General features: G+C 42.5%; 4 protein-coding genes across 8 annotated transcripts in view; 1 reads left to right on the forward strand and 3 right to left on the reverse strand.

Annotated features, from left to right (window-relative positions):
* sapcd2 (suppressor APC domain containing 2) overlaps positions 1–7,284 on the reverse strand; it is a 34,359-nt gene extending 27,075 nt beyond the window's left edge. For both annotated transcript variants that reach the window (XM_084324745.1, XM_084324744.1), the window contains exon 1: positions 6,260–7,284. In XM_084324745.1, coding sequence (XP_084180871.1) covers positions 6,260–7,106 — 847 coding nt within the window. In that variant the 5' untranslated portion in view covers positions 7,107–7,284. The remainder of the gene's footprint in view (positions 1–6,259) is intronic.
* A 14,268-nt stretch (positions 7,285–21,552) lies between these two features.
* On the reverse strand, positions 21,553–24,333 carry tmem141 (transmembrane protein 141). 2 transcript variants are annotated; one of them, XM_084324291.1, is made up of 5 exons: positions 24,177–24,333; positions 23,761–23,827; positions 23,255–23,338; positions 22,834–22,941; positions 21,553–22,273 (listed from the first exon to the last, which is right to left on the reverse strand). In XM_084324291.1, exons 1-5 carry the CDS (start codon positions 24,216–24,218, stop codon positions 22,212–22,214), a joined length of 363 nt encoding a protein of 120 aa, XP_084180417.1. In that variant the 5' UTR covers positions 24,219–24,333; the 3' UTR covers positions 21,553–22,211. The 2 variants fall into 2 exon arrangements, with proteins under 2 accessions (XP_084180417.1, XP_084180418.1); XM_084324292.1 differs by lacking the exon at positions 23,255–23,338.
* A 34,324-nt stretch (positions 24,334–58,657) lies between these two features.
* Positions 58,658–87,446, reverse strand: zmynd19 (zinc finger, MYND-type containing 19). Of its 2 annotated transcripts, none has more exons than XM_084324648.1 (6): positions 86,247–86,335; positions 82,312–82,371; positions 82,079–82,185; positions 76,925–77,065; positions 61,675–61,855; positions 58,658–58,868 (listed from the first exon to the last, which is right to left on the reverse strand). In XM_084324648.1, exons 1-6 carry the CDS (start codon positions 86,280–86,282, stop codon positions 58,725–58,727), a joined length of 669 nt encoding a protein of 222 aa, XP_084180774.1. In that variant the 5' UTR covers positions 86,283–86,335; the 3' UTR covers positions 58,658–58,724. The 2 variants fall into 2 exon arrangements, with proteins under 2 accessions (XP_084180774.1, XP_084180773.1); XM_084324647.1 differs by lacking the exon at positions 86,247–86,335 and adding an exon at positions 87,238–87,446 and having other exon boundaries at positions 58,659–58,868.
* A 6,595-nt stretch (positions 87,447–94,041) lies between these two features.
* On the forward strand, positions 94,042–120,896 carry bspry (B-box and SPRY domain containing). 2 transcript variants are annotated; one of them, XM_084325341.1, is made up of 6 exons: positions 94,042–94,500; positions 97,848–97,946; positions 101,162–101,392; positions 102,337–102,362; positions 112,344–112,471; positions 119,569–120,896. In XM_084325341.1, exons 1-6 carry the CDS (start codon positions 94,105–94,107, stop codon positions 120,102–120,104), a joined length of 1,416 nt encoding a protein of 471 aa, XP_084181467.1. In that variant the 5' UTR covers positions 94,042–94,104; the 3' UTR covers positions 120,105–120,896. The 2 variants fall into 2 exon arrangements, with proteins under 2 accessions (XP_084181467.1, XP_084181468.1); XM_084325342.1 differs by lacking the exon at positions 97,848–97,946.
* The last annotated feature ends 1,564 nt before the right edge of the window (positions 120,897–122,460 follow it).

Below are 122,460 nucleotides of genomic sequence, written 5' to 3' on the forward strand. Positions count from 1 at the left end.
GGAAGATTACTGCATGGACACCGCTTTCCTCTTTCTCTCTATCCATCTATCTATCTATACTGGCGAGCGCCCACTGTGTAATGACTGGGTAATGTAAGTAGTGAAGGCCCTCGGTGCTCTAGAGAGAGAGAGAGAGAGAGAGAGAGAGAGAGAGAGAGAGAGAGAGAGAGAGAGAGAGAGACATAGAGAGAGAGAGACATAGAGAGGAGCGAGAGAGAGAGAGAGACATAGAGAGGAGAGAGAGAGTGGAGAGGGATGTGTCACACTTATAGCTCTAGACAAGCCTGGTTGTATACAGATCAGACAAGCTCTGACAGACTCCAAGAGCTCTGTGTGCACGGGAGAGAGATAGCTAGAGAGAATGAGTGTGAGTGTGTGTGCTGAGTGTGTGTGCGTGAGTGTGTGATGTGTGTCTATGTGTGAGAGAGTGTGTGTGTGCGTGTGAGGGGGGAGAGTGAAAGTGACTGAGTGGGGTGCATTTCCCTGCAGCTCTTTCTTCACCCCCAGTGGACAAGGGGCCGGTCTAACAGGCTCCACTCTCTCCCATTGGACACTCGTGCAACGGTCCATCGCCCCTTGCCCAATCAGAGCGCCTGGGCCCCACGGATCCTCACAAGTTGAACTCTGGCTAAAAGTCTCTCAAGGAATTTCAGGCAAGATCTCTGGCCTGGTCAATGGAACATGAGGGTAATTATTCAATTAGGCACCCTTCACTGGGTCAGAGCCATTAGAGGGCCTTTGACATAATACCAGTTGCTAGTTAACATTGGTGCACCCCCCCCCCCTTCCAAATGACTGTTGTTTGACCTCTGTTAGGGGTCCTGGAGGTCTCCTCTTTAGGTTACCATTTGCGGGTTGTTTAAGGGGTGAAGGATTTACTACTGCTCTTCACCTCTCAAGACGGTAAACACCCACACACTTTTACACAGCCCAGTCGACAAACACTGACACACTGACACACAGCAGACGGTGGTTGTAATTGTGTGTTTATCTGTGGAAAAGGGCCAAACCACACATTGGAGATTTACTGGAGTTTCTTCTGTAGTAGGCAGCCGTGTGGCAGTGCTATTTGTAATTTTGTAAACATTTACATTTCATTTAGCTGCCGTTTTTATCCAAAGCGACTTACAAGTTCTGTATGACTAACATTTAATGATATTTAACATTTTATTCTATTTGTAACATTTAATGAAACCAGACTGAACCTCTGCAATGTTGGAATTTTACCCGTGTACAGTTTAATTGGTGGATTCAAATAAAAGCAGTTAATAGGTGTGTGTGTGTGTGTGTGTGTGTGTGTGTGTGTGTGTGTGTGTGTGTGTGTGTGTGTGTGTGTGTGTGTGTGTGTGTGTGTGTGTCTATATCTTTATCACAAGCAAACACGATCCCAGTTGTGTGTCTGACAAGAGCTGTAATTCAAGAAGCTCCGGTCCTGATTCATGATCTTACACACCGCGCTTGGGAATAATATCGACTCAGAGTTTTCTCTTTTTCTTTCTCCAAATTGGCTCCTGTAATTCCTTAACACTTTCAGCGCCACGCTTAATCCCCATCCCTATCGCTAGAAGGCCAGCTTAAAATAGTAATTTATGCTGTGTTTCACGATGTTTGGAGAGCTGTGTGTGTGTTCTGTATTATAGCTGTGGAGACAATGGTGTGGCTAATTTGACAGACACTACTTGTAGTCCAAAATGTAAAAAAAAAATTGTTTCTACACACTGTAGTTTGTAGTTTATTACACGCGAAACATCGCACATTTCTAAGATAATCCAGTCTTTTTTCATAGATCGCGAGATAAAACGCGTTATGTGCAATAAGCCCGAATCATTCTGGTTGATTCCCTGAACCCCCAAATCAAAGGTATATAACATGTACATATGTACCTTCACAAAATCATCAAGGGGGGGGGGGGGTAGTCTTACCCCGAAAATGCGATCGTTAGAAAAAGCCTTGTTTATGACCGGTAAAGTAAGCCACTGTGATCGTTACATAAACATGTTTCACGTTCGGTAAAATAGACATAGGGGGCCCTTACCTTAGCCATATAAAATCCATTTTATTATTTTCCAAATTCCATTATATTTTTTCCCAAATTCAGTTTTTTCCATTTTAATATTTCAGAATTCTGTATTTTGCCTTTTACGCCCATTTTACCATCAGAAATAGTGTCTAATAAGTGGGAATTAATAAATGTCCACAATTTAATAAGATATAACAGTCCATTTAACGTTTTTAAGTGCTGCAACTCAGAAATACAGTTACATTTTACACAATATGCTTCAAATAATATTGTGACAAAATAAAAATACACATTTCAAGTGTAAACAAGATACAGCTAGCTACTTTTATCACAATGTCAGTAGCCTAGCTATATCTATTCTATTGTGATGGAATATAGTAATGCATAATTTATGCACCTTTAGTTTATTTCATTTATAAAGGACAGTGTGTAGGCCTACTGACAATCATTTGCAAATAGATGGGTGCACCAGATTTAGCAAGAAGCTAATTTCCATAACGTTACATAGCTATTTAAATCACAATAGTGTCAGTGATTAGCCTCGCCCTCTAGCTGTATCTATGTGATCACCAGAGATCATCGTTAGAGAGTTGGTGTGTTTTGGGACGCACGGTCCTTGTTCCTGACATGGCTTTTGAAGTGATCTTCACACGTGTTTTTGCGGGTCTAGTCCCCACGGTATGTTGACAGAATTTGCAAAACACCTTATCGACTGAAGCATAAAAGTCATTAGGATACTGCTCTGCTCTGAATTTAGGGCTTATTGCGGAATTTCTTAGCTTCTTGACGGCGTTAACACCGAAGCAGCGAGACGCTTGGTCACCGCTGTGTTGTGTGTAACACGCAGTGGTCCCCGCCTCACCGGTCATGTTTGCTTTGCAACAAACGTTCCACCCAAAAACAGAATTTCAGTCCAGATTAGGCCAAATCCTGCAATATTCCACGTTTTGCAGTTGATTCCATTTTTATTGGTAAATTCCGTGATTCCGTCCGCGATTCCGTGAACTCGGATTTCATATGGCTCTACCTTAGCCAGAAGGTAATCCAAAAAGAATAATTCCAATGATCCCATCGGCGATCACGATTACTTGTTTATATGTAATTACACGTGTTTACGGGACACTACTGTTTTGAGGCGATCAGATCTGCTAGCGATTGCTTTGGAAGAGCTCCTCCCCCACAGAGCGAGCCTCGATAGTCCGGTGCATTCATTGACTATCCTGTTGCCTTTCTATCCGAGTTCAAAAGGTAGGCAATACTGCTACCTAGTGATATTTGATCGGCATTGCAATTCCAACGTATGTAGCTGTGCAACAGTGATTCAGAGAGCTCCGGCCGAGTGTGTAGAGCGGGGATCAAAGGAAAAATATCAAACGATCTAATAACAAGTATACTCGTTATTGGCACTCAAGCGATGGCGGGCAATAACAAGTATATACGTTATTGGCGGGGAATGAGTTAAGCCTGTTGACAACAACAGGAACGAAATCTGAGCAACAATCAACCAAACACACACACACACGGTTGCTTAGATCAGCTCTGTTCCTGGTCAATGAGGAGGTGAGTGGTTGTACCGCAGCTAGAAGGTAGGTATACTTTGACCCCAGACCGCTCCCATGTAAGTCAACAGTGATTAGGCTATAGATCTGTCCTCAATCATAGAAAATAAGTTGACTAATCGTGATAGGACTTTGTTGTCTAGACTAATTGAATCTCTTTATTGACAGATCTCTGAAATGTCCCACGATAGTCCAAGTGTAGTTACGCATTTAGTACCTCTTGAAATCCAGTGCTTGTGAAAGACTAGGGTTGGAAACAAGTAATGTTTTCCCAGATCGAGTACTTGCATGAATTACTCAAGTAGTGCTCAAGCAATTGTTTAGGGAAATCTATTTTTAGAGCACAGGGCAGCCGCAATAATGAGTCACACACACGCTACCGATCTTATTATGTCTCGCTCCGCGGACATAACAATGCACGGCAATATACCCGATGTTTAATGTGTATTGTCAGTCAAAACAGTCAAACTTAACATTTTCAAATTAGTGCATCTACTGACATGTTAGTCATACAGTCACAAGATTTGCTGTGAATATTCATGACCCCTAGCGGGAGAAACCTGTTGATGTGACCTCTAGAACAACCATATAGATTTATAGTATGGGCCTGTTGAGACTGATAATATTGACAACGCTTGTTTCTGTCATCTCTATACCCAGTAAAATGTTGCATGTGAAAGTAACAGCAAACTGGGGAGAGTTAGGCCTTGGCGGAGGTCTGCACACTACTGAGAGCATTATTCTAGTTGTGAAAGTTATTGTGATGCCAGACATGTGCTTCTAATTTTCCAGGAAATTATTCAATCAGCTATGTGTGTGAGTGTGTGTGGAGGTGGGTGGGATGGGGATGTAAACACAACAAACAACCTAAGACCCCAACAACCCGTTAGTCGACTATAACTGACAAAGAGGGGACAACCCTACTCCATTATGTCTAATAAAAGGAGTAGGATGTACCCTGTATATACTCTCTCGCCATACACAACTGGCTTAAAGGGACAGTTCAGATTTGTTATTTTATTTATGTATTTCCTACTTGTGACAGGGGTTGATCGGTAGTGCTTTCTCAGCACAATCCATGCCGTTCTTCATAACTGGACACCCACAGCTCCTCTTTGTTAGTCACAAACTCATGCAAAATCAATGAGGATATGGTCTGTACAAGCTGACTGAAACAAACTGACTACTCCACAGTGCACACAAAGTAGATTTCACATGTTTCAGTCTGCTTATACACAGACAGGGTCTTGTCCCCACTGACTTTGCATTAGTTTGTGGCTAACAAAGTGGAGCGGCAGGTATCCAGATCAATCAGTATGAAGAACATTCATAGATTGCGCTGAGAAAGGACTCTACTACATCGAGTAGTAAATAGGGTTAGCCGGTTAGGGGTCCAAAATTCTGAACTCTCCCTTTAAGTTGATCAGAACTGATAATGCAGGACCTGGGGTGCTGATGAGATGATGCTGGGTGTTTACGCTGGACGCCTTTTCCTTAATGATAAGCAAGCAGTGCAAGAATGCGGAAGCATTCTACCGTAGTGGCGTGCGGTAATGCGCCTTTCATTTTCCGCCGCCCAGCGCCCGTGCGTGCACCGGCGTGCTCGCGCGAGGTGCCCGCGCATGCGCATGAGATCCCGCCTTGGTTCGACACGAGCGGAGCTCAATATATATAAGTCACCGCCCCTTATTCAGTATCTAGAAATAGCTCAATTGGCAAGACTACATGGCTGTGGATCCTATGGCTCGTTTGCTGGCGAGTTCGAATCCCATCGAATATTTTTTTTTTAACGTGATTTTTTTTTTAACGTGTATTCTTTCACCGGTTAAGGTTAGGCATGGTTAAGGTTAAGGTTAAGGTTAGGCATTGTTTCGGAGTTGGTTAAGGTTAGAACGGTTAAGTTTAGGCGCTGTTAAGGAGCTGGTTAAGGTTAGAGTTTGTCAAAGAGAATGGCAATATAATTTCTATGGTTAAGGTTAGGCATGGTTAAGGTTAAGGTTAAGGTTAGGCATTGTTTCGGAGTTGGTTAAGGTTAGAACGGTTAAGTTTAGGCGCTGTTAAGGAGCTGGTTAAGGTTAGAGTTTGTCAAAGAGAATGGCAATAGACAGCCTATTTCCGCGCGACAGCTCCCAAAGCGGGCCTGAAAAGAAAGGCGCTTTACCGTAGTGGCGTGCGGTGACGAATGCTTCCGCATTTTTGCACTGCTTGCTTATCATTAAGGTAGACGCAACCTGGACTGACAGAGCTGTGTCACATTGCATGCATAACATGCTGCTTTGTTGCAGCTGAGGATGAGGGGCAATCATGACAGTGTGTTGTGATGTGTGTGTGTTTACAGTGGCTGAGGTTAGGGAAGGCAACATTATTGCATCACAGCTGTCTCTGGCTTGTTTGGAAGTTGCTTTTCACTGAGTGAGGACAGGCAGGATGTATTCCTGTATACCCACTGAACTAGTCTACCCAGGCCTCTCTCTCATGCACACACGCACACCAATCAATCTGAAATATATTACTATACTATATAGATTATTTGATATGACAGACCAAAAACATTTACAAATGTCAAACAGCAGTCTTCTCAAATAGGTAAATTAAGAGACTGGTTAAGACACTGGATTACTAATTAATTAATTACTAACTTTGTAATTCTGAATGAATAGACTTTGGTTAGGCTACTTACTTGGGTTTTGGAGCTGTGGCGACTCCAGTGCCAGCGACTCAATGGACCGTACAACACGACTTTGCTGCTGCGGGTGCGTTTGTTTGCCGACCCGGACTGAATCGGTTCGATAACAGCCGCCCCCCGGCTCTGGCATGATGGAGATCCGCTCCAAACTCCTTCCAGTTCTCTCAAACCCCCCGTTGCTGTATCGCGTCGTCGTCGCCGGTCCACCACACGCGACGTACCCGCTCCCGTCCTCGTGTCTGGTCCGACTCTGCAGCGAGGACGCGCGGTGTTGTTGTATGTTCGTCGCGTTGCTCGGCCCCAGAGGCCGGACTTTGTTTTCAACTCGAGTACCGACATTATTGCAGGTAGAAAGCGGGGCAGGTTTAGGCGGTGGTGGCAGATGCTGCTTTGCATGCGGCTGTGCCTGCTGCTGTTGTTGGGGATGAACGGCGACCTGAGCTTTAAAGTGATGGGTGTTCTCTGGGTTGAGCATTGAGTATCTCAGCCCCGCGACGAACCGCTCGAAAGTCAGGCAGCCATGCGGTGGGGCGACCCGCCTCAGACACCCCAGCACCCCGCCGGGCAGATCGTGGGTGTCTGCGCCCTGCCAGCGACTCTCGATCTCCGATATATGCACGTAGCCTCTCTTCCCATCATCTAAAATGTCAAAGAGGGTCCTGAGACTATGCAGAAATGCCTTTGGCAGGCCATCTGTTGAATATTCCGACTCTTTGGCTTGCATTTTGACAGTTTTACAACTGTTTGCCCTGCCTGGAAAGCCGTCTTTTCTTGCGACGATTCGACCATAAATTGGTGGCCCATTCAATTGGCAGCCCTGGTCCGTCGCGATCAAAGCCATTAATCGTTTTTTCACTGAATGACTATTATAAACAAACGAGCCTCGCCAACACTTTATAACCTTGGTATAAAGCGTTTTGCATATTATGTCAAACACGTATTTGCTTTTAGAATGGAAAAGACTTATCCTTGTTCTGAAGAATTCCTCCAAATATTGATTTAATTGTAGGTTTATCCTTTTCGGGTTGCACCTTCGTTCGCCCAAAACGCTGCGGCTCCGTGTCCTGTCTTGTAGCGGCGGCTCTTCAGTCCAATACTTTCTGTTTCTGCAGCGCCGCCTTCAAACCTCTGCGCTGAGGTTCCCAGGGATCCAGCCATTGGTCAGCGGTGAGCGGTGCTGCGCGCCTATTGGTAGGAGCCCGTGGGTGGCAGTAGTTTGAGTTGCTTTTGTTATTTCATAAAGCCGAGACGTTATTCACCTCGGAATTCATATAGGCCACCCCACCCTCCCTCCTCAGGAAAAAAAATATAGGCACATAGGAAGGTGTTGATTCACACACCCCTTAGTTATTTTTGATAAACTGCCGCCTGTTTCTTATTGTTATATAGGTAGGCTATAGTGTAGAATGTTATGGCAGCTTTACAGAGGCTAATCTATAGGTTTATTTTATTGGGTTATCATCCTTATCGTAATAACAACAACTGCATGTGGGTCATTGTGATACATAGAGTATTCAATGCTGTTATTCAAAGTTGCCTAAGAAGTGGTTTGACTTGTATATGTTTTCCTTTGTAGTCTCCTGTCCCTGAACTGGCTCATTTCAGGACACATAAACACACATCAGGTATTTTAATCAAATGTAGTGACTTTAATGGTTTAAGTGGTGTTAAAGATACATTTTCAGATACAGTAGAATCATATGGCAGTGGTGATTTGGCAACAAACAAAATAAGCCTAAGCCTTTTCGTATAAGGTGGAAACGATTCTGAAAGTATGACTTCATTTCTGTATCAAGGCAAGAATGACTTGGACCACCACATGTCAAAAAGGTTGGCATGGTCCATTTGATTAAGCGAACCTAGCCTCAACCAGCGACCAGAAAAGCAGCTTTGTTTTTGTCCCCTATGCCCTATCATAAAAGCCGCCCCCAATCAACTGGTTTGTAGTCTGAAACGTCTCCCAGTCCCAGGAACACACAATTCAAATAGTTCCAGAGGACCAACACATTCAGACATGGAGGCGTGCACTTGAGGCAAAACCAGTCTTCTCTTTTCTTCTCTTCTCGTCTCTTCTCTTCTCTCCTCCACATAACGAGTTGCGTGCAGAGGAATTGTCATTCTTAGGTCCCTAGTTCATCTCAAACGTTCTCTAACGTGTCCAGACTTGAGATCCCATCTACTGAAACCCGACCGTTGATTAATGGTGCAGTAAAGTGTCCCTGTCACAAAGGGGCCTTTCGAATGCATTGCCTGCCTGAGTACAGTCATATACTATCATCTCTCCCGTCAAAGTGTATAGGGTAATAAAAAAAACAAGGCCAACAAAACACAATATAACATAAAAAGAAACCTCTATTTTCAGAATAGTGTTAGTTTATGTTTTCTATTCTGTTCTATTTTATACATGTACATTATAGTCCGTATCTGACTTTCTTTTTCCCCCTCACACGCACGCACGCACGCACACACACACACACACACAGTAATCTGAGCCTGGGTGTTCATCAGATAAACTCAGCATTGATTGATGCTATATATATTATAACAACAAGCTCTGACAGAGACCACACACAACCAATCAATCAGCTCTACAGGAAGCCTTAGGTTCTTCACCCCAACAGCACCCACCTCGCCCCACCCACCCGGTTAAAACAATCAACCCCTGCACCAGTCGTTATTGTTAACACATTTGTGGGACTGGGTTCACAGCACAGTGTTTGCCTGAGGGTATAAAATCCAATGGCTCTGCTGCTGTGAAGGACCCGACAGCACAGTTTCAAAAGTATTGATTTAAGCTTGAGCATTTCGGGGTCACTCCTCGTGAGCTGGTAGAGCTATCTATTTAAACCATGTTTAAAATAAATTAACAAATACAATTGTTGGAAAGAAACAATTTTTTTTTCAATTCAGGAAAATAGATGCAGGTGAGAAATAGTAATAGAACTGAATACACGTGTGCTGAGAGACTGGGTTCACAGCACAGTGTTTGCCTGAGGGTATAAAATCCAATGGCTCTGCTGCTGTGAAGGACCCGACAGCACAGTTTCAAAAGTATTGATTTAAGCTTGAGCATTTCGGGGTCACTCCTCGTGAGCTGGTAGAGCTATCTATTTAAACCATGTTTAAAATAAATTAACAAATACAATTGTTGGAAAGAAACAATTTTTTTTTCAATTCAGGAAAATAGATGCAGGTGAGAAAAAGAGAAAAAAGTGAGAGAGAGAGTGAGAGAGAGAGAGTGAACTGTCCACCCAGAGCTCTGTCTGATCGGCTGGCACTGAGGGTCAGACAATTGAGTGCTCAATCCCCTCCCTCTCTGCCTCTCTCACTGCCATGCACATACACTGCAGTGCAAACACACTCACACAAATGTGGGCACCAGCTCAAGCACACACACTCAACATACACACACACACTCCACCCACCCACATACAGATTGTGAGCAGAGGGCTAAACTACACGTGTGCTGAGAGAATGGTGCTCCCTCACCTCACCCCAGTATTGTTTATGCTGGTTATTAGAACCATACGGAATCTCAGCCCCACTGATCAACCATCCCATTCCCTCAGGCTCAAGACACACACACACACACACACACACACACACACACACACACACACACAGCCTCCGTATCTCTTCCTTCCCCTTCATCTCTCTCGCTTGCTCCTTCTCTGCCTTTAGCAATATCAGTGTATTTGACAGAGGAGTTGAGAGCTGGGTCAGTGCACAAGTCCTTTTTAGAGAGAGAGCGAGAGGGGGGGGGGGGGGGGGGGTGCACTACAAAACCATCAAATCTTGGAGCCGTTTAATCAGAGCAGAGTGACAGTGGGAGGACTGAGAGAAAGGGAGAGCGGGGGTGGCTGGATTCAGGCTACGGAGACGAGAAAACCATTTAATATAGAGCCTCATTCAGAATGAATTCTACTATGAGCATCTCCCTCTGAAACCTTGTTCTACACAGAAGCATTCCACCCATATTTTCTTTCCTTCTTGGCCACAACGTGTCTCCAGCTTCTTGTGTATTAGCGTTCTTTCTTTGGCCGGTTCATGGTTGAGCCTATAAGGCCTGGACTTTGGTCATTTTGTTCACCTCGACGCGCTCACGCCATGCCTGAAAGAGTCGATTGTTTCACTGACTGGCGCTACTAGATCAGATGTTCTGCTATAGAAACACCTCATAGCACAATAGTGAATGAGGAACTAGCACAGCTATGCAGATAGTGGGTCATGATAGGGTTGAGGTAAAAGCACAACCCCATCAGAATCACACTGTTCCCTATTGACAGGCTACACACTGGGGTTCTATCACAAGATAAAGTTGATTCTTTACTCGACATACAAAACATTAGGAGCATCTTCCTGCTATTGAGGAAACTATTGTTGGGTAAACTACTCTAAACTTGTAGTTTACCAAACTACAAGCTACTTCACAATGAAAAGTAGTTCAACTAAGTCCAAACTACTCTCAAATGTGGTTTGCCAAACTAAAACTAAAAAGTACAGTAGTTCAACTACATCCAAACTACATTGTAGAAAATGTTCACAATCTGAGTCTGGAATGTAATATAGTTACACGGAACAACAACTGAACTGACACTGAGAAATGTGTGTTTGATTTAGTGACTAGGGCAGCAAAACCTTACTTAGGCTCATATCCAAGGGTGTATTTTTAGAAGAGGACAGGGAGCAGCTGTTGAGGTGGAATCAGGAAAATGCCAAATTTCTAGGGGGAAATACGCAGTTTGCTACCTAAACTACATGATCCAAAGTAGTTAACCACTGAAAAAGCTACTGAGATTTTTATGTCGTTAAATTACCACCCAACTACTGCCAATCATTTAACTACATGTAGTTAACTACTGTCGGGGCAACAGTGGCTCGAGAGGTAGAGCAGTCATCTAGCAATCAGGAGGTTCCCGGTTCGATTCCCGCTCCTCCTGGGCAGTGTGTCAAAGTGTCCTTGAGCAAGACACTTAAATCCTAATTGCCCAGGACTTCAAGATGGCGGCCGTGCAGTAGGCAACTCGCACCATATGCTCCCGGTGCTAAATTACTAAACTATCTAAAAACACGGCTTAAATCCAAATACCCCCCGAGAAAAGCAAAGGGGAAAACATTTTCAAGACTACTCTATTGAGAAAATGAAATGAAAAACTCTGAGTCCGAAGGAAAAGGCGCTAGAGAGTCGGAGATAAACAGACGCTCCACTCGGCAGAGACAGAGCTATATACCGGAGGCCTTGGGCCTAGGAGCGGATAGCAAGAAGCTAACGGCAGTAACCACCAGGCTACAGATGGCTAGTAGGGCTGAGCTAAGCGCTAGCAAAGAGATACACAAGGAGGAGGAAACAGCGGGTGCAGTGACTAGAGAGGGAGAAGGAGGAACGGCTGTGACAATGGAGAACATGCGCTCACTCTTGGCAGAAGAAACGGAAAAAAGAAACCAACAGATAATGGAAGCCATGCGCTCGCTCTTTGCAGAAGAAACGGAAAAAAGAAACCAACAGACAATGGATGCCATGCGCTCACTCTTGAAAGAAGAAACGGAAAAAAGAAACCAACAGTTAATTGGGGAGTTCGCACGGTTGGAAGAAAAGATGGTGAGACAAACCAAAACTTTATTGGCGAGCTGGGAAAGAAGGATAGGAGAAGTGGTGGATGGAAAGGTGGAGGGATGGGAAGCTACCGTGGCTAACCTAGAAATGAGAATGGAGGAACATGAGAGAAAATACACGGAGAGGCCTCGTTGGATAGCAGAGCTGCGGACCAGGACCATTGGGAGAGGGAGTGCCAGAAGCTCCGAGCTGACAATAAGGAGATGGGAGAGAATATGGAGAATATGATCAACTACGCTAAACAGAAGAATCTGAGAGTAATCGGCATACCAGAAGAACAGGACCCGAAGGGACCAAGAGGGACGTTGACAGAATACTATTCAAAGCTATTCGGGGGGTTAGAGGGAGAAGGAATCTTCACAAAAAATCACAAGCTGGAGGCGGTGTACAGAGGGGCTCCTGCAAGAAAGGGAAAAAAGGCGAAACGGGACCGGATAGAGGCCACTCATAGTGGTATTCTCCAACCAACGGGACAAAGAAACCATACTAGACGTCGCAAAAAAGAAGCGAGTTTTGACCCACGAAGGGGAGGTGAGGATGTACCAAGACCTCGCCCCATCCCTGGTCAAGAAACGGGAGGAATACAGGGAGGTGAGAGACTACTGCTTTCGGGGGAAAGGACAGACAGGCTTTACCAGAGGAGCCATTCTGAAGGTGACGTGGAAAGGAAAGACTACTAATTGATATTGTTACAATATATATATAGGAAGAATTGCTAAGAAAGGTTCAAGGACCCAACTTAAACGTGGGGGGGGGTTTGAGAACTGTTGAAGAAGGTATATTCTTTTTTTGAATGATCTTTCTCCTCTTTTCTTTTTCCGATTTTCTCCCATCCCAATGTTAGTCGTTATGCCAATTCCCAATCCCCTTCCTGGTCGTTGCACACTCTACCCCCTACCGTCGGTCCGGGAGGGCGGAGACTATCACATGCTTCCTCCGACACATGTGTACCCAGCCCACCGCTTCTTTTCACCTGGCAGTGCGGACTCTCACTGGGAGAGTGTAACGTGTGGAAGGTCACACTACCTCTCCTAGATCCTTCCCTTGCTGTGCAGGCGCCCCGACCGAACTGTAGGAGTCGCTGTTTACAACGACCAGGACCCACCCTCGCCGGGTTTCCCAACCGCTAACAAGTGGGTCTCATTCTCCAACGGACTTACGACAAAAAGGGCTTAATCTTAGGGCCATTTGAGACATTTTCAGGCAAGACATGAATATAGACAATATATTATAATATAATATTAATTATATATGTTTTATGGGGACGGTAGGTGAATCCCAAAATCGGCCCGAAAAGGTCTCAAATGGCCCTAAGAGAAAGCCCTTTTTGTCGTAAGTCCTTGGTGAATGAGACGCACTGCTAATTGTGTTAGTATGGGCGGTCGGCCAACCCGGAAGCACCACAGCTGGATTCGATCCCACTGTCTCTGTGGTGGTAGACAGACACTTAGTCCGCTGCGCTACCCGGCCGCCTGGAAAGGTATATGGAAATTGGTAATTTCTACTTTTCAATATGTATGCTGTGTAGTTATATAGGGACATTACGGAGAGGTCAAAGACCCAACATAGACATAAGGAGGAGTGGAGTTAGGAATTGTGGATGAAGGGAAAATACATATTTCATAAAGCTACTGAAATTTTTGGTTTAGCTATGGGGAACTAGTAGAGAGGGGAAAATATGTGATGTATAAAGTCTGGCGATTTCTACCGTTCAGTATATGTGCTGTACACATACAGACGCACTACGGGGAGGTCAAAGACCCAACATAGATATAGGGAGATGGGGACAGTTAAGATCCGTGGAGGAAGGGAAAATATATAATTCATAAAAATGTTGCAATTCTTGATTTAGTTCTTTATAAGACATTCCTAACGTGTAATAGATCTTGCTTCGTTTTATATAAGACATATCCCCCTTCTTAACGGATAAATGGTATTGCTACAATATATAGGTGCTTTATATAGGAAGAATCGCTAAGAAAGGTTCAAGGACCCAACTTAAACGTGGGAAAAGAAGGGGATTTTGGGAACTGTTAAAAAAGGGGAAATGTATATTTTATGGAAATTGGTAATTTCTACTTTTCAATATGTATACTGTGTAGATATATAGGGACACTACAGAGAGGTCAAAGACCTCTGGATAGTTAGGATTTGTGGATGAAGGGAAAATGTATATTTCATAAAGGTACTGCAAGTTCTGGTTTAGCTCTTTATAAGCCTAAGCGTCTGTCTACCACCACAGAGCCAGTGGGATCGAATCCGGCTGTGGTGCCTCCGGCTTGGCCGGCCGTCCACACTAACACAATTGGCAGTCTTAGCGGGTGGGAAGCCGGCGTGGGTGGGTCCTGGTCATTGTAAACAGCGACTCCTACAGTTCGGTCGGGGCTAACTCCGTCACTAGGGGGGGGGCCTCTCCCTAGGAGAGCTGACTCCCCTCCAACCCGCCAACGGGGGCAAAACCTGGGAAGTGGCAATTATATAGCTTATTTTATTTTAATTAAAAAAAGATTTAAGTCATGTTAGAATAGCGGGCCGGTTGCTATAAATGTACATAATGATATCAGTGACATGGGAGGTACAGAAGTGGGCGGGCTTTGTTCAGTGGGGGGGAATGTCGGGGGGAGAGGCCATCGTTCCGGCGGTTCGACCCGGGAGAGGGGGGCCTTGCGTGTTGTGGGGTCGGTGCATGTTGGGTGGGGTTCCTTGGGTTCCTTGGGGCCCTCGGCCGCCGTGGCCTGGGCGGTCTGGTCGCTGGGCCGGGGGGACACCGGGCTTGGGGTCGCGGGGGGTCTGGGGGCCATCGAGGCGTGGTGCTCTGGCCTTCTGCAGGCCTGGGCTTGGGGTTCTCGTGGGCCGGGGCCTGGCGGTCGGGCGGGTGGGGGCTTGGGGTGCTCGGCTCCGCACGCAGTGGACCTGGGATATGGGGGTGTTCTGTTTCTCGGGGAGGATGGCGGGAGGGAGGGGTTTCTCTTATGGGGGTCAGAGCGGCTGAGCTTTGCCCAGTGGGGTCTTGTGTGTTGTGGGGTCAGTGTGGGTGGGGTTCTTTGCGACATGGGAGGTAGCGGGCTTGGCTCGGTGGGGGGGAGTCCCTTCCCTTCTCCTCCTCTGAGACTGGCCCATTTAATTCAGTTCTACTCCAATTCTCCTCTGGCGTGAGAGGGCGGAAACCGTCACCTTAGCTTAGGGGAACCTGGCGCATCACCTGAACTAATAGGTTCCGCTCTTAACTTCCTGTCTAATCAATTCTCCATCTCACAGTCAATGTGCACTTAGTTAATTATATTAGCGTGTAGCTGGTAACATAAAGTTTACCACAATTCTTCTAATCATAATAATTAGATATAAACAATTGCAAAAATTACACAAGATTATGTACATATTCTTGAGAGTACTACATTCTCATGGATGGATGTTAACGGTTACCTTTGCAAGCTGTTTGAGTTATAACGAAATCCAGTGGCTTGGTGTGGACCCAGACGTTTGATTTCAATTTTCTCCTCCAAATTCAGGGTTTCAAACCTGCTTGAGTAAATAATCCACCTTGTTAATTTTCACGTAACGTCACTAGTTACTACTAGTAGCTAGGTAGTTTAGTAGCTGCCGTTAGCAATGAAAGACTTCTTTGCCGACAGTAATCCGACACCAGCCATTCAACTTTGAAATACGCGGGACCCCCCCCCCCCCCCATGATGATTTTGTGAAGAAACATATATATATGTATATACCTTTGATTTGGAAATAATATAGGTTCCAGGCGAGCAACCCGAACAATTTGGGCATATGCATATAACACGTCATATCTTGCGATCTAGAAAAAAATACTGGATTATTTCGAAAAGGGACGATGTTTAGCGTGGAATAGCGCACAAACTAAAGTATGTAGAAATTAACTGGTTTGTCAGCAGGGGCGTAACTATGGGGGGGGACACCGGCATGGTTTCAGAATGCAGTTATTGTCCCCCCCACGTTTTACCGATCAAAGATAATACATGGATAATAAACGGACACGCGACCGCGGTGACCAGCACTAGGACCACACACGGAAAATTGCTGATTGTCTCTGAGCTGAGTCTCTGACTACTACCTGTCCTGAGCTATTATTATGCAAAGATGAGTAGATGGGGGTCGCATTCTTGCCCTGCACGGGCCAAGTATACCCACTCGCTACAGTACTCGTCTTTGCATAATAATAGCTCGGGTCGTCAGCCGAGGTGTGTGTTCAAATACGTCATCACATACACGGTATAAACAGAGATAAGATAAGACAGTATGTGTCCTACCTGCATGCAACAACGCAAGGATGGCACCGTTGCCCAAGAGGAGAAAGCTACTTCTTCAAAGCAAACTAAGTTTTGCTATGCTGTCGCCGGCGCCTCCTAGTTTATTATTATTTGTCACAACAAAATACAGAATACTTTTTGATGAAATGCTTGTTTCTGTATGAGCCCAGTGTGTCGTTTACATGGAGAAATGGCGCAAACCGCCTGGGAAAATGCGGTATTGCACATTATGGTATTATTAAAAAAAATCGAGGTAGGGGGGGCCCCCCTCTGCAACGTCACTGACCACGCCCCCAAATCTGTCCCCCGCACCACTATCAACAGAGTTACGCCACTGTTTGTCAGTGTTGGACTATAAACAATGCCTGTCAAATGAGCCATACTATTGTCTCCATAGCTATAATACAGAACACACGATGGGTCCGCAAACATCGTGGAAATGGTCAATAACGCTGGCGCCATTGAGTAAAGATGGGAAAACAGTGTGGCAGTCAATGAGTTAAAATGGAGACCTTCTGCCTGGTCCTCATATTTGATCTACGATTTAGTCATTTACATTTTTGCCTGTTCTGTTATTTCTCTTCTACCATACTGTGTTTTGTTATACCACATACAAAATACATATAGTTGGAGCTCCACAAATCATGTTAAACCCAGATTCGGCTCAAACAAGGGACTAAACACATTTTGCAATTATGCAACAACAATGTGGAACGCCCCTACCCACAGCTGTAAAGGAATGTGAATCACTACCCACCTTCAAAACCTCTCTAAAAGAGCACCTACGGGAGACTGCAATCCGAAACTGGCCCATGTAAATGTCCAAACTCAACCCCCTCCAATGTACAGTTCCTGCATGGAATTCCTTACCACCATTAACTAGGGTTGAAGAAAAACAGACATTTAAAAAACACCTTAAAAATCATATAAGAAAGAATGGTACTGTCAGTTAAGTAAACATAGTGGGTGATTGAGAAGATGGGTATGTGTGATTGGTGAACTTAGATATTTTATTATAATATTTGTATGTGTTATTGAGGTGTATTGTATTGTTTTATTGTACTGTATTGATTGTATTGTATTGATTTTATTGTATTGATTTTATTGTATTGTATTGATTTGTGTGGACCCCAGTAATAGTAGCCTATGCCTGTGGCAATGGCTAATGGGGATCCGAATAAACTAAACTAAACTGTATTTGTAGATCTGGTATGTCATAAATGTCTGGATGTAGCAGTACTGTCTATCGGTATGTCATATTTTACGATGAATTGAAAATGGGGGACCCTGATGTAAACAAGACGAAAGTCTTTCTCTGGTCTGCATCCCCTTAACAATTGTGTGTATTGAGCTGTACTGTATTGTACCCATTCTGCAATCTGTTAATAAAATTTCAATCAATCAATGGAAAGCTTATTTTCTGGTCAGTTGATGCTACTGCTGTCTGAATTTAAAGTGCGTCTGCTCTCCATGGAACGGTTGGCATAGTTATCCGGGGTCGGTTGGGAGGACAACATTGTGACTATTGAAAACAATTAATTGAAGGCTAATCAAATATTGTTGATGGTTGAAGACTACTCACATGATTTGGATGTGATTATCTGGTAACCAGATCCAGCTAATCTGTGTCACTGAAATTAAGACTAAAAAACAACCAAATTTCATGTCTCAGTCATTTACATAAATATCACATTTAATTATATAATTTTAAATGTGTTTTTATAAAAATAAATAATTTTTTCAAAGGAATAATGTCAATACGTTATATTGTAGATTGAATGTGTTCCAATGTATATTTCAACAGTTGTTTTTCAGCTCAGAACAAGGTGTCCCAATCAACACTAGCCATTGTCCAAACTGCCCGGTGAGGTGGAATTATGGGGAAATTCACTCCTTGTATATTTAACAAAATTGTGTGTTTCACATTTGATTTGGGCTCTAAACAATATAATAAACTGTTAGCACGGATCAAATTATTTTAATTCCTGTTCAAGTATTCCGTGAGTAATGGAAAGTTATTTTGTGTTGATAAAAAGTGTTTTTGTTTATAATTTCCCAAAATGTTGGCGTGTTCCTTTAAGCGTGAAAGTAACAGCAAAGTGGGGAGATTGTTAAACCTTGGCCGCGGTCTGCATTATTTCTCCTGGGACTGTCACCATGGGCTTGACTGACAGAAAGACAGTCAAACCGTTTGTTAAGATCTGAGAGGATTAGCCACACAGGAGGACCCCCCCCCACCCAACCCCCTCTAATGTACAGTTTCTTCCCCTTTGGATAAATATTTTTCTATGATGTTCTCTCTTTCTTACACAGTACCGTATATTTGTATGTCTTGTATGTCATAAATGTATTGATGAATTGAAAATGGAGGACCCTTATGTAAACAAGACAAAAGTATTTTTCTGGTCTTCATCCTCTTAGCAGTTGTTTGTATTGAGCTGTACTGTATTGTACCCATTCTGCAATATGTTAATAAATTTTTCAATCAATCAATCAATCAACATGAAACTAGCAGCAGACACGGTCAGTAGGGGAACCTACCTTCCCAGACAACAGACTGACAGGTAGGACAAACCTTGGTACAGAGTGGTACCTTTGCACTGATATCTCACCTTTACTTGGTATGGAAGAGCTATTGCCCAACACAGCTTACATGACACCATCACCTCCTAATCCTGAGAGCAGCAGACTTAGTCTGCACACAAACCCAAGTGGACAGCGCCCAGTCAGTCCAGAAGAACCTCTGTAAATGTAAATCCAGTAAATCTGTTAAATGTAAATCCAGCATCACACCCCACAGCCCAGACACATTTGATTTATGTGTGGTTTACAAACAAAACCATTTTAGTCCTTTCAGGGCGACAAAGAAAAACACTTCCCACACAAGTGGTCAGAACTGCTGTCTGTCTGATGTTACTGGAAACTGGATTTGAAGTCTATAGCAGGCCACAAACCAGAAACGAAAGGCTGTAGTCCACACTGGAATTAGGAGTCAAATTGTCATAATTTGAATAGTGTGACCTGCATAAAGCTGTCAACACAAACCTCTTGCCCTGTCCACTGACATTTGTTTGACCTCTGAGCCACGGTTGAGGTCAATTCATTATCAATTCAAAATGTACACAGAAAATGCAAGCAATGGATATCTCCAGTTTTTTCAGTACACATACATGAGTTTCTCAGTCATTCTCGGTTAGGTTGAAGAGGTCAACCTTCTCTAATGTTTCCATAATTTAATTTTCCAGAAATTCCACCTCCTTAATTTACTGACCAGGAAGTGAGTGTATGCTAGCTCTGCTGTGAGTATTACACTTCACTTTAGGTCTCCAGAATGTACGGGAGAGGTTGCCTGGGAAGTCGACCCAAAGCTTGAACGGTCACATGTCCGTCAACAATGACCCACAGTGAAACAAATGTCATGTGGCATTTATGATTGTTTAATCAAATTAGTTCTCAGACAATTGGCCGTAGCACAGCACTGCTGCAGAGTTACTCATGTGATCCTTACAAATGTCGTCAGGACAAAGCTAAATGCAAAATAACACCTGGGTGGAGTTGCTTAGGTATTTACTCATCAAAACTCACTTGACAGGTGCATTGTTTAAAAAATAGCAAAGCAGGGAATGCTTTAAAATCACCAATTGGCCCTTTAAAAGCAAATAACCAAGTTGACCATCGTCCCTCCGACATTCACTGCCCTCTCAATTCTCAGCTAATTTCCTCTCATTTCAACCATCACCTCTTCATGAGCGGTTTTACAATAGTCATGTGAATGAATGAATGAATGAATGAATGAATGAATGAATGAATGAATGAATGAATGAAAGAAAACTTTATTTAACAGATTGCAGAATGGGTACAATACAGTACGGCTCAATTGTTAAGGGCATGCAGACCAGAGAAAGACGTTTGTCTTGTTTACATCAGGGTGCCCCATTTTCAATTCATATTGACATTTATGACATACTCAACATACATGACATTTATGGCATAGGGACATACAAGTATTTAGTACTGTTACATTTGTGACATATACGATATTCAAATATACAGTACTGTTACCCATAGATCCTGACAGAGTATATACATATGATGGGGAGGGGACTGTACATTAGGAGGGGGTGGGAGAGAAATAATACATACGGTGGGGAGGAGACAGTACATTTGGAGGGGGTGGGAGAGAAATATACATACGGCGGGGAGAGAATATATACATGCGGTGGGGAGGAAACTGTCTATTAGGAGTGGGTGGGGGGTTTGGACATTTACGGTGGCCAGTTTCGAATTGTCACCTCTCTCCCCCATTCATCAGTTGGTGCATTCTCTTATCAATGCCACACAGTCACACACACTTCTGAAACATCCCCTCATCCATGCCACACACTTCTGAATCATCCTCTCATCCACACCACACACAAAATTAATGCTGGCATTTTAATAATCGTATGGAATTCAACATGTTCTGTAAAGTGCTCTGAGACAGTGAAATAAATCCAGACAGGATTAATGTGGTAATCTTCGAATTATCTAGAGATAATTGTAGCATTACAGCACTGAAGGGGTCATTAACATTTAACATTTGAAGGAGGGTGGGGGTCTAAGAATTATAATTTTATTATGGTAAATAAATACTAATATCATTATGGCACATTCAGCAGAAAAGAAGGCTGATTGACTGCACAGCGACTTGCATGGAGCTAGAGTGGAGGGCATATAATTGAAATAATTCTTCTAAAAGACCAATGCACACAAACTTTTTTTATTTGTATAATGTTGATGGCTGCAAGGGTCCATAGTTTACTCGTCGATAATTAGGTTTTTATTTTCATGAAGGAAAAGTACTGGCTATGAAAACTCTGACCCCTAGTGGCTAACCATGACATGGCACTGACATATGAACTCTTCAGGAGGGCATGCCAACAAACACATGGAGATAATACAGGACCACAGGCATAACATTCAGATCCCTCTAAAAACGGGAACAAATTCCTGACTCGGATTCAGACTTTTTCTCAGCACCGCTATATGAAATGAACAGCTGCACAAGAAGCCACTCTTCCCCCTCCTGTTATCTGGAGTGGTGTACAGTTTGAGATAGAAAAGTAGGTCAGCATGTTCACCAGCATCATTTCAACATCATGTATCAAGTGAGCCAGGGGTCCACCGATGTTTCGGGGCAAATTACTCCATATTGAGATCATAAAACCTCTGTGACTCAACACTTAAAACACATGAAACTTATGTCTTTCATGAAGTACAAGAATCATTTTTCTATCCATAGGGGACACAGCCCTTAACGCCAAAATTATTAGTCTAGCTTAGCACAAATGAATGGAAGTGGATATGGAAGCATATCCGCTTCCATTCATTTGTGCTAAGCTAGGCTAGCTTGCAGTCGGATAGCTTTCTACTGAACGCACAGAGAGGAAATTGGTATCTATCTTCTTGTCCGACTCTGGAGAAGATGATAAACACATAATATTGTGGTGTTGCTTTAAGATGCTCTTGTGAGCTGGTCAATGAAAACATATACAGGCTCCCTGGCTTTCACGGTGGCTTCTATACAGTTTTGACTTAGTATAGACAATGGACTTAGTTTATCTATTTAAACTATATTATTGAGGGTCATTTTAGTTGGTTAGGAATCTTTCTAGGTACCCCTAAAAATATCAACCCCAGGGTTAGGAAAGTTTGAAGTAAGCCTTTATGGAAAGAATCCATTGACCATGAATAATAGCTGAAAGCTAATCTTATCTGAACACTTCACACAATGTGAACATTAAAGGGGCAATTCACCAAAAAACAATGTTGATTTATTTTGGACATAATCTCACACACATCCAAAAACATAATGAGTTTGAACGTGGCCACCAGTGATATGTCCCTGATGAGTTTTTGGATGTGTGTGAAATTATGTGCAAAATAAATCAGCATTGTTTTTTGGTGAAGTGGCCCTTTAATGAAAATACATACGTAGCTTCTCCTAAAACCGCGAAACAGTCAGGTCAAATAAATATATTTATTGGTATTGGTCAGTGTGTGTATCTTCTCATCATTCCATCGTATCTCCGTATACTGTCTTCTTAGGCCCTGTTGGTTCCTCAGGCGTGGGAACTGAAATACAGAGACAAAGACAGACATCAGAGGAGACTAGACTACTAGATGTAATGTATATATTATATATGTACTGTATGTGCATATGTATGTATGTAATTGTGTATATAAAATGGCTAGAGGAACTATACGGGGTAACCTACAGTTTTGTTCATCATAAGTCTGACCATAAAGGGAGCAGGTAGTTCTAAATGAGTAAATTACGATTTGAGTAAAAAGGGGTGGGATTAAATAAGTGTATACTTCTTCCCACTCCTTTTCAAATATGTAATGACAAAATTTAGTTAGACTTTTGTGTTTTTTGTGTGTATACATTTATATATTTGAATGGCCTAAGGCTAGATATGTACTTTGTTGTTGTTGCATATTTGAAATAAACATCAATCAAATCAAATAGTTTTGATGTCTTAACATAAGAAGTATTACCAGAGATTAAAGTAAAAAAGAAAGAAAAAAAATACATTGTTTGAAGGCATTTCTGCTAGCTGGAGATGGTCATACAGTGGAGAGTGAAAGGAAACATGGGGGAGAGAGAGAATGGAGATGGTCATTATACTCACTCTGTGGAGTTAAGCTGACTGGAGTTTTATTTTCTAACAACATCCACAGTTCTGTGCACTTCTGTGTCTCCCAGCGTGTGACCAGGTAGCTCCCTACTGACGACGCCGCTAGGAAGACAGAGAGGAGGAGTGATACCTCTGCACTGTTGATTATTAATGCTTTCTATTACTGCTACTTAGGGCTGGGCGATTAATCGAGTTTCAATTTCAATTACGACATTGGCTTCCCACGACCATGAGAACAAAATAATCGAGTTAAACGATTATTGTATCGCATGCCGCGTTGCTCTCATTTTGTCTTGTGTTATAAATGCAGCACACCCTTCCGCTGTGAAGGCGATTATGATTTTTGCCATAATCGAGCAGACCTACTGCTACTGCACTGTTGTACACCTTTGTAATATTAGCCTACATTTCTCACCTATTGAAATAAGAAGGTTCCACTGAAGAGCATAAGGCAGCCTCTTCTGTATAAGCTTTTGAATGGTAAACAAGCCAGCAGTACCTAGAAACCACACAAGACAGGTCTGGTCCATGATGACGGTAATAATAATTCACAAAGAAGATTGTTAAAAGCACTGCATATATAAACGGCATTATCACTTTGGGAATGACATGCTGTGCAAAAGAAATACAGCATAATCTATACAGAGATGGCTGGATCACATGAGATCAAAGTCTGTCTAAGATGAAATACTGTTATACATTTTATATATAGAAATACAGCATACTCTATAGAGATGGCTGGATAACATGAGATCAAAGTCTGTCTAAGATGAAATGCTGTTATACGTTTTATATAACTTCAAATATAAAATATAACACGTCTTTGATCATCATAAAAGCACTATATAAATTGAATGTATTATTATTATTATTATTATTTAAGTGATCATTGGCAATATGATAGGGGACACTGTCACTTACCAAGCATAAAGCTCCCGGTCCCCATCATAAAGGCTCGAGACTGACAGGCAGCATATCTCTGTAAACCCTGACAAAGAAGCATAACCATGAATATGAAATGAAAATGGGGGACCCTGATGTAAACAAGACAAACGTCTTTCTCTGGTCTGCATGCCCTTAACAATTGTGTGTATTGAGCCGTACTGTCTGTATTGTACCCATTCTGCAATCTGTTAAATAAAGTTTTCATTCATTCATTCATTCATGAGCTCATATATTTTGTTCAGTCTCTTTGTGTGCTAGCAGGCTGTCACAATGGCGTAAAGTGTCAATGTTCGCTGAATCAATTGATTATTATTCATTGCAAGCACTGTTATCAAGCTAAGCAAGTAAAATGCTTCTCAACAGTGCAGGGGAAAACGATGAGACAAACCTACCGGATGTTTTGCTGCAAGTGCATCATCCACTTTCATGACCATGTTGTTAACTTTATTGAGGTTGGTTCCTCTCAGTCTCTGATTTAACCTCTAAACCAAAATATTTACATCATCCAGTCAAAGTGCACATGACATATTGTTATTATCTAACTTTAAACTTCCGTGTTTCACGCTAAGAAATCCATAAAGATAACTTGACGGACAACGAGAAGTAAACTGGCTATATTAGGGCGACGCTTTGTGGAGTGGAGTAGGCATTGCAGCTGCTCAACCTGTCTGTGCCGCAGCCCCATACATAGGAGGGGCCTGTACTGTGCGTTGGGGGCCTGTACTGTGCGTTGGAGGCCTGTACTATGCGGTGCACTACTGCGCATGCGAGAAACAAAGTAAAGTAATTCTAATCTAGTCTAAGGGTTAAATTTAGGCCCTCATCCAGAAGAGGTTAAATTTAGAGTAACAGTCAGGGCTGGTAATCCAATTGATATTCAGTTAAAGATAAAAATTCTAGTCTATAGACAATTGGTTGCATTGAATGCTTTATTTGGTTACTCCTAATCCAATTGATATTCAGTTTAAGGCGAGACACTGCATGTGAATAGTCAAATATACTTTTTTTGTTGATTTTGAGATTTTGTTATATTTTGCTTCCTAAACATGTCTTCTATGAAACTAGTGACAATAAAACGTCAATAACACACATTTAGTTGTTTATTTTACATCATTTTGCCTTATTGCATCCATAAATGTGCACATATTTAATGGGGAAGTGCCTCATTTGCATATATAAACATAAATTTCAGAAAACTTGCAATATATTTTTTCTTAGTTTATATGTACATAACAAATTGGGAAAGTTTCATAGTGATATCTATTCAAATATTTTTTGCCTATTAGGGGGTACTACACTGTACTACACTGTTTGTAGCCTGTGTGTAGTTCTGTTCAGTTCAATAACATCATTATTATTATTATTCAGTTATCAGGCATGTGTTTAGGTTGTCTATTACTAATGGTTTGATTAGGTATTGTGTTTGTAAATATCTGTTTAAAAAAAAAAGTATGGCATTTTACAATACAGAACTTTGAAGGCGTTTTCCCAAAAATGAGTTTTAAGAGTTTTTCCTCATACTCTGAGCCAGAAATCTCCACTTCAGTAGCACACACATACACCAAACATTCCAGTTCTATTGATATCTATGTTCTGAAGGTATTTACAGAAGGGTTTGTTGATATCGCATTCATACCCTGATTTATATCACATTTTATTCCTAAAAACATGGCGAAATATGGAATTTTACCATAAAAATGGACTGAATGGAGTATTTTCTGATTTATGGAGTGATAAAAAGAGATATCCAAAATCCCCTCTGTAATAACCTTTGGCTCTAATATGTCAACAAAATGAAACTATAATTTTGAAAATGGCTTTATCCAATGTTCAGATTTCTGTCCTGGAATTATATGCAAATTAGTGCATATTTAAGTATATCATGCCTCATTTGCATATTTAAACATACAATTTCAGTATTATATAAAAGAAGCAGTGAAGCCAGACCAGCACTCTCAGGTTCAAAATTTAATGGCAGCCTGAAACAAACATGTTTCGGAAATATGTATTCCTTCTTCAGTGTTATAGCTTGCAATGGACTTGCAGTCAAGATAATGGTTATATACACACAGGTGGTTAATGATTTGGCAGGAAATGACATCACAGCGCAGGTGTGCCTGAGTCTATTGGTCCTCAATGACAAAAGAAAAGACCTATCAAAATAGAGTCTGTTAGTAAATACAAATTATACAAATATACCATGTATAAAAGACATATAAAAAGACATAAAAAACACAAAAGCAAAAGCAAAAATTGCATTACATTACCATACCAGAAACTTGCTATGTAACATGCCCGTAGTTTATAGGGCTAATTTAGCCCCTATACTTTTTTCTTTTAAGCATCAAAGGATAAACATACCTCTTGCAGGAAACAACCACTTGGATTAAACCATATAGATAAAAGGTACTTAAAGGAAACAGGTTAAAACGTTCTCTTCATTCATTCCTCTAGGTTCTATGCAATCAAACAGGTGGATATAATAACATTCCCGTTGTAACAGTAACTTATGTCTGTCTCCCCCTCTCGCGGGCCTGTGGACTAGCTCAAGTCCCATGTATCTGAGATCGTTAACGGTATGTTTACACCTGGAAAAGTGTCTAGCTACTGACGACTTTATATCTGAATTTCTCACTGAACACTTATGTTCAGTGAGAATTACGTGTAATTCAGCCAATCTTGTGTATCTACTAAAATGCCCGTGTGATTTTTCTTATGTGGGGAAGACAACCAGAGCCTTTAAAACAAGAATCAGTGAACATAAGTGTTCAGTGAGAAATTCAGATATAAAGTCGTCAGTAGCTAGACACTTTTCCAGGTGTAAACATACCGTTAACGATCTCAGATACATGGGACTTGAGCTAGTCCACAGGCCCGCGAGAGGGGGAGACAGACATAAGTTACTGTTACAACGGGAATGTTATTATATCCACCTGTTTGATTGCATAGAACCTAGAGGAATGAATGAAGAGAACGTTTTAACCTGTTTCCTTTAAGTACCTTTTATCTATATGGTTTAATCCAAGTGGTTGTTTCCTGCAAGAGGTATGTTTATCCTTTGATGCTTAAAAGAAAAAAGAAAAAAGTATAGGGGCTAAATTAGCCCTATAAACTACGGGCATGTTACATAGCAAGTTTCTGGTATGGTAATGTAATGCAATTTTTGCTTTTGCTTTTGTGTTTTTTATGTCTTTTTATATGTCTTTTATACATGGTATATTTGTATAATTTGTATTTACTAACAGACTCTATTTTGATAGGTCTTTTCTTTTGTCATTGAGGACCAATAGACTCAGGCACACCTGCGCTGTGATGTCATTTCCTGCCAAATCATTAACCACCTGTGTGTATATAACCATTATCTTGACTGCAAGTCCATTGCAAGCTATAACACTGAAGAAGGAATACATATTTCCGAAACATGTTTGTTTCAGGCTGCCATTAAATTTTGAACCTGAGAGTGCTGGTCTGGCTTCACTGCTTCTTTTATATAATACTTAATGGGATTTCAGCACCCAGTGTCGTATCTTGAGAGCGCGGTCTAACTTGACATACAATTTCAGAAAACGTGTAATACAAAAAAGTCTTGTCTTAATATAAGTAATCAACTGGGGAAGTTTCATTGTGATATCTATTAGTTAATTTTTTTACCCTATTCACCTGCAGTGTCTCCCCTTAAGACAAAAATATTTTGGATATTAGGTCCTATTTTCCGTATGTTACTTTATGTTTCTAGTGTCCTATATTATATGATACTTTGTTTCTCGCATGCGCAGTAGTGCACCGCACAGTACAGGCCCCCAACGCACAGTACAGGCCCCTCCTACGTAATTTCAGAAGTGCCTGTACTCTGTTTAAATGACGCCACGCGCACTCCCACGTGTGCGTGCGCATGCATGTTCCCTCGCGTGCTCACAGAACAGATGATTATTATGCATAAATAGTAGGAAACATGTTTGTATAGGAAATTACTAGTTTTTGTAAATATTGCCTTGAAATAGAGAAGCTGAAAAAGGTAGCAGGATGTAGCATTCAATATAAAGAAATTATATTGTCAACAGATATGGTTGAAAAACAAACAATGTTTTAAATGTAATTGTAGATACAATATTGTAGTTACAATTTCTTTAATTGAATTAACTTAAACTAGAAAAGTAAATACAAACTAAATTAACAATGTAACTTACAGTTTACAGAAGGACAGTTTCCTTCTGAAGCACAACTTAAGAAATGTCTCATCCTTCCAGTCGGGACCATTTGTCAGTGTCACATAGTGAGACATTCCACAGCTCAAGCAACCCCCCACCAATTGGTACAGGGCTTGTATTTTGGTTTTGCACTTCTCGTTCTTTGTTATGCTATTGCTATGCTATTGTTATGCAAAGAATATAGGTGATAGGTGAGTACCGGTATTTGGCGCACGGCGCGACGAGTCGAGTGAAAGTTGTGAACACATTTTTGTGTGCACGCGCGTGCTGGGGCGGCGTGGTACCGCGTGGCATGACCACTGCACCCCTGCTCACCTGTCTAGCCGAGTAGGATAAATCTGCAGTGCCGCAGTCCGGGGCCTGTACTGTGCGTTGGGGCCTGTACTGTGCGGTGCACTACTGCGCATGCGATGTTGGGCGGGGCTTCATAGTGCGCATGCGTGTGGAGCATATAAGCAAATATGAGTTTCTACTTCTAGCTCTGGTTTAACATTCATTCTTCTTCGTTGAAAAATAAACCAAATATGTCTTTCAGTGAAAATGTAAGTACCTTAGGCCGGGGGCACCTTCGCTATTTTGGACATTAGGGCCTATTTTCTAATTTGCTTTAGTGGTGAGCTAACGTTAGCTAACGCACGCTCCGGGATTGCAGCTGGGGGCTAGTTCTGCACTAACCTAACGTTAGCTAGCTAACGCATGTTAGCTAATATTCCCTGTAAACACCCAACTAACGCTATGTGAATGTGAAGTTGCTATTATTTTGGCCCACGTTTTGACTACTTTATTAATGTTGAACTAATGTTAAAGCTATGTTAAACATGAACCATTCTCACAAGGTGTTCAAATTCACATTATCTGTTATTGTCCACCGCAATACACATCGTCATTGTAAAATGTGTTGCTTATTCAATCAAATCCCGGTTCATAGTGCGCACAACTGCATTTTATAACCTTGAGCAACGTTCCTCTATTTTAGTCCAAAATTATAAACATGACTGACTTGATGCTACTGTATATTTGTATGTCTGTAAATGTCTTGATGAATTAATTTAAGTACCTGTATTATTCAGTACATTAAAATTAAACTTCAACTTGAACCTGTGTGGAATGTGTATCTGGTAATCTGTGTGTGATAGAGGAGATATGGTCAGCTGCCCGACAGAGCCTTTATCCTCTCCTCTGACGGAGGCTGTGTATGTTTGAACTGTAAAACCCCACAGTCAGAGCTACTGTACCAGATCGGTCTGAACTGTAAAACACCACAGTCAGTTGCGTGGAGGAAACTGGAGGAAACCCACAAAGACACAGGGAGAACATGCCAACTCCACACAGAAAGTACCTGGATTTGAATAGAATATTTGCATCTCTGTGGGGTCCTTATCAAACAATCGCTTATTAAACCCAATTGTGTTTACTGATATATACCATATAAACCGAGTGGGTGTCAGACAAGAGGGAAGACTGTCAGGTTTTAAACTGTGGATACTAAACAGAAGGTAAAGATGACTGAACTGTACAGTAACAGTAATCCAGAACTATTTCATTGCACTGTAAATAAACTGATTTTATAGTATGTCACATCAATGTCATTCATGTCTTTCACATTCTACTAAAACTGAATCAAACCATAAACAAGGTGGCCTGTTGGGATGTTAGATCCTAATGTGAAAAACTGATTTTATGTCTGAGGAGAAGACTGGTACATAGTTCATTCGTCTCTCCATCTATGTAACTAACCATATTTGCATATCTTGTATGTCACACATTTAACAGTACAGTATTGAATTGATTGATTGAAAACTTTAATGAACAGATTGCAGAATGGGTACAGTACAGTACAGCTCAATACACACAATTATTGTTATTATTATATATTAATGGGGGGACTCCGATGTATCCTCTTAGCAGTTGTTTTGTATTGAGCCGTACTGTATTGTACCCATTCTGCAATCTGTTAATAAAGTTTTCAATCAATCAATCAATCAATCAATCAATCAATCAATCAATCAATCAATCAATATATGTATCATCTGTCTCTTTTCTATTTTATTTTATAAAATATCCCCTTTATACCCTTTCCCTGTTACCCTTCTAGAGGCCTTTTTGTCCTCTCACCTTGCCGTCATTGTAAATAAAGTATATTAAATACATTTTTTTTTAAACACAACATATTAAAACGTGTAGCTCTTCTTCCTTCATAAATGTCTTCTGCTGATTTCACTTCTGCTGACGTCTTGGTCCTGTTGTCGTCTTACGCCTGACAGAGAAGGGCAGTTGGTCAGTAGACAAATCAAAGGTTTAGTCATAACAGATTTGCAACAAACTGAGAGGCCCATGTGTTAGATATATTAGATATACTAAAAGGGGTACAACACCCAAATCAAGAATTCCAATATGTAATATTTTGGGTGATATAGACAAACTATTACTTTCCTAGTTTTGGCGATATATCACAGTATTTCGTATTTCGTTTTCCAGTACAAATTACAGTGTGATATGACGTCTTTCTTTTTTAAATATCTTTATCTTGGAATATTCATTGTCATGGTGCTATTTCATTTCAAATTATCTATTTTCTTAAACTTTTTTAATACATTTTCTTTTGATAAGAAATATAATCAAACTACTGTATAGTGTATTTATCTTGATACAATATGTATATCATGGACAACTGTATTGTAAAAATCCATACCTTTGCATTGATCCATGACCTTCTTATTCAGTACACTAATATGAATCATTAAATTGTGCATAGTTCCCCTTCCATGATTTTTCTGTACCTTTCCTGTAAATCAAGGCAGGACAGTCGACCTTTATAGTTTCCCATCCAGTTCACTTCTAATGGAAAGACCAACTTGACAGATTTCACGGCAACTGCTGAAGAAGCATCCATGGAAAAGCACAGTTAAAATACAGACAACTAATGATGAACCACTATAGTAAGTAAGTCACACACACACACACACACACACACATACAAATATTTTTCCTTTCATTTATTTTTTTAAATAGGATTACAGAAAATGATCACTAAAGTGCTATCTGTTGCAGCTGCACTGTTTTCCATGAAAATACCATATTTGGATACGTTTGACCATTTCTCAAAAAATTAAAATCATTATTATTCTTTATTTAATAATATGTTTTTGGTAGCTTTTTTATTTGTTTATTGGACAAGTCCGGCAGAGGGGAAGGATGGGAGAGAGATATGGGGGAAGACATTCGGCAAAGGTTATCGAACCCGGGATGGCCATGTTGCACTGCATTGGCGCCCTGAAAATCATTATTTAATAAAACACAGAAAAGGATCACCAAGTTACTCTGGATAAAGAACCCCTTTACAGACAACATTGAGACAAAGCTTCCTGACACATCTCCATCCAAACTCTTGGAAGAACTCATTGAAATCTCATCTAACAAGGCCACTGGCCATGACAACATCCCCTCCAAATTCCTCAGAGACGCAGCAGCCGCCATCACCCCAGTCATCACACACATAATAAACCTCTCTATAAAACAGGGGCACGTCCCCAAGGACTTCAAAATTGCGAGAGTGACCCCTCTGCACAAAAAGGGCAGCAAATTAGACCCAGGCAACTACCGCCCTGTTTCTATTCTTACCTCCATCTCGAAAGTCATGGAGAAAATAGTCTACGAACAGGTCGAAAAGTACCTGGCGGAAAAAAATCTAATCTACGAATTCCAATCTGGCTTCAGAACGTCCCACTCCACTGACACATGCCTCCTCTATTTGAACGACCACATCAAACAAGAGGTGGACGTGGGCAAATACTGCGGCATGGTCATGCTGGACCTACAAAAGGCCTTCGACACTGTCAATCACTCCATTCTAATGGACAAGCTAAAAGCAATTGGTTTTGATAGCTTATCAGGGAGCTGGATGCAATCCTACCTGGAGGGGAGAGAACAGATGGTAGAGGTAAACGGTACTCTATCCCCCCCCCTCACAGTGAGCTGTGGTGTTCCACAAGGAAGCATACTAGGACCGCTACTCTTCCTAATTTATGCAAATGACATGTCGTCAGCCTGTGACTGCAACTTGTTCCTGTTTGCGGACGACTCAGCCCTGCTGGTCTCTGACAAGAACAAATTGCAGGTTGAAAAAACCCTCAGCACGGAACTAGGCAAAATCTGCATATGGCTCGCTGATAACAAACTATCATTACACATGGGCAAAACAGAGTCCATTCTTTTCGGTTCAAATAACAAACTCAGCAAGACCGACGGATTCTCAGTTACAGTGGGTGACAATATTGTCACAAGGAAAGACGAAATTACCTACCTGGGTTCCATCCTAGAGGCAAATCTTTCCTGTGACAAAATGGCATCCAATGTAATAAAAAAAGTCAACCAACGAACTAGATTCTTGTACCGGATCTCCTCTCTGGTAAACAAGAATACCCTGAAGACTCTGGCAGGAGCACTCATTCAAGGGTACTATGACTATGCATGCACCTCATGGTACCAAAACACCTCAAAGGCGCTTAAAACAAAATTACAAACATCACAAAACAAACTGGTCAGACTACTACTTGACCTGAACCCCAGAACCCACCTCACCCCTGCCCACTTTGACAACCTAGAGTAGACGACAGAGTACAGCAACTTGCAATGGGCCTGGTCTACAAGATACACTATACGACCGGGGTGCCCATGTACATGTCAAAATACTTCCCAAAGGTCAGTGAATACCACAACCACTACACAAGAGGAAGCTCAACAAATCATGTTAAACCCAGATTCGGCTCAAACAAGGGACTAAACACGTTTCTCAATTATGCCACAACAATGTGGAACGCCCTACCCAAAGCTGTAAAGGAATGTGAATCCCTGCCCACATTCAAAACCGCTCTTAAAGAGCACCTACGGGAGGCTGCAATTCGAAACTGGCCACCGTAAATGCCCAAAACCCCCACCACCTCCTAATAGACAGCCTCCTCCCCACCGCATGTATATATTCCCTCCCCGCCTTATGTATATTTCCCTCCCACCCACCCACCCCCTCCTAATGTACAGTCCCCTCCACATCATATGTATATACTCTGTCAGGATCTAGGGGTAACAGTACTGTATATTTGAATACCGCTTATTACTAAATACCTATATGTCCCTATGCCATAAATGTCATGTATGTTGTGTATGTCATAAATGTCTATATGAATTGAAAATGGGGGACCCTGATGGAAACAAGACAAATGTCTTTCTCAGGTCTGCATCCCCTTAACAATTGTATGTATTGAGCCGTACTGTATTGTACCCATTCTGCAATCTGTTAAATAAAGTTTTCATTCATTCATTCATTCATCTGCTACCACTTGGAGAGCTCATTTCAGTGAAGTGCCCCTGGAAACATTTTGGTCTGAGTGTGGTGCTGAGTACCAATTATCTCATGATGCAGCAGTTAAGGTGTTGATACCATATCTTTTCTGTATTTAAAAAAAAAAACATGATTTTCTGTTTTTGAGAAATGGTCACACTTATCCAAATATACTATTTTTATGGAAAACAGTGCAGCTGCAACAGATAGCACTTTAGTGATAATTTTCTGTAATTTTATTTAAAAAATATATGCTATTTGATTTACTACTACAAGCAGTGTAATGTCAACAGTACTAAGCCATTTAGACATGAAACGCCTGTTAATAATGCATTATAGCCTGCATATACACACAAATGTGTTTCCCGGTTTCAATGGGTTTCAAACATTATTTTGAAAGGTTGAGAACCCCTGCCCTAGGGGACCATACATCTTGCATACATTATAATAAATGAGTACCTCAAGAAGTTTTACATTGTTATCAAAATTGTATTATCTAAAGATGGTAAGCTAGAGTGTTGTGTCCATTCATAGTTTAAGATATTTTTTATAATGAAACACAAAGGAACATCTAAAATGCCTATAGATAATTATACTATGGAACTACACACTAAGCATGTATTACATGGCCCATAACAACCCCCAAACAACATTTCCAACTTCAACAGACCCGTGTCCCGATGGTAGATACCCGACCACATGGCCCACAATGGCCCCCCAAAAACCAAACATGCAGATAGAGAGGTTGAGTACTTTCTTGTGATACATCACATTCATTCCTTTATTTGGATGGACTGCAAACACATGGACTGTCCAAAAAAAATCTTAAAACTGATTATTCAGTGTGAGCGTTCAAATATTGAGTCAGAACTAACATAACACATATAACAGAGGTAACATACACTACCTGGGCTTACTGTGGCTTGATGCTGGGTTACCGGACAGGGCTGCTGCTTGTCCAGCAGACAGGCTTTGGTTTTGGTCTGGTGATGAAAGTGATAGAATGGAATAACTGCTCTCTCTCATATTCACTGTTTCCTGTCCCCTCACTGCTAGAAATATATATGACACAGTAAAGGCCATGGCTGTTTCTCATCTAGGCGTATTGCTCAGCCAAAACCAGTGAAGGGCAATTACAGTCAAATCACTTTATATACCGGTATCTTCAGTACAGAGGAAAACAATATATAGCAAATATAGCATTCAAGTCACACACTCACACAACTTGTTTACATTACTCAGTATCTTGGTCCAGATTGGATCAGAGAGTTCTGTCACAGATCACTAATGTACCATGTTGTTGCTTCTGTGAGTTGGAGATGGACCCGGTACCAAGAGGTTCCTGCAACAAAACAAATCAGGCCAGTGAAATTCAAAAACAAAAGCAAGACCCAACGAAATAAGAATTCACAACCTGCCTGTGAGATATAAAGTCCTCGCGGTAACTAACCCGCATCTCTCTCTGCCACGTTCCGCCCCTGGGTGTCGTCTGCCGGACATATGGACTGTAGGCATCTGAGGAGAGTGCGCCCCCTTGACCTGCGTAACCTTCCTTTTAACCTCTGACCTCTCTGTGACCTCAGAGGAAGGTGGAGGGGTCTGCTGAGGAGGGCGACGACTTGGGGAATACAGACACCTGATAAGGAGACAGACGGAAAGAATGCAACAACCGTTGACCTACGAGCAACAACAGATGGGGTTGGATTACCATTCTCACACAGTGTGGAAATACAGATGCAAGACGCCCTTAAGCAAGGCAGTGTACCCCCTAGCGGCTTGGGAGGGAAACTGAACTGAGGGTGACCCCCTCTCCGGAAAAATGCATGTGTGTGGAGTATCTTGGAGGGATATACAAAAAGGTAACTTGTAACTGGCAACATGGCAAATTACGTCATTGTAATTTGAATCTCTTAAAGGGGCATTATGCCAATTCTTTACCTGAATCCTATCGTTCTGTTGTGATGAGGACATAAAATGTACCAACTGGTTCTGTGTCTCGAGAGCTCTGCTGTATCAGCCCCCCGTAAACTCTGGATGACGTCACCTGGTGGAGAGCAGACCTCTAGTGAACTGCAGACACTATTTCCTCCATATTTTTTTCTACTTTCCTAGAGTTGGGCCTACTACAGTAAGAATAGAAACAAAATAGAATAGAATAGAGGTCTGCTCTCCTCTGGGTGACGTCAGCTGATGCAGCTGAGCTCTCGAGACACAGAAACGATTATTACACATCCTGCTCACAACAGAACAGATAGGACTCAGGTTAAAATGGCCAAAATGCCCCTTTAATTTATACTGGAAGATATCTGTTGTTTTGTTTTTATTTCAAAGTTTATTTTGCAGGTACTAAGTGCTGTGAAGCAGGTACTCAGTGCTGTGAAGCAGGTACTCAGTACTCAGTGTTGTGAAGCAGGTACTCAGTACTCAGTGCTGTGAAGCAGGTACTCAGTACCCAGTGCTGTGAAGCAGGTACTCAGTACTCAGTGCTATGAAGCAGGTACTCAGTACTCAGTGCTGTGAAGCAGGTACTCAACTGCCAACTGCTGTACAAATGCTGGTGTCATGATATATTCCGGATATTCCTCTGACATCACTCTCCTGCTGCTTTGACTCCCCCTATCTGCTCCTATATGTCTGCCCTCCCCCATGCTTCTCTCTCCCCCTATCTGCTCCTGTATGTCTGCCCTCCCCCATGCTTCTCTCTCCCCCTATCTGCTCCTGTATGTCTGCCCTCCCCCATGCTTCTCTCTCCCCCTATCTGCTCCTGTATGTCTGCCCTCCCCCATGCTTCTCTCTCCCCCTATCTGCTCCTGTATGTCTGCCCTCCCCCATGCTTCTCTCTCCCCCTATATGCTCCTGTATGTCTGCCATCCCCCATGCTTCTCTCTCCCCCTATCTGCTCCTGTATGTCTGCCCTCCCCCATGCTTCGCTCTCCCCCTATCTGCTCCTGTATGTCTGCCCTCCCCCATGCTTCTCTCTCCCCCTAACCTCTGTGTGTGTGGGTACTCATCCCGCGCCGTCCTCTTAGTGACCGGCCGACTCTGACAGCGCCCCCTGGCGGTGATGGCGGTGGCGGTGCACGTGTAGGCCGTGTCGGCAGCCAGGCAGCGGACGGTGTGGATGCGCTCCGTGCCGAGGTATACCACGCGGCCGCTGAGCCTCAGCTCGTAGTTGAACAGGCGCCCCAGGGGAACTAGGGGAGCCCCCCACATGATCTGCAGCTCGTGCCTGCCCCGGACCACCATGGTCAGGCCGCTAGGCGCATGATCCTGGCCCTCCACGGTGTGGACCTCCACATACGCACGGGGACCCACCTCGTCCCCTGGCCCTACAGCACACACTGCCAGCTGGTAGTGGCTCCCTGGGGAGAGACCTCCTACGATGGCCCTTGTAATAGGAGAGCATATTGAGATTTGGTGTCACTGAATGGGTTGACATACCGGTATTTGAACCCTTGCACTGAATAACTACATTAACTACTACTATAACTACATTTAAAAGCACCATAACAAAGCTCAGCATGTCATAAAGTGACAGGAGTGTGAATGTGATACATGCATCACAAGAAAGTACTCAACCTTTAACTATAAATTAACACAACACTCTTAACATCATGAGATAATAAAGTTTGAAAAAAGATTGCTCCTTTGAAAACTTAAAATGGAGTTATACGGTTCTCATGTCTGAGGTACTCATTTGGTATCAGAAACAAACCACAAGGTGAGAGAAAATGTGAAAGTTAATATCGGTGACACAACAGACATGTCTTACCCCAGCTCTGTGGTAGTTCCCAGCAGCCTCCCTGCTCTGTAGAACTGGTAGGCGTTGGGTCTGGCTTCCCCTGGCGGTGCCACCCATCCCAGTCGCACCTGAGTGGCCGTGCATCCAATGACGTGCAGCTCCCGAGGAGGGCCGGGCCTCCCCCCTCCCGCTTCCGATTCCCTGACCAATAGGACGGGCTGGCTGCTGGGGCTGGTGTCCCCGTCGGAGGTGGAATGGACCAATCGGAGTGACAGCTGCTGTCCAGAGCTCAGGACGGAGGACGGAAAGATCACACTGCACTGGGGTCCGTGATAGAGCACTCTGTCGTTGTCCTGGAGACTGAGGACAGAGTAGAGAATCCAGTGAGGCCCTCTGCTATTGTTTCACGTTTCTTTAATAGTTGTCATACAGAAGTACAGAATACTTTTATACAAAATGCTTCTTACTGTTACGCTCCAGAGACTGTGCTAGACAAGATAAGTATGAAATAAAATAAAGTAGCATGTAAAAAGAAGTAAAAATAGAGGTCCCAGTGTTCAGTATAGACATATGTACAATGTTCGATGCATTGCAGACTAGAAGTAACTGAGTTACCATACAATATACTATGCAATATACTAATATACAATACTATATAGTGCAAAGCAGAAATGGGATGAGGTACAATTTAGCCCCCCTCCAATTGTGCGTTCCGCTGAACGTGTCACTCTTTGTAGTCTGCTTCGGTCTTGTGCAGTGCTATTCCCAAACCAGGAGGTGATGTTGCCAGTCAGGATGCTCTCTATTGTACATGAGTAGAAGTTCTTAAGGATCTTCTGACTGACTTGGAACTTCCTTAGGCGCCTGAGGAAGTAGAGGCGTTGTCGTGCCTTCTTCACAACACTGTCAATGTGTGTGGTCCATGTCAAGTCCTCGGATATGTGGGCTCCGAGGTACTTAAAACTGTTCACTCTCTCAACCGGTGCCCCGTCGATGCTGAGGGGGCTAAGATAAGACAAGATCAGATATTCCTTTAGGAATTTCCTTGGGGAAATTCAGGCACCATTGCAGCATGGGGGAGGAGAGGTACAGGTATGGGCAGGGTAATAGTAGAAAGACATAAATTATATGCAATAAAATTCTATCTGAATATAAAGATATGAGGGTCTGTATATAGGGCCTGTATGCCCTATTGGTTATATTATACGTTACAATAAATATAGGCAATAAAGAATTTGAATCTGAATATATACTATGAGTAAAAGTAAACATTATACACAAGGTGCAGTATACACAAGGTACCCTATAACTGGCATGATATGCAGTACGTTATACATTGTAGTCCAAGCAGGTTTTGGCACACTTAGTGGTCAGACATTCCTAATAGTTCTTGAGATAGTGGAGCCTGGTGGCCGATGGCATGAAGGACTTGCTGAGGCAGTTAGTGAAGTGTCAGGGGGGTATAAGTCTGTGGCTGAACATGCTCCTCATCTTGGCTAGCTCCTCATAGAGGGAGTGGGAGGGGTTCTCCAGGATTGCGGCCAGCTTCCTTCTCATCCTCCTCTCTGCCACCATCTCTAGTTTGACCAGCTCAACTCTCATCACATAGCTAGCCTTCCTCACCAGCTTGTTCAGTTTGTTGGTGTCCCTTGAGTTGATACAGCATACAACGGCAAAAAAGAGGACGCTGGCTACTACAGACTGGTAAAACGACTGCAGCAGTCTATGCAGTGGTTCCCAAAGTCGGGGTCGCGACCCAAAGGTGGGCCGCGAGCAGCCACGGGTGGGCCGCGAGATGATTTAAAAAAAAATAATAATAATAAAAGTTTTATTTTTTTTATTTTATTTTTTTTTATTTTTTATTTTTTGTCAGGCCACTGAACTTAGAAGCAGGCCAGGACAGTGTTTCTAGTTGTATTCTAAAATTATATTCTATTGTATTCTAAAATGTGACTATATGGTTTTATATTAACTTAATAAATAAACAAAAACGAAAAATCTACTTATTTCAACGAACATTTCAAACTAAATAACAGATTATGCACATAAAACGCTGAAAACAACCGAAGCAACAATAGTATTTTAATGAGGCTATTATTATTATCATTATTATTTTGCAACAAGTTAGCCCTCTCATAAATAGCACATATAAATGAATAACTAACTTGAACTAACTTAATAGGATTGAAGTGATATTTGGCTTAAAAAATCGGTCGCATGGCAAAAAAAAAAAAAAAAAAAGCCAGACGATGTGCATTGGGCCGCGGCTCTCTGACGCCTTATTTTCTGGGCCCTGGCCTGAAAAGTTTGGGAACCCCTGCTCTATTGCACATTGAAGGACCTGAGTCTCCTCAGGAAGAACAGCCTTCCTGTAGAATGCCTCTGTGTTGTCTGACCAGTCTAGTTTGTTGTTCAAGTGTACTCCAAGGAACCCTTGTCTCAACCATCCCCACCTCATTGTTGGTTGTTACTAGATACAAATGGGGTAATTTCATGTTTCTGTATGGACACAAACTTCATATTTCTTGGATGTCTTTCTAGTTACAAAGTCACTATTACACACTCAAAAACTGCACCACTGTTGACCAGACACAGTGTGGTGGTTAATTCACCTGCACCTCCAGAACCACATGTAGCCCTGCTGACCTGGGATCAAATTATACAAGAACCACCTCTCCTGAGTCTCCCTTACTCCCATACTCCTTATTCTGTCAATGTGAAGGTGAAGTGAACTCTCTCAGTGTTTATGCAGGCATATCTGACCTGTACTGGACCTCCAGCCCACTCTCAGGCATGCACTTCTCCCAAGATACCACGCATGAGCCTGAGGGGAGGAGCCTGGTTGTCGGGGGCGATGGTTCGGCGAGTCGATCCAGCTTCCTGAGGCATGCGCTGACTTCCTTCCTGAGTTCCTGGCCAATGGAGGGAGAGCAGGACAGAGTCTAGAAGAAAAGGGGAAATGCTAAGATACAGCAAAGTTGTATGATAATTGTTCTATTGTCCTTAAAGACCATATACATAATACCAATGTAAACAAAGGAGAAGTTCCACCACCACCACCAACATATTTAAATAGGAATGGAGATGTGTTTTCATTCTTTAGTTTATTAAACTTTTGATACAAGGACTAACACCGGACAAATAATGTGTTTTGAATTGTACCGGTATTTCATGTCTGTAAAAGGATTAAGTTGAAAATGTTTGTAAACACTGTAGTAAAACAGACCTACTGTATACTCTGATTTACAGAATAAATAAATCAAACTCCTCAACAAATATGTAAGTTAATATGCCCTACATGTATATGTAGGCCTAAAAATATATATCACCACCTTGAACTCTGATATGCACCCCCCCTCCTCCCACACTGTGAAATATATAACCATTCAATACAATTTTCTCCCAACTTCAAGTGCAATATTCTACCCTTCAAGTGCAATATTCATAAGTGCAATTATCTACCCACTACTGTCTGACACTGTAATTGTTGTATATTCTGTAAATTGTATAGTATTGTTACATTGTTTCTTTTGTATTACTTGTGTGTATAGTATCATGTTGTATAGTATTGTGATATTATGTTTATTTTTTATTACTTGTGTGTATAGTATCATATTGTATAGTATTGTGATATCATGTTTATTTTTTATTACTTGTGTGTATAGTATCATATTGTATAGTATTGTGATATCATGTTTATTTTTCATTACTTGCTCAAGTTCAAGTTCAAATTCAAGTTCTGTTTTATTTGTCACATATAAAGTACATATTTTTGTAATAAATAGATAAAATATGGTGTAATGTCTAAAGTGAATGTTAAAGGTGAGTGTTTGTTTAAAGTGAGTGTGTGCATGTGGATGTGTGTGCAATGAATGTAGATGGATGGGTGTGATTTTATGCCTTAATATAAGTTTGAGTCCCTAATCTCGTTGTACGCAAGTATAATGACAATAAAGTATATTCTATTTTTCTATTCTATTATATATATAATAATAAAAAAAATAAAAAAAATGGATTGCAGCTAAAAAAAAAATAAAAATAAAAGACGTGTTCCAGCAAATAAAATATAAGAACCTTGAGTTGTGCCTCCAGTAACTTGTGCGCTCTCACTCGTAGCACTCCAGTAGGTCGGGTGAGAAATACCTTCATGGCCCTGTGACAGAGTGCATCATGCATTAACAGTATATAATAAATATGCAATAATAATAGTTATTATCCCCCATATCTGATCAATGACACTATAACTGAACCACATAAGCCTATTTCAAATCTTCTTTTTTTTTTGATCCACTTTTTCTCCTTATTTTCTATTTTTCTCCCATCCCAATTTCCTATTGCCAATTCTCCCCTCCCCTGTCTTGAACGTTGCTAGACTATGCCTCCCACTGGTCAGCTGTAGTGAGGATAGAAGCCTTGCATCACGTGTCCCCTCTGGTACACGAGGAGGCAGCCTGTCGCATCTTTTCACCAGACAGCGCGGACTCTCAGTGGCGAGGAGTAACGCGTGGGAGGCTCACGCTGCCCCCAATACTTCCTGTCTCTGCTGTACAGGCGTCACCCAACCGACCTGTAGGAGTCGCTGTCCACAACGTCCAATCCCCACCCATCGACTTTCCACCCGCTACCTCTGCCAATTGAGATAGTATGACGACTGGCCCAAGCCGCAGGCAATGCTGACTCGGGGAGTCGAGACCGGAGTCTCTTGCATTGGTGACGAGCGCAATCTCCGCTACGCCACCCAGCCGCCCCAATTTCAAATCTTCTTCAGAGAGATATGTTTTCAAAAAAGGAACCTGCCAACATTATGACACTCATGTGTCGGTTCTATGCTAATTTGATCTCACTACCTCCTATGCACTGTAATTTTAAGAGCGCTGCTCTGTTGTAATTCAAAACTGATGCACTGCTCTGTTGTATGTTAGATACCCTGTTGTATGTTAGAACTATTTTATGTCCGTTCTATTTTATAATTTTTAGCCTATTTTTAAACTGAATCAAACCGCACTTTTTTTACTCTGTCTATTCTATTTTTATTATTTGTATTACTTTTTTTTGTATCCACTTTTTCTCCCATTTTCTATTTTTCTCCCATCCCAATTTTGTATCATCCAATTCAACCCTCCCCTGTCTCGAACGCTGTTTCTTGCCTCCCACCAGCCGGCTGCAATGTGGACTAACCTGCTAGCGTTTCCGTCTAAACAGGGCCTCATACATAGCACGAGTCCCCTCCGATACTCGAGATAACAGCAGTCGCATCTTTTCACCTGCGCGGCGCGATCTTTCAGCGTCAGGGGTCTGCGCTTTGGAGGGGCGCCGCCCCCATCGCTTCCTGATTCTACTGTGCAGGCGCACCAACCGACCTGTAGGAGTCGCTGTCCACAACGCCCGATCCCCACCCATCAGTTTCCCACCCCCTAATACTGCCAATGTGTATTAGTACGGACGACCAGCTAAACTGAAAGCAATGTGGAGCGCTGGGCTCGAACAGGCGAACCCAGCGTCTCCAGTATTCGTGGTGAGCGCCTTGCCCACTGCACCCCTATTATTTGTATTACTGAATGAAACTGTAAACAGAGAGGCCTATTGGGATGCTAGATCCTAATGTGAAACACTGTGATTTACCTTACCTTGCTACATCTCTATCTTTTTTATGCTCGCTTATGCCTTTATTTTTTACTGTTGTGAAGCACTTTGAACTGCAACTTCTGTATGAAAAGTGCTATACAAATAAAGTTATTGTTATTATTATTATTATTATTATTATTATTATTATTATTATTATTATTATTATGAGAAATGCACTTACTGTCTTCTCCAGAGTCAGAGGAGAAGATAGATTATAGATACCAATCAGATTGCTCTTTGCGTTGAGTAGAAAGCTTTCCGGCTGCAAGCTAGCCTAGTTTAGCACAAAATGGAAGCAGATACGGACCAGCTAGTCAAGCAGTTGGCCAATAACACCTCTCCCGGAGTTTTAAGCTAGGCTAGTGGTCCGTATCCGCTTCCATTCATTTGTGCATTTCCTCTATGTGAGTTTGGGTCAATTCACTTCAAACTCAAATGGATTCCAAATGTAAAATTGCAGATTATTTGTATAGTGTTAATTCTCAACCCTGTCATTCTCAAGACATCCTTGTCATACCCAGAGGTTTTTCAGTGTTGGACTTTTGAAGAACAAGTCCCTGAATCAATTGAATTGAAAGGGACTTGACCATAACGCATGTGTAGGCTATTCAGGCTATTAACTACAGGGGTGTAAAGTACTTGAGTAATTGTAGTTCGTTACAATACTTAAGTACTGTTTTGGGGGATTTGTACTTTACTCTAGTATTATTAGGTTTGTATACTTGTACTTTTACTCAATTACATTTCAGGGGGGGAAAATGAAGGTTATCCTATAACCCTAGTTATGTGAGTACTGGCAAGCGTCTTGCTCGCCTTCTGGACAGCTCGTTCATACCTAATGTATACATTGAAAGTATTTCTCATGCACCTTACATCTATCCATCCACACCCACTTCCGGCTACGTATATAACCCCGTGGCGTGGCTGTGCTCCCCCTTCCGAGTCTGAGTTTCATTCGAAAGACAGTCAGGGGTCCTCAGGGCGCAAAGCAAGACGCTTGCCAGTACTCACATTATAACTAGGGTTATAGGATAACCTTTGTTATGTGTCGATACTGGCTACGCGGCTTGCTCGCCTTCTGGACAAATGGGCGGAGCAAGGCGCGTAGGCCCGATAACTGTACCCGCTGAGGTCCCCTTTACGACCACCAGAAAAACAGGGAGGGTCCTGGCCCTCACACTCATCGTAACGAGGAGCAGAGGGATAGAACACAGACTATGCGAAAAAAGGGTGCAGGACCCAAAAAACACACAAAGTTAGTACACCGTGTGAAAAAGCCAGCGTCTACCTCACCACGCATCCTGCCCATTACCTAGCGGCGGGATGCAGAGGTGGTTCCAGCCCTATGGACTGCACGAGCAACGGGGCTCTCTGTCAGGTCCATGAGCTAGAACCCGACCAAAGGGACCTGGTGAGGACAACGAGGCTGTGGCATACGTGTCCTCCCCAGGCATTGTTTGCGACACCACCTCCCCTTCGTTAGGACCACAGAGTTCCACGTTCTAACGAATCGTTGACTGGTAGGTGGGGGTTCAGGATGAGTCCTGAGTCTCTGACGCAGCCGCTCCTCTATAACTAGGACGACGACACTGGCCACTGGCATACCAGGGAGACATCCACTCCTTGAAGAGGATTGCTCCTTTAACCCAGGCTGACAGGTTCCTTAGCGAGAGCATGGCTCGACCGTGCCTGGAGGACCATGAACCACACAGGGGGCGCTTAGAGGGGCTGACTGCTTAAAAACAGTACCTCGATGGCCCCCCGTGATGTCAGGTCCGCCCCGTTATTTCCTCCTAGAAATGCACAGGGCCTTCAGGCTGACAGGTTCCTTAGTAAGAGCAGAGCTTGACCTGGCGGACACCGGGCTAGACTGAACCGGTCCGGCGCGACCGGAATGAGTCCTGGGTCCCCAACGCTGCCGCACCGCTTTTAAAACCGGTATTCCAGGCGGGGGTGCATGTTTAACCGTAAACCACAGGGGGGGGGCGCTACCGGGACTGACTGCTCAAAAGCAGCTCCACGGTGGCCCACCCGCCGGGTGGGAAACCCCCTGTGACGTTCGATCTGCCCCGTCATTTTCACACGGAGACTCCTTAGCAAGAGCAGAGCTCGACTGTGACAGACAGTGACAGTCTCAAATGCTGGTGCCACTCTTCAGCCATCTTCCGGAGGAACTCTCGCCGGTCTGAAGAAACTCTGTGACGCGCAGCAAGCACCAATCTCTTCCTTGCTTTCCTTTAGTCCGTCTGGGGAAGAGAGAACAAAGCTTGGACTGCCGTCTCTCTTCCTCCAGTTGCATCTCGCGGCGTCTGGGTTGCTAGGCCCGACACGCCGCGAGGAATCGGATGGTGGCCCCATGAAGACGCAGCCTCCAGGCTGAACTCTGCGGGGACACGAGGGCCGGGGGTCCTCCTCACACGAGAGGGGCCCGCCACGGCCTCCGGCCAGCTCAAACTCCCCACTGCATGCAGCGAGGGCTCACCTGACTGCCATGACAGCCGGTCCAGGGAGCCCCCGCGATGAGCAAAAAGGTTGATGAGAAAAAAAGGTTTTTACTGTTACTTTCTAGTACTTTAAGTACATTTAAAAGTAGTACTTTTAGACTTTTACTCAAGTGTGTTTTTAGCCAGATACTCTGACTTTTACTTGAGTACGATTTTGAGACGGTACACAGTAAATTTCACACAGTAAATTTTACTCAAACTGAGTACATTTGACTCCAACTGAGTAAAATTTTGCTCACTTGGGCTCAAATGGACTCAGTTTGAGTAAAATTTACTCTGCGAAATTTACTGTGTACCCATACTTTCACTTACATATCATTTCTGGGTACTTTTACACCCCTGATTAACTATACAATTACAACTGAGCACCTCGGACGAAGAACCATATAAGTCCATTTTAAGTTTTCAGAGGAACAATGTTTTCAAATGTTATTATCTAAAGATGGTAAGTATTGTGTTCATTCATAATTAAAGACAGTAGAGCGTGAGTACTTTATTATCTAAAGATGGTAAGTTAAGTTATAGTGTTGTGTTCAGTTATAGTAAAAGAGGAGTACTTTCTTGTGATACATCACATTCACACTCCAAGTGATTTAAATTAACTTCACAACTGCAAATACATGGGCTGTCCAGACATTTTCTAAATGGACTTACATGGTTCTTCAGTGCAAGGGTTCAATTATCTTAGTCATGCAAAACATTCCAAAATGGACGTATACAATATAGTTCTTCTAAATACTTGAGTCAAGTGATTGGCTGATTGGCGTACATAGCAGCAAACCAAGCGCTGTCTTGGTCTTCTTCCATTTCTAACAGGTGGAGAAGTCCGTCAAGCAGGCTGGGGAGGGAGGGGCTACCCAGCACCAGAGCATGTCCGTCTTCCTCTGTTACAAAGCAACTCAGTGCAAAACAAGCTGCCTGGCCTGCCTCAGGCCCGGACAACTCACTCAACATGGCCTGAAGACCAAGGACCTGGGAAAGTCAAGGCAGGAACAAGATTCTTGTCAATCGATCAATCAATCAATCAAATATGTCTGTCTGTCTGTCTGTCTGTCTGTCTGTCTGTCTGTCTGTCTGTCTGTCTGTCTGTCTGTCTGTCTGTCTGTCTGTCTGACTGTCTGTCTGTCTGTCTGTCTGTCTGTCTGTCTGTCTGTCTATCTATCTATCTATCTATCTATCTATCAGTCTATCCATTCATTCATCCTTTCATCCATATATTTAAGCAATAACTCACGACAGGCCATGGTGGTTATTACAGTTTTTCTCAATTGCTTTGGTGCATTTCTCTGATCAGAATTAAAGTTCTCATAACTGTTAGTGCATTTCTCAAAACAATTAGTACAAACTGGAAAACCTAGGTGATAACCTGCAGAAGCGTGTCACTTGCTCAAAATGGATAATTCATTCCTCAAAAGCAAGTATTCATGTCAATGAAAGTGTCACTGTCATCAAAATGAAAAGTCCTGACACCATTGTTTATGAACAAGATAGTCAAATGGCTTTGCCATGTTTTCGTTATGACAGTTCACTCTGTAAGTGTTTTCCAATGCAAAAAAAGTCAGATCTTGGTGACACTTTCTGAAAATGCTCAAGACAGCACTATACACTATTTGCACAGCCATTTGAAATCTACAATTACACATTGCTGTATTTAGTGAGGTAAATGAGTACAAGACACGTATGTTTCACATTTTTACTGCATATGCTCTTTGCAATTTTAATTTGTTCACAGCATTGTGCAAAAGAAAAATACAAACAAAATGTACAACAAACATAAGAAACACCCTTTGGCCTTTGGGTAGAGCTGTGCACAACTGTAAACAATATTGCAGTACATATTGGAACTGAATTGGAACATACAACATACACAGTACTGTAAATCATTCATTCACATCCAGACGTTCCTGTCTGTCTGGCTATTGGATTCAGGAATGGGGAGTAGGGAGGGAGATATTCCACCAGCATCCTTTCATGTGCTGCAAACCACTGTGTGACCAGAATTGCGTGGTGAAAACGCACATTATCCCATACAACAATGTACTTGGTCAGATGGTCGCCATTTAGACCCCTCTCATTCTCAGGGATTATGTCCCTGTAAAGTGTCTAAAAAAGTCAGCAGATGTTGTGTGTTGTATGGACCAATGAGGGGCATATGGGTGAGGACGCCGTTTTCTGAGATGGCTGCACACATTGTAATATTCCCTCCTCGTTGGCCTGGGACATCAGTGGTTGCTTTCTGTCCAATGCGATTCCTTCCACGCCTTCTACCTTTTGCCAGATTGAAACCCGCCTCATCAACATATATGAATGTGTGCAGCGATTCCCTGGCATCCAGCTCCATTCAGGGGAAAAAATATAAAGAAATGTATAAAATTAGCTTGAAGGATTTTGACAACTAGTTCAACATATTTGTATGTAATGACTCAAGCAATGAAATGAGGACTATTAGTTTTATAGGGAATGACTATTCAGCAGTCATAAGTATAGTTCATTTTGACTGACATGACCTAAGCAAATGATAATGTTATAAAACAGCAGAGAATTGTATGAAAGCAATTGATGCATGTCCAAAAGCATTTGCAATTTGTTCGGAGGAATGAGAAACTGCTACTATGATGTGCACAAATTACAAAATGTTGTGGAGGTTGAACTAACAGTTATGAGAACTTTAATTCTGATCAGAGAAATGCACCAAAGCAATTGAGAAAAACTGTATATCACAGCTAAGGGGCGTAGTTCGGGGTTGACAGCCCCTTAGCTGTGATATAATAACACACTTCAATTTAAATGTTTATGTTTAGTAGATTTCTATTAGTAAATAATAATGTTCAAAATAAATAGGCCCTCCTGGCTGCCTGCACTTCAAGGTGGTTGCTATGCAACATACATACTAACAACAAGCTGGTATTTAATTTTTCATAGTCGGGCAGATATGCCAACTATTTACCAAGGCCAAACAGTTTTAATGTACGACCTAGGACCATTATTATACAGTTTAAAAATATATTTTCAGGCGAGAATGTACCCATTTAGACAGTTTGTCCAAATAACGGCTGTTTGTAAATTTGCTCCAACGTTGCTCCAACAAGGCTACGTTTTTTTCCCTCTGACGCGGAGTGATACTGACTTGTGAAAAGGAATTAGAATCATAGCTGTGGATTTACGCTCATTATCAATCAATCAATCCGATTTATTTATATAGCACATTTAACATGACACGTGTCAACCAAAGTGCTGTACAGAGGGTAGATACATAGATACATAATGACAACAATCACACTCCGTTTTATGGGAGGGCACACAGGCAGCACACAGGAAAACGGGGCATGAGTCAGTGAACGGGAAAGGCTAGTAGGTAGAAGTGGGTTTTGAGCCTAGATTTGAAGGCATCTATCGAGGGGGCAAACCTAATGGAGGTGGGGATGCTGTTCCACAGTTCAGGGGCTGCGACAGCAAAGGCACGGCCCCCCCTGAGCTTGAGGTTAGACCTCCGGACTGTCGGGAGCCTCTGATCGGCTGACCTGAGGGACCTGGTGTTGGAATAGGGGGATAGGAGGTCTGAGATGTAGGAGGGGGGGGTGACCATTAACTCATTGACTGTCATAAGCTTTCGCCATCTTTACTAAATGGCGCCAGTGTTGACCATTTTTGCGATGTTTGTAGACCCATCGTGTGTTCTGTATTATAGCTATGGAGACAATAGTATGGCTCATTTGACAGGCATTGTTCATAGTCCATTACTGACTAATTAGTTCATTTCTACACACTATAGTTTGTTACACGCTAAACATCGCCCCATTTCCAGAATAATCCAGTATTTTTCCATAGATCGCGAGATATGACACATTATATGCAATAAGCCCAAATCGTTATGGTTGATCGCCTGAAGCTCCAAATCAAAGGTATATACCAGTGGTCACCAACCTTTTTAAGCCCAATATCACTTTTTTTTTTTTTGGTGAAGGCAAGATCTACCTATTGAAGCGTTGAGAGAAAAAGACAGCCAAGATTGTACTTTAAACTAAATGACTTTTATTTGCCTGTATTCTAATTACATGCAATGCTTTGGTCCAACATTAAAACGTCAAAGTAGAACTATTATGTACTTTCTCAGTCAGTGCTAAGTGCAGTCATCTTATGCAGCATCACTTTTCACATCAAAACAAAAGTAGAACTGTAATGTGGACTTTCTCATATTATTAACATTGACAAACATATTTACAATTAGCATTTTATAAAGTAGAACTGTAATGTGTACTTTCTCAGTCAGTGCTAAGTGCAGTCAGTGCTAAGTGCAGCATCAGTTTTCACATCAGAACAAAAGTAGAACTGTAATGTGGACTCTCATATTATTAACATTGACAAACATATTTACAATTAGCATTTTATAAAGTAGAACTGTAATGTGTACTTTCTCAGTCAGTGCTAAGTGCAGCATCACTTTTCACATCAAAACAAAAGTAGAACTGTAATGTTTACTTTCTCAGTCAGTGCTAAGTGCAGTCAGTGCTAAGTGCAGTCAGTGCTAAGTGCAGCATCATTTTCACATCAAAACAAAAGTAGAACTGTATGTGTACTTTCTCAGTCAGTGCTAAGTGCAGCATCACTTTTCACATCAAAACAAAAGTAGAACTGTAATGTGGACTCTCAGTGTAAGATCTAAAAAAAAGAAAAAAAAAAGAAAAAAAACATTTTTTTTTTTTTTAATTTTCATGGAAAGATCTACAGGGACAGTCTCAAAGATCGACCAGTCGATCAAGATCGACGGGTTGGTGACCACTGGTATATACCATGTACATATGTGCATTCACAAAATCATCAAGGGGGGGGGGGGGGGGGGGGGGTAGTTTTAACGCAAAACTGTGATTGCGTTTGTCAAGCATGTTTTACGTCCGGTAAAACACAAAACTCGGGTTTTGCCGTTCAACGCATGGCGAGATGTCGGGTATGGCAGAGAAAGAGTTAAGGGTTTTAAAAACAAATATGAGAACCTTAAAATATATCCTGTAGCGTACTGGAAGCCAATGAAGGAAGGCAAGGACATGGCTATGGCTATGAACCAATCAGATTGCTTGATTTGAGCTACCCGTTTAAAAAAAGCTATATTAGATCAGATTCAAACAAACAGATTTTTTACAACTATGAGTCATGGGAGCAGTTATTTCAAAATCTTCTGTCCATGTCTCACCAGCTGGTACATCTCTGCCACCGCCAGGATGAGGCCCCGGCCCGCCTCACCCCCACATAGACGGCCCACTGCAAACGCTGCCTTCGTTGAGGTGTCTATTCGCCACCAGATGAAAGAGAAAAAACACAGAACAATTGGAGCACATGAGTGTCCTTCCCCAGTGGTCTTTTACAGGACAGTAAGAAAGAACAGCTGTTCCCGAGGATACTGAGGAGACAGGCTACTGTGAGCTAACACCGAGAACACCTTGCACCTCTGTTACTCCTGGCATGAGATGCAGGTGTGTGTGTGTGTGTGTGTGTGTGTGTGTGTGTGTGTGTGTGTGTGTGTGTGTGTGTGTGTGTGTGTGTGTGTGTGTGTGTGTGTGTGTGTGTGTGTGTGTGTAAGTGTGTGTGTGTGTGTGTGTGTGTGTGTGTGTGTGTGTGTGTGTGTGTGTGTGTGTGTGTGTGTGTGTGAGAGAGAGAGTAAAAAGGACAGGAGACTTGGTGGATATAATGGAGTTTTACGTGACCCATATTCTCTCAGTCTAGCTTCATAGTAGCTCTGATGTTTATGTATGTATTTCGTATTTGACTGATGTATTGTGCTTTGTTCACCCAAATAAAAAAGTCCAATAAGTTCAATCAGTAGTGTTGTTCAATCAGTTGTATATTACTATCACACTTTACTGTTACATTTGCACTCTGGTTGGATGCCAAACTTCCTTTCGTTGGACTGTGCTGTATAATGAATGACAGTACGTTTGAATCTAATCGAATCTAGTGGTGAACATGAGCTGCTCTCGCTCTCAAAGCCAGAAACCATAGAAATGACACTTAAACCTGTGATGTCATCAGGTATAAAGTCTACTACTACTACTACTACTACTACTACTACTACTACTACCAACTACTACCACCACTACTACTACTACTACTACTACTACTACTACTACTACTACTACTACTACTACTACTACTACTACTACTACCAACTACTACCACCACTACTACTACTACTAGTTTCAGTTTATTTGTTAGAGAGGAACAACGTACATTAAGGAACATTTTATAAAATAGAATGTAAATGTACCCAATTGTAGCCAAAAGGCTACGGTAGTTTACATTGGCAGTCCCCCTGCCATTACTACTACTACTACTACTACCACCAATTACTACTACTACTACTACTACTACTACTACTACTACTACTACTACTACTACTACTACTACTACTACTACTACTACTACTACTACTACTACCACTACTACTACTACTATTACTACTATTACTACTACTCCTCCTCCTACTACTACTACTACCAACTACTACTACTACTACTACTACTACTACTACTACTACTACTACTACTACTACTACTGGGATTCTCTGGTTTTCCTCGTGGTGGCGGGGGCACCGGGAGATGGCACGGCCCGCAGGGGTGGCCCGTCGCCGTGCATGGCAATGTGAGTGGCGCGCGGGCTGTTTTGTGTTTTTCCTTCGGTCATGGCGTGCTTTATCGGGGCGTGCGTCTTGATTTTATGCCTGTTAATTTTATACTATATAGATAGTTATTTATAAGTTTATAAATAAGTATTTATTGTTATATTGTAGAAATGTGTGCATTTAAATGTCTGTAAAGTCTCTACGACATTGAAAATGAGGGTGACTGTTACGATTCAAGGTAGGAGTTGAGTCCAATAGTAGAAGGAAATAAGGAGACGGAGATGTGGTTGCTCTTCTCAAAAATACGTGTTCTTTTATTATCAGAATCACTAGAGCAAGATACTGTAACGATAACGAATAAGTAGCCAGGCTACAACTGAGGGTATATAAGGGAAAGAGAAACTAAATAATAACAGCAAAGACAAGAGGTCCCATTTCTTGTCCGTGGCCGACTGCTCGCAGTAGTTCTGTTGAAGATCCGACAACAGACAGAGAAACAAGGGATTACTATAAAGGCAAACTCCCAGCAAACCACACGCAGTAATTAGTGACAACAAACCACAGGTGACAGTCAATCAGCGCTAATTACAGAGAACAGGGTGAAGTACTCCAGAATGGCAGTAGGGTTTCCACTCCTGGGAGAGGACAGAAACCCAGAATGTTACAGATGACCTCAATGGACCTATCTCAAACCCTGCCCTCTTTTCTTGATCCTCCAATAACAACTGTCGCTTGCCAAAGTTTGTCCGAGGCAAGCGACAGTTGTGATTGGAGGATCAAGAAAAGAGGGCAGGGTTTGAGATAGAAGGTTGATGATGATGACTACTACTGCTACTACTACAACAGTGCCTTTACTTAAGACCTGTAGGCATTTGCCGTGTGCTCTGACCTGTGTGGCTATGTGCCAGACATTGAACCAGTTTGCCCAGGGTGCTGGAGGCTGAGGGGTGGCTCAGCAGGGCTCGGCAGGCCGCCTCACAGACTGACAGCCGTGCCAGGATGAGGACGGCCAAGTTAACCAGAACTTCTGTCCCTTCCTCCAGCAGAGTCAGTAGGCTGACCACAACCTGTCTGAACACACCCTGGTCCCTGAGGAGCCACCCACGGCCAGCCTGGGTATCTACCTGTGGGGGGGGAGAGAGAGAGAGAGAGAGAGAGAGAGAGAGAGAGAGAGAGAGAGAGAGAGAGAGAGAGAGAGAGAGAGAGAGAGAGAGAGAGAGAGAGAGAGAGAGAAGAGTCAGTGTGCAGTATTAGCTGCACAATATGTTGACTATTGTCAAACACTAAGGGAGACAAGCTCTGAGTAATTACATCTGTAGAAGTATTACCAGCTTCCCGTTCTATTCTACCTACTGGACTCATTCCTTCCATACATTATAGATAACTGCTCTGTTCTGTATAGTTGTGTTATTGTTATTTAATGGCTTTTTATTATATTGTATTTTATATGCTCTTGATCTGTTGATATTTGCATATTATAGCACATTACAGCATATTTATAGTTAATTATCTGTTCATGTGTATTATATTTTCTGTACTGCTTTGGTAATAGGTTTCTCCTCTGCCAAAATAATATTTTGAATTTGAGAGATGGGGGGAGGGCAGTTACAAGAGGGTTGTGTCTCCAAAACATATTCATGCACATTGATATTCATAGACAAGTGCACAGTGGACACAGGCATGCGTGAATGCACACACATACCTACACTCTCACACACACACACACACACACACACACACACACACACACACACACACACACTACACACACACAAACATACACACACACACAACCATCTCTCTCAGATAATAGATTGTACTAACTAATAGATTCATACACAGCTCTTTGGTTCATGACTATATATACATACCAGTGATGCCATGGCTCCAGCAGCATTGATCAGGACGTCTGGCTCCTCTGTGGTCAGGAGTTCTCCCAAAGCCCCCACCAGACATGAGCCTCCACCCTCCTCCAGATCTGTGGCCTGGAGCTCCGTCACCACCTCCTCTCCTTCTGCCAGGACTCCAAGGAGACAGGCCGCGGCGCTGCTACGCCTGAGCGGCAGAAGACAACAACATCATCCACCTCGCACGTGATTTATGAGGCCTACAAGCCTGGGTTGTCACATGGTAAAAGGATGGCATTAATAGGCTACTGAGATTTATGTGCACCTCAGAGCTATGTATACGGTTATATAGACTAAACAGCAGTGCACAGGATTGTCTTTGAGATGTCTCAGTCAAGTGAGGAATATCCAAAGGCTGTATCTATAATGCTTATATTTCATATTTATAGATCAGTCCTTATTGATGTTCAGGGTTCAAAGAGGGGGTCTTTGTTTTATGTGTATATGCATTTCTCACCTGCTCGGCACACAAGGGCATACACTGGAGGATGGAGTGTTCCAAGATATTGCAATGCACTCTTTAACATGAAAGATTATGTGCATTGGCTGTAATCATACTATTTGCTCAGGCATGACTGGCTAGCCCTGATCGCTGCTCAGCCAGGAGCGACATGGATATACTTGAATAAACACAAAATGCCACTGTGACCTGCATAGTCCGGTGGCTTAAATTCTTACTTAGGCTAGAATTGATTCCACGTGCTGGAGGTATCACACACAAAACCTGAAACTACCTTGGCTCCTGTGTCTCAAAAGTCCCAAGCACTCACCTTGGGTCAGTGGATCTGAGGAGGTGACCGAGTCTACACACGTAGTCCTGTGTCTTAGAGGAGTGTAGGATCTCTTCTACAGCCTGTCGCTTGGTCTCCTCCTGTGCGGAGCTCCTCAAAGTCTCCAGCGCTGCTAGCGCATGGCTGAGCTCCGTGCACAGCAGCCTGGACAGAAGGCTCTCTGGGAAGCAGCAGCCAGGACAAGACATCCGGCACTTCTGGGCATCGACGGGCGTTAGGATCGCAGACATCCTGGAGCAACGGCAGAGGTATTCCACAGAATCCAAAAGCAGTAATCTTCAATTCTATACAAGATAGAACACTATTTTGAATTCTGTGAGTGATATACCCCTAAATAAAAAGGCATCTGGGATGTCGAGCCACAACAAAAACCCCTTTGATGTTCCTGCACTGCCTTGTTTTTGCCGTCTTGAAGTTCTCTCTGCAGATTGTGAGGGTGCTTCCTTGAGGGAGTCTGGAAGACTTTGACAGGAGGGAGGCGAGTGGAGGGGATAGGCCCAATAAAAGTCACAGGTCCTGAATGCTCGTTTCTCTTGAGGTTGCAGTGCCAGCCCACTGGTTACCGTGGGGACCTTGGCTAAAGGTTATCCATGCCATTTAACTTAGGCACATATTAAACGGCCTGTGCAGGCTGTCTTTACAGGTCTTCCACTGAATGTGGACACATGAACGAAAGCGTCAAGCAGTTTAAAAATGTGTAAAGGGGCACTTCACTAAAAAACAATGCTGATTTATTTTGCACATAATCTCACACATCCATAAACTCTAAAACAGTTTTGCACATTAATTTAGTTTTGAGTTATTATTATTGAGAGTAAATGAGTTTGAATGTGGTGATGTCATCGGGGACATTGGATCCTTGTGTCGTTAATTACAGGTCCATGAAATTATTTGGTAGCAGTCCCTATAAGACAAGGTATTGCTATTTTTTTGCCATCTACATCATTCCATGGAGCTGTAATTAACACAACGGAAGGATTAAATGTCCCTGATGACATCACTGGTGGCCATATTCAAACAAATTTACTATCAATAACTGTCAAACTAAATGAATGTGTGCAAAACGGTTTAGTTTGGATGTGTGTGAGATTATGTGCAAAATAAATCAGCATTGTTTTTTGGTGAAGTGCCCCTTTAAGGGACAAGAGAGAAGGAAAAGTACAGTATAAGAATTACAGTAGTAGAACGATTGTGATTAATTGGTATACATTTTGAAATATTGATAATCAATATTAATCCAATTTGTTTCTCAATTGAATACATTTGTAGTCGATCGAACGCTGCAGATACCTTGACTGAATTTCATTTGATCAAACCAGGTCAAATCTTTGCCTAAAAAATTTGAATTGAACCATTGTTCACTTGAATAAATATACCCCTAATGTTAACAGCCCTCTAGGACTAAACATTTATAAATTGACATTAAAGGTAGAATCTATAAGGCAGTCAAACAGTGACATCCACACAAAGATAGTCCAGATGGAGTACTTTGTTTACAATATTTTGTTTTGGTATGGTGTGGGTATAGGGAAGGGGCTGCTAATGATGGCCAAACCTCAGGTTCTGCTGAGACTGGTCTGGAGACTTTGACTGTACTGTATAAATGACTATATAGCTATAGAATGGTATATCAATTATATATAGCTATAATACATTATATAAGTATATAGTAACTTTTTATACTGTGAATTTCTCCAGACCTCTTGACAGAGGTGCGGCCAGCATTGGAGCCCTTCCTCAACTCCAAAACAGACCAAAAGACAAAAACTAAAATAAATGACCAAGAGGGTCTCTTTTGCCTAGACATCACCGTTTGACAGGATTAGACTTTTACCTTTCAAATGTATAGGCCATTCAGTTCATCCAAAAAGCACACAATCCATGTCAATAGACTTCTATTAGCATGCTGCTATAATTTATTTTCTGCTTCCAATATCTCAACAGAAAACGGCAGGGCCGGCGCGCCAGATCACGTAACTGCACTGCAGTGCAACGCAGACGTCCCGGGTTCGACTCCCGGACCCCTTTGCTGCATGTCTTCCCCCCATATCTTCTCCCAACCTTCCTCTCTGCCGGTCCTGTCCAAAATAAAGCAATAAAATGCCAACGAATTAAAATTTAAATAAACGGCAGGCCCAAGTGCTTTTTGGATGGACCGAAAGGACAAATGAAAATAGAGACTTAAACATTTTAATATACCATTTGCACTACAACATTTCAGTCACTTTAAAAGCACTTAAAACCCATAAGGCAGCCTCCTCCGTGGACCAACAAGCTCAACATTTTATTCTTTTATTTTATTTAGTCAGTTTACAGTGAAAAGAGAAGGTCAGTTAGACCCCGACTGTACTTCCATTCATATACTGTAGCTCTTTATTTCTAGGTGATTAATGCTTATATTCTTAAAAAACAAAGATTGGAGACACCCAACGATCCATACTCACCCCCCGCCCCCCAATCATACCCCACCCCTCCAAATTGCCATCATCCCCTCTATGACAAAAGACGCTTTAACATGGGAGTCAACATTTCAGTGCGCATTGTTGAAAACCCGTCCTCATCATACATACATACAAAATAAACAATCAACAAGTCGCATGTAAGTCCCATCTGTGTTACATGCTTATATGCGAGTGTACTGTACACCTGGACTCATCACCTAAAAACACAACAGGATGACACACATGGAGCAGTTGTGCAATTGACCTCTCTCTCGATCTCGAGCCCCGCCCTCCTTTCTTGCGATAGGAAGATCAAGGAAAAGAGGGAGGTGCTTTGAGATAGGTCCATTGTGATTAATACACTGAGGAGGCAAGCGGCCGGGTGGGGTCGAGTTGACACGGAACGATTTTATTTAAATGACTTGGAAGTGCTTAAGGGGGGGGGGGGGGGGGGGGGGGCAGGATTTTGATACCAGGCGGTTTTCGTACAAACGGTCTCCTCTGTAAAAGTCAACCTGGGTGTGTACAATGTCCAGGGGGTTGGGGGGGCAAGTTTATTTCATTCCCAAGGATGTCCCTCACATAGGAGCACTTTAGTGATGGTGGCTGTGGAAGGTCAAGTCGTCTCGCCACGATGCCAGAGGGACTCACTCATTTCCATTCATTCAGAAGCAGGACGTTTTCCACACAGGAAAAAGGCGCAAAAACCCCTACGAGTGATCCAATCGCCGTCACCCCCCCCCCCCCCCCCCTCCAACAAAAAAAAATACAAAGTGACAGAAGGAACAAAGAACCAAAAATAATTATAATTATAATCATACATTAAACAACCCACCCCAACGTCCACCACTTCATCATAAATGTCCTTCAGTCCATAATGGCAGCACACGCACGTGTACACTACACACACACACATATTATACATACATACATACATACATACACACACACACACAATACTGGTAGTGTGATTGGATCAGCACAGTAAAATCTACATCTGCTGCATGTTGGTGTTGGTTGGTCTCCGTACAGCTGAGGGCAGGAGTTGACTGCGACGATGGGGACCTACGTGCGCCAGAGGTCCAAAGGGATGGAGCGTGTACAGGTCCATGTCCTTCCATTGTACCGGTTCAACAACAGGTACCCCTCCCCTGTGTGTGTGCACGAGCGCGCGCGCAAATATGGTTGGCGTCGTCAGAGCCAAGTTGCTGGGCGGAGGAAGATAAGCAGATGACGACAAACGACAACTCGTAGTCCCACTGTGGTCCAAAGAAGCTCGCAGGCCCGTTTGTTCTGTTGTAGCCGTGGACTACTTCTTCATTCATCCCCCTCCCCCTCCCTCCCTCCCTCCCACTCACATACATATCCATAGCAGCAGGTGGAGCTCGAGGGTTTCCTTCCTCGAGGAAAGAAAAACTAAACAAATAATAATAATAATAATAATAATAATAATATAATAATACATTTCCCATCATCCCCATCCGCATGGAAAGCAAGCTATGGAGATTTACCAGTTCTGGGAAGTAGCAGTTGTCCTCTTGTCAGCACCCCACCAAGCAACCAGCATGGTCCTCTGTCGTTAGTCTCTCGTCAGCACATTATTATTATTTTTTTCTCCATCTTGCACTTCGTCCGCCCTCCCCCCCTTCCGATCCCTACTCCCCCAAACCTTAGACCGGCCCTTCCCACCGACCTCCCACCCCGGTTCCCTCCCCCTCATCCTCCTCTCCCTGTCAAGGACGGATGGAGGATGGATGGAGGGCGGGGGAGATCATCGTTCGGGCTCCGACTCGAGTGCGAGGACCCGCTTGCGCTCGCGGCACTGCTTCTTGTGGGCGGGCCAGTCCCTCTGCTGACACTGGGAGCCGCAGTAGCGCGCCACCTGGCACCGTCCGCAGATGTTGAACTCTCGCAGCTGGAGACGAAAGAAGGACACGGTCAACATGGCAGCGTCCGACACACCCCAACAGTAACATGAGGAGTATGTGCACACAACACACCCCAACAGTAACATGATGAGTATGTGCACACAACACACCCCAACAAAAACATGATGCATGTGCACAACACACCCCAACAGTAACATGATGCATGTGCACAACAGCAGAAGGCAAAGACAAGCTCTGTATATAATGCTCTCGTAAATATCAGAGCTCAGTACTACAGGTTGGAAAAAGCACTGCAGGGATATATATGTCTGGTTTCCTAGGTCTGGATTACAGGATTCACTCTGTGACGTAATCCAACCTGTGGTGATATTTGTGAAAACTGAATTATCTATGCAGTGTTATCATTCACAGCTGAGAGGTAATACAGACACTTGAAATATGCCATCATAATTCTATATACACCAGGGCCCTCATTTATCAATAATGCGTAGAAAGTGTTCTATTTTCGTTCCTTAGCACGGACTTTAGAACACAGTAAAATTGGGATTGATCAAACGTGCGTACACAGGTCCTACGCACACCTGCTAGTACTCCGTGTTGATAAATGCCACTTGTTCTATGCTCCGCGCTCGTGCATGATTTTAAGTATTTGCATACAGAACCGCCCATAATTAACCATATATGGTAATGAAACACCCCCATGAAATGTGGAAAAATGGACTAAGCCGGGCAAACTATGACAAAAATAATAAAAGAATTTGTTCACAATAAAAAAAAAAAAAAGAGAAACTTCAATGAAAGAGTGAGATTGATCATGGAGGTCTAACCAACTAATTTAATGCACTGTCAAACCAAGGAGACTCAACGCGTGTTATGGGAGAAATACGTGACAGGCTGACGGACTTGATGTCGGATATCAACGACTCCCTAAAGACCATTGCTGCCTGGGCAGCGCAAAATACTAATAAAGACCATTAACCACTGTTTGGCGTTGGTGTCATTAATAACCATGCTGGAATATGAATGCCTTTTTTCGTTTCGTTCTTTTAAAGTTCTATTGGCTACCTGGTATAATATGATTTGTAGCGGCATACAATCTATTTTGTTGTTGGTATTAGGTAGCCTATATAAATTATATATAATAGCATAGCCTACAAATGCAACAGTAACTTGCGCATAACGCATGGCACAGAGCCCTGCGAAGCCTGCATACAGTAAACTAACTTTATCGATCTAACTGTTGTCCTTGTATCTTTACGCGTATGAAAACATTAAATAATATTTATAGGCTATAGGCCCTCGTTTGGCCATAATAGCCTATTCTCAAATGGCTATCCGCTGTGGGCTATCTCCTCGCTGACGGACCAGTATACCTATATCATATCATATTCCTATGTCTCCAAGGAATCGTGGGGCTCTGGGGAAGAAAGGTTGGGAACCCCTGCTATCCTTTATAATGTTATAGGCTATTTTATTTACAGTAGTCTATTTATGATTTTTTTCCATAGCCAGTCTCAGTTATGCTGTGGCTGAGATGGATCGGGATTAATGAAGCTGCTATAGGAGACTGCTTCTCGGCTACGAATTAAAGCCACGATTGAAAATAATGTACTTCCTTTCTTGACAATAGCCTATAACAATAATACGAGAGCATACAATAACCATGTAAGCCTATGTGATCAATGAAAACTTGAACTTGAATTCCCTGTGCGGGAGTTCACAAATAGGCTGTTGTCACAATGTAAATAGAAATCGGGTTTATTTAATGAATTGAAAACAGCATTGATATTACGTAAAAGCAAACTGGCAATAATAGAAAAGATGTTCAAAATAATCTAGTTCCGTTAAAACGCTAACGCTACCCTGAATACCTTGCATGGGTAGATTTACATAAAACTGCTCTTATGATCCTAGCTCTTGTCTGTATTGCTGCAGCGTTTTGGAGGTCGCTGTTCCATGTCTGACATGAGTCAGGTCTTGGGGGTTCCCGCAGCGGGATACCATTTCTGATGGCCAGATTATGGAGCACACTGCAAGCCATGATGATGTGGCAAACCTTTTCAGGTCGGTAATGCAGCGTGCCACCTGTGCCAAACAGGCAGAGCCATCGACCCTTCAGCAGGCAAATTGCATGCTCCACGGTGACTCTTGTGCACGAGTGTGCCCGGTTCTAGATGCGCTCCTGTTGGAACTTGGGGTTGATCAGAGGAGTCATCAGCCATGGCTTCAGTAGATAGCCCCGATCCCCTGCATTTAAGTGATATTTTAATTAGATACCCCAGTAATAACATTACAATTTAATTTAACTGGGTCGTGCGTTCCTCCCGGCCACCGGCAATGACTTATCAGCCAAATGCAACAATAAACCATGATGCATTCATTCGGAAAGACCTATTCCAAATGCTATTTATAGGGTTTGACAATAATTACACTAATGTCGCTATTTTATAATGAATTACGGGTCATACCGAACACGTCATTGTTGAAACTAATACACGAAAGCTTATTCTTATTCTACCGCTTGGCGCCATGTACGCACGGTCTGAGTTGTGCATAGATATACGCACAATCTCAAGCACACTTTCATGTTGATAAGTCCAACACTTTGCTTAGAAATTATCGTATGTACGGTTTACACATATCTGTGCGTACGCACCATTGATAAATGAGGGCCCAGGTCTTAATCTCCCACCTTGTAATAAGATCAGATATTAGCTTTGGACTATACACCCCCCACAGGGAGCCAAGTCACTTGAGTCCCAGAACAAAGCTTTATTTAGCAATACCCCCCCCCACACACACACACGCACACAAAAACATCCTGGTACATACCCTCCTCTCGATGAGCGAGCAGGGTGGGTAGTGACACTCGTAGTAGGTGCAGGAGCACTCCTCCTCCTCTACCAGCTCACCGTTGGCGTTGTAGTAACGCGTGCGACTCAACTCCAAGTACTGCTCCTCCACGGGATCTGCTGGCACCTGCTGGATGGCCAGCCAGTACAGGGACTGCTCCCTGGGAGAGAGGAGGGGGAGCAGGGGAGGACGTATTAGGAATGGAGGGAAAAGAGCCCCGAGTGTAATGTTACGATTAGGGCCATAGTCCGATAATCTGTCGGGTTGATATTTTTTTTTTCTTTTTTTTTTTTTTACTTACATTTTTATTTACATTTATAGACATACAACACTTAGACAATACTTAAAATGACATCAAACACATAACAATACACTGACATGGGTCCTTTGAATTCCTATGATATACGGCTGCGTTCAGCAGCCCAGACCCGCATAAGAGGGACCCCCCTCCCGCCATCCACCCCGAGAAATAGGACTCCCCCACATCCCAGGTCCGCCCCACGAGGGGCCGAGCACCAATGTTCCCTCAAAGAAAATATTCGGTCTGAGCAAACACTCAAACCTCCTGAGCAGACATCAGCAACTACTGAGCAACATACATCACCTGCCGATTAACCGGTTAGTTGATAAGCGGCGGTTTGTAAAAAATCTGAGAATCTTAATTTCCCTCAATGTCTAACATAAAAATCTATACATTTAGCTGATACACAGAAATAATAATCAAATATTTATTTGACCATTGATTGACGATACAGAGCAAAGTCCTTACTTTGGCGGCGGCGGTTACTATGGTAAAGCACTATGGACCCAACTATGACCACTGATAAAAACGTAACTACACTAGCATTATAAGACCTAAACATTGCTACCTACCATACAAGTGCATTGGTTTAGTGCACTTCCGGTTGCCACTGAGCGGAAATGTTTGTGCGGACCTGTTCTCCCAAACTGGTAAGCAAATGACTGTTTTTACGTTATTTTCATTTTTACGTTACTATTATTATTATTATTTTTTTTTTTTAAACATTGATCTTAACTGATCACTATGACTTTATTGCTTTTATCGTTATATATGCCTATAATTGTGTACAGCACTTTGAGCTACATGACATGTATGAAAGGTGCTTTATAAATACTTACTTACTTACTTACTAACTTTTGTCTTTTTAGGAGGCTGACTCGTCATTCTTTTATTAAGTGAATTATCATGCGACTTCAAGGGTGACCATATTGTGATTTTGTGAAGAGGACACTGCCTTCAGCCTCAAGATACTCGAAGTTTACTCAAAGATGCCTCATCATTTTAATATTTAAAGTAGGGCTGGGCGATATATCGAGTATACTCGATGTATCGCGGCTTGTTCTACATGATGTAGTAAATTACTATATCGTGAACATCGAGTATATGATGTCAAGTCGCGGCTGAGATGAGACTTGCTTTAGTGCATAGCTTGTCTGGCTCTCTCGCGCGTTCTCGCTCTCTCTACATTCAATGATTTAAAGTAGCCAAACATTACAGTATAAATACTAACTGGATAGTTGATGATATAAACATTTAATTTCATTATCTGAAATATTCTAAAATCATTAAGTCTGCTATAAGCCATTAGCCCTTTATGTGTGATTATTATTTTCTCACAGTGTGTATATATATATATATATATATATATATATGTGTGTGTGTGTTTGGCTAAAGTGGATAGAAAACACAGTACTGTGCAAAAGTCTTAGGCACCCAAGAGTTTTTATATAAATAGTCTTCGATGTAAATAAAAAGAAATTATTAGTGTGTCAGTAGACTACTCTTAGTACATTTTCATTAAATTGTTTTTTAAAGCATCTTAATGGTTTAACACTTTGGTTGCCTTGGGTTAAATTCATGATATACCATGTCGGCTCTATTTGTCTATGGAGAAGTACCCCTTCTTTGCATGGCTATAACTTTTTAAATTCTATTGCTACATTGCCATTATTAGGGCCCATTCAAAGTCCTATATGTATTGTTCATTGTGTAGCAACATTAAACTTTTTCATTCACATATTCATAGTAAAGTATGGTCTAATGTATAAGTATGTTTTCATCTCTTTCTGCAGCTTTCTCCAGAACGTGATCTATAGCCCCAAATGCATTATATTGATGACGCAATACAGTTTTATGGCAATCAGCGCGATATAAAAAATTCCAACTAGACGTACTTCTAGAAGTTACTACACGTCATCTGATGTTGACCGGATGGGCTAGGGGGCATTTATAATTCCGTGGGCAGCATTATACCAATCATCTAATGTGGGTAAAATGTTGATAATAGCAGTTAGTATCGAAGACGGTAACGTTACACGCTAAAACTCACCCCAGTCTCCGCGCGCCGTTGGGCGATCATCGTAGAGTAGAAATCTTATCATTATGGGATGTAGATTTACCCGGTCCATCTCCAGCTTGTATAATGGTATATACGTCCAAATCATGTTGTTTATCGAGTTATTGGCAATCGATCACTGTGTATTGTGACGAGCTAGAATGCCGGGACCTATAGCGAGTGCCCGGAAGTAATACGGACGTCCAGCACAACCTCTATGCCACTTCCTGTTTAAGCGATTGCGCCGATCGGCCACCAGATGGCGCTCCTGAACCGCCAGAGAGCTCAGTGGGTCCTCCTGGTGGATCTCAGGCCAGCGGAGGGGACATATGAATCCGATCGCAGATTTTTGAAATATTGATATAAGGACGCTGTACAGCGCCCTCCGGCAACTTGAGCATGGCCGGCAATGACGTCTAAACACGTTTCATGGCAGCCAAAGTGTTAATAATGCAAACATATGTTGCAGGGACTTATTATAATCATCATATTGGCGTGACTGTATGCATCAAAGGGTTAAATCAAGCATTTTTAAGTGCTTTAGAGGAATTGTCAAAATATCGCGATATATATCGTGTATCGTATACTAATTTAAAAGTGCACTATGCAGTTTCAGATTTGTTGCAATTAGTGTACTAAACTAATTTATTACACACATAATCCTTAGAATGATTGTATCATAAGCATCTTATCAAACCAAAACATCATTTTGAGGCATCAAAATAGTTTTCAATCATTTTCTTTCTCTCTCTGTATAGCTGCATTCTTCAATCAATTCTGTCAACTTTGCCATGACACAGAAACATATGGTCAAGCTTTGCACACGTTGCACTCCGCTTCCAATTAGTCTCGACCGGGACAATAAATTGGAAATTTTCTTTGCAGTTAATCTGTAATGTACATTTTTACGCTGGCATTGTGAGCCAGCAATGCTGGTCGGATCTGTCCGCTTCCTGCTCTGTTATGTGTGTGTCTGTGTGAGCGCAGTAGCGACGCCCACAAGGCACTGAAAGCGGGGCTTCTCTTGGTAACGTCACACGCAACAGGGTACCGTAGTATTCGTTGCAACACGCCAGTCAATTTAACACCATGCTTATTTTACACAAATGTTTGTGTGCGCGACAGATTTCAGATGTGCAATTAATCGGCGTGATAATTAAAATTAATGCAATGATTTTGACGGGCGCGATTAATTGCCATTTGCGCGTTTGTTTTAATGAGGCGGAACCAGTACCAATCGTCAGTCACTCTCCGTGTGGGGGGCCGCTGGCCTTACTACAGAGTACAGCACGGGAGCTCCGTGGGGCACTAGCAACGCCACATAGCTTAACTACATTTCTCAATAGTGTTGCTCCTTTTAACCAAGTAGCGTTCTTTGTAGTGTAGCTATTTTTAGACCCAAGTAGTTACTCGCTACTGCCCGGAGAAACTGGACTGCTAAATAAAGATTAAAGATCTAGCGTTGATGCTATTAAATGCTATCAACATTAGCTAAATAGCTAACAAACGAAATACAACGTATAGCATAGCTACAACACAGAATAACGTTAATACAATTACATGCATCATTGTTTACAATGAACGGGTGGGGCTAGTCAAAGGACTGGACACGGGGACAAGTTAAACATGAATTAATTTATTATAACAGGTAGTTTCGAGTCGTGCCTACGCACCACAGGGCTACTATTCTATTATATACGGCTTTGACGCTTCCTCGTCATCGTTGATTGCCTGTAGTAGCTGCATCCAACGTTAGTAGCTAACGTTAAAACTAACCTAAAGTTGGTTGTTCACCAACAATCTCAACATTTGTTTTATCATTAGCTCAAAAACACAGAACCGGACGAGACAAGTTGGCCGCTCATAGGTGCTGCTAGGATAATAACAACAATACTTCCGCTCCGGTCGGTGGGTGGGTTTCAAAATAAGTCTAAAACACCGGAAAAGACGTTTATTTTGTACAGCGTTTTCCTCCACGAGTACTCGAGTACATCATGTGATCAATCGATCTGGATTATTTTTGCCCATCCCTAGTTTATCTTGTGCTGAAGTCTCCATTCCAATAGAGATAGTATATATTTTGGTGTTTATTTGATTATTGTTTCACTGCCTTTTTATTTATTACGTTTCCACAGTTTTTTCCTCACTTTATTAACATTTTGTACATGGTACCGCAAGGTACATTAATAATACATGTACATGTTAAAAGGATGACACAAAAAGCCAGACCGAGGGCTTGTTTCCAGTTTCAGTTTGTTTTATAATAAACAATCAAACTGAGCATTTTTTTATTTAGGATATTTAAAATGTCTTCCAATGTTAAATAAAGGTTTATTGCACTTTGAAACGGTTTCCTTGCATTATTATGCTATTATTATATTAGTAAAAAAAAAAAAAAAAAATAAGTTAATTGAAAACGTTTGGGAAATACATTTCTCAACAAAAAAAATCTCAAAACCGCAATAATATCGCTTATCGCAATATTTTCTGGGACAATTAATCGCCCAGCAAAATGTGTTATCGTGACAGGCCTAACCCCACCCCACGCACACCGACCCCACAACACACAAGACCCCACTGGGCAAGACCCCCATAAGAGAAACCCCTCCCTCCCGCCATCCTCCCAGAGAGACAGAACACCCCCATATCCCGGAGCCGCGCACCCAGAGCCCCCACCCGACCGACAGGCCCCCGGCCCACGGGAACCCCAAGCCCAGGCCCACAGAAGGCCAGAGCACCACGCCTCAATGGCCCCCAGACCCCCCACGACCCCAAGCCCGGTGTCCCCCCGGCCCGGCGTCCAGACCGCCCAGGCCACGGCGGCCGAGGGCCCCAAGGAACCCCACCCCACCTGTAGGCGCCATAATGGAGGTCTCTTTATTATGATTCAGTATTCTAGTTTTGTTGTATTATTAGTCGTACTGTCACTTTAGGTGGTGGGCGTGCTCACGGGGGTGTGGAGCTAATGGGAGCGTCTTATGGAATTTCATTCACCTTTTCACGTTGACAGTTCACAGAGGTTTGACAGTTCTCGGAGAGAGGGGGTGAGAGTTAGGAGAGCATATTTTCTTTTGACCGCAATAACGCAATACCGCAAAGTGCAAATCGTATTTTGTTTGTCTCATGATGAAGCGAAAGAATAAATGCCTTAAAAGTATTTCCTGGACGTGGAACGGAGTTATTTCATGTCGCGCGTCAATTGTTTGAACTCCTTCGCTCAGCCCCTCGGCACTACCTGTCAATGACAGTATACTGCCGCAACACCACCTGTGTCGGGTTGATCTTAGTCCACCAGGACTTTGTTAGCCAATTGGGTGTTATTCTCTGAGAGATTACAAACATATCTCTGGTAAATACAACATTTCAAGAAGAGGTCCTTTGGCTTGATTGCATGTGGGAAAAGACATTTTACAGATTTGTCAATTAAATCAACTAATCGATTAGTCGACAAAGTCCTATGACTATTAGTCAGACTAGAGAGGAGCTGAAGACCAGTCCAGACCAACAACAGTGTGTTTTCACGATGCGCTAAATAAAGCTGCAGCTACATTGATCCGTCAATGAACGGATAGAAAATTTACGGAAGGTATTAGTCCGTTGGTTTATTTTTTTAATTAGAACATATCATCAACTCTGTCCAATAAATGGATATTATTAGTAATTTAAAATGAATTAAAAACAGACTTAAGACGGACAAACAGTGGATCAATGTAGCCGCATAACATTAAATATTAAAGTAAGCGATCTACAGATATTGAGCACCATTTTGTAAAATGTCCGGTGTCACTGGTAATACCGGTGTTGTCATGAGTTTATTAGTCATGGGAAATTTCATATCACCGCGGCAACCCTACACTGCACTTTCTTGGGTACGCAGCAACACACCCGCCAAGTGTGAAGTCGATGGAAGAACGTTTAGACAAGATTTTAAGACAGACGGACAGAGATTCCTTCCATTATAGTTAGATATTATATAATAGTTCACAAATGGTTCATAGCATGGTTTTGGGTCATGGTTTGGTACATCAGAAAATGTAAGCATTTTTTTCCCTTCAATACATTAGCTGAGTTGATTCTAGATGGATCCACCTGGAGGCGTGCCTGCAGCACTTTATTTTATTATATCTCACTCTGGTGTAGTAGGCCAATCACAGTCAGGTAACTTTCCTCTGGAGATCCATCACTCTGTGTAAGCCAAGTGAGTGGGCGTGTTACCTAACGTTAACATACACTTGTGTTTGCTCAAGATTGGGAATTACCTTGTTGCTGAAGTGACTTCGAGAGGAAATATTGACGTTGTGGCTTCATGCACTGAAATAACAAAACCATCCACGACTGCATTGGGCTGCATATAGTTCGCTATAAACAACAACCTTAAGGCTTTGGTTATGGATTTTGCACTGAATCTGTATGGAGAGGCTGTTCAGAGTAAATCATTTGGAGTTGCTCTTATGTCACCATTTTATTCCTCACCATCAGAGACTATTCCAGCTTCCTGCAAGCAAATGACTTCCTGATTATTATAATTTACTCAAGCCTAGTAACAGAGACAATATTGCTGACACTGGGAATAAATTCCCTGAGATCCATAGATACCTGTAATTTGGCGAACACACACACCCTCTCTCAGTGCGTGAGGTGGAAGGGGCCGTCTCTCGGAGATCAAATTAACACTTTGTAGGCCAAACCCGAGATAGTTAACTCGCCATGCTCTGGGCGCCAAACCCGAGAAATCTCGGGTTTTAATCGATATTTCTTTTATTAGCGATATCCATTCATTTTTCATCCATCCAGCCTGACATTATCATTGGGAATGGGTATGAGCTCGCAAAGGGCAAATACCGCCGCCTATCGTCTCCCGGATGGTATTGCACATCATTGGATTGGATTGGCTGGGACTGTGCATCAAAAAAAAAGTCCGGTCCAGGTTTTACTTCTCGGGCATGCAGTATCATTATAACAGATGGACTGGGGACACTCAGAGCAGCGTGGATTATGTGTTTTGAATATATAACGTTGGATCAATAAACGCGATCAATATTTGGAATGGCGATCAGGAATTGGATTAATCTTTTTGCATGACATCAGATGTGAGGTAAGGACTTTATGTTACGAATCTTGGGTTAATCAGATGTTCCTTTCACCGCCATCGGAGTGTGTGTGTGTGTGAGGTTCGCGCCGACCAAAGTACAGAGAATCGATTTTTCAGACTCCGCTTCTCTTCGTGCATGAGGACACATACTATAGATAATCTAGCGTTTATTTGAAAACGGTTCATAAATCAAGCGACAAATGGCACGATTTCTAAGGAAATACATTTAAGCTCGATTTGCTGGAGTTTATCGAGATGAGACGGAACGCCCTAGAAATATATTGATATTCATCACGGTATAAAATGGAAATGTATCTGTTTCGTGCATGTTGACTGGAAGCAACTCATTGACGATCACTGTGTTATTTAGATCTATTGCCATTATATTTGATATGTTTTAAGCACTCGCAAATAAGTCCTATCCTCCATTGGATAAAGCACTGGCACCGAAGGGCCATCAGCAGAGGGCGCTGTTAGCCCCCAATGAGTTAATGATATGAAACGGGACCTGCATGACGCTTTTTTCTCTATACAATAACATTTACCCTGAGAGATGATTGAACTCTGGACTCATTCAAAAAAACTCCTCAAAACCCACCTCTTCAACTTGGCCTTTAACCCCTAATTTCTCACTTTGTATGTTGCGTCTGTCCACTATGTTTGTTACTTTTGTAATCCCCCCCCCCCCTATGTAAAGTGACCTTGGGTCTTCTGAAAGGCGCTATATAAAGCAAAGTTATTATTATTATTTACAATAAAATTCTTGATGCTAAAACTCCAGCTGTAGTTTACATAGCTTGCATAAAACTGTCTTGCGGTTCCACAAGTTAATCAAAATCCGAAGTATTTCCAACCAAGTGAATGCATGTACATGGCACAGTAGTGTTACACCAATTAACAAATATGTTAGCACTTCCCCTTCCCCCCGAATTGATGAAATAATTTTTAGTGTATATCTACCGTATTGTGCCAATTATATGGCATTATACATGCAACAACAGATGGTGCCAAATAGGGCTGTCTTAAATACTTCGAAGCTTCGTTCGATGGCACAAGCTTCGAACATAAAAAAAAATCGGTTTAAAAAATAAAAAATCTCCAAAATCTTGCGCCTCCATTCCAATGAAACGAAAGTAAGCGGCGCCTTCCCGCCTCCATTCCAATGAAACAAAAGTAAGCGGCGCCTCGACTCCACCTCTCTACAACAAGCACGTGGAGATTATCTGTGTTGAAAACAACAAGGACATGGGGCGCCCCAGTGGCGAACCACATAGCGCGCTCAGCCGCGACACGGCCGAATTTTTTGCCGAATGTCTTCCACCCACTGTCTCCCATTCCTCCTCTGTCTCTCCCTACTGGACTGCCCAGTAGAAATAAAGCGATAAAACGCCAAAAAATTTCTGTTTTTTTTTTTTTTTTTTTTTAACAAGGATATGTGCAGCAGACATGTCGCCGAAGAAGCGAAGCAATGCCGTTTGTTATTTAAGACTATGTCGGACAGATTTGTGTTCATTGTGCTGCTTTTTTAAAGTGTCCCGACCCATATAAAAATATGTCTTAATAAAACGTGCTTAACACTTTCAGTGCCCAGCAGGGGGCGCACATTTAGTGCTTGAATGCCCACCATCCACTTCAATGTTAGCATTAATATCACCTAATCTATGTTTTAAATTATGGCTATGTGTCTAATCTGCCCGTCGCTTATCAATGACTCATTTCTAGTCAACATTGTCGAAGCGGATTGTTTTTTTATCGGTTAATTTCCGTTTTATAGCATTTTGAAAAGCCCTCGTTTTCAAGGGGGGAAAAAAAGATTACACGATAATCGCCCTGTACTGTAATATTCTAGAACGTTGTCATTTTTCTGCCTATTTCTGAATCGTTTTCAAATAAACGCTAGATTATCGATAGACGATAGTATATGTGTACGTGTGCACGCTGGTGCCGCGAGCTGATTCCTGATCGCTCTTGCAGTCAAACAGCCATATCACATTATAGGGGAAAAGCCTATATCTCCGTGAAAACAGGTCGGATTATCCTAAGACTGGTCAAATAGATTCCTTACCTGAGATCAGATGGTATCCAAATGGATTATTCCAATTCCTGATCGCCATTCCAAAAATCTATCCTTTTATTGATCCCACGCGTATACTGTAAAACACATATTACACGCTGTGCTGAGGGTCCAGAATGAATCTGATCGGCTCCGGTTACATGCGTGAGAAGTAAAATGTGGATTCCGGAGTTTTTTTTCCTCATCCATTTTCATTGAGTCCAATCCAAAAGGGTGCATTACCATCTGGGAGACTATAGGGGGCGCTTTTTTCACATCAGAGCGCCTGGCGGGGCAGGTTTACCAACGGTAGACTCGGTTGATGAAATATGAATTCAGATCGCTAATAAAAAAAAAAAAAAGAGAATTCTCGTGATGGGCATTCAGGGGGCAGGCTGATAAGCCGAGATATCTTGTGATGGGCATTCAAAGTGTTAATTAAGTCGAATTCTGCCTTTGTCTCTATCAACTACATATAAATATTTATATAATTGTTTGCTTGATAGATGAAGGTTGCAACATAATTATGTAATGTCATGTCGTTGGCTGTGAGAGCAGCCCCACTGCACCCAGGCAGCGCAGCCGAGTGAAACCTTGTTGGCTGCGTCACAGTCATGAAAGGGGCTACTTAATTAATTAATCCAATCCACTTTATTTATAGAGCACATTTAAAAACAACAAAGTTTACCAAAGTGCTGTACAAGTCCCACAACATAAGATAAAAGCTTCCCCCGAAGCTTCGATTGCCAAAAAAAGCTTTGAAGGTCAGCCCTAGTGCCAAACAAGTGTACCACAAGCGAGCCACCGTCTTTCTCCCTCTCATTCTCTCACACACACACACAGAGATGGAGAGACACAGCGACCAGCTCAAACAAAGTGGCTCAAAAGTCTGGCAAGTTAACAAATAACAGAGGAGTTACGATGCCAATTTTGAAGTCATGGTGTTCAATGAAGCAGAGTCCTCAAACAACTATGTGTCTCATTATCATTATTTTCAAATACAATTATTTTCTTCTAAAAACAAGATTTGGTCTTCAAAAAAGGTATTTTTCAAAAAATGAGTCTTGAAAAAGAGGGGTTATCTTACGGTCAAGGCGCTTATGGTCTTCTCCAGAGTCAGACAAGAAGATAACATGCCAATTTGCTCTCTCAGGGTTCACACTCTTTTTGAGAAATAATTTTCCAGGACATTGCCAGGAAATGTTCTTGACAATCCAGGACAGCGCCGCTCACAAACGTTCATATAATTTAGTAAATTTACCAGTAGGCCTAGTATCGAGTCGACACATTTAACCCCAGTTGTATTCCTCCTTTTTTAATGATGCAGCGTTCATGATGAAGTGTCTGACATTCAGTACAGGTGACTGCTACACCAATCTCATGATGAAGTGTCTCACATTAATTACAGGTGACTGCTACACCAATCATGATGAAGTGTCTCACGTTCATTACAGGTGACTGCTACAACAATCATGATGAAGTGTCTCACATTCATTACAGGTGACTGCTACACCAATCATGATGAAGGGTCTCACATTCATTACAGGTGACTGCTACACCAATCATGATGAAGTGTCTCACATTCATTACAGGTGACTGCTACACCAATCATGATGAAGTGTCTCACATTCATTACAGGTGACTGCTACACCAATCATGATGAAGTGTCTCACATTCATTACAGGTGACTGCTGCCTACACCAATCATGATGAAGTGTCTCACATTCATTACAGGTGACTGCTACACCAATCATGATGAAGTGTCTCACGTTCATTACAGGTGACTGCTACACCAATCATGATGAAGTGTCTCACATTCATTACAGGTGACTGCTACACCAATCATGATGAAGTGTCTCACGTTCATTACAGGTGACTGCTGCCTACACCAATCATGATGAAGTGTCTCACGTTTATTACAGGCGACTGCTACACCCACCACTGTTAACTGTACAATAAATGGCAAATGGCTGCATTTATAAAAGCGCTTTACAATTTTGTTCCTCATATTTGACCCATTCACTCACACATCACACACCGACGGCGGAGGCAACCATGCAAGGTGCCAACTTGCTCATCAGGAGCAATTAGGGGTTAAGTGTCTTGCTCAAGGACACTTCGAGATACTCCCCGGGAGGAGCGGGAATCGAACCGGAACCTCCGGATTTCCAGATGACTGCTCTACCTCCGAGCCACTGTCGCCCCCAATAAGATCCTCGTTGTCCTCCTGTGTGCCAACAATTCCTCGTAAATGACGTACGTAGTTTAACACAATCTGCGCCAGAAACGAGTTAACTCGTTATTGCCCGCCAATGCGTTCAGCGCCAGAAACGAGTTAACTCGTTTTTGGGATCGTTATTTCGTTTATTAGCTACCGGTATATCTATTCATAATTCATAGCTGCAGCCTCTGGTATACCCTTCAGACCCTGTCTGAGCTGGCAGACGGTCAACACCGCCCTCTACTGCCATGCGGAGCTATTGCATCTCATTGGAAATGGGGTGGTGTGTTTTAGGAGCCGATCTGAGCCGGGCGGCCTGTAACTGTTCCGCAACAGTAAGTTACTTCCGGGGTAGGCCTGATTGGCCCCGACAGGCACGTGACGCGGCAAACTCAGGACGCGCAACGAGGCTGCTGAGAGCTGTCGCGCGGAAATAGGCTGTCTATTGCCATTCTCTAACACAAACTCTAACCTTAACCAGCTCCTTAACAGCGCCTAAACTTAACCGTTCTAACCTTAACCAACTCCGAAACAATGCCTAACCTTAACCTTAACCATGCCTAACCTTAACCATAGAAAGAATATTGCCATTCTCTAAGACAAACTCTAACCTTAACCAGCTCCTTAACAGCGCCTAAACTTAACCGTTCTAACCTTAACCAACTCCGAAACAATGCCTAACCTTAACCTTAACCATGCCTAACCTTAACTGGCGAAAGAATACACGTTAAAAAAAAAATCACGTTAAAAAAATTAAATTTGATGGGATTCGAACTCGTCAACAACGGACCGCAGGACCGCTGCTCTGCCAGGTGAGCTGAAGCGCCGAATGAAAATCATGGCGGATTTGGGCGGTTACATAATTCCGCAAGCTCTGCCGCTCCGCTCCGCGGAGCGTGCCGCGCGGCAGAGAAAGTTGCGCGTCACGTGCCTGTCGGGGCCAATCAGGCCTACCCCGGAAGTAACTTACTGTTGCGGATAAGCTATAAGCAGCCGGGCGGGCCGGGTTTAAATACTCAGGCGAGCCAGTTCTATACAACGATGGCATCGAACAGTAACCCCGCCCGCCCGCCCATATGTAACGGTCGATAGTGTGGTACATTACATCAGATACAAGGTAAGAACACTATATATAAATTTGATCGTTGATCTGATATGTATTTCTACCGTGATCACTGATCACAGCTATCTGTGTGTAAGTGTATGTGCTTATTACCGTTGACTGCGGTGGTGGTGGGGGGTGGGGGGGGGGGGGGGGTGGTCGAGCACCCCGCTACGACGGTCATTTCATGTATGCACGACGAGATATAATAATGATAATCTAGCATTGATTTCAGGATGATTAGATAATCAGCCGAAAAATTACAACGTGATGACTGGATTACAGTAAAATGCCTTTTTCTCATCTTTTTCCTGGAATTACTCAAAAGCATCCAAACCATACTCTATTCAAAACGGTATAAAACAGGCGGCTAAGTGGGCAAGGCGCTCGCCACTAACGCAGGAGATGCTGGGTTCGAGCCCAGCTCTAGGCGTTGCTACCAGCTTGGCTGGTCGTTCATACTAACACAATTGGCAGTGTTAGGGGTGGTAAAGCTGGTGGGTGGGGGATTGGACGTTGTGGACAGCGACTCCTACAGGTCAGTTGATGCGCCTGTACAGCAGAATCAGGAAGTAACGGGGGCAACGTAAGCCTCCCACGCGTTACTCCTCGCCACTGAGGGATCGCGCTGTACAGGTGAAAAGATGCGACAGCTGCCTCCTCGTGTACCGGAGGGGACACATGATGCAAGGCTTGGTCCTCACTGCAGCCGACCAGTGGGAGGCATAGTCTAGCAACGCTCGAGACAGGGGAGGGGAGAATTGAAGGGAGAATTGGCAAGGCGAAATGTAAAACGAAAATGTACGGATGAAAAAACTATCTGTTTTGGGCATGTTGACTGGAAGCAACTCACTGACAGTCGACGGCGTTATTAGACCCATAGATATAATATAAGATATATTTTAAGCACTCGCAAATGTCGCAGTCTAAAACTATATCCATTGAATAAAGACCTGGCAATGAAGGGGGATCAGCGGCCCCTGCTGCTGGATGTCAATGTGTTAATAGGGAAGTAGCACTGTGTACATTGCCGTAAAACTAAGGTTATGTACTCACCTAGGTTTAGATATGCCATCTGAGGAGTGAGGGGCTACAACATAGATTTTTTCCAGGATATTTGGTCATTTTAGTAAAAAAAAATGTAAATCTATTCTTGAATTTCCAGGTTTTCCTAGATGAGTGGGAACCCTGTCTCTGTGCATTCAGTAGCTATCCGGCTGCACGCTAACCTAGCTAGCCGCTTCTCCTCCGCTTCCATTCATTGTGCTAAGCTAGGCTAACATGCAGCCAGATATCTTTCTACTGAACATACAAAGCAGAAATTGGTATCCATCTTTTTGTCTGACTCTGGAGAAGACTGTAAGCAAATTTCCCCGTAATGTTTGCATGTTTCTTTAATACCTACTCTGCGTTTTTTTTTTATTGCAAGCCGATGAAAACAATGAATGGGCTCTTCAGGGCTAATACCCAGGGTATTCCACTAAAACGCTATTATCGCGTCTTTTCCTGGGATTACTAAGAATCACCAAAACTATACTCATATTCAAAATGGTATAAAACGGAAATGTACAGATAAAAAAACAATCTGTTTTGTGCATGTTGACTGGAAGCAACTCACTGACAATCGACGGGTGTATTAGACCCATAGCTATAATTTAAGATATATTTTAAGCACTAGCAAATTTGGCATTCTAAAACTATATCCATTGAATAAAGACATGGCGCTGAAGGGGGATCAGCGCCCCCTGCTGCTTGCGGTCAATGTGTTAAGTTAATCAATTCAATCTAAAAATGTATTATTGTAAAGATACAGTATAGCTAGTATCACTTGAGTTGACACAATAGCCATCTGATCATGACGATCAGCAGCCAAAGCCTGATATTTGTGACACATTGTGATACAGTAATCTGCATTAAAAGTAACATTAACTTAACTTTGCATGGGCTTTGTAGCTCAGAACGGTGTAGTTTCCATGTACAATATGGAAAATATTTTGTTATGAATTTATGTTATATCACCCGTCTCTATTTTCAATATCACTCCATCAAACAATAATTACATAGCAGACTGCCAGAAATCAAGACAGCAATATTAGTGGTATTGTGTGGTGGCCCAAGTATTGTGATAAAACTATATCGGGAGCCGTCTGGTGATTCCCACCCCTAGGAGATATGCATCTGCAATATATGCAGATGCCCAAAAGTGTCCCATTCACAACAAGACCCCCCCCCCCCCCCCCCTTAGAGAAGTTAGATATCCTGCATGTAGTTGGTAACAATGGAATCCAAATTATCTCCATAGTAACCAGCCATCTAAATGTAACAGTGGGAGTTTAGCGGTGTATCACATCAGAAGACAGTGATTTCAGTGCAGTGACTCATGCTTGGCGCCCGGCGGTCATACCTCTGCTTGCTGGAGATCTCTTCAGGTTTGGGGCTCCAGCCCACGGGCACCAGGCGCAGGTTGTCCAGCCGGTTATCCACCGTCACAGAGTTGATGTGGACCACTTGGAAGCTGGGAGCGATACCTCCTCTGTGCTTCTCCCTGACGACACACACAGACCACTTCAAATTCCACTATGGTGGCAGAATAAGTAGATTTCATTATTAAAGTAGCTGGCTGTCCTGAGGCATGGAAATGTTAAAAAAATTATAAATAAATCTTAATTTATTTAGGGCGATGGGTAATTCAAACCTCCCAAGCATTTCAGAGGTATTAGAAATAATACAAGGCAGCCACAAAGAAAATAAGCGATATTCTACAGAATAACATTACAGATTCAAACCCACGGCATTAACACTTTCAGTGCCAACGACGAGATATCTCGTTTGTTCATGCCGACCGTTCAGTGCCAACGACGATAGATCGTTTTTTTTTATTAGCGATTTTAATTCATATTTCATCAATCTAGCCTCACGTTAGTGCTGCAAACTCTCTGAGCTCCATTGGGAAAATACCGCCCCCTATCGCCTCTCCCTGTGGTACTGCACCCCTTTGGAATGGATTGAATGAAACGCATGGGGGGGGGGGGGGGGGTATCCTGCTTCCTCATTTTACTTCTCAGGCAAGTCACCCGAGAGGATCGGATTCACGCAAGCACTGAATCGTGCGTCCCCTGCTGGCACTGAAAGTGTTAAGGCAAGACAGTACCCCCGAAATCGCCTTTTTGCGACGATATTGAAATTGTTATATTTTGCTTCCATAACACTTTGAGTGCCACGGGCGCGTTTTGTCGTTAGTTCATGCCGACTGTTGAATGCCACCAACGCTATATAGCGTTTGTTTGTCGTATTTTTTTAAATTAGCGATTTGAATTCATATTTCATCAATCGAGCCTCACGCTAGTGCTGCAGACTCTCTCTGAGCTCCATTGGGAAAATACCGCCCCCTATCGTCTCTCCCTGTGTAACTGCACCCCATTAGATTAGACTGGTGGGGGGTCCAGTTTCCTCATTTAACTTTTCAGGCGAGGCATGTGAAGAAACCCCAGTGATCGCTGAGCCGGAAAACGCGTGGAATACATATTTACATACCCAACGCTGAATCAATAAACGCGAATCAATAAACGCGATCGATATTTTTAATGGCGATCAGGAATTGGAATAATCTTTTTGGAGAACATCTGATCTGAGGTAAGCAATTTATTTGACCAGTCTTTTGGTAATCGGATCTATTTCCACAGAGATATCAGCGTGTGCCCCATGTGTGTGTGTGTGTGTGTGCGAGCGATCAGGAAATGAGAATATATTTTTCAGATCGCTTCTCTAGCGTGCATAAGTACACATACTATCGATAATCTAGCGTTTATTTGAAAATAGGGCTGCAACGATTAGTCGACATAATCGATGACGTCGATCATAAAAACTTGTCTGCGCCAAATGTTTGCGTCGATGCGTCGTAAAAAAAGAATATATATATATATATATATATATATATATATATATATATATATATTTTTTTTTGCACTACCTATCTTTGTGAAAGTGGCTTCTCAGCTCTGGTCCAGCTGAAGACAAAGCAGAGGAACAGATTGGACATTGAGCATGACCTCAGAGTTGCTTTGTCCAGGCATGCGTTGTTCATGGCACGGGGTACCACTCAGTGGTACCTCACTGAGTATTAAAGATTTGAGCAGAAGCGCGTGCACGCACATGCACGCGCTCGCGAGAACGCGCTGCGCTCGGCTCGGCTCGTGTTTACCTGCCGAGTCCCGGGCCCCGGCGCTACCTCGCATTATCATAACAATAGCCGCTATAGGCTGGTGTCTTCAACCAGTCTGGGACTCTTTGTGATGTAAATATGGAACGTCCCAAGTTGCCGCTGCCCACAGACCCCCACCCACCACCACTCACCCCCGGACAACAACACACTCTGCAAACAGCAGCAACCCGGGACATTCCATATCTACATCACAAACTTCGGGACTGAGTAGATAATTAATTAATCTTCTCTTTATTTTTATTATTTATATTAAAACTGAATCAAACCATAAACAAGGTTGCCTGTTGGGATGTTAGATCCTAATGTGAAAAACTGATTTTATATGTCTGCACTTTATGTGCTCATTTTATGCCTGTCTTAATTCTGTTGTGAAGCACTTTGAGCTGCAGTTTCTGTATGAAAGGCTATACAAACAAAGTGTATTATTGTGCGCGAGGGAACATATGCGCATGCGCGCGCGGCCGCGCGTGCGTGTGCGCGCGCGCGTGCGCGCGGCGTCATTATCCTGCGTGGCGGCTCAGCCCATAATAACAACGCAACACTGGCTTTGTCTACCATCACCCCAGACTTTGAGACTCTTGTCAGGAGCAAACAACATCCCCAGTTATCCCATTAGTTCCCTGGGATGTTAAGCTAAGAAGTTTGCTAAGAGCCCGGAAAAGGAGCCGCGCCCACAGGAAGCAGAGATGGAGGGTGTGACGGAAATAATAGTTAGATTTGTAGACTAATCAAAAAAATAATCAACAGATTAGTCGACTACCAAAATAATCGTTAGTTGCAGCCCTATTTGAAAACTATTCATAAATAGGCAGAAAAATTACAATGTTTGTGTATTCCAGAATATTCCAGTAAATGCCGTTTATCACGGAATCTATATATTTTCCTGAAAAACGAGGGCTTTTCAAAATGCTATAAAACGGAAATGAACCGATTAAAAAACAATCCGTTTCGACAATGTTGACTGCAAACAAGTCATTGATAAGCGACGGGCAGATTACACATAGCCATAATATAAGACAGAGATTATGCGTTCACAACGCTATCATTGAAGTGGGTGGTGGCATTCAACAGGGTTTTACCATGTTAACATATGGCAACCAAAGTGTTAACATGTCTTATTTCAAACTAGTGGCAATAAAATATCGAAAACAGACAATTGGTTGTTATTTTACTTCATTTTGTCTGATTGTGTCCATAGATCACAATTACAATACAGAACATTGAGGGCGTTTTCTCAAAAACTAGTTTTTATGCATTTTACTTGCACACAAAGACATGGAACTCCATTTCCCTAGTACCTACACACACCAAACATTCCACATTTCTTCCCATCCATATCCTGCTTCTAATTACAGAAGGGTTTGTTGATATATCATTCATAGCCATGTTTATAGTACATTTTATACCAAAACAAGGCGAAGATAATAAAAGAATTATGACAGTAGACAGTATTTCCTGATGTATGGGCTGATAAGAGGACATAGCCACAATCCCTTCTGGAAAAAGTTTCGTTTTGAATGCATCAACTAAATGAAACCAAGTTTTTGAATCTGGCATTATCCATGTTGGTGATTCGTGTCTTGGCGATATAGGCAAATGTGCACATATTTAACCCATCTTTCGCCAATGACGGATTCAGACGTCATTCCTCGCCATGCTTAATCTGCCAATGACGGATTACGACGTCATCAAGATTTCAAAAATCTGTCATGGCATTCATATTTCACCGACGGATCATTGACGGGTGCTGGGGATCTCCACTCAACTCTCCAACGGTTCAATATCGCCACCTGGTGGCCGATCGCCAAACCGGAAGTGGGGAAGTGGGGCCGGAAGTGCTTGGTGTCCCCCCTATTCCGTCCGCCACTCGCGATCGCTCGCGGGACTCCATCGTGACACACTGGATAATCGATCGGTTGCCATAACTCAATAAACAACGTTATTTGGACGTATATATTATTATACAACCCGGAAATGGTTCGTCTAGATCAACATCCCATAATAGCGATCTTTCTGCTCCACGCTGATCACCCAACGGTCAGAGGAAGCTGCGGTGAGTTTCAGCGTGTTTGATTATTATTATCCATACAAACTGCTATGATCAACATATCACCCATACTACATGATTCATTTAACGTCGGTCATTGCATTATAAACAACCCCACCCCCCTCCGGTCACCAGCAGATGATGAGTCATGATGTTTAGGACCTTGTACAATTGAAATTTTTTATCTGACATCAATCGCTAGCAAACTGCATTTGATGATGTAATACATGCATAAATGGCTATATCTCACGTTCTATGAATTACTGCAGAAAACGATAAAAACATATTTATACTCTAGACAGTATTTTTATATGAATGTGTGAATGAAAAAGTAAAACGTTCCTACACCCTGAACAATAGCTAATCGATGTTGAATGGGCCATAGTAATGTCAATTTAGCAATACAATTTAAAAAGTTATAGCCCTGCAAAGTAGGTGAACATATCCATAGACGAATAGAGCTGGCAGAGAAGGGATTAGGACGAATCAAAGTGGTGGCGGAGAATGGGTTAATGAGGAAGTGCCTTGTTGCATATATAAACATAAAATTCTGAAAACTTGCAATATATTTTTTCTTAGTTTATATGTACATAACAAACTGGGAAAGTTTCATAGTGATATGGTAAATGGCTGCTTTTTTTATATAGCGCTTTTATCCAAAGCGCTTTACAATTTGTTACTCACATTTTACCCATTAACTCTGTGGTATAATATCTAATGTTCTCATGTAAATATAGTCCCCTCCCCTATATCCCCTTACCTGTGCCCCCCCCCCTCTCTGTGGAATAAGACACCCCCCTCCCCTGTGTCCCCCAAACCTGTACCCCCTCCCCCCCATCTGACCTATCAAATGGGACCACATCCCCCCCCCTTGTTAACTATATAGGTCTCCTCCCGAGATCTATCCAGGTTTCTTACCTGGGTAAATTCAGCTGATCACCTGGGGGGAAACCCTCAGCCATTCTCTCTATGTATTCTATCTGTTTGGTTAATAAACCCTTGTTATTATCCAAGCCTCGGTTGACTGAGCACATTCTTCATCAGGATATCTACAAATATCCCACAACTCACACATTCACACACCGACGACGGAGGCAACCATGCAAGGTGCCAACCTGCTCATCGGGAGCAATTCGGATTTAAGTGTCTTGCTCAAGGACACACAGACACGCTGCTCGGGAATCGAATCGGGAACCTCCGGATTGCCAGACGACTGCTCTACCTCCCGAGCCACTGTCACCCCTGGGTGCACTCGTGGGCAGTTTGTGGGGACAAACCAAACAACTCACCAGAGCAGCTCGTGCAGCGGCCTGCCAGCCCAGCGCCCTTTGCCAATGTCAAAGGCGTAGGCAAAGATCTTTGCACCGTTACCGTCTGCGTCTACCTCCATGCGTGCCTGGAAACCATGAAAATTCACACTTAAGTTGAAGCACTTGACACTGCATTTATTGGAAAAGTATCATAGCAAAGTGTATAATCAAACAAGAGGCATTTCTGAGCAGGTGTACCCTGGTGCTCTTACCTCAAAGGCATAGTTTTCCACCAGCGGTATGTCCTGTTCGTCAATTAGTGTGTATTTTGTCTGAAAAAGTTTTTAAATAAAATTATGAGCAGGCCTTTTGTCATGGTGAAAAGCGTAAAACAGTAAAACAGGAAGAGCACCTATCTTTTTTGCTTATGTTTTTAGTTATGCCTTTAATACCTAGTTATAGCCAAATGCAGTGAACTGTCCTCTAAATTTGGTTTATGACCAGGGAAAGACAAGTGGAACCAGGGTTAGAAATTAACATTTTTTTTCAAGGGCTTTTTTTGCCCCCCTTAATTGATTTTCGGGGGCTTTTTTTTGTATTTCGGGGGCACTGAATTTTTATGATGAAAATTAACATAAGGATTATAAAACATTGTTGACACTTTTTTTTACAGTCTTCGTCCCTATGTTTGATAATGTAATGTTAATGTCTCCATATATAGGGCTCTACGCTAACCTTTTTCCCAAGGAGCACATGTGCTCCTAAATAAAATGTTAATAAATAAAATCTAAATAAAAATTTAGGAGCACACAAAGAAATTTAGGAGCACAGTGAAAATTGTTCAAGTAACAGAGTTTATTAACTATTTATCTCATGCATTATTATACTGTGCGTGTGCACACTATGAATTGAAAATGGGGGACCCTGATGTAAACAAGACCAAAGTCTTTCTCTGGTCTGCATCCCCTTAACTTGTGTGTATTGAGCTGTACTGTATTGTACCCATTCTGCAATCTGTTAATAAAGTTTTCAATCAATCAAACGCAAAGGATATCGGTTGTCAAGCTGCTTTTGTATGTTGTAGTGTTGTTATGATACCAACATTTTGACTTTGATACAGATAGGAAAGGTAATGGAATATATTATTAGATGACAGAACATTGAAAATTCTTTATACAATTATTTAATTCATTATGAAATAGAAATTCCGTTTTTGGGTGGAACGTTTGTTGCAAGGAGGGAGGAGGCGGGGACCGCTGCGTGTTACACACAACACGGAGAAATGGTCTAGCTGCTTCGGTGCGTCGTTAACGTTAACGTCGGAAGAAATTCCCCACTAAGCCCTAAATTCAGAGCAGAGCAGTATCCTAATGACTTTTATGCTTCAGTCGATAAGGTGTTTTGCGAATTCTGTCAACATACCGTGGGGACTGGACCCGCAAAAACACGTGCGAATATCACTTCAAAAGCCATGTCAGCCGGATTCCTCTCTTTCTCCTCGTCTCTCTTTTGCTCAAAATAAAAATGAATGGGCTTCATGGCTGGCTGATTTTTTTGCGTTGTCTGATTCTGAATGTATAACTTGCCTAAGCCGGTAACGTGACTTTGTTTTCGGGCGCTACTGTGATTGGACGTTTATGCGCCTTGTGTAATGTGGGACTATTATAACAGCGGAGCTGTTTTGTAATCGTCACTCGTCTCGAGTAAATGATTTTTCCGGGTGGCGCGCACACACATATTATTAGGGCCAAACACAAGGGAAATGCTCGCACTGTAGATCATATATATAATTATATATATAATTAGTAAACTGTCGGGGGCATTTTCTGCCCCCCTTAACTGATATTCGGGGGCATTTTGTCCATTTTCAAGGGCATTTTGCCCCGAGCCCCCGTTAATTTCGAACCCTGAGTGGAACTATTTCTGTTTACGTTTGAAACGTCATTGAGCCAATACATGCCATGACAAAATCAAGACCTTATGCTGCATTTGTTTACGGTTGGAAGTGGGAAACAAGGCATCTCAGACCTACTTGCATTCGAGTTACAAAGTCGGAAAACATGGATGCTCACACTAAGGCTGAGGTTACACCTTTCGTATCATCTTCGTATTGTTTTCTTCTACGTATCGCCGCGTATCGCCGCGACGTCATGCGCCTCGAGTCACACTTTCGTTTTTTTTTCGTTTTTGTCAGCCAAGCACACTGATGTAGTACACTGCCAAAGCAGTAGGTGGCAGTAGGTGGCAAACATGAAGGCAATTTCAACCAATCAGAACGAATGTGCCAATACACTTCCTGGTGGAAGCTCCAGCAAAGATGTCAACATGAAGGCAATTTCAACCAATCAGAACGAATGTGCCAATACACTTCCTGGTGGAAGCTCCAGCAAAGATGTCAATAAGGCAGGCGCCTATGCCGCGCCACCATCTTTTAATAATAATAACCATAATTTGTCAGCAAAGCCTAATAAAAGTGCAATAAACAAAACGGATACATTCACTGTGTGTTCTGCCTGTCATTTGTTGATGAAACAAAACTAACATCAACACAAGTGACCACCAAGAGCGGATAGTTTAGTGTAAAAAACGCTCGGTAGCATTGTTAGCTGCATGCTAACGTCAATGGAGTATGCCATTATAAAAATATAGCATTGTGGCTAGAAGCTAACGTTAGCTCACGCTACTTAGCCAGCAACAAAACTGATGATATCGCGAGCTATCAGTAGTTAGATAACATTAGAGACAACGCTGTGTGTATTAAACAAAGGTGAATAGATGACTGGGCCATTTTGTTTAATGCTTGTTAAGTTGAAAGAGGAACTCTGAGCTAACAGGGTCTGAATCCTGATAGCTCACGTTAGCTAGCTGCTCATGCAATCGGTAATGCTAGCAGAATGAATGGATGTAAACTTTATTTAACATATTGCATATGGGTACAATACAATACAATACGGCTCAATACAAACAATTGTTAAGGGAATGCAGACTGTTGTAGCTTGGACTGGGGTCCTTATAACAATAACTTGACAACACATGGTAGCTGAAGCTATTTGGGACACGGAGCTCTGTCCCAACTCCAAAACACACACACACTGTACACAGGAAGGGCACGCAGATGGTATCTACTGCGCATGGGCGTTTTCGCAACAACGGCTAGCGTGCTGACTACACGCTGTTGTCGACTCGTTTTTTTTGCGTATCTCCAAACGCAAACACAATTTTGCGTTTCAGCCGTATCCACAAAAAAACGCCAAAAAACGCGTTTCTGTGTAGATAGGACATCATACGTCGTCAAAAACGTATAAAAAAACGCCAGGAATACACTAGTCTAACCTCAGCCTAAACCTTTTGTAAAAAAAAAATCGTACAATTTCTCTTGCATGTGCTACAAGTCACAAAGACCGTTTTCAACGACATATAGCCAATACACTTACAAATGTACTCTTGAAACAACTAATAACACTAACTAATAACCACGTTCAACCCAGATTCGGCTCAAACAAGGGAGGGACTAAACACGTTTCGCAATTATGCCACAATAATGTGGAACGCCCTACCCACAGCCGTAAAGGAATGTGAATCCATCCCTACACTCCTTCAAAACTACTCTCAAAGAGCACCTACGGGTAGCTGCAATTAGAAACTGGCCCCGGTAAATGTCAAAATCGCCCCCCCTCCAATGTACAGTTTCTTGCCCTTCGGATGTATATATGTTTGTATGATCTCTTTTTCTTACACAGTACCGTATATTTTTATGTCTTGTATGTCATAAATGTCTTGATGAATTGAAATTTGAAGGACCCTTATGTAAACAAGATGAAAGTCTTTTTCTGGTCTTCATCCTCTTAGCAGTTGTTAGTATTGAGCTGTACTACAGGAGCCATTTGAGAATTGAACATTTTATTAACAAGATTGCAGAATGGGTACAATACAGTACAGCTCAATACACACAATTGTTAAGGGAATGCAGACCAGAGAAAGACTTTCGTCTTGTTTACATCAGGGTCCCCCATTTTCAAATCATAACATATATGACATACACGACATACAGATACAGTACATTTATGACATACCAGATTTACAAATACAGTACTGTTTGTGATAGAAAAATAGTTTAAAAAAAAGAAGAGAGTATATACATTTGACAAAGAAACTGTACATTGGAGGTGGGGGGGAACTGTACATTGGATTATCGACGAAACCTTACTTGGTCCCAAGATCCCAACACATTGCACCCATGCATAGGACAACACTTGAGTGGTGTGTTGTTCACAGGATTGCAGAAGGGGTACAAAACAAATCATGTGAAACGTGGTTTCATTTGAAAAGGTGAAGTGTTCCGACACAGCAGGGCACATATGAAAGGAGAACCATTTCTTTGAGATGACGTTGTGCAGTCAGTGCCAACTGCTAAGTTACACGCTGACTGAGCAGGTGGGCAGGTCGTTGACAGCTTCTTCGCATCTCGTGACATCTTTTTTCCCCACAACCGTCCCAACTAACACGGCGACGTGGGTAGGTATGGCCTGTATGGGGCGCAGGTTATATAACATTATAATCAAAGTAACATTTGGGAAGACTGGCCCAAAAGCTCAGCCATAATAACTGTCAGGCCGGCGGCTCTGTCACGTTGTTGCACAAAAGGTTGTGGATGCAGACGCGTGGCTCTAATGGCTTCCTCCTCGTCAGCTAACGTTCCTTCACTCCGCCGTCACGTTCACCGCTTCATCATGTTGTCCACAACACGGCTAGCGGCGTGTACCGAGCACCGCTAGCTGCAGGCTGATCACATGCAAGTAAAACCCAAGCGATATAATGCGTGATGAATATAAAGACATGTCGTTCTAATTAATATACGCTATGTGCAATACAGCTGGTGTATAATAAACGTTATGTTACGTGAACAACGCTACTACTTCGCAGTTTAGCTCGCCGCTAACGTCAACGTTACTCGCTAAGCTAACGCTTTAGCTTCGCGGCGATGTGTCTGGTGGAGAAAACCCGATTTGAAGCGAGCGTCTCTAGGTCGCTATACTTCGCAAATTAAATACAGATATGCAAGTGAATCATACAAACAACGAACGTGGGTCGTTAAACCCCCTTTTTGCTATTATCGCCCATCTCCCTGAGCCATTTTGTAAGAGCTTTTGTGATCCCCTCCTCCTTGTCGCACATGGCAGCCCTCGCAGCCAGCTCACCTTCCCGGCCACACGGCCCAGTCGAACGATCCCGAGCTTGAAATCCGACATTGGGAAGAGCGGGTTGGTCACAGAGCGCAACGTAGGATCAACTTGGGCCGATTTTCAGGTGTCAAACTCGTCAGGGCGACCCCCCAGCCCCGATAAAAATGCCAGTTTGGGATAATAGGGTCAGTCTTTGCCCGATTCTAGCTCTTCCCCACTCGCTATCGAACCCTCCGTGACACACCGCTGGCGTAGGAATGATTGATGCTAGATCGGACGGCCCGGAAGAACATTTTTGCATTTAGTTTTTATTTGTAGGCAGTGGGAGTGATTACGCTTATAGTTAGGGTTATTGATATGTCCATAAACTACTTTTAATGTAAAAATTATGACGACTTGCGGCTTTGCAGCTTTGTCAAAAACTGACGACCCCCGTTAAAACGCCGATGACCCCGTCCGATCTAACGTCAACCCGTAGAAAACGCTGAATGAGATTTGGGGGGCGGGGACACGGGGATAAACGTTATCAGCGAATAGAATTATAGCGTACAAAATACATTATCCAATAACAAACCGTTTCACATTTTGCACATTCTAACAAGAGGCGTTCGTTCATATTGCCCAATCGAAGAAGATCATTTCTTTAAAAGACCGCCCATTGTTGCCATTACGCCATCTCGCTCCCATGACCACTTCCGGACGTATTCATTAATCAGCTGTCGTTTTCGCGCGAAATAGTTGTTTGCCGGCTGGGATGGGATAATAATAAAATATAGCTTTATTTCTTTGGAATAGCCTTTTATCCCCAGTCAGCCTTAGCCCCCTAACACGGATATTCAACGAAAAGATGCACCCGTCTTCAAGTCATTCAGTAGGTTTTGTGATTTACATGGCCTCAGCCAGCTAATCACCCAACCCAGTGAATCAACTCAGACTACCATTGACCTCATTCTGACCTCCGACAAGTCCAAGATCTCCAATAAAGGGGTTATAGCATGCGGGTTAAGCGATCATTATATGATATTCTAGGGATGCTCGATATTGGCTTTTTTACCGATACTGATATACCGATATTGTCCAACTCTTAATTTCCGATACCGATATCAACCGATACAGATATATGCAGGGTTTCCCCCCCAAAAGATTTCAGGTAATTAACATTACATATCTCTTGTTGTGGAATTAACATTATGCATACTTTTGACAATAAATAAAATCAGAATTTGTTCTTACTTGCTTGCCTGGGTAAATAAAGGTTATAGAAATGTAAACAATTTAAATAAAAAAAAGTATTTTTTAAAACCAATACCGATATTTTCCGATATCACATTTTAATGCCGATATCGGACATCCCTATGATATTATGTACCCGCAAAAAGCTAAAACAAAAGGCCGGCTGTCACAAAACAGTCACATCTAGAGACCTCAAAACCTATTCTAGTGAGGCCTTTAACCTAGAGAGCCTGGACTGGTCAGAAGAGACTAGTTGAAGAAACATGGCTTGGTTTCAAAACCAAATGATCAACAATACTAAACGACATGGCCCCCCTAAGAACCACCAGAGTAAAAAATCTCGCTGAGCCGTGGATGCACTCCGAAATATTGACCACTATGAAAACCAGAGACAAAAAATGCTCTTGAGTTTCATAAAAGTCAGTCAAAGCTTACCAAAAGCTTGAGCAGTGAACTCCAAGCCCACGTGACTGAACTCAAACTGCAAAGAAACAGACTAAGAAATTAAGTAAACTCCATGATCAAAACTGCAAAAAAGAATTTCATCAATGACAAAACTGAGGAAAACAAAAGGAAACCCAGTGAACTTTGGAAATTACTCAATCAACTAGGCTGCAGTAAAAAACTTAAAACCAGATTTTCAAACATAAACATAAAGACGGACAACACGCTCATCACAGACAAGCTGGATGTGGCCAATTACTTAAACATTTTCTTCACAAACATAGCCACAACACTGGTAAATAAACTACCCACCCACTCAGGGCATTTTGGGGTAGAACACATGATAGCCTACTACAATAACCTAGGGGTCCGCAAAGATGATTTCAAACTAGAAACAGCTGAGGTACTCAAAAAACTGAGCACCCTCCAACCTAACAAGGCCACTGGCCATGACAATATCCCCTCCAAATTCCTCAGAGACTCAGCAGCCGCCATCACCCCAGTCATCACACACATAATAAACCTCTCCATAAAACAGGGACACGTGCCCAAAGACTTCAAAATTGCGAGAGTAACCCCCCTGCCCAAAAAGGGCAGCAAATTAGACCCAGGCAACTACCGCCGTGTTTCTATTCTTACCTCCATCTCGAAAGTCATGGAAAAAAATAGTATATGAACAGGTCGAAAAGTACCTCGTGGAAAAAAATCGAATCTTCGAATTCCAATCTGGCTTCAGAACATCCCACTCCACTGACACATGCCTTCTCTATTTGAACGACCACATCAAACAAGAGGTGGACACGGGCAAATACTGCGGCATGGTCATGCTGGACCTACAAAAGGCCTTCGACACTGTCAATCACTCCATTCTGATTGACAAGCTAAAAGCAATTGGTTTTGATAGTCTATCAGTGAGCTGGATGCAATCCTACCTGGAGGGGAGAGAACAGATGGTGGAGGTAAACGGTACCCTATTCCCCCCCCCCTCCCAGTGAGCTGTGGTGTTCCACAAGGAAGCATACTAGGACCGCTACTGTTCCTAATTTATGCAAATGACATGTCGTCAGCTTGTGACTGCAACTTGTTCCTGTTTGCGGACGACTCAGCCAGGGGCGGATTTAGGATTATAGGAGATCCGGGGCTTAGCCCAGATAGGTGCCCGCCTTTTTTTTTTTTTTTTTTTTTTTTTTTTTATATATATATATATATATATATTTTTTTTTTAATTTTCTTTTATTTATTTTTTTTGCAGGCAAGGGGTGGTTTGGAGGGGGTCAGGCACAACCCCCTCCACGCCAGATTTTTTTTGAATTTAATTAACCTGTACGTGCAATTTCCTGCAATATAGAGCCTTCAATCTTGACCAATAAAGCTGCTCTTTTCACTATAAAACTCAGTTAACCATAACGTAGTTATGGTTAGATTTATATATTGGGGGGGATATATCATATTTTTCATATGATCAAAAAGTGGTGGAGCAAGAGCATACCTTTGCTCCCCCAAGTTCAATAGTGGGAGAGCAGAGATGCTCCGAATGCTCTTATGGCCAGGCGTCTATGATTCACCGATACAAAGTAAAATAGTGCAGTGCAATAAAATAGTTAGTAAAATAGAATAAAATAATGCAATAGTGCATTGCAATAAAATAGTTATCATCGTATTTTTTCGGGAGGCCAGTAAGGAGTGCATTACAGTAGTCGAGTTGGCTTGAAATAAAGGCATGGATCTGGTTTTCAGCGTCCTTTTGATTTATAAATGGCCGTACTTTAGCTATGTTTCTAAGGTGGAAGAATTAAGTTTTTGTCAACTTGTTGATTGTGATTTAAAGCTTAGGTCTGAGTCTACCATGACACCAAGACTTAACTCACTCAAATACAGTTAGCAGCTGGATAGACCACAGATGGAAATTAGCTTCTGCTAAATCTGGTGCAAACATATTTTTATGTAACAATGATGAATTGTCAAAAAAAAAAAAAAAATTATTTTTTTAAAATAGATTCGGGGCTTTTCAGAAAACATTCGGGGCTTGAGCCCAAGTAGCCACCCCCTAGCTCCGCCCCTGGACTCAGCCCTGCTGGTCTCTGACAAGAACAAGTTACAGGTTGAAAAAACCCTCAGCTCGGAACTAGGCAAAATCTGCACCTGGCTCGCTGACAACAAACTATCATTACACCTGGGTAAAACAGAGTCCATTCTCTTCGGTTCAAATAACAAACTCAGCAAGGCCGACAGCTTCTCAGTTACAGTGGGTGACAATATTGTCACAAGGAAAGATGAAATTACATACCTAGGTTCCATCCTAGAGGCTAATCTTTCCTGTGACAAAATGGCATCCAATGTAATAAAAAAAAGTCAACCAACGAACTAGATTCTTGTACCGGATCTCCTCTCTGGTAAACAAGAATAATACCCTGAAGACTCTGGCAGGAGCACTCATTCAAGGGTACTACGACTATGCTTGCACCTCATGGTACCAAAGCACCTCAAAGGCGCTAAAAACTAAATTACAAACATCACAAAACAAACTGGTCAGACTACTGCTTGACCTTACTCCTAGAACCCACCTCACCCCTGCTCACTTTGACAACCTATGGATGGCTTAGAGTAGACGACAGAGTACAGCAACTTGCAATGGGCCTGGTCTACAAGATACACTACACGACTAAGGTACCCATGTACATGTCAAAATACTTCCCAAAGGTCAGTGAATACCACGACACAACACCAGAGGGAGCTCCACAAATCATGTTAAACCCAGATTCGGCTCAAACAAGGGACTAAACACATTTCGCAATTATGCCACATCAATGTGGAACGCCCTACCCACAGCTGTAAAGGAATGTTAATCACTACCCACTTTTAAAACCACTCTCAAGGAGCATCTACGGGAGACTGCAATTCGAAACTGGCCCCTGTAAATGTCCTAACTCAACCCCCTCCAATGTAAATGTCCTAACCCAATAATACACAAGACCCTCTTCTTGGAACCAAGTAAGGTTTCGTCGCTAATCCAATGTACAGTTACCCACCCACCCCGCCTACCCACCCACCCAACCACCTCCTATGTACAGCCCCCCCCCCCCCCACCTCATCCAATGTACAGTTTCTTCATCAAATGTATATACTCTCTGTTTTAAACTTTGTATCACAAACAGTACAGTACTTGTAAATCTGGTATGTCATAAATGTATAGATGTAGCAGTACTCGTCGTGTATGTCATATATGTTATGATGAATTGAAAATGGGGGACCCTGATGTAAACAAGACGAAAGTCTTTCTCTGGTCTGCATCCCCTTAACAATTGTGTGTATTGAGCTGTACTGTATTGTACCCATTCTGCAATCTGTTAATAAAATGTTCAATCAATCAATCAATCAACACCCTCAAAGCCACAAGGCTAGGATCAATACAACATAGGAAAGAACGAAAGTCTTTCTCTGGTCTGCATCCCCTTAACAATTGTGTGTATTGAGCTGTACTGTATCGTACCCATTCTGCAATCTGCAGATTTTGCTATCTGCAATTTTCAATCAATCAATCAATCAATCAATAGGAAATCCACCAGGCAGGACCTTTTCGTGGCAATCCCAGATTAATAAATAAAAAGGGAATTGTTTATTATGATGAGTCACATTTGGCCTATATGAGGACCCAACATCTCTGGACAATCAATATAATACATATAATCAATTAATTTTGATTATTAATTTACTATAGATCTCATATTAATTGTGATGCCAGGCCTTGCCCTCTCAGGCAAAGTACATAAATCACACCCCTAACACCATATTAAACTCACAGTGTTATACATAATGTGTTTCTTTCTATATCCCTCTAAAATAAACATTTATGCATTTCACTACAGTGCAGGGCCAGCCATTTGCTGTAGCCCTATACTCAGGATTAGGCACATTTCATGGGTAGCCTTAACTGTGCATGCTGTGGCTCTGTATACGGATAGCACAACAATGAATTAGTACAATTGATTTATAAAACCTTTGTCAAACTATGAATGGTAGGTTACAACAAACAGTTCCTTTTCTGGCAGCTCCACAGGCTCATCGTGGTCTCGGTTCTCAGGTGTCAAGCTTCGGGAGAGAGGTGTTCATTTTCACAAATAGGCTGCTGTGTCCTATGCATTGGAAAAACATGCTATTCTCCTTTGAATACATGTACTGTATTTATCAATGATCTACTGTATGGGTAAGGCATTGGGTACCCTATCCAAAAGGTCAGTGCACAAGCTACTCCTATTTATAGCGCAATTGTAGTGGGGTCCGGGGGTCCAGAGGGCTCTTCGGGGGGTTCCAGGAGGTGGACTAGGGCTATAGTTTTATTTGAAGTTAGCACAATGACAGAATGTAGGCATATTACAAGAACTATTCTGACAATAGCCTGATGATCTGCATGACAAAGAAATACTTCTTCTAAAATATCCACTCTAGCCACTGTCGGTACAGTGTCCCCCCCACCTCCAATGTACAGCCCCCACCCACCCACCCGACCCCACCCCACCCACCCAACCTCCTCCAATGTACAGTTTCTACGTAAAATGTATATACACTCTTTTTCTGGACACTTTTGTATCACAAACAGTATTGTATTTGCAAATCTGATATGTCATAAATGTATAGATGTATGTACTGTCTATCTGTATGTCATATATGTTATGATGAATTGAAAATGGGGGACCCTGATGTAAACAAGACGAAAGTCTTTCTCTGGTCTGCATCCCCTTAACAATTGTATGTATTGAGCTGTACTGTACTGTACCCATTCTGCAATCTGTTAATACACTTTTCAATCAATCAATCAAAAGTCATCTTCACATCACATAGGCAGTTGTGGAATTCTGGATAAAACCATATCAAACAACAGAAATCGTGACAGATGCAGGTTCCTGCATGGGATAAGATGATCAAGCAGGGGTAATGGAGTATATAGGCCTAATTATGAAAATAAAAGTTTGAGAACCTTTTATACCCTTCTGGATACAACTGCCGACCATAAAAACGTTGTCATTGACACTCAATGTTGTTATATCTGCCAGACTTGCTTTTCAGCTCTGACCTCTATGTCCGTGTAACTTCCGTGTTCATTGGCTTACCTGTGTTACACCTGTGTTATATGCCCATAGAGGTGCGGCTCCGAATACACCTGTCGCGTCCTCCTTATAGTTGTTGGCTCTTTAGTAGGCTACCATCATGAATACAGAGCTGGAGACGTGTGATTTAACGTGTGTGTCGGACGACTTAGACACCGGAGAAGAGAGTAAAGACATTCTGGACATCAGCGATATGGATTCAGATGAACAACCCATTTTTTCCGCGTTGACCGGTCGTTTACAACTGAACGAGACTCCATTGGGCAAAGACATCTCGGCGAGTTCCAGTAAAGTTGCCGCCACATCAGTCGCGACCACCTCCGACACAGAATCAGGAATATTCTCCGGCGAATCGGAACTATGCGTGGAACATGAGTCGGAACTTGACTGGTTTTGCGGCTCTGAACAGAAACTTATTTGCTCTCATTGCGCCATAGTGGGCTCATGCCAGGGACACACTGTGACACCACTGGCCACTAGAGTGACCGTAGTAAGGGTGAGTAGGCTACTCGTGGACTAAGTCCAAATAATTTAAGTTGTTGTGTGGAGTAATTATATCATCGCGTCCTCTTTTTGAAGTTGTACTATGACTTAGTTTTGGTACCATATTGGTCGTGAGACTCTGGAATGTTTATTTATGGAAAATCAAATCAAATCAAGCTTTGCCATAGGCTACTGCGTCTGCAAGGGGATAGTTTCTAGTTATTTCTCTATTTGAGATATTTTGAATAGGCTACTTTTCATCCACAACCATTCAAAGGCAATGAATGAAAACTTTATTTAACAGATTGCAGAATGGGTACAATACAGTACGGCTCAATACACACAATTGTTAAGGGGTTGCAGACCAGAGAAAGACGTTTGTCTTGTTTACATCAGGGTCCCCCATTTTCAATTCATAGTGGCAACACTTGAATGTTTACTCCACAACGCTTATATAACACCTGCATTTAGTGCCTTTAGAAAAAGTGACTGCACATTTAGCCTACAAATCATGTGATGAGTCCATAAAAGGGATGTTTTTTTTATATACTGTATATGACCACCAGTGATGTCATCGGGACATAGCTCTTTTATAGCTCAATGAAATTATATGTGGTAGCAGTATAAGACAAGGTATTGTCATGTTTTACATCTACATAATTTCACGGAGCTGTAATTAACACAACACAAGGATTCAGCACTGGTGGCCATATTATTCAAACTAATTTACTCCCAATAACTGTGAAACTAAATGAATGTGTGCAAAACTGTTTTTGGATATGTGTAAGTGTGGTGTGCAAAATAAATCATTATTCTTTTGGTGCCCCTTTAAGCTATCAGGTGGTATAATAAAAGGGCAGTCATGAGATCAAGCTAGAGAGTGTGGAAAGTATGGTGTTGAAAGTTTGCATGCAGCTGGGAGCGTGTGCGTCACTCACCATAGAATACCTTATTGGGTGTGCCACACTTTACCTTCCCCCGTCTCATAGGCTTTTCCCAAATGTATTCCCCGCCATGGAATGTGAGGAGACCGGATTTTCAAGATGAGGATTATAATGAAACTACTGTACATGGTTTTTGTTTTGTTTTCCATAGCCTGCAGCATCAGATTATACTCCTGTTAAACCTGTAACCATATGGATTATGACATTGGTCTCCCATGTGAGAAACCAAACATACCAGTCAGTCAAGGGAATATTCCTGGCTGAAAGAGATATTTAGGCATACTCTCAGGACGGACTGTTCTAGGAGACAATGAGGTAAAAACCAACGTGTAAGACATGAGAAGACATTCATTTGAGTAAATGTCAGTATGTGATAGGACAGAGCAGTATATGATGAAGGGAGACATTTTAGAATGTAATTTGGTGTGTGTACATAGGCTACATTTACATTTAGTCATTTAGCTGACGCTTTTATCCAAAGCGACTTACAAGTTCTGTACGACAAGTCATCAGGAAGGGCACAACTCTATCAGCTGAGTAACAAGCCACTCAACATTCGCATGTTCTAGAATCATCTAGATTAGAAGGTAGGACCCAAAAGCAGGAGGAACACAAGGTGAAACACAAAGTGTCTAATGAAGGTAAAGTAAAAAAAAGAAATCCACAAAAATACTAAGGAGTAGAGGCAATAACACAACATGAACTTAAGTCAAACAACAAACACTTGCCAGAAGACAGGGTCTGGAAGACACTACACATAGTATTGAGACAAGAGGAACATAATACAAGAGGACTAGACCTAGACAAGAGGAACGTAATACATGACTAAACAGGGAAACATAAAAACACTAAACCAGAAAACATGATACATGGAAATGACAAAACTAGACCGCAGGGACCAATAATGGAAGAGATAGAGAGAGGGAGAAGGGGGAAGAGAGAGAGAGGAGAGCAAGAGACAGAACATAGAAAGAGAGAGGAGAGCAAGAGACAGAACATAGAAAGAGAGAGGAGAGCAAGAGACAGAACATAGAGAGAGAGGAGAGCAAGAGACAGAACATAGAGAGAGGAGAGCAAGAGACAGAACATAGAGAGAGAGGAGAGCAAGAGACAGAACATAGAAATAGAGAGGAGAGCAAGAGACATAACATAGAGAGAGGAGAGCAAGAGACAGAACATAGAAAGAGAGAGGAGAGCAAGAGACAGAACATAGAGAGAGGAGAGCAAGAGACAGAACATAGAAAGAGAGAGGAGAGCAAGAGACAGAACATAGAGAGAGGAGAGCAAGATACAGAACATAGAGAGAGAGAAGAGCAAGAGACAGAACATAGAGAGAGGAGAGCAAGATACAGAACATAGAGAGAGAGGAGAGCAAGAGACAGAACATAGAGAGAGAGGAGAGCAAGAGACAGAACATAGAGAGAGAGGAGAGCAAGAGACAGAACATAGAGAGAGAGGAGAGCAAGAGACAGAACATAGAGAGAGGAGAGCAAGAGACAGAACATAGAGAGAGAGGAGAGCAAGATACAGAACAGAGAGAGAGGAGAGCAAGAGACAGAACATAGAGAGAGGAGAGCAAGAGACAGAACATAGAGAGAGGAGAGCAAGATACAGAACATAGAGAGAGAGGAGAGCAAGAGACAGAACATAGAGAGAGGAGAGCAAGAGACAGCACATAGAGAGAGAGGAGAGCAAGATACAGAACATAGAGAGAGGACATAACATATATATATATATACAGTATATATAGAGAGAGAGTGAACAGGGGAATAAATGTCCACGGCAAAGCAGGGGAGAAAGGGAGAGGCAGTCCATGGCAGGAGAGCAGGAGGGGCAGAGAGAGGGGCAAACCATGACAAAACTGTTAATGACTGTACCACAACAACATGTGTATTTGGTTGCTACAGCTGTCAGAGGGGTGTTACCTTTGTCTGTACAAACATTCACAACACAATTGATGCTTGAATGGTTTAATTTTACTTGAGATGTATTTGTAAATATTCCAAAACCCTGATACCATTTTTGTCATTGTGGATCAGAGAAAAGTGCATATTCTTTTTAGCTAGGTTGTCCATTGACCTGTATATCGTTATGGAACAAGACTTCTTAGACAAACTGGCCAAGCATCAGCCGTTGGATATGACTGTAGGCTAATGGTCCTGATATTTGGCTGCCTTGGACACATCCATAGAATTGCAGTTAGTGGCTTGAGGACTGCTGGCCTGTCATGTCGGTGGGCCAGGCAGCTCTCTGTAATGAGTAACCAGGCAGTGTGATAGAGATGGTGTTTTCTGTCCTCAAAAGCATATGGAACTTGTTGATATTCTAATCCTATGTTTATGTGATAATGATCTGTGGATTCAAGTAAAGTACCAGCATTTAAAATGTGGTGTGTGTGTGTGTGTGTCCTCGACAGAACAAGCTGGTGGACGTGTGTGAGAAGATGCAGCAGCAGGCCCTGAGGATCGAACGGTTTATCAACCAGACCCTTTCAGCCAAAGAGCGAGCGGTCCAGGTGAGAGCTGCATCTGTGTCTGGTAGCTCACACAGCCCTGCTGGTAGCTCACACAGCCCTGCCCCATCTGTGTCTGGTAGCTCACACAGCCCTGCTGGTAGCTCACACAGCCCTGCTGGTAGCTCACACAGCCCTGCCCCATCTGTGTCTGGTAGCTCACACAGCCTGCCCCATCTGTGTCTGGTAGCTCACACAGCCCTGCTGGTAGCTCACACAGCCTGCCCCATCTGTGTCTGGTAGCTCACACAGCCCTGCTGGTAGCTCACACAGCCCTGCCCCATCTGTGTCTGGTAGCTCACACAGCCCTGCTGGTAGCTCACACAGCCCTGCCCCACCTGTGTCTGGTAGCTCACACAGCCCTGCTGGTAGCTCACACAGCCCTGCTGGTAGCTCACACAGCCCTGCTGGTAGCTCACACAGCTCTGCTGGTAGCTCACACAGCTCTGCTGGTAGCTCACACAGCCCTGCCCCAGCTGTGTCTGGTAGCTCACATAGCCCTGCCCCAGCCGGGGTTTCAAACTGTGTTTTAACCTTTTAGTTGAACCACCAACCCTGGTTCTAATCTGTAGGACGACAACCCTGGTTATAAATGTAGGAGGATAACCCTGGTTATAATCTGTAGGACAACAACCCTGGTTGTAATCTGTAGGAGGACAACCCTGGTTGTAATCTGTAGGAGGACAACCCTGGTTGTAATTTGTAGGACGACAACCCTGGTTCTAATCTGTAGGACGACAACCCTGGTTCTAATCTGTAGGACGACAACCCTGGTTCTAATCTGTAAAACGACAACCCTGCTTCTATTCTGTAGGACGACAACCCTGGTTCTAATCTGTAGGATGACAACCCTGGTTCTAATCTGTAGGACAACAACCCTGGTTCTAATCTGTAGGTGGTGGTGGCAGGCTCGGGGGGGGGGGGGGGGGGGCAGTTTGCGAGCAGTGGGAAGGACTGCATGCCTGCAAGACAAGAAACATTGTTGATGTTATTGTATCAATTTGGGTAATCTATTTGTGCACGACCACCACAAATTATTCTATGTATGGAATCACCTACATAGTCAAGCATAGACAGAACCCGGCCTGGCGAGGGCGGGGCTGGGGGAACTCACGCTGCGACCTCCTGGGCCTAGAGTTCCCCCTCTGACAACCTTTTTTAGATACAGGGAACCCTGCTCCAACGACAGATACAACACCAGGCTCACCAAACACAGACGCAGAACGTGTGGTGTGGGAGCCGCTTGACAGCACAGCATTCTCACAGGCAGACCCAGGCCTAGCTAGCAACTGGGTCCCCATGAGAAGCGAAACGTGGGGACGCTTGCGCTTCACAGGAAGCACGCGGCCCGCAGCCAAAAGGAACAAATCAGAGCCCTGTGTCCCATAGCGTAGCGGGGGGGGAGTAACCGGAGAGCGTGCTAGACACAGCTAGACGGCGACGTTTTATTAAGGGCGTGCTCATCTAATGTAGCCGATCCCTCGCTGTCGGCCTTGTGATCACCTGTTTTCTTTGTGCCCAGGGTATCTCAGGCGGGGGAAACATGGCTGCCGGTCGGGGGCCTCGCCGTGCTCTCACCTCTGGCTGCGTGGTGTGGGGCGGTGTGGGGCCCAGGTCAAATACCGCCCGCACCCCTGCGGACAGACCAAAAAGTCCCTCTGCGGAGAGGGGAGCCCTGAGGAGGGGAAGTCTTCTCTCCTCCTCAAGGGGAGACTGTTCCAACCAAAGATGCCTGTGAACAAGTGTTGATAGCATCCTAGCCCTCCCTGCGGTTATAGCTTGCGGCTGGGTCAAAAGCTGTATAACCTCAAAAACATGCGCAATGTTTTTGACGTCGGCTGGCCCTAAGGCCCCACCACCCGACACCATTTTGGACAGAAAAGCAGCCAAATGAGCAATGTTATTGGTTGCTGCTAAATTCCATCCCGCGGCGATATAAGCTTCATCAGCCCACTCAGCCACCGGACGGGCCGACTCGCCCTCTGGCGTCGGCTTCCGGGTGGGATACCGTTCAACCATGCCAGGGCAAAGGACCGATGCTACCTGGCCCTCTAAGCACGGCACACCTGCCTTGCGCCCTGTCGTCAGCCCATCCACCCGTATAAAGGGTAAATAAGCCTCAGCAAAACCCCCCACATTAGACACCGATTGACCTTCAGCAATGAAACGGTTAAGAGGAGGGAAGAGTGGCGACAACCCTGCCGGGGTACATGGGGAACGGCATCCCAACATTGTAGCATTAGCATTAGCTGCGCACTCTAGGATACCTGGAAAAACACCCAAAAGAGAGTCATGACGACCATGTTTTCCCAAATATCCCGCCCCGCGCCAATACATCACTCGGTCGTCTCACGAGACAACAAGCAGTATTACCCATGCTAGTATCTATGCCTGATAGTGCCCTACCTGTGCACGACTTAGCTCGACTGCTAACCGTCGCGCGACGTCCCTCGGTCCGCTGTCACAAGACGAGGAAAACCCAGGACAGGACCGCTGCGCTGTTAGGATGTGCCGAGAAGGTTCCGGGGGCTGGTGAACTTCTGGCGAATACCCAACATTGTGTAATTTCTCCCTACGTTTCATAACAACCAGTTTCACGAAGTGCACTGCTACTTCCGTGTTTGGAAACGAAGTGAGGAAGGGTGAGGCGTGACCACTTCCGCCGTCATATAGGGACGCATGGGGGTGGCGCAGTCACGTGCAAGTGGTTGCATTTGTTTTTGTTTCGTGTGCACGCTAGGTGCGAGGAGATAAGAGGTTATCTCAGTAGCAGAGCGAGACGCGAGGCCAGTTGAAATGTAACAGGTGGACCGTTACAAGTATGACCCAAGCAAGAGGTACAAACAACCACTTGAGACTGCTGTGTTTTTATAAACCAGTCTCTGTAGTCAAGTTTCTGTTGACCTGGGTTTATTGTGAGCAATATCACATGAAAAACACTGATATGTCTGATAGGAACGGTAACTATTGAAGACCTCTTCTAGAGACTGACAAAACATTATTCTGCACAACAAACATTAGTCTGCACAACAAGGGGTGGCTTTTTCTTTGATTTTTTCAGTTACTGTGAAATGCTACATTTTGAAAATAAAAAATAATGAATGATAATTGATCTTGATGAATTGTAAATAATATCACTTTTTTGCGTCGGATGACAGAAACATCAAAACTCACTGCCGTGCCCATGTTCCTCCTCTCCTGTCTCTCTGTCTGCGCAGGTGGAGGCTAGCCGCGCCAGGGAGCGGGTGGTGGCCCAGATCAGTGTGGTGCGGGAGGCCCTGGAGGAGGAGGAGCAGCGTCTTCTGGAGGAGGTGCAGAGGGAGGAGGAGAGAGTGGAGCAGTGCCTCCTCACCCAGAGAGCACACTGGAGCCGTGCCCTGACCAACCTCTCCCAGACACGCTCCCGCCTGGTGCACACCCTCACACACACACCAGACACACAGCTAGCGGTGAGAGTGGGGAAATATGCTGATTATGGGGATTAAAGGATAAGTCCGGTGTAATACATTTTCTTTCTTATTGTCAACATAGCCTATGTGTTGTAACCAAAAGCTACAATGGATTTATTCTATTCTCAATACTCTCTCCTACCCTCTGTTCACGGGTCTGTTGGAACATTATTATAAAATTATTATTAAAGGCTGGAACATTATTTGGATTTTAAAACAATAAAGCCACAACAATATATCATCGCTGGCGGAAGAAAACCTCGTAACTCCAAAAACCCAACTTTTCAGGAGATGAAAAAAACACAGATTTGAGGGCGAATAGAGTTACGAGGTTTAGACAGATGATCGGTTTAATGCTTTCCCATTGTTTAAACTTTGTAAAACCACACACATATGGAGGAGTTGATTTATATTAAAAAAAAATTTAGTTACAAGGTTTTCTTACGCCAGCGACGATATGTAAAATACTTAACAGATGTTAACTTTATCTCAATTAAAAGCATATTATGGTTCATATATAAATAAAAGTGCTATTTGTTTTTTTGTGATAAAATGTGATGTCTGTAAAAAAGATAGTCCATTTTAATCAAGACATACATTGAATAAATCATGTTTATCTTGTAAAATATAAATGAAACAAGTGGAGGCAGACAGCCTATAGAGGTTGCTGTTTGAGAGCATTGCAGAATGACACCCATTTCAAGAATTCATCTTTAATATTTAAAATAATAATGATAATAATAATTATTATTATTATTATTTAAAATAAATAAATACATACATATAAATATAGGTCATTACATCAAAGATTGAAATCTTGCAAGCATTGAAATAGAAGATTGTGATATACAGTAGAATGTGTAAGTTTTTCTTACTTTCACTTTTAATGAAATGCACATGTTCCTGAAGTTAGTAATCATCTTGTCTTCTGTCCTGTCTTTCAGACAGCCGGCCAGGAAATAGCGGAAAGGTAATTGTTCTTTTCTTTGTATCATATTACTGTTCTCTGAAGAAAACCTAGACGCCAATGTTTTTTTTAAATTACACAATGGGTTGTTCTAGGGCCATGATACTTACTCTGCACAATAATAATAATAATAATAATAATAATAATAATAATAATAATAATAATAATAATAATAATAATAATAATAATAATAATAATAATAATAATAATAATAATAATAATAATAATAATAATAATAATGATGATGATGATAATAATAGTAGTAGCAGTAATAATAATAATAATAATAATAATAATAATAATAATAATAATAATAATAATAATAATAATAATAATAATAATAATAATAATAATAATAATAATAATAATAATAATAATAATAATAATAATAACAATAATAATAACGATAATAATAATAATAATGATAATAATAATAATAATAATAATAATAATTAATAATAATAATAATAATAATAATAATAATAATAATAATAATAATAATAATAATAATAATAATAATAATAATAATAATAATAATAATAATAATAATAATAATAATAATAATAATAATAATAATAATAATAATAATAATAATAAAGATAATGGAAATGACCACAATTTAAGTTACAAGGTTTCCTTGGTGACTGCACTAATATGCTTCTGAAAACTGAAAACTGCTCCTCCTGAAAGCTCTTTTTTGATAATCCAATTGATGTCTTTTCAGTTGGATTATTTGAAGTCCTTTCCCCTATCTCTGGAATACACTAACCACCATTTCCTTTTAAATTAAAAAATGTTAAAGGAAATTTTCTTCATCACGTCAATCTCTCTTGGTCAAGAGTCACGTGAGCTCCCCTGCTCACCTGTGAGAGTCTCTTTTTTAAAGCTCAAAGTCAACAATGCCTGCCTTACCCAGACAGCCAATCATATACCTTATCATGTTACTACTACCGGCTACATTGATCAGTTTAATCATGGGAAATTCTACATTACCACGGCAACCCTAGCACCAGTGGTGCGTTATTGAAATCATCTGTGGTTGCACGCACCACGTGCACGCGCGCTCCCGGCGCGTGCGCGCGCTCCCAGCGCGTGCGCGCGCTCCCGCGAATGCGCATTTAATGTCCCCTCGCTTGAGCACAGACTAAAGACAGTGCCTAATTGCCTCTACGAATGGAATGTAACACATGTCTTCACAACAAGTTAGGTGTGAATGTATCTGAGAACGTATTTAACTTTGATTGCCTAAGGTTAAATTCATGATATACCATCCGTTGCCAGCTCTATTTGTCTATGGAGAAGTTCCCCTTCTTTGCAGGGCTATAACTTTTTAAATTCTATTGCTAGATTGCCATTATTAGGGCCCATTCAATGTCCTATATGTATTGTTCAGGGTGTATGAACGTTAAACTTTTTCATTCACATATTCATACTAAAATATGATCTAAAGTATAAGTATGTTTTCATCTCTTTCTGCAGCTTTCTCCAGAACGTGATTTATAGCCCCAAATGCATTATATTGATGATCAAATACAGTTTGGTAGCGATCGGTGCCAGATGAAAAATTTCAAATGGACGTGCTTCTAGAAGTTTCTACGTATCATCTGATGATGACCTGATGGGCGGGGGATCGTTTATAATTCCGTGGGCAACGTTATACCATTCATCTAATGTGGGTCAAATGTTCATCATAGCAGTTAGTGTCGAACACGGTAATACTACACGCTAAAACTCACCCCAGTCTCCGCGGGCCGTTGGGCGATCAGCGTGGGGTAGACAGTTTTCCATTATGGGATGTCGAAATACCCGGTCCATTTCCAGGTTGTATAATAGTATATACGTCCAAATCATGTTGTTTATCGAGTTATTGGTAACGGATCACTATCCATTGTGTCACGCTCGAGTCCCGGGACCTATAGCGAGTGATCGGACCGAATTTGGATGAGCACCAGTTTCCGTTTCCGGTTTGGGCGATCCGCCGATCGGCCACCAGATGGCGCTCTTGAACCGTTGGAGAGTTGAGAGGGGATCAACAGTAGATCTCAAGTCTCCGGGGGAGAAATATGATTGCGATCACAGATTTTTGAAATATTGATCTCAATGACGTGTTACGTTACGGCGTCATTGGCAGAATTAGCATGGCGGGGAATGACGAGTTGAGGCGTCCTTGGCGATTAAAGTGTTAAGGTGACCAAGGAGGCAGATGCAAAGGTGAAGGTGTCAGCCATGCGTAGTCAGGAACTGGGGTTGAAGGGGATGATTTTCGAGTCCCGGGAACTATAGCGAGTGCCCGGAAGTAATATGGGTGATTACCACTTCATCCACATGACTTCCTGTTTGGCGCTTCTGCCGATCGGCCACCAGATGGCGCTCTTGAACCGCTAGAGGATTGAGAGGAGCTCAGAACTGTGTGTGAAGGCTGCAGAGGGGAAATATGATTCCGATCACAGATTTTTGAAATATTGATATTAAAGACGAGTTAGGGCGTCCTCGGCAACTTTTGCATGGCTAGGAAAGACGCCTAAACACGTTTTCGGCACTTAAAGTGTTAACACACCTGACGACCGGCGCTATTGATATGCAAATAGCGAGTACTTATCTGGGGTTGCACAGAGTGCAACCCCGTCCCATGAAGAACGCATGCCTGCCTAGCACACAACTGACGGAACAAAAACTACAGTGAAATGTAGTTCCTGGGACTAAAAGTTCTTATTACAAACCCCATCTGGCCAAACTGAAAACAACATACTGTATCTTGAAAAGTAATAGCTGGATTGCCATGAATTTTGTGATGCACATTCATGACCCCAAGAGGAAGAAATCTATTGATTTTGGTGAACCCATGACCTTTCCTCTAGCACACCCACCAGGCTAAGCCTTCCGTTTTCAAATTAGTGCATCTCCAGACAGGTTAGTCATACTGTACAGACAGGGAGAATTTGGGAAAGCACGGATAATGAGATGGACGTAGATATTAATATTATTAAAGCTACCTGTTGGCAAGGACGCGGGAACTAGGGGTGCGGCAGGGGCTGCAGCACCCCCTGCTGGCGGGGAGTGTAACTGCAACTGCAAGGTTGTTTTGGCTTTATTTATTCCATTGTAACCGAGGCTACTCAATGTCACAGAGCGGAGCGGCACTGCAGATTTACCCTACTCTTGGAATGCATTGCCAGATCGTCATAGGGGCGCTGTCTCGATAATGCAGTGTTGTTAACAGCGTGTAGCCGACGCATGAACCGGTTGGGATTCGAATAGACGCGGCCTGGAAGCGTCAACGCGGAACTGGAAATCCGTTGGTAAAAAAAATATACTCAGCCTGGAAGTTTTGGGACGCTGAATTCGCAGTAAAGGAATATATCTGCGGTTTCCCTGGCGTGAACAAGCCAGCAGAACTATCCAAGCCCCCAGGAGGGTGGTCGAAGACCTTTTGCATGTCGGCGATCATGTATGCAGGGAACGAATTGCAGAGGGAGGGCGCCACGCAACAGGTGGGGTAAGCTGGGCTGTGATGTGTGCATCAAAACGATTACATGTTTGTCTCGCACGCTCCGCAGAGCTGAGCGTGAGAGTGCGGTCTCTAGTGAACGAGAGTGTTGGTTTACCAGAGTGGTAAACCTATGACGTTATTTTTTTTTTTTTTAAACTTAATTTTTTTGCGTTTATCGCTTTTTCTGGTCAAGCACGACCGACAGAAACAGGTTGAATGGGATGTAGAGTAGGGGAAGACACTTGAGAAAATACGGCGGGTCCGGGAATCGAACTCGTGTACCCCAGATCCGTGACGAGCACGGTTGTCCCCGACGCAGAAATAGCGCCGAGGTACGCGGTGAGCTACGGGAGCTCCCCTATGACGTTATTATTATATCACTTATCTCAGCACCCCCTCATAAGTCATAACACGTTTCACGTTTCAGACCCTGTTGAACTATCGCTCTAGCCTCTGACTCAGTATCCATCTGCAGAACGTCAGCCCCAGCACTCTCAGGCCCCACGCACGCTGAATGTGAATCTGATTTGACCAAAGCAGAGTATACACACAGACAGTGGAGCTGTTTGCAGATAGCGAGCATTTTGACTTGTTGCATGGTGGCGATGTCTCGCAGACAATACAACTACAAGTATAATTATATAATATATATATTTTATTAAAAAAAAATTATATAAAAAAAAAAAAAAAAGTAATCAAAAACGATCAATATCTGAGCACCCCCACTTCCCGCGGACTTCCCGCGGCCCTGCCTGTTGGACTGCTCTGTCTCTTAGTTTGGACCCACGGAAATATTAGAAATCATATTTTGAAAGTTCTGCGTCAAAAGAGATATTGTTATACACTAATAGCAGAGATTTAGAGTGTTTTCTCGTATCTTGGCTGCTCCATGATAAGCAAGGTCTCCTGCATTTTCAAAAGCCTAGAGAAAGCTTGTCTTAAGCTTGTTTTAAATCATCATCATCATGAGTTATGGATGTGTAATTAATTATATTTATCGCGTGCATGTGCACGTCTTTTGGAGACCTATTTCAGAACCAACCCGAGATACACAGCACGCTCCCCAAGTATGCTTAAACCTTTTCTGCTCTATAAAGCTGATTTTGTTTTCAGAACATCACGCACATATTAGATTAGATTAAACTGTATTGTCAGAGAACAACAAAATCTTATGGGCAGCCTACATATTAGTCTACATCATAGGTGTCAAACTCATGGCCCGCGGGCCAAATGTGGCCCGCCACGTCATTTGATCTGGAAATTATTATTATTTTTTTTTATTTTTTATTTTTTTTAAACATTAATCTTGGGTTAAAAATAGCGGCGTTAAAAGAATTGTGGGTTAATGTGTTAATAAAGCTTTAACTTTGATAGCCTTAGTTATTACACATTCTTACACATACATGTATGTTGAACATCTGAGGTATTGATGAAGTAACAAAGGAAAAAAGCCAAAAGCACTTACTCCTCAGACATTCTTTGACAATTTTACAGCCCAAAATACTAAAAAGATCCAGGCGGAATAGGTAACAAAGGGTTGAAGAAATATTGTCTGAACTGCGCCGCCCCACCTGCTGTTAAATCAGAGAAGAAGAAAATAAAACGTTTTAGTTTTTTGTTTTATAGCCCTATAAATAATATAAACATGTTTAAAATGAATAATATTTACTCATTTTAAGTATGTTTGTATTTCCAATGCACAATATAACGTTATTATCTAAAATAAAAAAACACTCGTTTTCCTGAGCAGGAAGTGACGTTTTTTTTATTTTTTTTATTTTTTCGTATTTCTCGGCCCGGGCTAGACGCGATAGCGCTCTGAGTGCGCGTCACAGTTTGATCGCTGTATCTGTCACAGCCAATCAGTGCATAACGCGTTGTGCGTTGAAATATGACTATTATGTTGGAATCCGGGCGCGATTTGAAGCGGTCTAGCCAGTAGCGCCAAGAATTTCTGTAGCCGCATTTCGCGGAGACGCTCTCTGATTGGCCGACGCCAGTATTTTTTTCCGTAGCAGAATTTCACAGAGACGATCTCTGATTGGCCGAATCCAATTTCTAATGTTCCAATTCTAGCTTATTCCTAGGTTGGTCCGTTGGTGAGAGATAGTTGTGTTGTTGTGTTGTTGTGAGATGCAGGCAGCAGAGCGTGCCGTGACTGCAAGTTCTTTAGACTGTTAAGCTTAGGCACTCTTTCAAAGTTGGTTAAGGTTAGAGTTTGTCTTAGAGCATGGCGATAGAACGCCAGGTAGTTTGCAGTCTGTTCGAGCGGAAATGGACAAAGGAATGAAGTACTTGTGTTGTGTGGTGCTTCTGCTAACAAGCTAACACTTGGCTAACAAGCTATATGGCGGATGCAGTCTGGACACAGTGGACAGTGGTCTGGAATACATCAACAGTGGATTATACACTACTTTATCAAGGCAAGCCCTCCTGCCCTGGACGTGTCAACTAAACAGTGAGTCTCTCTCTCTCTCGCTTTTGGATTGAAAATACGTGGATTATGGCTTGTTCAATATCGTCTATGTTTGAATGAATGAATGAATGAGAACTTTATTAACAGATTGCAGAATGGGTACAATACAGTACGGCTCAATACACACAATTGTTAAGGGGATGCAGACCAGAGAAAGACGTTTGTCTTGTTTACATCAGGGTCCCAGATTTTCGATTCATATCGATAGTTTAATAGCTAGCCTTGGCTCGTTTAACAATATGCAAAATATGTGTACAGCCCTGTACTCATACTGAAGTTATTCTTGGTATATAATAGGTCTGATTGTGTAACGAATCGATTCCACGTCGCGCTGTGTGTGAGAGAGAGAAGGAGAGAGGGAGAGATCTGCGTGTGTTTGGAGACGGAGCGAGTTTTGTTTCTAACTTTTCTATTTATATATTGTGTTTCAAGTTGTGAATTAGACTATACTTTATTTGACTGGTTGTGTGTTGTTGTAGTAACAGCTGAGCGACTCGTTCATAAGAGCCGATTCATTGCCGTGAGCGTGAGTCGAATCGCTCACGTCTTGCCATGAATCGGTTGCGTGGTACTGTACATGTTTGCAAAATGTTTGGTATAGCGCCCCTAGTGGCGAAGCATCCACGAGCCGCCACTGCTGAACTGTCAGATGCAAACTGGCTGTGTGACATAACCGAGCATCTCGCTCAATTGAATAAGAAGCTGTAGGGACACAAACAAGTCCCACCCAAAACTTTACCAATATAGTTGTGAACTGAGACAACCCTTATTTTGTTATTTTTGAGTACAGTTCAGTTGTGTGTTCATGCAGACACATAATAGCAATTTCATTACGAATTGAAAATGGGGGACCCTGATGAAAACAAGTCGAAAGTCTTTCTCTGGTCTGCATCCCCTTAACAATTGTGTGTATTGAGCTGTACTGTACCCATTCTGCAATCTGTTAATTAAAGTTAATTAAACTATCTTCCATTAGTTGGATGTATGGCCTCTGCAAGGTTGTGTGCAGCCATTTGTTTTTGTAACATCTGCTACATCTGTCCCACGTGTTCTTTGCAGCTCACAGTTGTTAGTTCTGCCGCTCTTGACTGTGACAAAAAGGTTTTGAACAAACTTAATGTCATAGTTTGTATTTGATGATATTCTTCTTTGTTATTTACTTGAATGGTTTGATCATTGATTGATGGAGTAATATGGGGTTCTGATAAACTAAAAGTATTTGTTAAAATAACATAAGCTAACATATATTTTTACATCTATGCAAATGCATATGCAATATGTATAACTTGAATAAGTAATAAATACAGAAACAACATGTTTAACAATATGTAAATGAGTAGCTACATTTATTTTACATTACATTAACATTTATACGGTTTTTGGCCCTTTGAGGGCAACCATAATGCTGATGTGGCCCTCTGTGAAAATGAGTTTGACACCCCTGGTCTACAGGCTGCATACAAAGAACACACCTGATTTAGCAGGGGAGGGAAGGTGAGGTGTGTGCAAAGGCCTGCTGTTCTACACTCTTAACAAAAAGGGTTCTAAATAGCACTAAAAGTGGTTATTTGGCTCGTAATCATCTACAGGCTGGTAAAAAGATTAATTAATTAATTAAATAGCCAAAATAAAATGATGTATACTATTATGTACTATTATACTATTTATACATTATACAAATAATTATATATCTAGGTACCATTGTTGTAAATATTTATTTCAGTTTCTGATTGTTCAATGTCCCCCAGTTAACAGTTCATAAAACTTAGTTTAGTTAAAAATAAAAAATAAAGAGAGAGAACACAAGTACAGATGACAAGTACGATATGAGGAGGTAGAAATATATATTCTGTTAGGGTTTGGAACCGACCTCAAGCGCAACGGCACAGAGAGAGTTGTTTCAGAGTTAGCCAAAGCAAGGGCGTATTTATTCTCAGAGTCACAAGGTTGAATTAAGTTGAGCAACAGAACAAACGGGGAATCTGGCATGTGAAGATTGTTGCGGCTCTGCAGATTCTCCCAGTAGGTGGTGGTGAGGAATTAGCTTGTGACGTCTGAAGCCGCTCTGCAGATCCTCCCAGCTTTCACTCCAGGTGGAAACGGAGAGAGAGAGAGAAATCCGAGTTAGCCCAGCGCACAACAGAAACAGAGAGGTGACTGATCCAAATAAATATCCAAGTGACTTGATCTTCGGTGTGAGACACACAGTTAGCAGAGTCCAGAGAAAAAACAATACGGTAATCCAAAGTGTAAATCCAACACAAAAAATAGGTGAGAACAGTATAACAAAAACGGGATCTCTTCGGTGTTTCACAAACACACAAAAAACTAGTGATCCAAAAAGAACTGTTTCCAAAAACTCACCAGAGCGCAACGCGTAAAGCGGGCAGATAAACGAGGCGCAGCTTCGTACGGGGAATCAGGTTCTCCACAGGGATTACTTCACGAAAGTCCTGGGGAGCAACAGACAGGGAACAGCGACGGGAAAGACAGGCAAATGCAGGAGTATATTCAAAACGATCCAACATCGATATTAGGGGGATCAGGGTATATAAAGCCACAGGGCGCTGATGACAAGCTGTGACAGCTGCGGGATGAAATTGATCATTGCTCCAGAAGCGTGTGGTGGGGAGAGCACCAATCAACACGGCACCTTACAGGAACGGAGCGTGTGGCGGGGAATGCAATTAATCAACAAAATACCTTAAAGGAACGGAGCGTGTGGGTGGGGAGCGGACCAAACCTCACATATTCATAATTAATTATATGCCAATGTTAAATGAATTTGATATTTGAAGGCACAACAATTGCATTTCCAATGGATATTGAAAAGAAAAATACATTTGCTGGATTTAACATGACTTCCTTTAATCTAATGTTAATTTCTTAATTTGATTATAGCTGTTCCCATCTTGTATTGTACAATAATTGTTAAATAAGTTAAAAAAAAAACGATCAAAAAATAAATAAAAACACCCTGTGTATACCACACCTACTTCCGGTCTTCTATCCGAATACAGATACAGATAGTTTTGTTGGTTGAACAGATACAGATACAGATAATGACTTCTCCGCACACCCCTAATAGGCTACAGTAGTTGTGAGAGTCCTTTTAGGCGACTGGTTTCAGGAGAAGGGCCAAGCAGTTAGCAGAGTATTGTTTAGTATCTGCTGTCATTGGCAGCTGCACAGTGTGGAGGACACGTTGCTTTCTGTGCCCTGAAGCGAATGCTGTATGTTATTGTGCTGTCTGCCTAATTATGTTGTATGCTTCAACCTGGTTGTCAGTTGACCTATCTCAAACCCTGCCCCCTTTTCTTGATCCTCCAATCACAACTGTTGCTTTCCTGGAGGATCCAGAAAAGAGGTTGGGGTTTGAGATTGAGCACATAATTGGTATCTAGTATCTGAAGAAGAAGTCTTTATTTGTCATGCAGATTAACACACACACATGCGATGGGCGACCCGCAGATTAACACACACACATGCGATGGGCGACCCACAGGAACACACACACACACACACACACACACACACACACACACACACACACACTGAGTCACTGAATGAAATGTTCTCTGCACTTTCCTTCCCGTCGTCCTTCCCCCCAAGGGCAGCCGGGAGCAGACAAGGGCTACAGCGTGCACAGGGACCAATTCGAGTGCTCCTGTCTGTCTTCGTCAAGGACACGCAATCTGTGCATGTTTTTCCATTGGGTTTTATCTTATCGGGAGGGGAAACCCTTGCGAGCACGGGGAGAACATGCAAACTCCACACAGAAAGGCCCGGGAGATACCCCACCTGGGTAACTGGCAATGAAACATGGCAACCTGGTCCCCAAGCGGGAATCAAACCCAGGACCTTCTAGCTGGGAGGCGACAGTGTTAACCACTACACCACGTGCCGCCCATCTGCCTGCACTTAAGAATGTTTATGTCCTTTGGCTGTCATTTGCAAGACATAAATGTTGTGTGATGTAATGTGTGTGTGTGTGTGTGTGTGTGTGTGTGTGTGCCAGGGTGGAGGAGGCAGAAGGGGTAGGGGAGCCCTGTGACACGGCCCAGCTCAACTTGAATGCAGGCTGCAGTGACAGCAGGCTGCTGAGAGGCCTGTGGGCCAGTGCCATACTGCTGGGACCTACTGGTGGTTAGTAGGCTTCCTCTGACTTCTAATTATACTCATAATGTTTTCAACAATGGTTTCCACGTGCATATTTTGGGGAATTTAGATTTTACATTTTAATTACTCCTCCTATTGCCTTAGGACCACACAGTGTCATTCTCACCTGGCATCAGAATGCGTCTCCACGTGCGTCTCTCTCTCTCTCGAGTGACCACTTTTTATCGGATCTTGCTACTACTAATGGCGCATGCAAATTAGATAATGTACTGCTATGCTGTGTTTCAATTACAATTTACAATGTTACTGTGAAATCCCTTTAATTTCCAAATGATTCCAGACTGTGAGAATGCAGGAGCATCACACTAAAAAACCTGCTGGCCAGTTAGGATTTTCATTATAACGTTACGCACTGCTCGTCTTGATTCCTCTCTCTCTCTCTCTCTCTCTCTCTCTCTCTCTCTCTCTCTCTCTCTCTCTCTCTCTCTCTCTCTCTCTCTCTCTCTCTCTCTCTCTCTCTCTCTCTCTCTCTCTCTCTCTCTCTCTCTCTCTCTCTCTCTCTCTCTCTCTCTCTCTCTCTCTCTCTCATATCAATTACCTTCACGTTTGAAATTAATAAGGAGACGAGATGATCCCTTCACAACAGTTCCATTATACATGCATATATGGGGGCGGGCTATACTCGTTCCATATTGTGGATATTAGCAGACACTTCACCTGCATTCTGCATGAATTTAGCTCTCTGTCCACCGAATAGAAGCACACTATCCCGGGAATCCAGCGAAAATGTACTTGCTTTTAAGGCATAACTTCAACTACATTCAGTAAGCAGCTGCAGGACTAAATGAGAAATATACATAAAGCTATGGGTTCTCAACCTGACAGCTTTGTTTGGTGTTATATTGATAATCATTACGGCAAAAGAACACCAGTTATTAATCGACATTAGAAAACCTAATATAAGCCATAGCCCTACCAGAATTCAGGGGTGAAAAAAAGGTTGTAGCCTATATTTATATAGACCTAAAACAGCATATTTTCGCTTGTCTGTAATTTATATCAGTGATATCCCTCCCATATATGATGAGGCATAAAATCAATCTTTGGGGGAAAGGATTGATGAGACACTGGAATATTACTCCAGGTCGGGAAATCTTTAACCAATTAAAACAACTGCCTGCAGAGCAACAATTTGGATAGGAAAGGGCTTTAATTAGACTAATAATTGTTCTGTTGATGCTTGTGATTATGAGAAAGCATGAGGCTGCTGAAGGGGCGTGGCGAGCCCACGTTATAATAGACGAGAGGATGAGAACATAAAAACTCTATTTTACTTTGGATTCATTCAACATGATTTTTCTTTTATAAACTGGCAGCCCTAGTCTTAATTCAGATATTGTGGATAAAGCCAGCTTGCACAAAAGGAGGTGCAAGAAAAAGGAGGAAGAAAAGGAGAGTAGATACTTTCACCTTTCAGCATAGAATTACGACTCCAGAAGACATGACACAGTTGACTAGGCGGTCCTTTAATGTGGCGCAGGACATTTGTGTTCACATTGCTAACAGAATGTGGCCAATACGCGACCCTGACCACCTCCCAACAGTGGTGTGCACAGATAGGGCCGAAGGTCAAGCCACTGCCCTTTTGTACCAAGTGCCCCCCCCCCCCCCCCTCTGTCTTCATACTTTGGGCGTTAACATCCATTAAACACAAAAATAAACTCTACAAACATTATCTTAAGAATCCTAGTATAAATAATAGAAATAAATACAATCTATATAGAAATAAGCTCACTCATTTAATAAGGAAAAGCAAATGTGATCATTACTGTATACTGATCAGGTAATAAGGATAAGGATAAGGATAACTTTTATTGATCCCTCACGGGGAAATTCAAGTGACATACACATACAGCTAATCGTCTCATTAAACAATCATCATATCACAATCGTTACATTTTTACAGTAACAACGGCACAACATAAATTCAAACAGGCATGTACATTTTGTTGACACATGTCGATTACAGTATGTCTGAGACACCGTATGCGATTGTCGGCTGCATCAACACCGGGGTGTCGTTGCGCCAGGCTGGAGGCAGGGAGGAGAGATTGTCCAGAAACCACCGTGCAGCACCGGAAGGGGAGGGGATTATGACTCTGACTACAATGCCGTCAGCTGGGGGATAGGACTTTAGTCTTCTTAGGCTCCCCCCTCCAGCACACATACTAATCGGCTGCCGTCACCAACACGTGGGATAGGCGCCGGGCGTACACGCGGGAGGGGGGATTGGGTATGGAATTGGGGGTGGGGGGGGCCGCTTGCCACTCTTATCTCCCAGAGGGCCTTCGACTCCAGCAGCTCCCTGGTTCGACCTTGGTCCAGGAATTTGTTTTGGCTGACTGACTGGCAACATTTCTCCCAGCCACGTCACTTTAAATTTGATTTAGAGTGAAATATAACTCTATTGATTTGAGTGGAGTGATTTTTTTATTTTTTTATCTCTCTTTCTCCGATTTTTCTCTGTTTTCTCCCCGTCCCAATTTAGTCGTTGTGCCAATTTCCCCCCCCCTCCCCTACCTGGTTGTTGTGCGCATGTTCTCCTACTGGTCGGTACAAGGGAACCCTGAAGTATCTGCACGCTTCCTCCGACACGTGCGGCGACAGCCAGTGGCTCTCTTCTCACCTGGCAGCGAGGGCTCTCATTGGTGAAGTGTAATGCATGGGAGGTCACGCTGCCTTCCTCAAGTCCTGCCTCCGCTGAGCAAGCGCCCAGACCTGACCTGTAGGCGTCGCTGTCCACAACGCCAGTTTCCCACCCACAGCTTCCCTCCCCCTAACCCAGCCAAACAAGTTAGTATAGCGATCAGCCCAAGCCAAGGTAATGCTGACTCCGGGGAGTGGAGTGAGTTTTAACAACTCCGTCCAAATGACTGAATGCATTAGTCCAAGTGTCCAAGTGTCGTAATCAGTTCATTTTGGTAGGTCCTGTGCGCGGTAAACAGATCCAAAATCTTCTTATTGCAGTCCAAAAGCTTCGATAATCCAAAAATGACCACGTCTTCAAGTTGGTAGCCCGATTAGATGTCCCAAGAGGCAGAGAGGGTTAGCCTTATTATAATAGGCCCCAAGATACAGTATGTGTCATATTACAATCCAGAAAGGTGCTCAGAGGGGTAACTCCACAAAGGGTTGAATAAGGTGGTCTTTGGAGAGGGTGTCTGACTGGAACTAAGAATAAGACAGTGGGTCTCATTCCCGAACGGATTTACGACCAAACATTTCCTCTTAGGCAGATTTCTGCCAATTTAAGACATATTAGGGCTGGTAGCGCGATTCCCCAAATTTTCCTGAGATCAGATTTGAGCGTGGCTGAGAGCAGATTTAAGAGTGCTGAGGAGCACACTTATGATTCATTGGGTCTCATTCCCGAAAATTTTTCAAAGATATATTCTGGAAGACTTATCTTGGAACCACTGAGACATAATCTATGACAAGTACACTCTGAGTCCTGAACGTGCTGGTCATATGTCTTAAGTGGCTGAAAAGGTCGCACAAATTATATTATCTGATATCTGCTTGGAGAATGGCATTCTGTCTTAAACTCGAAAGCGCGTTTCCGTTCAGCTCATTTGCATACAAAACAACGCCTCCATAGCTCCTTATAAGGCAACTGGTGACGCAGCTGTGTGAAATGGAATGGCGGAAGTGCTTTGCGAGTCTTGCGAACCGCGTGATTACGAAACCTAGCGTCAGTCAGTGCCAATCAGAGAGCGTCTCCGAGAAATGCGGCTAGGTTTCGTAATCACGCTTGCGCCCATCAAAACTAGATTCGATTAATGTATTGGCATCATATACAGCTCGCGGTACACACCTGCCGCAGCGCGCGCGCACACACACACGCGCGCGCGCAGTACTGTATATGAATGAATTAATGACATATAATATATATAGCCTACGGCGGGCGTAATGAATGAACGCAGTATGGCTTATTATTCCATAATTAAGCCTATAGGCTACTGTTCATTCGTAGGCGCACACAAGACTTGTTATGGAATATTAATGCAGTCTATTTCCACCGATTAGCTTTAGTTCTTATTTATTTATCCACTGTCATTTCAGTGTTGGTGTATATATAGGCTATATAGTGTATTTCAATATAAGTTTAATTGATTAATGATATATTCGAAGGAATGCAGGTTTATAGCTATATCAACCCCCTCCAATGTACCAAGTATGGTTTTGTCAATATTCCAATGTACAGTTTTGCTTGTACAGTGTAAGTCTATCCCCCACCCACCCCTCCTACCCAACCTCCTCCAACAGTTTCTACGTCAAATGTACTCTCTTCTCTGGACTCTTTTTGTATCACAAACAGTAGCCTACTGTATTTGCAAATCTGGTATGTCATAAATGTATAGATGTAGCAGTACTGTCTATCTGTGTCGTGTGTGTCATATATGTTATGATGAATTGAAAATGGGGGACCCTGATGTAAACAAGACGAAATTCTTTCTCTGGTCTGCATCCCCTTATGTAATTGAGCTGTACTGTACTGTACCCATTCTGCAATCTGTTAATAAAGTTTTCAATCAATCAATCAATCAATCAAACAAAGGTCTGTCCCATTGTATACCAATCAATGGGATACATTGCATGTTGACCTGCATTCTTTCAAATGTATATAATTAATCATTAAAACAGATGTGTAACAAATAAGAAATACAAATTCCACAGAAGGCATTCAATTATTATTATTTTCAATCATTTCACAATAATTGCATAATTGTGTTTGAATATCTGAGTAATTAAAGTAATTATACATTTGTCCAAAATAGCTGGTTCAGATATGGTTAAGCAGCTGCCCTGTGATCAGATGAATCCATATTATTTATTTTTCCGACATCAAATGCGTAATTTCTTATCGTACAAATATTGTCATATTTATTTTAATTATGATTAAGTAATTAATTCCAAGGAGGCCTGTAGCGTTGACGTGAAGGAATCACTATGAGAACACAGTCTGTCAAGTTATAATAACATTTTAAATTAGTCAATCAATCATGAGATTTGATCATGGGCTGAGAGCATATTTAAGTGTTCAGCACTCTTAAATCTGCTCTCAGCCACGATCAAATAAGATCTCAGGAAAGTTTGGGGACTCCCACTCCCAGCCCTAATATGTCTTAAATGGGCCGAAATCTGGCTAAGACGAAATATTTTGTCGTAACTTCGTTCGGGAATGAGACCCATTGACTAATTGAACATTTTATTAACTTGACAGACTGTGTTCTCATAGTGATTCCTTCATGTCAACGCTACAGGCCTCCTTGGAATTAATTATGACAATATTTGTACGATAAGAAATTACACATTTGATGTCGGAAAAATAAATAATATGGATTCATCTGATCACAGGGCAGCTGGATTAACCATATCTGAACCAGCTATTTTGGACAAATGTATAATTACTTTAATTACTCAGATATTCAAACATAATTATGCAATTATTGTGAAATGATTGAAAATAATAATTATTTAATGCCTTCTGTGGAATTTGTATTGCTTATCTGTTTTAATGATTAATTATATACAATTGAAAGAATGCAGGTCAACATGCAATATATCCCATTGATTGGTATACAATGGGACAGGCCTTTGTTTGATATAGCTATAAACCTGCATTCCTTCGAATATATCATTAATCAATTAAACTTATATTGAAATACACTATATAGCCTATACACCAACACTGAAATGACAGTGGATAAATAAATAAGAACTAAAGCTAATCGTGTGGAAATAGACTGCATTAATATTCCATAAGTCTTGTGTGCGCCAGTATAGCCTACGTGTCTAATGAATGAACAGTTTATAGGCTTATATTATTCTAATAATTACTTGTTTCATTAGGATTTAGTAGATACTATATATATGCTCTGCCCTACGTACAGTATAAGTACAGTCTGTACTTACACTGTACGTAGGGCAGAGCATATAGTATCTACTAAATCCTAATGAAACAAGTCATTAATGGAATAATAAGCCTATACTGCATTCATTCATTACGCGCGTAGGCTATACAGTACTGCGCGCGAATGTGTGTGTGTTTGTGTGTGTGCGCTCGCGCTGCGGCAGGTGCCCGAGCTGTACTATATATGATGACAATACAATTAATCTAATCTAATTTCGATGGGTCGCAAAACGCTTCCGCATCCATTTTCCCATGGCTGCATCATTAGTTGCCTTATAAGGAGCTCTGGAGGCGTTGTTTTGTATGCAAATGACCTGAACGGGGACGCGCCTTCATGTTTCAGACTGGTGCCATTCCCCAACGCAGATATCACAGGTGCGAACGTTTGAGACACTTAAGACATATTACCAGCGTGTTGAGGACTCAGAGTGAACTTGTCATTGATTCTGTCTCAGTCGGTTCCAAGATAAGTCTTCCAAGAGAACTCTTTGGAAAATATTGGGGAATGAGACCCAGTGTTATTGTCAAACAGATAAAAAAGCCTTTATTAAGAGCTAAAATGTTTTGGCCAAAGCAGACCTTCTTAAGGGCCTGAATAGAAACAAAGTTTGACTGAAATATGTCTGTGTCTTGATGGTTCCATGATGAACTAACAAAGACTTTTTATCTGTTCCATGATGAACTAACAAATACTTTTTATCTGTTCCATGATGAACTAACAAAGACTTTTCATCTGTTCCATGATGAACTAACAAAGACTTTTCATCTGTTCCATGATGAACTAACAAAGACTTTTCATCTGTTCCATGATGAACTAACAGAGACTTTTCATCTGTTCCATGATGAACTAACAAAGACTTTTCATCTGTTCCATGATGAACTAACAAAGACTTTTCATCTGTTCCATGATGGACTAACAAAGACTTTTCATCTGTTCCATGATGAACTAACAAAGACTTTTCATCTGTTCCATGATGAACTAACAAAGACCTTTTAGTGCTTTGGACTATTTAGTCTTACTCTATTTGATATGTCCAAGATAGTTTGAAGACGTTAGACTAAAGACATTTCAAGACATCTGGAAACATGATATGACAGCTGATTATGGTTATATAATAACCGGAAATATCCAATCATCTTCTTTCCTCAGCGTACAGTCCGGTGAACCTGACGTTCGACGAGCGCACTGTGAGCCCCCTGCTCTCCCTCTCCGATGACCTCTGCACTCTCACCTTCCTCCCCAAGAAGCCACGCCAGTCCCCGCTCTACAACCCGGCCCGATTCGACAGCTGGCCCAACGCGCTGGGCTCCCAGGCCATCTTCTCCGGCACCCACTGCTGGGTGATGGACGTGGGCCAGAGCGGGGCCTTCAAGGTCGGGGTCTGCTACGCCAGCGTGGAGCGCAAGGGGTCCGGGAACGAGGCGCGGCTGGGCTACAACAGCCGGTCCTGGGTGCTGTCCCACTATGACGGCGACTTCTCCTTCTGCCACGCGGGGAAGAATGTCCCCCTGCAGGTGGCGAGGAGGCCCAGGAGTGTAGGAGTCCTGCTGGATTGGCCGAGCCAGACGCTGCTGTTCTACGAGCCGGACTCCAGTGCCGTGCTGTACTACGTCACGCACCCCTTCAACGCGCCACTGCTGCCTGCGTGTGCCGTAGCAGACCGCAGTGTCACCCTACTGCACTGATCTGTGTTTATCATCTGTTAAAACCATTTGCTTTCCTTGCATTCTATGCAATCTTGAAGTTGCCAGTTTTTTTTATTCTGTTTGTAGTATTTGACCCTGAAGACTAGTTGTTGTTTGTAGCTAATGGTCTCATAGATTTCTGTATTAGTCTGTTGATCAAATTATACAGTCGTCTTGTCAATTTACTGACAATTATAAAGTTGGCTATTTATGTCTTGTATTGTTTTTAACCAGTTCAATCAGTTAAATGAAGCTTTCCAAAGAATGCCACTATATGGATTGCAAAACAATTTTAGCTTGTAGATTGTAGCTACAATTTTGTTAAGTCACAATGTATATTCAACTCTAAGAGTACATTTAAAACCAGCGTTTTTAAAACTAGTGTGAACATGGGTCCAATGTTTCAAATGTACTCTTGTAGAGTCAAATATACACTGTGAATAGTGTAGAGTTACTTTATGAAAGGAATGTAAATTACACTGGTTGATCCAGGAATGTTTTGCTAGTACAGCAAAAAAAATATCTACTTTGACATACATTTTGTATAATAGTGTTACTGTAAATGATCTGCATTCATAGTGCTTTTATCCAAAGTGCTTTATAACATGCCTCACATTCACTCACAAATTCACGGCAGAGGCAACCATGCAAGGCGCCAACCTGCTCATCAGGAGCAGTAAGGGTTAAGGACATGGGAGGAGCCGGGAACCTTCAGATTACCAGACGACCGCTCTACCCCCTGAGTCACTTTCGCCACTTGTATCTTCTGTCCTCAAGTGAATAAATGGCAATTTGATGAGGATCAGATCTGATTATGCAGTTTGTTTCCTTGACTATACAAAGTAGTTTTATTATGACTATGTAGAATAAATTATTTTTGTCTGGCAGACATGCAAACACACAACCCAGTCTCTTTAGAATAGCAGGGTACATTTCCTCATTGAAATCATTAGGGACCTACGTCAGGCACTATGCAGGCAAGATAAGACATTTGGACTGAGCCACCATGGAATTTAAATAGCAGGTATTTGTTCTTCAAAGTTAAAAGAAAAAAACACCCAAGTTCTACCAGTTCAGATTCCATGATGAACTAACAAAGACTTTTCATCTGTTCCATGATGAAATAACAAATACTTTTCATGTTACATGATGAAATAACAAATACTTTTTATCTGTTCCATGATGAACTAACAAATACTTTGTATCTGTTCCATGATGAAATAACAAATACTTTTCATCTGTTTCATGATGAACTAACAAATACTTTTCATCTGTTCCATGATGAAATAACAAATACATTTTATCTGTTCCATGATGAACTCCATTGCTCTTTTCATTATATATCAATGACATGACTACTGTATGCTGACGACTCAGCACTTCTGGTGTCTGGAGACGACACAGTAGAAATTCAAACCGGTCTCAGTAGGGAGCTGGAAAGCCTTCACAAATGGGTAATTGACAACAGATTATCGATTCACCTTGGAAAAACGGAGTCAATTCTATTCAGCTCAAAACATAAATTAAAGGAATGCTCCCGACTTGAGATCAGCTGTAATGGATTCAGTGTCGAGTCTAGATACTGTGTTAAATACTTAGGTGCAGACCTCTACCAAACACTCAGGGAAAACAATGGCCCTGAAGGTGATCAAAAAAGTTAACACAAGGGTGACATTTTTGCACAGAAAAAAGAGGTTATCACTGGAAACGTTAGGTTATGGCTATAACCAAGTTCTGTGAGTATTGGTGACGCTCGGCGTCACTACTGCACTGTACCTCGCTCGTGCACGCGCACTGAATAAAAAATTCCACAATGTACCTTTACATCCCAACATCCGTCTGGCCACACCCCTATCAGCTTACCTACATAAGCAGGGGTGGGGCCACATACTCACCTCCTTCCCAAGCTTTCACCACAAGGTGAGATCAAGGGCAGCAGCGGCTTCTGACGCCGAGCGTCACCAATACTCACAGAACTTGGTTATAGCCATAACCTAACGTTCTGTATCGTATGGCTCCGCTCGGCGTCACTACTGCACAAGGGAGGCCGAGCGAGAGCCATCGGCCGACAAATGTACCCCGCTGAGGCCCCCCACAACCATCAGATCAGGGAGGACCGAGCCCCCCCGACCCCCCCTAATGGAGGGCACCCCCCCTATTGGAGGATCACGGGAGGGCAACGGATCCGACCGTGCGAAGAGGCACTCAAGCAACTCAACGCACAGGGTGAGCAGACCGTGGCCTGACCCCACGACTACACACACGCACAACCCGCATGCCACCCGGGAACGAACGGAAGGAACAACCTCGTTACTGCCCCCAGAATCACAGGGGTCAAGAGCAAACCCAACCCCGT

Source organism: Notolepis coatsorum, assembly GCF_963971535.1.
Source record: "Notolepis coatsorum genome assembly, chromosome: 11".
In the NCBI taxonomy this organism is placed as follows: domain Eukaryota; kingdom Metazoa; phylum Chordata; class Actinopteri; order Aulopiformes; family Paralepididae; genus Notolepis; species Notolepis coatsorum.

Excerpts from the sequence above, each read along its gene's own strand:
- zmynd19 (XM_084324647.1), bottom strand. The coding sequence starts at position 87,288 with ATGTCGGATTTCAAGCTCGGGATCGTTCGACTGGGCCGTGTGGCCGGG. Across the intron at positions 82,372-87,237 it reads TGGGCCGTGTGGCCGGGAAG|ACAAAATACACACTAATTGA; the intron begins GTGAGCTGGCTG and ends AAACTTTTTCAG. Across the intron at positions 58,869-61,674 it reads GCTCGCTCATCGAGAGGAGG|CTGCGAGAGTTCAACATCTG; the intron begins GTATGTACCAGG and ends TTTCGTCTCCAG.
- tmem141 (XM_084324291.1), bottom strand. The coding sequence starts at position 24,218 with ATGGTCATGAAAGTGGATGATGCACTTGCAGCAAAACATCCG. Across the intron at positions 22,942-23,254 it reads GAACCTTCTTATTTCAATAG|CGGCGTCGTCAGTAGGGAGC; the intron begins GTGAGAAATGTA and ends CTGTCTTCCTAG. Across the intron at positions 22,274-22,833 it reads AGTCAGCTTAACTCCACAGA|TTCCCACGCCTGAGGAACCA; the intron begins GTGAGTATAATG and ends TCTGTATTTCAG.
- bspry (XM_084325341.1), top strand. The coding sequence starts at position 94,105 with ATGAATACAGAGCTGGAGACGTGTGATTTAACGTGTGTGTCGGACGAC. Across the intron at positions 94,501-97,847 it reads CTAGAGTGACCGTAGTAAGG|AACAAGCTGGTGGACGTGTG; the intron begins GTGAGTAGGCTA and ends TGTCCTCGACAG. Across the intron at positions 97,947-101,161 it reads CCAAAGAGCGAGCGGTCCAG|GTGGAGGCTAGCCGCGCCAG; the intron begins GTGAGAGCTGCA and ends CTGTCTGCGCAG.